The 141454-nt window shown below is 44.7% G+C and overlaps 7 protein-coding genes across 22 annotated transcripts in view; 4 read left to right on the forward strand and 3 right to left on the reverse strand.

Annotated features, from left to right (window-relative positions):
• Positions 1-594, forward strand: part of GSE1 (Gse1 coiled-coil protein) — a 258953-nt gene extending 258359 nt beyond the window's left edge. For all 11 annotated transcript variants that reach the window (XM_087971395.1, XM_087971396.1, XM_087971399.1 and 8 more), the window contains one exon: positions 195-594. In XM_087971395.1, coding sequence (XP_087827521.1) covers positions 195-329 — 135 coding nt within the window. In that variant the 3' untranslated portion in view covers positions 330-594. The remainder of the gene's footprint in view (positions 1-194) is intronic.
• Positions 595-7196: 6602 nt separating this feature from the next.
• On the reverse strand, positions 7197-12431 carry GINS2 (GINS complex subunit 2). The gene is made up of 5 exons (XM_026684030.2): positions 12193-12431; positions 10711-10825; positions 9877-9976; positions 9428-9554; positions 7197-8573 (listed from the first exon to the last, which is right to left on the reverse strand). Exons 1-5 carry the CDS (start codon positions 12280-12282, stop codon positions 8448-8450), a joined length of 558 nt encoding a protein of 185 aa, XP_026539815.1. The 5' UTR covers positions 12283-12431; the 3' UTR covers positions 7197-8447.
• Positions 12432-17316: 4885 nt separating this feature from the next.
• On the reverse strand, positions 17317-33829 carry CLMB (calcimembrin). The gene is made up of 3 exons (XM_087971405.1): positions 33752-33829; positions 27102-27193; positions 17317-18240 (listed from the first exon to the last, which is right to left on the reverse strand). The coding sequence occupies exons 2-3, from the start codon at positions 27127-27129 to the stop codon at positions 18071-18073; spliced, it is 198 nt and encodes a 65-aa protein (XP_087827531.1). The 5' UTR covers positions 27130-27193; positions 33752-33829; the 3' UTR covers positions 17317-18070.
• Positions 33830-36852: 3023 nt separating this feature from the next.
• Positions 36853-47561, reverse strand: EMC8 (ER membrane protein complex subunit 8). Its single transcript, XM_087971407.1, has 5 exons — positions 46523-47561; positions 40067-40143; positions 39530-39599; positions 39035-39129; positions 36853-38627 (listed from the first exon to the last, which is right to left on the reverse strand). Exons 1-5 carry the CDS (start codon positions 46757-46759, stop codon positions 38468-38470), a joined length of 639 nt encoding a protein of 212 aa, XP_087827533.1. The 5' UTR covers positions 46760-47561; the 3' UTR covers positions 36853-38467.
• Positions 47236-53323, forward strand: COX4I1 (cytochrome c oxidase subunit 4I1). 3 transcript variants are annotated; one of them, XM_026689694.2, is made up of 5 exons: positions 47236-47371; positions 49878-49957; positions 50852-51016; positions 51956-52087; positions 52921-53323. In XM_026689694.2, the coding sequence occupies exons 2-5, from the start codon at positions 49879-49881 to the stop codon at positions 53055-53057; spliced, it is 513 nt and encodes a 170-aa protein (XP_026545479.1). In that variant the 5' UTR covers positions 47236-47371; position 49878; the 3' UTR covers positions 53058-53323. The 3 variants fall into 3 exon arrangements, with proteins under 3 accessions (XP_026545479.1, XP_026545477.1, XP_087827534.1); XM_026689692.2 differs by having other exon boundaries at positions 47264-47390; XM_087971408.1 differs by lacking the exon at positions 47236-47371 and adding an exon at positions 47571-47593.
• A 2630-nt stretch (positions 53324-55953) lies between these two features.
• LOC113427227 (dual specificity protein phosphatase 22-B-like) lies at positions 55954-73714 on the forward strand. Of its 4 annotated transcripts, none has more exons than XM_026689696.2 (8): positions 55954-56058; positions 56194-56287; positions 58450-58483; positions 58899-58981; positions 63445-63494; positions 66152-66226; positions 66838-67009; positions 72525-73714. In XM_026689696.2, the coding sequence occupies exons 2-8, from the start codon at positions 56267-56269 to the stop codon at positions 72744-72746; spliced, it is 657 nt and encodes a 218-aa protein (XP_026545481.1). In that variant the 5' UTR covers positions 55954-56058; positions 56194-56266; the 3' UTR covers positions 72747-73714. The 4 variants fall into 4 exon arrangements, with proteins under 4 accessions (XP_026545481.1, XP_087827537.1, XP_087827535.1 ...); XM_087971411.1 differs by having other exon boundaries at positions 56002-56058; positions 58831-58981; XM_087971409.1 differs by having other exon boundaries at positions 56008-56287.
• A 3293-nt stretch (positions 73715-77007) lies between these two features.
• On the forward strand, positions 77008-93557 carry IRF8 (interferon regulatory factor 8). The gene is made up of 9 exons (XM_026689695.2): positions 77008-77131; positions 80215-80389; positions 82124-82307; positions 84634-84722; positions 86256-86370; positions 88300-88344; positions 88814-89182; positions 90166-90281; positions 93123-93557. Exons 1-9 carry the CDS (start codon positions 77121-77123, stop codon positions 93297-93299), a joined length of 1281 nt encoding a protein of 426 aa, XP_026545480.1. The 5' UTR covers positions 77008-77120; the 3' UTR covers positions 93300-93557.
• The last annotated feature ends 47897 nt before the right edge of the window (positions 93558-141454 follow it).

The following is a 141454-nucleotide window of genomic DNA, read 5'->3' on the forward strand; positions in this document are numbered from 1 at the left end:
CCAGGCCACTTTTAAGACTTGTGGGCTTCAACTCCCAGAATTCATCAGGGAGTATGGCTGACGGGAGAATTCTGGGAGTTGGAAGTCCGCAAGTCTTAAAGCGGGCGAGATTGGACAGCCGTGCTTTAATATTCTGCCTGCCTCAGTGGAGGAGAAAGAGGCGACTGTCTCAAAGATGCTTCTTTCCTTTGCAGGAACTAAGGAACCAGAAGCAGAAAATTGTCTCGGAAAGGGAACGGATTCAGGCTGAACTCGATCACTTGCGAAAGTGCCTTGCGTTGCCTGCCATGCAGTGGTCCCGGAGTTATTTCAAGGGCTATCCCAGGTGACACGCCCTTGCACTAGGCCAAACATAGCGTATAGAAATAATAATAATAATAATAATCTATTTTATTACCTGGAATATTTAATATTTTTCATGGGGAGGTTTGAAGCTTAAATAAATAATAATAAATAAATAAATCAAAAGGATGTGCCATGCATGGAGCAAAACAAAAAAAAAAAAGATTTGTTTTTGGCGGGAATCCAGAAAAAAATCTGAACTCCCACCTCTTTAAAAAAGTGCAACTGAACTCTGAGACTTATTATTATTAATTTTTTTTTTTTTTTTTGGTGACTGCAAGTTGATCCATTTAGACGAAAGGCTACGTTCTCAAGACATTGGAATGGGTTAATTTTCTTTCGGCACCTTCGTCTGCTTTTTCCTTCTCTCTCTCTCCTTTTTGGTTTTGGTTTTTGTCTTTTGAAGATCTTGGTTGAGCCCGAAGATTCCATCAGTGACGCTAAATGTTCGCCTCCTGTCCTCGAAGGGGCCGCTGGGTTTAAAATCCTGGCTTTTTTGCTCCTTGTCGTTGCCATATTCCCTTCGACTGCGATACTTGAGTCCTGTTTTATTTGTTCTTGAAACATGTCTGTCTCTTCGTCCGAGTATATACCATCCATTGTTTTTTGGTTAGAATGAACTGGATATTTTGGATAACCGTAAACCTGCAGAGTTAATAAATCTAGTAGAAGAAAACGCAGCTCCCCCAACGCCGGACTTCCCATGCATCCGTCAGCTTTTGGGCTGGAAGTGCACTTCAACTTGACAAATAAAAAGTGAAAAAACAAAAACAAGGTACCTTTTTATTCCTGGAGGGGGGGGGAAGGGCAAGATGTACCGACCATACCAATGCATAGATTATGTACCCCGGTGGGTAGAATTTTCATACAAAGATTTTGCAATTAAAAGAGTTGGAAAAAAAAAAAAGGTGCTTCAGCCTTAGTGTGTATATATTTAAAAAAAAAGTTTTGTATGTTTTTATTACTTTAATTATTATTATAAAAAGCTTGCCATTTTCAATATGTTTCTGCTTTTTTTTCCTCTCTTTTTTTTTTTTTGGCAAAAGAAAAAAAAAACAGGCTTGCTTTAAGTGTTTTTACAGCTGCTGGTCAGGACCTGATAAAATAATAAGTGCTTTTTTAAAAAGGAATTTTAAAAGGAAGCTTTCTGCTGGGCAAGTGCAAGCCACCTGTTGGTATTTTGCAGCGTGGAGCACCAGTTGCTGGTGTAGAAGGCCTCTTGCTAAAAACAGAATTATCTTTTCCCCTTCGTTTTCTCGTGTCTTTCCATCCTCTGCTTCCTCTTTTTCTTAAAGCACTTGGAATACCAACTGTGCTTCACTGCTATTGAGAAGACAAAAGAGACCACTAAGATTTTAGTTACCAGATTTAAGCCGTTGAAATAGATTTAGTCATTGTCCGTTTTACCTGCGACATCTAAAATCATACATGGGTGGCGTCGATTTTCTGAAATGTAGGATTTTTTTCCCCTCCATCCTGAATCCACAAAAAAGTATACGGAAAAAAAAGGAAACAGTCGTGCTACTTATTTAAAGCCAGACTTGTTCACACACAAAACACCCAACATGGTGGCAGCTACTGTGGGCAGCCCATTCTGCAAGGGGACGGGTCGTTCTCAACTTACGACCGTTTGCTTAGTGTCCGTCCCAGTTACAATTGCACTGAAAAAAAAGTTGACTTCTTATTTAACAGCCGTCGAAACATTTTCACAGTTTCTGGGCACTTTGGCAACCAACTTGCCTTCAGGGTGGTTGCAAGATCCCGGGGGTGGGTGGGTGGGTGGAGACTTCAATGGCCACCTTCCCAGCCAGCTTCCAATAAGCAGAACCAATGGAAGAAGTGGGATTCACTTAACAACGGTGGTTATTTGTGTGGCAAAACAGGTGGTAAAACCAAGCAAGTGACTCGTTGAACAACCGTCTTGCTCAGCAGTGAAATGCTCTAGTTCTAGTTGTGGTTCTCAGTTGAGGGCTACCTGTGTATTTGTAAATGGATCCCCGCAGTGGTGGGATTCAAATTTTTTTACTACCGGTTCTGTGGGTGTGGCATGGCTTGGTGGGCATGGAAGGGAAGGATATGCTGCAAAATCCCCCTTCCCTCCCCACCCCCCCTAAACTGCTTTCCAGCTCTGTTCTCCTGTGCAGGGCAACCAAAGAAGATCCAGCTGATCAGCTGTGGGCATGGCTTGGTGGCTGTGGTGTTCTGTGGGTATGGCTTGGTGGGCATCGCTTGGTGGGCGTGGCAGGGAAAGGACATACTGCAAAATCCCCCTCCCCTCCCCACCCCACTAACCTGCTTTCCAGCTCCGTTCTCCTGGGCAGGGCAACCAAAGGAGACCCAGCCGATCAGCTGGGACTCAATGGGAAGCAGAGAATGGATGGGGCAGAGCTAGTCAGAGGTGAGATTTGCCGGTTCTCCAAACTACTCAAAATTTCTGCTACTGGTTCTCCAGAACCGGTCAGAACTGGCTGAAGATCACCTCTGGACCCCTGCAAACTTGCCTGGGTTTTTTGCGCTTAGCTGGCACCAGAGAGCTAAATGCCACCATCTTTCGTGCAAAATGAAATTATCTACAGGTATATTAGTGTAATAATACAGTGGGTCTGTGCTGATTCTTTACCATAGGACTCTGATGGCAAACCTATGGCACATGTGCCAGAAGTGGCATGCAGAGGTCTCTCAGTGGGCACACACGCCATCGCCAGCTGGTCTTTTGGGTTTTGGCACTGGCCAGCTGGTCTTTGTGGACACCTGAGGGTCGGAAAATGGCCCCAAAAAAACAGGCTGTTTTTCGGGCTGTTTTCAGGCTGTTTTTGGCCCAAAAACTGGCCTGAAAACTGCTCCAAAAACTGCTCAAAAATGACTCGAAAAATGGCCCAAAAACCCATGCGTGCATCGGCCAGCTGGTGTTCAGTTTTCCAGCACGGTTTGGGGCAGGTTTGCCATCGCTGCCATAGGATATATGAGAGAGGAGCTTGAGCGAAGAACCCCTTTGGGACCTTTTAAAGTAGCCGTGTCTTTCTCCAAATGGCAGCTAGTCTGCAACTTCACGACCAAAACGGAGCCCAACATTGCTGTGGTTAAGCGAGACATTTGTGACGTGAATCTTGCTCCATTTTACCACCTTTTCTGCCGAGGTGAAACCCCTCCAGTTGATAAGCTTGCAAACCCAGTTGCTAAAAGTGAACCCCAGGTTGCCCAAGGGGATCACGTGACCTTGAGATACAGCAACAGTCGTAAATGTGAACCAGCTGCCAAGCATCTGGAGTTTGATCGCGGGGATGCTGGAAAGGTCACCAGTGTGCAAAATGGCCCTCGGTCCCTGTTTTCAGTGCTGGTGTAACTTTGAACAGTCACTAAATGAACTGTTGTAAGTCGAGGACTGCCTTCAGCTGCTTTGAGAATGAGGCTCCTCCGAGAATTGTGCTTCTCTCCCTGGTCTTAAAAGATTCAAAAAGAAAGGTGTTCCTGTGCCTTTTGAAGCAGTGCAGTACAGCACGTGGCTTTTGAATACCGGCCATCTTAATTCGGTGGCTCACATTGTGACGGCCATAACTTTGCAGCGCTTCTAAATATTTATAAGGAATTGGTTGAGGGTTTAGCTTTTTTTTTTTCTTTAATGACGGATCTGGGCGACTTTTTTACATTGAAGGCATCCAGACAGATTTCCTCAATCCAACCCTTGGATTTTAGCTATTCTTTTCAAAAGAAAAAGAAAAAAAGAATGAACTGTGAAATGGACAATCTCAGAACAGAATCTTTTTGTTAGGGGCCAAATGGGTAAGTTAACGTGGCATATGCTTCTTTAAGCTTCTTCCGCTTAGAATGTCAAACTCTTTCTCGTTTCACATCTTCCTCCGCTGTTAACTGTTTTGCAACGGGAAAGGACGGCCGGAATGTAAAGATTGGTTTCTGCAATTTAATAAGCGGGAGAGTTTGCAATCCCTAGAGATGGCTGTACTACAATTCCCAGCATCCTTTGTCGGTGGGTGTAGGGCTGAGCATGCTGGCTATTCAGTATCACCCAGAAAATTGTAGCATTGCAAAGCTCTGCTTAGGCCAATGTGTCCAAGCCCATACTTTGCTCCGTGTCAATAACCAAATTAAAAGACCTGCAACAGATACAGCTGGCCAGTCTACCACTGCCCGTTCCGTGACTTTTTGAACTACTCTTACTAGTTAGGAGGTTTTGCCTCATTCTGAGCTGCCACCTGCCTTTCTTTGCTGACCAAACCACTAGTATCCCTGAGAACCGACTATATACATTTCATGTTCAGACTCCATGCTAGAGGCCCCTATCCCAAAAGGGGGTCAGTTCCTATTCTTGCTCTCTTCAAGGTCGATCTCTTCCTCTTGATTCTCCAACCTCTTTATAGAATTCACAAATTGCCCAGAAGAGATTGAAGTTAATCTCAATATAGTTTGACTATTTATTGAATTCATAGCTCACCTTTCTACCTAAAGGGTTTTTAGGCTTAGGTTTTTAAGTCTCTTTGCAGCAGCAAACATTTACCAGATTCTTTTTATCTTTTTCATAATTTCTTATCCTTTATTGGCTGATGTGCAATGTTGTGTTTATAGCGCTATTGAAAGAAAAAAATAAAAACAAAGGAACTGCAAATGGAAAAAGCACTCTTCTAGGACTGTAGGAATACTTACAGGGAAAGAAAACCCAATGCTTTTTGTGGCTGCTTAGAAATATAAATTCAGCCAGGGCAGCTGCTTCATCTAAGTGGCCCCGGCCTCGCCTGGAGGCTCCCCAATTCTATGCAACTCTTAATACCAAAGTCCTTGCCATTTTTCAGAAGAAACTGTGTGACATGAAAGAGCAAATTTAGTGGCCTATTTTTTTTTAAAGAAAGTCTTGCTCTTAGTTGTGGCCAAGTACTCTTGATTTATTTACCTGAGTATGTAAATTGGCCCAGGTCTGAATATCCCCCTGTGACGATCACCTCAGACAATCAGCTTTCATGAAGCATGAGAAAAAAAAGAGCGGAAATCATGAAAGGACATTCAAGTTATTTCCTTTTTCTGCCTCTAATGACACTTGGAGATGACCATAGGTTTGCCTTCAACAAAGCGAGGGGGGAAAGCCTTTTTTTTTTAATGTCATGACGACATCCTGTAGATGTTACCAAAAAGCAAAACTTGGAAAGGGTTTTTATGCCCTGGTCCCAAGGCTGCCGAAAAGGATTCAACTTAAGAAACCGCAATATGTTCAGGACTTAGGCCTTTTTGTGATGGATTTACAAAAGCCTTGGAAGAAGGCAAAATTAAGACCACCAATACATTTAAGGGGCAGTAAGACAAGAGTAGCAAAGGCTGCCCTTAAAGACAGCCATGTGAGAAAACTGGCACGCTCACCATTTCTGACTCGGTAACGAAAGCCACTGTGTCCCACCTTTTAAGATCACAAAGAGGCGGTTTCGCAGAGCAAATATTTCCACATCCTGCTTATCCGCCACGGGAGCAACATCCGCCAAAAGATAGTGATCATGGGTTTTTCTTTTCTGTTTTCTGCAAGGTTTTTCCTGATAAGGGACAGAGGAGGCGAAGGGGGCGGGCAGGGGAGGCAATATGGACCCAAGCTGTTGCAATCATCCTTCTATGCATAATTGCACTATTTCCCCCTTCTCCACCCCCCTCCAATAAATAGGATGTCGGCTATATTTTGCGTCATGTGGCTTTGGTTTTCCCCGAGCCCGGACGACATGTGCTTTTTAAGCACCTGCAGGAGAGCCAATTGGCTTGATTTCCATGTATTAAAGAACGAATGTGCACTTAGTCAAGCTTGGTTGGAGGCCAATGTAAGCTGCAGAAGCTGGCGAGCAAGCCACCGTTTTCCTAAAATAGGCCCGGGGATGTTTGAAATACTTTCCCACCCATGATGCCGAACAGATAAAAACAGAGATTAAAAAGGTGCTAACATGAGGGGGTGGGGGGAAGAAACAATAGCCCACTTTGGACCAATCCATCTTTGCAAATGTTTTTCCTTTCCTTCTCCCCCTCATTGTGATAGTTGCTCTTGTTCTCCCCCCCCCCACCCCACCCAAAGCCTCCCATAAACGTCCTGGCCCCATGCTTACAATTTTTTTTTTTTTTTGAAGAACTCATTTGCTCTCCCTTGGACCGTGGTTTGGTGTCATGTGTAGGATTTCTTCTGCAAAAAAAAAAAAGCACAGAGCTTGAGGGGAGAGGAGGAGGAGGAGGGCCAAGGCCCAGGCTGGGGCAGTAGATGCTGTGAAACAAATTCAACATGTTTTAAGTGTACTTGTTTTGACTTAAATGTAATGTAATATATTTGTTGAATGTAGTTATTAGGTATTTATGAATATATGGCTGTAATTTCTGACGACATCCAAAAAAAAAAAGTAATAAAATGTTCCTAAATCATGACAAAGGATTATTTTCCCAGACCACCCACCCACCCACCGTTAAATAGAAGCTCTATCAGCCCCTTGTATTAGAAATGGGGCCTTGGACAAGAGAGAGCCAATCATCTAGCAGCTTCACAATTTACTCTGGGGTGCCTCAAAACCACTGAAGGAAGAAACATGGTCACAACATCTGGATTAAATTAGGATAGGAATCCCCCACCAGCATCCAGTCAAGCTGGTTTTCAAACAGGCCCCAGGATAACATATGTGTAGGAAAACATACAAATGTATTGAAAAGAAAGTGTATATCGGAAAAAGCATAACAATTCCTTTAATATTTGAAGCTTTGATTCCTCATCAAAAGTTAATAGGGGCTCAGACTTAAGAGCACTTAGGTTAAAGATATATGTTGTTGTTTTAGTACATATTAGATACACCTGCAAAAAAAAAAATCATAATCTAATGTAAAAGCACTAATTTGCTGAATAAGATTCATTTACTGAAACTCTAATACCAGTGTTGAAACTTGAAAGTAACTAAAGAAGAAAGATCTACATGCAGCAAAAGGTAACAACTTAACACTGAAGTTCCACTTTACAAATATTTAACCCTCCAGTTCTTTATATAAGCTTTTTCATAAACAGGGACAAGCCACCGGGTGTTACACAACACTCCTTTTCTTGTGAACCCTCTTCTGAATGCAAAATGTTCTGAGGCGTAACCCGCAGTAGAGGTCAGAGAGTTACAACCGTAGCAATGTACTGCTTTTTAAAATATTTATTTGATCATTACCTAGTAAAACACTACAGCAAATCCCTGGAGCGCCCCCGCATTGTGAAGTGCTGTCTACAAATATTTAAAAATTGATGGCTAACAACATGTGTTATTATGACTAACAGTGAAAATGCTTATATGATTAATACAGTTAGAATCTGGCTACTTGCAAACAGCTGGTTTAGTCAGTCTCCAAAGCAAGCAAGCATTAAAAGAAAAATGGAACCGAAGCCAAACTCTCTGGGTTTTGTGGCTTCGTTTCTTCATAAAGCTATTCTTTCTCTTTTGGCAGACACACACAAAAAGGCACCATACTTCAGTGATCACATTCACGGCCTTCGGGGGTGGAGGGGAATTCCTTTCTATCCGAAGGTGACGGACAGGTAGATTTCAGTGAGTAACACTGCGGTGAATCCAGTGTTGGAGGTAAAGTTGAGTTGCCAGGCAAAAGAAGTCACTTCCCCTGGCAGGCCGCCGAGAACTATGCAGTCAGAAGACTAAAACAATCTCCTTTTCCATAAAGATCAGAAGGTATTGGCCTTGAAAGAACAGCATCCATCAGAAATGGAACTCAACTTGTTTCCTCCTTCCAACTGATAAACACTAGGAGAACAAGCTATCACAAAAGGCAGGCAACCTCGAATAGCTACACGGATGCATCTTGAAAGGGCGGTCCTGCAAGCCCTTGGGAGTGTGTGGGGCGAGAGCCTGCTTGCCAAGGAGAGTCAGTGTCCTCCTCACCCACCAAAGACAACGCCAGGACTGTGGTAGCGCTGGCAGAGGTACCAGGCTGATAATTGTTCAGCAGACCAGTTTTTCCCCCCACAAGCAAATGCTGTGAAGAGCGTTTCACAATCACAATCGGTCACAGCGTAGAGTTCTGCTCTGAAACCGGTGAATGCCAGAGAGGTAAAGGCTGGAAGGAATCGTTCTGGTCACGAAAATCCCCTGCTGTCAAAATTCCTGGGACTCGACATTCGCTCCTACTTGGAGGTTTGAGCGCAACTTGTACATGTGATCCAAAGCTTGGGTGAGGAAAGCCCCGGTGGTGTTGATCTCCATCAGAGTTAGATTGTCCAGCTTATTAAAAAGAAAGAAAACAACACAGCTTGAAGGAGTGTAAATTGCCAGGGTTAACCTTCAGAATTGCACCATTCACTCTTTAAAAGCAAGCCAGTGTTTAGTTCCCATGACTGACGATAAGTTAGCATCTGACGATAACTGGAAGATAATTTAGATTGCATTTCATTAAATCTTCATCTTTAATCACTTTTTTGCATTTCTTCTTTCATTAGTTTTGAAATCTCTCTATACATTTATTTACCTCTTTCCCAGAGCTTGAACTGATCCCAAACAAGGCTTCTGTAAGCATAGTTTATTACACTCCTTCAATTTATATTCCATGTCTGCTAAAAGAATTTGGAAGGTAGGTCAACAGTTGTGACCTGCGCCCATAATGAAATGTTATAATCCATTCAGTTTAGAACTGGTAGGGAATGATGTAAGTTGCAGTCCAATATATATGGAGGGCACATAAATGAGGAATAAAATGCATACCCGTCATTCGGATAAGTGATAATCAACTTGCAAACCTTAGTTTGTTAGACTAAAGAGATACATGCCCACAAATGGGTACTTTTATTACAAAACAAATTCTTGTATTATGCATTTGGGTACACAGCCACATACAGAAGTCATCATTTCAGTAGGCTGCAGTCAAGTCAAACCATTAAGTATACACAGTTGCATTTTTGCATGCATTGTGCGCAAAACCTCTCTCTATGCTTGCAAGACTACATAGTACTATCACTGCTATCAAGTAATAAAGATATATTCTAATATTCTAGAATTGATATACGTAGTATATCACTTTCATGATTACTTTCACAAATATTCTTCCAAGGACTACAATCCTTTCAGCAGATTGCTCTTACCCTGGCATGAGCTTCTTGTTGTCTGACAAAACTATCTGCAGATACACGAAGTTTCGCTATTCGGGTGTCCCAGATATCCTTAACCAAAGTTCTTATCTCATCAGCCTTTGGAATATTATCTGCAGCACTAACGCAGAAAAGAAATAGATTGGTGGGTTTACAAAATGGTAGCGGTTACACTTGTTAAAAGAAATCCTTGATATAAACAATGTTAATTAGCTTCTAAGTACAAACAAAAAATGTCAAGCAATATACATTATTAACATTAAATAACTATATATTATATAAAATAATAGATGCAAACAGATTAGAAAAGTGCTCTGGAGCATTTGCAATGTATAGAGTTCTTGCCAATTTCCAATCCAATGCAATCCTAGTTTTTTGTGCTCTGGCAGAATTAGAATTTGCTACATTTCTCAAACATTATTACAAATAAGAAACCTACTCACAAGTTCAGCAGCAACTTCGTTAATTCCATGTAAAAAGGGTTAGGCATTGGGGTGAAAGTGTCCTCTTTGCGTTCCTGATCTCGCATTTGCTCCAACTTTTCTACAAAGCAGTTTAAAAAATAAGAGCCATAAGAGAAATTTTCCAGAAGTATTTGTTTTAAAATCCGGGTTAAAAACCAGGAGACGGCGAGTTCTGCCTTAGGCAATTGAGTGATTTCAGGCCAATCACTAGGCAACAGTGAGTTCTAATCCCACCTTAAGCAAAAAAGCTGGCTGGGTGACTTTGGGCTAGTTCCCTCTCTCAGCCCAACCCACCTCAGGGTTGTTGTTTTGGGGGAAAATAGGAGGAGGAAGTATTATACTGGCAGGTTATAAATAAGCCAGTACAGGTAGTCCTCGGCTTAATTTAGTCCCCGTTACAATAGCACTGAAAATAGTGATTTGTGGCCATTTTTCACATTGAGGACTGTTGCAGCATCCCAATGTTCATGGGATTTCCATGCTTGACAACTGACTCATATTTATGATGGTTGCTGTGTTTCAGGAATCATTTTGTGACCAGGCAAAGTCAACGGGGAAGCCAGATTGACTTAACAACATGGATTCACTTAACAAAGGTGGTCAGAAAAGTCGTAAAAACAGGACAAACGTGCAGATGTTTCATTTAACACCATAAAAATTTAGGCTCAATTGTGGTCGTACGTTGAGGACTGACTACCTGCAATACAATAAGAATGTTGAGCACGCTGCCTTCTTGTGCAACCAGCTGGAAGGCCCAAAGGGAACCTGGGCAGGGGAACATGGTGTTGAGGGTGCAAGCGCGTCACTTCTTACCCACGTCCATCCAGTCGGGGGGCACCAGCCGGCACTTCTGCCTCTGTTTCAGGTTGAGGCCCAGCCAGAGAGGCACCTCCACAGGCAGCCCTGGGTTAAAGGGGCCCAGCTCACCCTGCAAGAGATGGAGAAACTCAGCCAGAGGGACCCCCTCCCCAAATGGCTCACCTGCCTGCACTTTACGTGCCACACTTCTCCCTCCCCTCCAGTGATGGGATTCAAAATTTTTTACTGTCGGTTCTTGGGTGTGGCAGGGGAAGGATATACTGCAAAATCTCCATTCCCTCCCCAACCCACTAACCTGCTTCCCAGCTCCGTTCTCCTGTGCAGGACAACCAAAGGAGACCCAGCGGATCAGCTGTGGGCGTGGCTTGGTGGGCGTGGTGTTAAATGGGCGTGGCTTGGTGGGCATGGCAGGGGAAGGATATACTGCAAAATCTCCATTCCCTCCCCAACCCACTAACCTGCTTCCCAGGTCCTTCCCCCCAAGGAGGCCACCGGGGGGACCGGTCACCCCTGCCGGGGGGGGGGGGCCCCCCCCCCCCCCCCCCCCCCCCCCCCCCCCCCCCCCCCCCCCCCCCCCCCCCCCCCCCCCCCCCCCCCCCCCCCCCCCCCCCCCCCCCCCCCCCCCCCCCCCCGTTAAATGGTTGTCCTCCCACCCATTAACTGCTTCCGGGTTTTCTGTGCAGGGCAACCAAAGGAGACCCAGCCGATCAACTGGGACTCGATGGGAGGCAGAGACGAGAAGGGGGCTGGGCTAGTCAGAGGTGGGATTGGCCGATTCTCCAAACTACTCAAAATTTCCGCTACCGGTTCTCCAGAACTAGTCAGAACCGGCTGAATCCCAGCTCTGCCCCCTTCCCCAAAAAGCTGGGATTCCCCCCCCCCCCAAATCTCTGCTTATTTCAAAGGATTTGCCCAAGAGAGTTTGCTCAGGCTGGCTGGCTGGGGATGATGGGGATGGAAATCCCCCTCCCCACAGGCATGATGGCAAGAATCTTGGGAGACAACAAATCCCTCACATCCCAGCTGGGGAGGATGGCATTCTTTAATTACAAATCCCATAACCTCCCACTCCCAGCCATGAAGTTTGGGCCTGATTGGAATGGAACCCCCCACCCCCACCCCCCATAAAAGGGATCCTTTGGAATAAACTTTGGGGACTACAAATCCCACACTCCCTTGCCAACCACATAATCCAGCCGGGGCTGATAGGAGGAGTTGAGGACATCCTTACGGCATAAAACCCCATAATCCCCTGCCGGCTATCCCGGTCGGGGCTGAGGGCAGTTTCAACGTAGGCAACTACATCCCCCATAATCCTCAGCCACCAGCCGCACTTCGGCCGATGGGAGATGGAACACAACCACTCCTCCCCCCCCCTCCCCGGACAATAACGGATATTTCGTTTCGGGACTTCAGTTCCATAAACCCGCCCCCCGCCGGAAAGGAGCATGGGAGTTGTAGTCCCGAAGGCCTCACCCCAATGAGGTAAATCCTGTCCAGGCTGAAGTTGGGGATGATGGTAACCATCTCTCGCTCCGCCAGGAATTCGACCTCGGCGGCATCCATTGCGAAGGAAGGAAGGAAGGAAGGAAGAAAGGAAGGAAGGAAAAAGTGGCTTCAAAACGAAACCTCCAAATCCTTCCCGCCGTCGCCTGAGGAGAAAGCCTCGATGGCCGCCTCGGCACCGCCCACTCCGGCGCTTGCGCTTGCTATTGGTTGGAAAGAAGAAGCCCCGCCTTTAATCCCTGCTTCGTCCTATGACCGACTCGACTTTCCTCGCGCGCGCTTTCTCCTCCTCCTCCTGCCATTGGTTGGAAAGGAAACCGATGCACCTCCCACTATTTATTTCTCGCCCTATGTCAACCTCTGCTTTTTCCGCGCGCTGTCACTTGCCTTCCGGAGGCGGTTGGTTTCCGTCATTGAGGGAAAGCTGAGGGAAGCCCTGCCCTCTTTTCTCCCCTATGAGCCAATCACAAGCCTCTTAGCCACGTTTGTTTCTCGTTCCTCGGATCAACACGACCTGCCATTGGAGGAATAGCAAAAAAAAATAAAAAAATCGAGACCCGCCCATTCATAAACCACAGCGAGTGACCCCTTTTGTTCCTGCCTTTTCCCACTAACTGACGGCAGTCGCACTGTTTCCTCATTGGCTGAGGGCATTGTTTTCTTTCTCTGATTGGTTCTAGTCCCATCATTAGAATTTCATTAAGTCAAAGTGGGCGTGGACCTATGTGTGGGCGGGACCTGAAAGCCACGTTGTTGAACAGCTGTTGCATTCGGAAAATAAGCAAAGATCTTGCAGGAAAAAAAAAGACATTTCTTCTTTGTGCCATAAAAAAGGAGGCCAGCAATGCAAATAAAGCAACAATAATTAGTCCCTGAGGAACCCAAATGAATGGTCCATGAGAAACACAAGCCCGCCTGCAGACGACTTATTATTATTATTATTATTATTATTATTATTATTATTATTATTATTATTATTATTATTATTGTTGTTGTTGTTGTTGTTGTTGTTGTTGTTGTTGTTGTTGTTGTTGTTGTTGTTACTATTTTCATTAATATAAACTCAATCAACTGAACATTCTAAAATGCATCACAAATATCACTGACTGGTGCTAATGGATGATACGGGTTGCTGCCAGTGTCCTAGGAATAATAATAAATAAATAAATAAATAAATAAATAAATAATAATAATAATAATAATAATAATAATAATAATAATAACAACAACAACAACAACAACAACAACAACTAAAGGGCTACCTCGCTATTTGGAAATCCTGAGTTTATCAGGCTTGAATACTCTGATTCTACAAAAAACCACCCTATCTGGAACAGCTTATATCCTCTGATGCTACCTGAACAGTTCCTAGGTCCTTGGTTAGGATTCAAGCTGCTAACCAGCCCCAAAGGCTGTGAATCTCACTAAAGATTAAATAAATTAATTAAATAATAATTAATAATAATTAATAATAATTAATAATAATAATAATAATAATTAATAATAATAATAATAATAATAATAATAATAATAATAATAATAATAATAATAATAATAATAATAATAATACATTCTTCTACCGTATGGTATACATAAAAACTCAATAGTCACATTGACAGTGTGTTGTCTGGGTACAGTTCATTTTGAGTAATGATAAAAATTTTCACACTGCAATTTATAACAATTATCATCAAACGTATTAATAATAATAATATTTACTTATCCAGACTTATTTAGGGGGGGCAATTAAAAAGAGGTTAGATATAAATCCCTGCTTTTCAAACTAGTCAAACAGTCGCTAAATGAACTGCTGTAAGCAGTGGTGGGATTCAATTTACTACTGGTTCTGTGGGCGTGGCTTGGTGGGCGTGGCAGGGGAAGGATATACTGCAAAATCCCCATTTCCTCCCCACTCCACTAACCTTCTTTCCAGCTCCGTTCTCCTGTGCAGGGCAACCAAAGGAGACCCAGCCGATCAGCTGGGACTCAATGGGAGGCAGAGAAGAGATGGGGTTGGTGGGGCCAGTCAGAGGTGGTACTTGCCGGTTCTCCGAACTACTCAAAATTTCCGCTACCGGCTCTTCAAAACCGGTCAGAACTTGCTGAAGACCACCTCTGGCTGTAAGTCAAGGACTACCTGTATTAAACTTTGATCTCCCAGGTCCCACCATCCTGAACATCCCAACACCTCTGGAAATCGTTCCCTCATTCCTATCTGCTGCTACATCTTTCTTTCTTTTCTTTTTTTTTTTAAATTTCCAGCATTTGCAGCCGGGGAGAAAAATAATAAACATAATAAATGATCTCTCGAAAACCCATCACCTGCCTGCCTCAAGGGAGCCATCGCCTGATCTTAGCGGAAGGCATGAAAATTCGCAACTGACTTTGGTCTAGTGTGGATACGCTTCCCTGCCTTTTACCATCTGCTAGTGCTGCTTAAAAAATTGCATTTCCGTCTGTTGTTATACGCTGCCTCTCCCCCTCCCCGTCCTCCCACCCTTTTTCCCCCAGAGGCTCTGGATGCGATGAGGGTTTCAAAAGCTCACAGGCACCATTGGGGCCAGGTAGGAGCATCTTGGCTGAAATTGCAAGGGAAAAGTTGCAAAGGTTGCTACTGATTTGCAAAAGTGTTTTCTTTTCTTTTGTAGGAAGGCTGTATTGTTATTAACCTTCTCATCTTCTCTACTACCTTCTCCTATTGGTATCTATCATTTATCATTTGTATTATGTATTTGCCAGACGCTAAACATGATTTATCACATGTATCTTATGACTGATGGTTGTAATATGATCGATGATAGACCTATCATCACTTTGTTGTTGTAGGCACCACTGAGAACTTAGGCACAGGAGACAAATTCCTTGTGTGTCCAATCGCAGTTGGCCAATAAAGAATTCACACTGAAGAACTCCAAAACAGATCATCTGGTGCCTACAGATTAAACCCCCAAATGGCCTCAATGACCCTAGAATGCTAACAGCCTGATGACTGCAAAGAATAGAAATTCTTCCATCCTCCATCATTCAGTCAGAACTGAAGAAGCTTCTTGGTTGGGGAGTGAAACATTTTCAAGGGGGGAAAAAACCAAGGACGTCCAGTTGTCTTTTGGAAAAAGCACCTCTGGGACAACCAAGACCTGGATGATTGAGAAGCCTCATAGATATTTGAGGACGACACCTGTGAAGGACCCTCCATTGTTCTATGGGAAGATCTTAGGTCACTGTTTCTCAGCCTTGAGAACGTGTGGACTTCAACTCCCAGAATTCCCCTTATGGCACAAGATCAAACACACACAGTTCTGGACATGTAAGAAATTGGAGGGGATATTTGAGTTGGAGAGAGGAAAGAGCTTGTTCTGAACAGAATAACTCGATAAACATCAGGTGGAAAATTTTTTAATGTGGTGTAATAAAACTGTGATGCTTTATAAATATTCCACCCACTCCAAAGACTTGGAAAACATGACTTTTCAAAGAAAAAAAATAGAACATGCCAATTCATGCTAAATCAGAAACAAAACACTCAGTTGGATCTTGCATTCAGTTAAAACATTTGCATCTCATTCAAATGAAGCTGGAGGCATGAAACAAGGATTGAAAACTGAATGTCTGTTTTGCAACCATTATAAAATGGGATAAAGGAGGGGGGGAACCGCACCCCATCTTATATAGCTGAGCTTGGGGGACTCAGGGAACAATCCTTGGGGATTTATTCCAGCAATGATTCCATCTGGAATAAGTCAGTCGTCTGTCATCCCCAGTGCAGAACGCAGGTTGAGTCGGTTTTCATTGCTTCATGGCACAAAGTCGGTGGAGAGAATTTTGATGCCTTTGATCAAGAGTAAAAATCTGGCTATGGAAAAAAGAAAATGGTTCATCACTGGACAGCTGTCCATCTGGAATGATGTAAGGTCTCCTGCTCAAGCAGGGGATGGACTAGAAGACCTCCAAAGTCCCTACAGAATAACAGTCCCTCTGTTATTCTGGATTCAATTTTCCAAAGCCCCTGAGGGCAGGACAAGAAGCAACGGATGGAAACTTATCAAGGAGAGAAGCAACCTAGAACTAAGGAGGAATTTCTTGGGATAATAATCCACCAGGGGAAAGGCTTGCCTTTAGAGGTTGTAGCTGCTCCATCACTGACAGTTTTTAAGAAGAGACTGGACAACCACTTGTCTGAAATGTTGTTGGGTCTCCCGCTTGAACAGAAGCGGGGTGGACTAGAAAGCCTCCGAGGTCCCTTCCAGCTCTATTCTAGTCTGATTCTGATTCAACCAAGGATCTGATGAAGTCAGTCTTGATGGAAACCAACGGTGATCTCTTATGCCATTCCTCTTCAATTACGATCATTCTATCCACACGGTTTTTTCCTCTCATTGGCTGTGAATGTAGTCCAGGTGACTTCTTTCCATTAAGTGACAAGGAAGACAACATTCCCTCCAACAGAGAATCTTTCTGGCTGGATGCAAACCACCCTTCCTTCTCAATTTTTAATGAAACCTTGTTTTGATTGTGGAAAGGGGACCTCCGTTATGCTACTAAATTCAAGAGCGCATCCGTGCAGACGACACGAGCGATGCAAACTGGTGCCAATATCATATTTTTGTATCACGGACTCAACAAAGCGATCACTGTGGAATTTCATCCCTGGCATAGGCGGCCTGGAAAACCCAATTCTTGGAAATGAAGGTTTCATTGCATTCCTTAGACTAGGAGTTGAGGCTGTCTTCTCCAACCTGCTGCGCATCCAAAGCGTTGTACCACAGCAACCGCTGTTTCCAGTTAGAATGGCTCGGCACCTTCTGGAGACACCAGGAGAAGAAAAAAAAGCACCCAGAACAGATGGAGAGGACAGGTGCTAGGTTGGAGATAGTGAGATATGGCCCCTATCCTGCCCCATACCACAGCACCCTGTCCTTGGAGGAGCTCAAACTAAACAGAATCTCCATCACCCTTCCTTCCCAATCCCATCCAATTAGCCCAATTCCTAACTGGGCTAGCAAAATTATGACAAGCCTGTCGATTCCCTATCGGGTCTGTGGCTTCTTTACTCTTGGAGAAAGTTCTCTGCTTAGGGTCAAGTCCTCCTAAAACACATTCCCAGGTTCTTCATTGGTTGCTTCTAAGACCTAGGCACCACTTCTCCAAGGGGCACTTTTCCTCCATCCACTCAGCATCTTGGAGCAAAGCGGAGTTAGATGGTTTTGCTAAGGTAGCCTGACGTGACACCCCCATTTTGCAGAGGGACACCTGCTGGAAGGGTTGGCCCATCCGAGTCCACCTTGAACACAACAGAAGAAACCAATGAGAACTCAAGTGACCATCCAAACAGGAGATCAAGCAGCAGCAGCAAAAAGAAAACCATAGGACCTCAGTCTTTGCTCTTGAAATGATCCCATTTCCCCTTAAATCCAATCTCAGATACCGACAGCTGATCTGGATCTCCCACGCAAGTCGGTGTCCTTCCTCTTCTGACAGTGATCATGGCTGGGCCCAAGTTGAGCAATGTCACCAACAAGAACTTGGACGCCACCAGCAGGTCTGGTTGCTGAGTCTCTCCCCGCCCGGCCATTGCTCCACAATCCTCACGATCACCACAGATCTCCTTCCAAGTAGACACCGGTTGGGGCGGATTCCTTGAACGGTCCTTTGCCTGTTCAAGGGTGAGGGAGGTGTATCTGGAGATGCTGGTTCGTTTTTAAACAGCCTGGCAAGGGGAGAAGAAATGGGAATTTGCGGAACTCGGAGGCTGGGGAAGTTCCAGAGGTTGGAGAAGCCCGTTCTCTAGCCAAGCCATGGACGGCCTCTTCTCCTTGAAAAGAAGGAGGCTGCATCTTTGCCTTCCAGTTCAGCAGGTGTCTTGGGGTTCGTCGCCATCCAGGCTGGGGTCTCTCAAGAGCGCCTTCCCCGTGGGGGTCGGAGGAGTGATAATAATATCTGGGACTCTCAGCCTTTTCTCAGCCATGACTGCCACATCGCTGCTGCCGACCCCAGCGCCGCTTACGCACATTTTGAAGCCTGAAAGAGAGAGAGAGAGAGAGAGTGTGTGTTCTGACCCACGCCCTTTTCCAACAAATCAAACACAATCCAAAGGGAACAGAAACCTTGTGATGCTTCTGCAAAATAATTAGCTGTGATAAGCATAAGCCTTGCCAAACTGTGCAAGACTTGCCAAAAGATAACAGACAAGAAATAATTTGCAATACAAGAATCTTCAAATACAAAACTCAGGATACTGGAATGTCCATGAGGTTGGAGTTTCAAAATGTCTTTGCCTTCTGCAAAGTACGTTCGTTTCACAGCTGGCTTTTATCTTCTTGAAGGAGGGGCCATTACCTTGCAGCCTTACTCCTGAGGCGCCCGTGCTGTTGCAGCTGCTCTTTCCTATGAGCAATCCTGTGCGCAAGCACGCTTGGCACAGGCTCCTCGGGAACCACCTCATCACTGCTTCCAGCCCCCACAATCTCTGAAGGCAGCAGCCCACTCCCTAAGGGTCCTGGCCCCTCATCTGAGTCCTCGCTCTCCTCAGCCGTCCTCACCTGCTGCCGGCTAACCACAACAAAGAGAGAGAGAGAGCAAAGGTCATCTAGATGTGGCACCTGGCAGCAATTCAGAGAGGAAATAAGATTCCAAATGACCCCCTTGCCCTAAAAGTCATCCCAGGACCTATCTTTGATACCCATCTCCTAATCTCTCTGCAGCTAGATAGAGTCCTCAACTTAGTCCCTGCCCATGTGGTCAAGGTGGGCTTTGGAGAACCCAAGATCTACCACCTCCTCTTTGGCCCTCTGCTTACATGGGCTGACGTCATCATGATGTAAGGGCAATTCCAGAAGATCTTTGTTGAGCTGGGGTTAGCCTGAATATAAACTGCGCTTTTTGCAATGATATCCAGCTGCTTCCAGCCAGGAGTGATGGACAGGCCACTTTCTCTGCTCCTCAAGCATGTTGTACGGGTGCCCTCTAGTGGGCATGCGAGGGATGGCCGCCTCTGGACTGACCTCGCCTAACAGGATTAATTCAGGAGTCTGTAGAGATACTCACTCCTCCAGGTGCTGGTTGTCCCAAAGGTGCCTTTTTTGCAACTGGGCTACCTGGTTTTTTTGTTTTGAAGACGTTTCACTTCTCATCCAAGGAGGAGGAGGAGGAGGAGGAGGAGGAGGAGGAGGAGGAGGAGGAGGAGGAGAGAGAGGGGCAGAAGAGGGGAGAAGGAGGAGGAAAAAGGAGGAGGAGGAGGAGGAGGAGGAGGAGGAGGAGGAGGAGAGGGAGGAGGAGAAGGAGAGGAGGAGAAGGAGAGGAGGGAGGAAGAGGAGGGGCAGAAGGAGGAGGAAAAGGAGGGGGAGGAGGAGGAGGAGGAGGAGGAGGAGGAGGAGGAGGAGGGAGGAGGAGAAGGAGAAGGAGAAGGAGAAGGAGAAGAAGAAGAAGAAGAAGAAGAAGAAGAAGAAGAAGAAGAAGAAGAAGAAGAAGAAGAAGAAGAAGAAGAAGAAGAAGAAGAAGAAGAAGAAGAAGAAGAAGAAGAAGAAGAAGAAGAAGAAGAAGAAGAAGAAGAAGAAGAAGAAGAAGAAGAAGCTGCTTCTTGGATGAGAAACAAAACATCTTCAAAAAAAATAACAGTCCGGTTGCCTCCTGCTTGAGCAGGGGGTTGGACTAGAAGACCTCCAAAGTCCCTTCCAGCTCTATTCCGGTTGATTGATTTCCGTTTTAAGGCTTCCAGTCTTTGCGTTCAGGTTGCAGAGTTTGATTTCCAAGGAAAACCGAGCGTCCCGTTTGCAAAGTGGGCAGGACAGGAATGGAGCAGGCAGGAAAACAAAGAGATTCCTATGAAACTTATAATAAACTAGCTCGATCCCCGTGTGCTTCGCTACGAAACTATGTGGTCGGGCTTAGTTTTTGGGGAGGAAAATAAGGGGAGAAAAAGTCTGCCTCTGCCTACCAGCATCCATCGGTATTCATCTGGCTAGCCTTCTGTCAGTGTGTGAGAGAGTTGAGGGCTGTTTGGAAACTAAAGCAGTATTTGCTGTCTGTGAGCAAGGAGGAGACAGCAAGGAGCCTGGGCGTGGCTTAGCTCAACTGTTCTGTAGTAAAGCTGCTTGGTGCTGCAGTGAAACTGAAACTCCTCTGCTTGTGTTTTGCCTTTGGAAGAGATTTCTTTTCAGGTGGGGAGGGGGAGTAGAACTCCTTAGCATCAGAGCGTAATAATAATAATAATAATAATAATAATAATAATAATAATAATAATAATAATAATAATATAGGAAATACTAAATGCTCTGGTGGTCATTTCCAAAAATCCTTTCTTAGCGAGCCCCTAGAAGCCAAGAGGAACATGGGTGCCAAATTTCAAGGTTTGTAGGCTTTACAGTTCTGGAGATTTTGTGATAGATGTTTTTCCTCGGAGAACTTCTTATTCTTTTTTTGAACCCATGTGCTTAGACTCGGCCACTCCCTCCCTGGGCTGTGGTGTCCCGGAGAGATTTGCACAAGAGAACATATTTCTCTTTGCGAAAGTCCCCACTTCAGCGGCGCTTTGAGCGGAGAGCCTGCGTCACTCAAGGCGAAGTTGGTGCAACCTCTCTGCCTTCCCGGCTTCGCCATGCGATGATATTTAAGCAGAACAAGCTCAACAGGCTCTTAACAAGAGAACTGTTTGTTTGGAGATCAATACGAGGCCTTTCTCTCCAGCTGGTGGATAAACCTGCATTAGGGGCCCGAAGCCAAAAGCCGTAGTGCCCCCCCCCGCTCCCCATGGATGCAATTTACAAATGCATTTGCAGGCTGCCCAGAGTGAGCCGCTTGCTGCCTTTTACGCACACGGAGCTGGGCTGGGTCCCTGTTACGTTCACGAGGCAGGGCGGCTGCTGGAGCCACGTCAGCGAACTGTGTGGTCAGCACTTCATGGCTTTAGGACTTGGGTTGATGATGCAAAGGGCAGGAAGGGGCTCCCAATCTATTTTCCAAAGCACCAGAGGGCAGGACAAGAAGCAGCAGGTGGAAACTCATCAAGGAGAGAAGCAACCTAGAACTAAGGAGAAATTTCCAATTAATTGGTGGAACTCCAGAAGTTGTGAATGCTCCAAACACTGGAAGCTTTTAAGAAGAGATTGGATAACCATTTGTCTAAAGTGGTGTAGGATTTCCTGCCTGTGCAGGGGGTTGGACTAGACGACCTCCAAGGTCCCTTCCAACTCTGTTGTTCTATTCTAACCCCCTACCCCACCCTGCTTCCCATGCGGGAAGAGGGTGAAGAGGGTTTAGTTTTGATGTGAACCCGTTGAAGAGGGTTTAGTTTTGATGTGAAGCCTCTGAGAGACCCTTTTGGTATGTGTGTGTGTGTGTGTGTGTGTGTGGTCTTTCTGTCTTGAAGGCTGACACTTTCTTTCCTCAAAATGAACAATGAAATTGTGCCCCTGACTTTTCAGGGATTGGGGCGAGGGGTGCTGAGGGTTAGAAAATTCAAATTATTGTGCCTTGAAGCTGTCAAGAAATAGGCTGCCGATTGGCACTTTGGTAGGGCCCAGGGAAGGCATTCTGAGCCAATATTCTGAACCCTGTGATGTACAAAGGTCAGAACGGTGCAAAGAAAGTTGGGCTTTGAAGAAGCCAAGATAGCAAGAAGGTTGACTCTTTAGAGCAGGGGTGTCCAACCTTGGCAACTTTAAGACTTGTGGACTTCAACTCCCAGAATTCCTCAGCCAGCAAAGAGGAATTCTGGGAGTTGAAGTCCACAAGTCTTAAAGTTGCCAAGGTTGGACACCCCTGCTTTAGAGTGTTGGTTTTGGAGAAGACGCCTGGGAAGATGATGGACAGTCAACTAAACAAAGCAACGGGCCATCAAAGAAATAAACTCAGCAGTCTCATTGAAGGCTCAAAAGACCCGGCTCAGATTATCTGTCTTCAGACATGTTATGGGGAGAGCCAGGTCTCTTGAGAAGATCCTGAGGGTAAGAAAGGTGGAAGGAAAAAGGAGAAGAGGAGAAGAGGAGGACCAGAAGGCAGGTGGATGGGCTCAGTTACACGGATGATGGTGGCAACCATTGGAAGATCTAAAGAACCAGATTGGGGATAAACCATACACGGAGAAGATTTATCGATGTAGTCACTAAGTGTCAATAATTGATCCTGCATCGTTTCCAGCGCTGTATCTGCTTTTTTAAAATTTAATTTATGAAACGTTTCATGAAAGAACTTTTCTCTAAGCGTAGGAGACGGCCACGGAAACCATAATAACAAGCACCATCAAAGCACTACCCTCAGATCAACCGGCCACACTGAAACAGAAGAAAACGAATGAATGCAACTCTCCTATCCCTTAAAATAGAACGTCATCCAAAGGTTAAGACTGCACGGAAGGAAGGAATTAATTTTATTTGATTGCACTCTTCTAGACTTGGTTAACTAACTGGTTAAAGATTGTGAGAGGAGAGGAAAGGAAGAAAGGAAGGAAGGAAGGAAGAAAAGGAAGGAAAGGAAAGGAAGGAAAGGAAGGGAAAGGAAAGGAAGGAAGGAAGGAAGGAAGGAAGGAAGGAAGGAAGGAAGGAAGGAAGGAAGGAAGGAAGGAAGGAAGGAAGGAAGGAAGGAAGGAAGGAAGGAAGGAAGGAAGGAAGGAATTTTATTTTATTGCACTTCTCTAGACTTGGTTAACTAACTGGTTAAAGATTGGGAGAGGAGAGGAAAGAGAAAAGAAGAAAGGAAGGAAGAAAGAAAAGAAAGGAAGGAAGGAAGAGAAGAAAGAAAGAAAGAAAGAGAAGAAAGAAAGAAAGAAAGAAAGAAAGAAAGAGAGAAAGAAAGAAAAAGAAAGAAAGAAAGAAAGAAAGAAAGAAAGAAAGAAAGAAAGAAAGAAAGAAAGAAAGAAAGAAAGAAAGAAAGAAAGCAGTGTGGTACTGAAAGGGCACCACATTGGTTAGATGAGTTCGTTTTTCTTCCAACAGTGAAAAGTTGTTTTGGGTGGTATCAACTTGTGGAAAAAAATGATTCAGCAGCATCTGCAGGTTGTGGTCAGAAAGTCAAGCTGGTCCCTGTGATGGAAACAACTGAAGCTTCACCTGTTGTGCAGGTGTACCAGGCAAGGTCGGGCAAGCTGTGCCATCTGCTGAGGCTAAAAGTCCAATCGATTTCCTGCAGGCTAAGCTTAATTCCTGGCCCCTTCACGAAGAGGCCCATGTGTTTTCTTTGCCCGTGGGTTTCTGGACAGCCAACAGCTCTCTGGCTTTGCCACCCAGGCACAAGGCAAACCTGAACCCGGTTAGTTTCTATCATTGGCAAATCTCAGCCAGGTGCTTCTGCGGTTTCACCGGCTGGATGGGCACAGCCATCCTGGCTGCCCGTACCGAATAGAAGGTCTTGAAAAGCAAACTTTGGGGAAAACGAAGGGCTCGGGTTGGAATTCCCTGGGGCAGCAATGCACGCGATATGCAGTGCAGGGAGCATTTGCAGAAGGCAGAAGTTCCTCAGGGATGCATACCCTGATTTCTGCACCTGTTGGCTCTCTACCTGCCCCAGAGCAGATCCTTCTGTAGAAGAGAACCATTCCTCTGAAGGGCAGCTTTGAAAACCGACTGTCATCCCAAAGGGGGCAGGAATTATCTATGGCGCACAGAGCAGTCCGTGGCTGCAGCATGGTTCTCCAGGGTGGGGTGGGGAGCCAATTCCCCCCCCCCTGCAGGAAGACCTCCCTGGGAAGGAGAATCAGCAGGCACCAGGCCTTTAACTCTGCATTAAAGCTGACAGCACCTGCTGGCACCGGAGCTACGCAGCAGTGAAAAGCTAATGGGAAATGCAATATTTAGCATTTGTCCCAATTACCCAGCGAGAGAGCGGAGCACATCGAAAAGCGAGGGGGAAGAAGGGAGGAGAGGAAGGGGACGAAGAACCTTATGAATGGTGTTTCAAGAAGAAGAGAAGGAGGTGGTGGTGGTGGTGGAAGAACTGGAGGAGAAAAAGGAAAAGAAGAGAGGAGAAGAGGGGGAAAGAGGGGTAGATGAGAGAAGGATACTTCAGGCTGGACTTCAGTGCAGCTTGCAAACGGCCCTCGAGGTAGAGAGAAACGTAGCTCAAAGCCGACCTGCCTATTTGGGGTGCCAAAGGAAGCAGCCCGTTGGGTGCTGAGGCCTCTGTAGAGACCCTTCTGACGAACACAATCCAAGTGGGGGTGGGTGGGGGATGAGCAACTCCTTAAGATTATTTGCAGGTCCTTCTCTGCTATCAGTGAAGGCAACTCTTATCCAGGGATGGGATTCTACCAGTTCGCACCTATTCGCTAGAACCGGTTGTTAACGTTCTAAGCAATTCGGAGAACCGGTTGTTAGAAGAAATTATTGGCCTAATCCTGTAAGGAAGGCAGGAAGGAAACATTCTGGTGTTGCTTACAGAAACTGCCTCTCCGTTAACCCTTATTACATTCTTGGCAGGACTGGACTTCCTGTCTCAGGAACTTCTCTAGAGTTTTTTCCCCCTCCTTTGCTGGTACTTTGCTTGTGTGGAGTGACCATTGAAAAAAGTGACTTATGACCGTTTTTCACACTTGCGACTGATGCAGCATCCCCCCAGTCATGAGAGGCCATGCGAGGAGATGCGTGCCTCGATGTGAATGATATTGAGTTGGCCACGCCCAGCCAATAACATGACCACCAAGCCACGCCCACCAATTTAGTCATGCCCACAGAACCGGTTGTTAAAAATTTTGAATCCTGCAGATAAAGGTGGGTATGATGTGCCCTGGCATAATGTTGCAGGATTCAATCGGACTTGGTCATAGATACCCAAAGGTTTATTCTTCCAAGCTTTCAGGATTGTGCTGGAGCCCATCATCAGGGAACGTCTTTCTTTCTCCATTCAATTTCGCAGTTACTAAGATTGTTGGTTGAGCAGGGACAAAAATAGCCAGAGAAATGAAGGAGGGGGGAGGGGCTGGCCAATCAACAGGAATGTTGATTTACCTGTAGCTTATCAGATACTTTGGCACCTGAACATCGTCACAAAGAAACAATCAATGACTTAATAACTAGCCATCAACACCCTAATTAGCAACCAAAAGCTACATACAACCAAGAATCATAAATACAATGCATAGAACAGCCCTGTGCACATATTCCTTTACTTTCCTCTCCTCTCCTTTCCCTTCCTTTCCCTTCCCTTCCTTGTTTCCTTTCCTCCCTCCCTCCTCTCTTTTTTACTTATTTTCTTCTTTCCTACCTTCGTTTTTCCTCCTTTCTTCCTTTCCTTTCCTTTCTTTTCCTTTCCTTTCCTTTCCTCTCCCTTCCCTTCCTTCTTTCCTTTCCTCCCTCCCTCCCCCCTCTCTTTTTACTTATTTCCTTTTCTTCTTTCCTACCTTCATTCTTCCTCCTTCTTTCCTTTCCTTTCCTTTCCTTTCCTTTCCTTTCCTTTCCTTTCCTTTCCTTTCCTTCTCAGTTTTGCATCCATAGGTGCTGCAAGAAACACTTCTGACTCTCAAGAATTCCTGCCAAGTCTCACTTTAAATAGCCAAGGGGAAAGGAGATAGCAAGGTGTTTTTTGGTTTTTTTGCAGTTATCGTAGGTGGCTTTTGGCTCCTGGTCAGGCAGCCATAAAACCTCCTTGCTTAGAAAGCCAAGCCAGAGTGAATGGTGCCGAAGGTCTTGGCCCATTTTTCCCTGAAAGGAAAGGAAGTCTGCCAATCCAGCCAGCGGCCGCTTTTAGTCTCCCATTAGCCATGTGTTTCACTTCACTGCTGAGAAGACACGTTTTGGAAAACGGCTTTGCCGTGGCTACTTAACAAATTATCTGGCTGGTTTACGCCCAACCCTCCAAACTAGTTTGCAACACCCAGAGGTAGTCAATCATCTCCATTAAAAAAAAAAAAGTCATTAAAAAAACACACTCAATTTCCTCCAGACGGAATGAAGGCACATAAATGCAGGCATAAATAAATCCGTCTGAACCAAACAACTCTATAGCCAAAGGAAACAACTCTAAATAGAGAGGAAGAACAAACTGAAAACAGAAAACAAAATAATGACTCCTTTGCAGAACGAGATTACTACCTTCGCTCCCTTGGCCCAAAATAATAATTTTTAAAGTTCAGGTCATGACTCAGCTTGGTCAAGGGCTAGTTTTACACAGCCGAGGTAAAAATCAAGGCACTCTGCATATGTTTAGAAGAGAGTCTTTAGGGGTTTTCAACCCCTGGCAACTTTAAGATGGGTAGACTTCAACTCCCCAAATTCTCCAACCAACAAACCCTGCCTGAAACATTAGAGGGTGGATCATTTTTTGTTGAGACCTTTCTCTAATCTCTAACCACTTAGTTAACTAGTCTGGAAATCCCTTCCTTCCTTCCTTCCTTCCTTCCTTCCTTCCTTCCTTCCTTCCTTCCTTCCTTCCTTCCTTCCTTCCTTCCTTCCTTCCTTCCTTCCTTCCTTCCTTCCTTCCTTCTTCAGGGCATTGAAGTCCACCCATCTTAAAGTTGCCAAGGTTGAAAAACACCTCTTTGTATTAAAGTGGAATTATTCTTTCCCACGTTTCCACCACTGTAGCCCTATCAGAGCCCAAACCAACATGCTCGAACGAACCCCTTTGGAACGTAAAATCTCTTCAATAAATACCCAACTCCCTTCTTAGTTAGGAGTGGCCGATTTTACATCCGTAGGCTTGGACCTTTCCACCCTTTCTGTGGAAACAGCCTCCACTTTACAACCTAATCCTTGCTGAGAAAAGTTACAGATGACTCCAAAGCAGAAGAGAGGAGAGATCTAAGTGCTTTTTTGGCTGCTAACTCTCCCTCCAGCTTCCTGGCCCAGTCTCTCCAAGACCAGGCCACGCCATTATCTTCGTTTGTAGGCACATCCATTCCTCCCTCTCAGCATCTTTTTCCCTTCCCAGCGGAGGGGAGTTTTCCCCCTTACCTTTCAGGCAGGAGACATGAAGGCCCATGGTTTCATCCTTTTAACCAGGGTGGGGGCAAGTCAGAGGCCACCGCTGCTTCGCTTCATGAAGGCTGGAGGGAAAAAAAGAGATTTTGGGTAGTGGTTGAAGCTTGCAAGCAAATGCAACTTTGTACAGTACAGCTTTCAAAACAACTGCCCGTCTCAAGGCACTGTCTAAACCAGGGGTGTCCAACCTTGGCAACTTTAAGACTTGTGGACTTCAACTCCCAGAATTCCTCAGCCAGCTCAGCCAGAGTTGAAGTCCACAAGTCTTAAAGTTGCCAAGGTTGGACACCCCTGGTCTAAACTCAGCTGTCATGAAAAAGAACACAACAAAAACAAATCCCGCCTAAAACATTGGGAGGCTGACTCTTCTTTTCTTGAAACCTTTCTCCAACCTTTAACCAGTTAGTTAACCAAGTCTGAAAGAGTAATAGAAGAGAGCTTTTCCTTCCTTCCTTCCTTCCTTCCTTCCTTCCTTCCTTCCTTCCTTCCTTCCTTCCTTCCTTCCTTCCTCCTCTCAAATTTCTCTCTCACACTCCACCCGGGAAGAGTTTTATAGAAAAGAGGCCGGCTGGGAGAGACTGTCGGGACCACTCAAAAAAATGCTATAGGGCGTTTTCTTAATTATACCAGATTAGACCTACATGTCAGATCTTCTCTGTCTCCATCTATAGGACCATGCTAGCTGGAGAACTGGGCGTTGGGTCTCAGGGTATAAGGTAACACAGGGATTTTCCATTTCTTTTTAAGGCAAAAGCACCTGTCGGGTATCCCTGATCTGGAGGCAAAGGTCTTGGGATGGAGGGCTCACTGGGTGACAATGACGCACCTGCAGCTTCCCACGGAAGCCATCCACCTGTAGTAGTGTGTTTAAAGAATGGAGGCCTTTGAACTCTGGTGCTGGAGAAGACTCCAGAAAAACCAAAAGGACACATATAGACTGGGTAAAACCAGGCTCAATAGCAGTAACTGGGAGAGGGATCCTGGAGTCTGAGTGGACAACCAGCTAAATAGGAGCCAGCCGTGTGCAGCAGCAGCAGCCAAAAAAGCCAACACAATCCTAAGTTGCATTAACAGAAGGATACAATCAAGACCAAGGGAGGTACTAATACCACTCTATAAAGCCTTAGTAAGGCCACACCTAGAGTACTGCATCCAGTTTTGGTCACCACGTTATAAAAAAGATGTTGAGGCTCTAGAAATAGTACAGAGAAGAGCAACCAGGATGATTAGGGGACTGGAGGCTAAAACATATGAAGAACGGTTACAGGAACTGGGCCTGGCTAGTCTAGGGAAGAGAAGGACCAGGGGAGACAGGAGAGCAGTGTTTCAATATTTGAGGGGCTGCCACAGAGAGGAAGGATTCAAGCCATTTTCCAAGCCACCCGAAGGCCAGACAAGGAATAATGGATGGAAACTGACCAAGGAGAGATTCAACCTGGAAATAAGGAGAAACTTTCTGACAGGGAGAACAATCAACCAAATGGAATAGAAGTTGCCCTCGGAAGTTGTGGGAGCGCCATCACTTGAGACTTTCAGGAAGAGATTGGACTGCCATTTGTCAGAAATGGTGTAGGGTCTCCTGCTTGGACGGGGGGGTTGGACTAGATGACCTACAAGATCCCTTCCAACTCTGATTATCTTTTATCTGAGTCCCTTGGACTGCAAGGTGATCAAACCGGTCGGTCCCACAGGAGATCAACCCTGACTGCTCTTTAGAAGGCCAGATCCTGAAGAGGAAACTCAAAGACTTTGGCCCCCTAATGAGAAGGAAGGACTCGCTGGAGAAGCGCCTAATGCTAGGAACGATGGAGGGAAATAGAAGAAGAAGGGGAAGGCAGAGAAGGAGGTGGCTGGATGGAGTCACTGAAGCAGTCGGCGTGAGATTCAATGGACTCCAGAAGATGAAAGAGGACAGGAAGGCCTGGAGGAATGTGGTCCAAGGGTTCTCGATGGGTCCGACACAACTTTGCAACTCACAACAAGAAGTGCGTTTAATGTGTCGGGTGGAATCCACTGAGGTAGGGGCCACGTTCAGACATAGCTTTCAATTGTTGCTCCACCACCACCACCAGGCTGTGGCCAGCTTATCTCAAACGCGCTGCTGCCGGCACAAAAAGAACCCAGCAGAAAGTGTTTCCATAATTGTGTCCTTCCTTGGATGGGGAAGCAAGGAGGCCTTATCAAGGCAGAAAAGAAGGTGATTTCATTGGGGCTTCAGCTTAATGATTAACTTCTGATCGGCTCCCGAAAGCAGCAGGGCTACTATTGCCTAGAAAGCCGATTCCCAGGTGTGAGATGGCTCGGAGGTTCCACGGGTGGCCATTTGGGATCCCTGGGAAGGAATCTAGCTTCCGTGCATTTGTTGGTCTCGGTTTAAAGGAAAGATCCCAAGATCTTCCAGCCATTCAGCAGAAGGAGATCAGGAGGGGAATGGGAAAAATGTTTATTTGTGGGGCAGGAAAGACTGAAGTCAGGCACCTCGCCAGAAATGTCAAGGAGCCCAATGCAGCTCAAAGAAGGGCCCTGCAGATGTTTAGGAGGCCCCTGTTTTGCACCAAACAAAGCATTTCTCCGATGCTGTTAAGTCAGGTGATCCGAGGTTTCGGAAGAAGGAGAACATTCAACAGGAAGGGCCTCGCCGGAGGTTGATTTGGCTGCGTTCCTGTTAAATCAGGAATGTGAAACATCTGATTTAAGGGCTTTAGGCAGGATCCTTTCTGGGACCTCCACTTTTTCCAAGCCCCCAAATTCAGGGGTTTTTCTTGGCGCTGGGGGATTAGAAAAGGAGTTCAGGGGCAAAATGTCTCCCTTACGTTTTGTAGAGGCATAAAATAATCACTTTTTCCAAGGTTAAAAACCTCTGATGCTCCCCTCAAAATGGGCTTTGTCCCCGTCTAATTTGGAAATGTAACACTGTTGTGTCCCACAGACTGTGGAGCACCTGTGAGCTTGTAGAAGAGGGAATTGAACAAATGTGAATGTTCAGGTTTGAACATTTGAACAAGGCATTTATTTCAACAATTGGATGACAAGAAAAGTTCCCTCCCTCCCGAAGGATTTGATGTTCCCACTTCTTCACACAATGTTTGCCTGAAACAGAATCTGGGTATTATTTATAGCAGGCACGTTGGCTCTGCCAGGAGAGTGGAAGAAATTGCAAATGGAAAGTGCAAACAGTCAGTGTATACCCACCAAAAATATGGAACCAGATGTTGTTAAACATCCCAGTGGCCCCCACCAGCCTGGCAGGTGATGAATCTCAGCAACAGCTGGGAAGTTTCATGTTTCTTTCCCCTGATATGGACCAGGCCAATGAGCTACATATCTGGGGACAAACTGCTTGTTTGCAGCTGAAAAACACAGGGCTTAGTGTACGAACAGTACCAATGGAAGAGAATATTAGTAGCTCGAGGTTGAAATGAGGTGTCCTTGGTGGTCTCTGAGCTTGATTGTTTTCTTCTTGCAGATGCTTCATTATCCAAACTAGGTAACGTCATCAGTGCTAGAAGATAGTGGAATTTGCAAGAAAGGAGGAAGACTGTGGGGTCCTTGATGCTCTCTGAACTTGGTAGTATCTTTGCAGATTTCATTACTCAAACTAGGTAACAAAATCAGTTCTAGAAGGGAGTGTGGGATGTTGAGAGGAGGAGGAGGAGGAGAAGAACTATGGAGTCTTTGGTGCTTTCTGAGCTTGGCAGTTTTCTCACAGACATTTCATGACCCAACATCTAGCTAGCCCAAAGGACTTCAGAGAAAGAGGAACTCAGATAAACATGGATTAACACCAGACAAACAATCAAGGAGAAAACAATGCCCTAATCAAGAAACTACCAAGAAAAAAAGCACATTCCTATCAGTGGTGGGATTCAATTTTTTTTTACTGCCGGTTCTGTGGGCGTGGCTTGGTGGGCGTGGCAGGGGAAGGATACTATAAAATCTCCAGTCAGAGGTGGGATTGGCCGGTTGTCCGAACTACTCAAAATTTCCGTTACCGGTTCTCCAGAACTGGTCAGAACTTACTGAATACCCACCTCTGATTCCTATGAATACTGACAGGGCAAACCACTTGTATATAAACAGAGAGAGAAGCCCCGCTCCTTTGGGGCACTGAGGAAGTTACTAAGTTGGGTAATGAAACGTCTTCCATAAAAGCAAGCTCACCAAGCCACACCACAACATCACTAGCATTGAAGTTGGGATTCCTTGTTCAAAGACATTTGTTTTTAGACACTGATGGAATACAAGGTTCATCAACTTGCAAGCGAGCTAGTAAATTTTTCATTGCTCAACTTTACAAACAGTTCAGCTTCTAGCACGACTATTGTAAGTTGTGACAAAGTTAGAGAATCAAAGATGGTGCCTCCAAAGTAGCCATTACCAGTGACTGGATTCATCCCACGTACCAAACCATCTTTTCTGTGGCTGGAAATGTTATTTTGACTCATCTCCTGGATTCTGTAACCCATGATTTACGGCTCGGTATGTAATATGATCCTACTCCTCTGTGGTTTATTCCACAAGCCCCAGTTGAACAAAATGTGGGTTATTTTAAGAGAACAAGGCCAATGATTAAATGTCTAGAGGATGCCAAGGAGTATCTAAGTACAATTGAAAGAATATCACTGAATTTTAGAAAAATGGCAGAAGGCACAGTTCCAGGAGAAGAAATTGGATTCATATTCGGTGCTCAATTGTGAGTGAAAAGATGAAGAAAATTGGACTCATTCTCCCAGCTGGGCAGAAGAGAGAGAAAAATGGATGTTAATACATCCAGAGGACACCATAATCTTTGCACAACCTGATTTTTAAATCCCCCCCACCCCGTTATTAAGTTCCAGAGATGTTCTCTCCATCCCTTTGCAGGTGTTGCTTAAGACAGGGGTGTCCTGCAGGGTTAGGGTTCAACTCCCAGAATACCTTAGCCAAGATCCCCCAAGTGCCCCCCCAAGGCAGCGTTCTAGGACCAACTCTCTTCATACTCTACATAAATGACCTCTGTGATCATATTAAGAGCAACTGCGTTCTCTTCGCTGATGATGTAAAGCTGTTCAATACCACAGACAATACTGCTACCCTTCAAAAAGACTTTAACCTTAGACTTTAAAAACTTTTTAACCTCAGACTGTCTACTGTTGACCTCACCCCTTTCCTAAGAGGTCTGTAGGGGGTGTGCATAAGTGCACCAATGTGCCTACCGTCCCTGTCCTATTGTTTCTTTTTTATTTTTCTTATATGTATCCATTTCATGTATTCATAACTATGTTTATTCTTATACCTATTATCTTGTAAGCGATTGACAAATCAAATTAAAATAAAAAAAAAAATAGATGGCTGACTAGGGAATTCTGGGAGTTGAAGTCCACACATCTGGGTGTCCACTCATTCTGGGACCGGAAATCCACAAATCTTAAAAGGTTGCCAAGGTTGGATGCCCGGTTCTTATCCAACTTGGTCCAGCTCCCTAGGGCTGCCGATTAGTGCCCTAAACCGAGCCAAGCCTCTTCCTTTTAGAGACCAAAAGAGGAAGGAAAGTGTAAGAGGCACGGTTTCTAAAGAAAGCAGAACTGGAGGCGTCCACCTGGCTGATCACACCCTTCCTGGATCGAAATCCATAATCGTCGGGGTGGAAACACCTTTCGCCTACTGGCCCCAGCAAGACGGCAAATCGTTTCCTGGCACCGTCTAGCAAACTCTGGGGAATCCATGCCCGTCAGAATCGCTGCAAAAGCCCCGCCGGGTTGGCCCCCAGCCCTCCGGAGATTGCTGAACTACAAACCCCAGCATCCCCAGCCCCACGGAGCCAGGGTAACAAATGCTAGAAACGCCCCCCCCACACCGGGCGGGGGTTCAATAACCTTGGAAAGAGGTTGCAGAAGAGTGAAGAAGTCCCCTTCCCACCCACCCACCCCCAGCTCCGGGTCCTTCTCTTGCCAAACCGGGGGAAAACTTCTGAAAAGTTAGGAAGGCACGGCTGCCTGCACCCCCAACCCACTTCTCCGTGGGGTAACGTTCCCTCCGCGATTCGGCGGAAGACGGAGCAACAGCTGGGGAGTGCCAGAAAGGAAGCGCTTCCACCGGTGCCAACTTTTCTGCCTCGCCCAGATGTTCGGCTCCTCCGTCCTCCCCTCCGCTCGGGCTGGTCCCGGCCTGGGGGAGGGGGAAGAGCTTGCAACCCCACCCCCCCGAATGCTTTGGCAGGGCGCGGGCGGGTCCCGCACGGTGGTTTATTTATATAAGCCTCCTGCCACACTTAGGGCCACCTGCGCCCCCTCCCTCCCGGTTGGGTCCAGCCCGTCCCCCTCCCTCCTCACTCGGGACCCCACCACCACCACCAACCCCGCCAGGAGCCCCGATCCCCGCAATTCCCAGGCGGCCGCTCGGCCGGGGAAGCGGTTCGGCCACCCTGGGAAGGCGGAGAGGGACGCGCGGGGCAGGGGAGAAGTGGAAGAGGGAACGGTGCATGCAGCATGCAGCAAGGAGCATGCAGCATGCACCACACCTCCTCCACCACCCTCCGGCCCGGTGCAGCGCAGGCGAAGGGAGCCCCGCCGACCCCTGTTCTCTTCTTAAACCCCCTTAAACCCCCAAGGTAGGTCCGGGCCGGACCGAGCAGAGCCACTCACCCGCTCGCGCGAACTCCAGCCGCTGACATCGCCGCGTGCCCAGCACAGCAGCAGCAGCAGCCCGGGAGGCAGGGCCAGGGCGATTTGCATACGCGCGATCTGGGGGGGGGGGGGGAGGGGAGGGGTGGGCCATCTCCGTGGACAGGCGTGCCCAGCTCCCACCCACCCCCTCGTGGGCCGCAGGAGAGCCGAGGGAGGGTCGGGCGTGCTGCTGCTGCTGCATCTCGCTTCTGGCTCGGTTTGGGGCTGCAGCTGGGGCGAATTGGGTGTGTGGGGGGATCCTGGCATTCCTGGGGGGAAATAAGCCAGGGGTCTGGAGAAGCGCTGGCGGGGGGGGAGAGTCAGAAAGCGCTGCAGATTTTCCTGCTGCAACAAGAAGCGGCCGCCGAGATTTCTACCCGCAGATCAATGGAAGCTGTAATAAAGGGAGACCCTCACATTAGGGGAGGCTGTTTGGGGGTGGGGTGGGGGGTGGTCCGACCACCCCTGCACGCGCGCGGCTTCCCTCCCCGCCGCTCCGCGCTTCGTCCCTCCGCCTCCATCCTTGCTCCAGGGCGAGAGGCGCATCGCAAGGGAAGCCCCCTTTGGGTGGGTGGGTGGATTCGTGCGAAGAGCCAGAAGCTGCGAGGAACCGGCGCTTTCCGGTAAGGCGGAGAGTCCAACGGAATCTACTCCTAGGGCTGGTGCAAGCCCCCTTACACGCCGGCTGCCCTTCTCCAACGATTTTGGGTTGCAGGTTACGTTACCTACCACCTCCCAGGAGAGAGAATGTTCCCGAAGGAAGATGAACAAAGCCCCCCCAGCAGATTTATGCCAGAAGCCTGCAGGAGACCTGCCCTCTCAGGCTGCATCTTGGTGCCATGCCAGCTGGGGCGGCTCTGCAGGAAGGCTCAGCAAGGCAAGGTTTAAGGCAGGGCGTCCAATCTTGGCCCCTTTAAGACTTGTAGACTCCAACTCCCAGAATCCCCCCCAGCAGGCCACGATAGGTGCCCATGAAGACCCTGAGAGTTGACTCAAAGGAGATCCTTTGACCCCACCCTGGCCAGAGTGAAAGAGTTAATCAAAAGCTCCCTCTGAGATTGCTCCAGTCTTGGACATCACACGGCTGCCTGTTCAACCAGGAGCTGTGAAATCACCCGCAACTCCCTGTGGCCACCCACAATTCACAATCCCCAGTTCTGCTCGTAGTGTTAAGCCGGCACCAACCCATCCCCCGTGGCGTTTTTCGTGCCACGAGTGACCCCAATCGTATGTCAAATAATGAGTGGGAAAAATATATATAAAATCTACAACAGCCTTGGGAAAGCAAATTTGTAGTTTCCATTTTTAGGAGCTCAGCCTGGAGGCCAAAAATAAAAAAATTGCTTTTTGGCCAGTTGCTTCTTACAACACAGGAGATACATTAAAACCTCACACCTCACATTCCCAGCAAGGTTTTCTTTTTCTTTTTAATTAAAAGAGCAAGAAGGTTCACCAAGAAGCACGTCCAGCTCTGAGCTTGCAATCCGTCATCAGCCTAGACCTGCAAAGGAACTGCAGACCAGGCACCACCACGCACGACAAGGATGCTTGTGCGATGTTCCCAGTGGGGATGCTTAGCCCACCAATGAAATCTGCCAATCAGGAACCATCTGAACGATGAGCTTGGAGCGATGGGTTCCCAGGACATTCCTGGTCGATCTTTCAAGGCGGCACCCAAAGAGCTTCTCTGAAAAGGAATTCCGCCTCTCTTCTCTTCCTAGGATTGTGAGTAAGCACGCAGCCAGCACTTTGAAGTGTGTCCTATCAAGCGTGCAAGCTCCCTGAAATCGGCGGTCCCTTGGGTGCAGATCGAACCCAGGCCGAAGTTTAAACTGGTGGCAAGCTGTGGGACTGTCTCAAGGAGTGGCACTTGAATTGGTCATAGTATTGTTGGAAGAAATATCCTTCTGGGGTTCAGTTCCAAGTGGGGAAAAAAAAGACACTGGAAACATGGAGGCCGTTTGGGAAGACGGTTTAATGGTGGAGAGGACCCCATGCCTTGGAGCTCCAAAGTGAAAAGAGATGCTGAGAGCCCCTGGGTTTTATGCCCTCTCTAAGCTGTGAACTTCCTGGGGGCACAGGAAGAATATCCTGACTGCATGCTGTCAGGGGTCATAGCTAGCTTTGTAGGTTGTATGTATGCTAAATTTGGTTGAATCCTGCTTGGTGATGTAATCTTCCCAGGTGCCATGTAGTGAGATGGGTAGAAGGCTAATCCCATCATGTCCTAAAGACCATGTCTTAATCCCATCACCCTGGAGCTGGGTGGGGGGCAGGGGGGGGGGGAGAGCTGCAAGAAGCTGCTTTAGAGACACATTTCTCCTTACTCATCCAGGGAAGTAGAATATTCTTGTCTTTTCAATATTTCCTACAATATTTCATTCTTCTAGGAGGGTGTGTGTGTGTGCTAACTTTCTACAGTGTCAAGACCCCGGTCCGAGTTAGCCCATCTGCAGAATAGGATGCCCCCACTGCAGATATGAAACCCATCAGAGAGAGAATGCGGCTGATGGCTGTCCAAATAAATTACATATAAAGGCCAGGACTTTGAAACACATTCTCCCACAGAATCCCACGCCTGCGTTTTTAACCTTCTGTGCCTGGGTTTGAAGTATTCGGCTTCTCTTATTAGTTGTTCTAATTTGAAGAGTTTATAACCAGACATGCGAATGAAGATGGAGAAATCAGCGTTTTGTTTCGAGCCGAAGATCACGCTAAAGCCAAGTGGAGATGTTTTTCGGTTGACAGCCATAAAATTTTCCACATATCCTCAGAGACACCCATCCATTCATCGCTTGGCACTGCCAAAGGTCTTCAGATCATTATAGAGAAAGCAGGGGAGCTCAGCCAGTTATCTAAGGGTTTAGGCAATTCTAGCACTCTATCCAGAGAGTACAGATTTTAAAAGCAGCCACTGCACGTAAGGGTACATTTAATTACAAAACCCTCTTCTGCTTTGCAACACAGCCTGAACCTCCATCTCAACGGCCAGGAAAATCCCTCCCTGCCTTGCAGCTCTCTGCGAAAGACAACTTTAGCCTAACAAATAGAATAATATCACATCTTCTTACAAATGAGGCTTGTTTCATCAGCTTTATTTTCAAGGGGATGAAGGAAAGAAAGCAACGTAAAAGCCCGGTTACTTTTCGAGATATAGAATACGCCATAAATAAAAGGTTGCATTAATACAGGATCGGTCAGGGCGGAACAAACAAACAAATAAACAAAACAAAAAAAATCAGACATGTAAAAACAACACAAGGAAGATTCACCCATCCGTGCTAAAAGTTATCCTTAAAAAAAAAGAAGGAAAAAAAATCCCAAAGTAACACAGGGTTGTATTGTTTTAAAGACTCTTTTACATTTTACACCACAGAACCATTATATTACAAGCCGGATCCAAAACAGCTCAACAGGAAACCCAACTGCTAAGACACTGTAACATTTGCTTGCAAGAAAAAAAGCAGGAAAATAATCAGGTAGGCCAGCGCTGAACGATCAACAGTTGTGCTCTTCAACACTTACTTTCACTAGACAGGTGACAGGAGGTGTGTCCATCAAGGTGTGTGCGTGCTATGGAAGGGAGGGGGACCAGCACCTTGACGGAAGGTTGAACGGGGAAGTTTTCCAGAGCAAAACATCGGAGTGCAGATTTTGAAGGGGGTTGAGCGTTCTTCTCTCCTTGGTGTGCAAAGGTTAAACGTTGCACTGAATCGTAGCTGGTGATTCTTTCTGAACTTGGAAAAGTCAGGTCTCTCAAAACCTGAATAACTAATCAGACCAGAGGCCTGAAACAGAATTGGCAAATGACAGGAGTGTGTTTCAAAAGCACAACAACGGAGTGCTGGGTTAGAGGCTACCTCCATCAAAATTGGTTCAGGAATTGAAATCCACGGCTGTAACTTCTCTTCCTCTGTTTATGCAATTAAACATCAAAGAAATTACATTTTCCCCCAGATACAAGAATAAAGAGAACTTACGTTTGCGTTCTGTGAACAAAAACATGAATTTATAATTCTCCTGGCTGTTTGGTCTATTTCCATTCATACTGAATTCACGGAAGGGGAATTCATGCTCTCTTCACAGGGGACCCAAACAGACTCCTAATACTCAAACTGGAAAGTCAGAAAAAATGGCAACATTCCCAGAATAAGTAAAGAAACTTGGCAGCCTCTGGGGAGTTACTTCAAGTGGTTTTCTCCCTGCATCATATATCCATCAACTGCAACCGTGTCCAAAAATCAGCCTTTGGGATAAAGTTTCCAAAACTAACCCGATCAGGTAAAGTTCAGTATTTAGATGCAGCTTCTTTAAAAAATAAAACTAGCTGTTAGCTCTCTGAGATATCCCATACATCCTTTTTCTTTTAGAAAATTTATCTCTAAAGGATAGGAAAAGTTAAGTCGAAACTTTTTTAATACAAACGATTTGGAACAAGTAGACTCTAGTTGGAGGGTTAACGAGAACACATCAGCAGGAGAACACGGGCAACGGACAGAAAAGGCTTCCAATTATGGTGGATGTCCCAAAGATTCTCATTAAAAAGACCTGACTGCATGGCAACACATCCTTTTCTAAAGCCTCACTCACCTGAAGGAACCAACCGCCTCTCTCTATTTACATTTGAAAACTAATGCTCTTTTTTGCTTTCTTGGCACAGGAAAACCCCAGCAGGTCAAGTCAGTGGGAATCTTCTTAGCAGAGATGCAAAACAGCCTTGTTAATCTCTGGGTTTGTCCAGTCATTCCGAATGTCATCTAGGTGGTTATCGAAATCCACCAGGGTTTCATAGGACCGGCTGTCCAGCAGGGATTCCGAGATCCTTTGGGCTTCTGTCCAATCTTCGCAATAGTCACTAGGGAGAAATAAAAGGTGAGCAGCCACGTCCGAAGTAACAACGGGGGTGCTGGGAAAAGTGACTTACATGGCCAGTCCTCACATTTACAATGGTTACTGCATCCTGGGGGGTCATGGGATTGCCATGGGCGGCTTTCAACAAACGGAGTGAATCGGGGAAGCCGGACCCGTTTAACAACCATGCGATCCGCTTAACAGTCACAGCAAAAAAAAAAAAAAAGTTTGTAAAACATTCGCAACTCACTTAGCGACTGCCTTACTTAGCGATGGAAATTCCAGTCGCGACTGTGGTCATTTTAACGCTCATCCTTTCGGTTTTGTGCTCTTTGAAGGGAAAGACCAAGTAAAAGAGCCGCGGAAGGCGCTCGTTTCTCAGACGGGAAAGTTTACTTTAAGAATACTCACATGTGTGGGTCTCTGCACCTCCATTTGTTTTCATGGTGTTCGTACACATGGACGGCTGGTTTTAGGCACTTCATGGTAAATTTAGTGTTATCCACCTGATGCAGAACAGAAAAACACGGCTGTACTTGCGCTACACCAAGGCATTAAAATGGAATTTATGTGAACATTAAAGCATTCTAAACACAATTCTCAGGACAGTCTGCCCATTCTCAACAGAAATGACCGTCCTCCCTCTTACATCAAAAGAGCGTAAAATAAATAAGAGACTTTAACTGCCTTGAATTGTTTCAACATAGGTTGCTCACTTGAAAGTAAAAATCCTTGGTAGGACTCTTGGGTTATCAACCTTAATTTTTTTCCATAAAACATATTATAGTAAGATTTGTGCCCTGAATTTATGGTTGCCAATCCCTTCTGTTGTTAGATAACTCTCGAAGCAAGTCACTGAAGGAACTGACCATGAAATAAATACGAAAGAAAGAAAGAAACGCCTACCATTATGAGGGCTGTATCACTGAAGTTTTCTGCAATCCTGGAGGCGACCTTTTCGGCGAGCAGGTTTGGACTACAAAATAAAGAGAGGAGAATTTATCAGACAGAATGCAACAAGCCAGTAAAGGATGGCTTCTGTTAAAGCTGAAGGAAGAAATAATTTCAGAGGAAACATTTATCTTTGACAGTAGATACGAATAATTCTCAACCCAAACTAAAAAGAACGCCAAATGATTTTCTATAGTCTCCTCTTATTGTTCTTTTAGAGTAGGGGTTCTCCAAATTTGGCAACTTTAAGGCTTGTGGACTTCAACTCCCAGAATTCCTCAGAGAATTCTTCCAGGGGAATTCTGGGAGTTGAAGCTCCACAAGTCTTAAAGTTGTCAAGTTTGGAGACCTTTGCTTCAGAGCCCTAAGTCAGTTTCTTCAACTGCTTAACTGCTGTTACACAAAGCATGGACAACTCTGAAGAAACCGGGGAGGATTGTCCTGCAAAAGACGAATTAAGTCAAGATGAGGAAGACAAACCCAGCTACGCACCTGGCATCCTTCACACGTTCATTTGCTTGGTAGTAGCCAGCTATTACGTAGCTGTTCTCTCGGCACCAAGAATCAATCTGAAAAGGTGATTTAAAAAAAAATTATAAGCACCCAAAGACAATCAAGGCAGAGACTAAAACAACAGATGTTTGCAGCAGGCATTTTTATTCAAATTGCAACACGATGCCTGTTTTCTTGATAAGTTATTTCATCCTGACATCGTTTTGATACCCATTATCAGAATGTGCTGAAAGCTGCTGGAACAAAGGAGATGATGATACAACTGGCAATTGGTTTTCACCAGCCAGATATCTGAAAAGGTGTGGTCTGTAGACAAAACATGATCTTGTTAAGCTTCTTATGCAGGACTTGACAAATTCTATTACGACTCTTGTTTTGCTAATGATAATTAGCTACTGCAGTGGTCAGACAGCTCACAGATTTCACAAGTGTGTTTTCTGAATCAGGAGATCTAAGGAAACACATATAGTGTACTGAAAGGTGCAACAAACATGGGATTTTGATGTTCCCAAGAATGCCGTAGGATGTCACTTGTCCTCTGCTTGCTGTCTTGCTATCAGTGGAGTGGATAGAGAGGTCTGGGATCCAATAGCGTGTCTGCCATTTTTGCTCACAGTGTCTTTAAGTTAGCAATCTGTAAAAGGCCCTGTGATCCAGCACATCAGAGGAGGACTGTGAGGAAAAGTAAAGCTGAACCATGAATGAAACCCTCAGTGGGCTCTTGATGCTCTCTGAGCTTGGTGGCTTTCTTGCACTGTGCACTGATGATGTTACCTAGTTCGATCATGAAACGTCTGCAAGAAAACACCAAGCTCAGAAAGCACCACGGACACCCGGTCCAATTCAACCCCGAGCTACGATGTTCTCTTCTATTGGCCCCTTCTTCTTCAACCATGGAAAATGATCATTTCCATGGAAAATGAAAGGATAAAACTGGTCCAAGAGAGGAATGGAATAAGACAAAAAGAAAAGAGACAGATGGCCCAAGCAAGAACAAAGGAATCATTCATTCCCTCCCCCCCACCCTTCCATCTGCAATTCCTTCAACAATATTGAGAGGCGGGTCAGCACAGGCTGAACTTGGGGGGTGGGGAGGAGAATAAAGCGGTTTGTTAATTCCATCCTGAGTGGCCCACATCCCAAACAGCCAGGACTGCAGGCTTTAAGGAAGCCCTGACAGCGAAGATCTGTCGATAAGGCTCAAATAATGTCTCCTTCCTCCCAGAAGGCACTTTAATTACGGTCAGCCTTTGTAAAAAAAACTCTTTATTTTATCATAATGCACCGTATTATCTAATCTGCCATAAAGCTTTATTAAAATACTTAGAAAGAATTAAATGTTAGGAGGCCCAATGTGATCTGAATGCATTTATCCAAACTCAAATTCTGGCCGTTTGGTAGCTTTGAAACCACTGACATTTGCTTCTCGTAATGAGATTATCTGATTAAGATAATCCAGTGATTTGGGGAAGCCGGAAAAACTACCCAGCAATTATGTATATTCCAGCTGTATTTTTTTTAAAAAAATGGGGGGAAAAAACGGTTTCCTAAACGTTTTGCATTCTGACCTTCTATTTCCCAAACACATCACTCTCATTGTTTAGCAACTGTGTTTCTAGCCCCAAATTAAACTGCCTAAGAGCTTTGCAAATAATCTCTTCCATTGAAATGACGAGGGTGTGTTTTGTTTAGCGCTCGTTTAGTATCACCGGTAAAGAGCCACCTGCCATCACAATAGTAACTATTTATAAGGCCTTAAAACTGCTGTTTTGAATAGCCAGCAGGCTGAGATCTTGCAAGTCAAAACTAAACAAACAGAAAATGTTTTCATGCCAATATTCTTTAGATTGCTCTTTGGCTTATGCAGGTGGTCCTTGACTTACAACAGTTGATTGAGTGACCGTTCAAACTTACGGCGGCACTGAAAAATGTGACTTATGACCCTGTTGTGGTCACATGATCAAAATTTGGACCCTTGGCAACTGACTCATATTTATTTATTTATTTGATTTGTCAATCACTTACAAGATAATAGGTATAAGTATAAACATAGTTATGAATACATGAAATGGATACATACAAGAAAAATAAAAAGAAACAATAGGACAGGGACGGTAGGCACGTTGGTGCACTTATGCACGCCTACTACAGACCTCTTAGGAAAGGGGTGAGGTCAACAGTAGACAGTCTTAAGGTTAAAGTTTTGGGGGTTTGGGGAAGAAACCACAGTCAGGTAGAGTATTCCAGATATTGACCACTCTGTTGCTGAAGTCGTATTTCCTGCAATCAAGTTTGGTGTGGTTTACCTTGAGTTTGTATCTATTGTTTGCTCTTGTATTGTTATGGTTGAAGCTGAAGTATTCGTTGACAGGTAGGACATTGCAATGTATGATTTTATATACTATACTTAGATCGGACCAAAGGCGGCATAGTTCTAGGTTGTCTAGGTTTAGAATTTCAAGTCTGGTGGCATAAGGTATTCTGCAAAGAGTAGAGGAGAACTCTTCTTGTGAAATATTTCTGGACTTTCTCAACTGTGTTAATATCACATACGTAATGTGGGTTCTAGACTGATGAGCTGTATTCAAGTATTGGTCTAGCAAATGTTTTGTTTAGTTAGTAGATATTACCAGAGAAAAAGCTACGTAGGATTAGGTTAACAACTCTTAATGCCTTTTTGGCTATGTAGTTACAGTGGGCTCTAGCACTTAGATCAATTGAGATGAGTACTCCAAGGTCCTTGACAGAATTCGGATCATCAGCAAGGTCTTGACTATTCAGTTTGTATTTTATTTTCTGTTGTTTTTTTTTTTGCCAATATGTAAGACAGAGCATTTATTTGTTGAGATTTGAAGTTGCCCTTGGATTGACCATTCTGATACATAGTTAAGGTCTTTTTGTAATCCCCTTTTGCAGCCTTCCTGCAAGTGAAGTCCAGGGGGAAGCCAGATTCACAGAACAACGGTGGCAAGAAAGGTTGTAAAACGAGGCAAAATTCACTTAAATGTTTCACTTAGCAACAGAAACGTTGGGCTCCACTGTGGTCGTAAGTCGAGGACTTGTACTGTTTTCAAATCTGGGACCATTTCCCATTTCTGGTTCACGTTACTGGACCAGCCTGCAAGCAGGTAAGACTTTGTTAAGGCGGCATCTGGGCCTCGGTGGAAAACTACCCCTTCTCCCTCTTTCCCCTGCTAAATTACTCTTCTCCGTTGAATTACGGTCTCATGCTTTGTGAGGGTGGCCAGATGGGTAGCCAAGCCTGGCAGCCCAGCCAGGTCAATCACATTTTTCACTTCTCATTATTTCTACTGGCCATCTGCAAATCAAGCTGTCACATCTCATTACTCCGAGGGAACAGCAGCGACAAAAACTTCCCCAAAGATAGATCGGTGTCTTGACCTTCTAAGGCGCAAGGCACTATCTCTAATTAAGTCTTCTCAATCTGTCCTAAGTCCCTCTCCTCTCAGCCAGCCAGCCTGATTTACTAATTGATTCGGCTCTTCTCACCGGTTCCCAATTTGGCTGGAAACCCGCAAATTCAATTGCTTGGATGCGTTGGTATGCGGCCTTGCGACCCTGTCCGGATTCGACAGCAGCTGTATTTCAAATCCCACCAGGTACAAATGCAAGCCTGATTTTGCAGGTATTTTCGCTTTGCCTGGCAAAATAACGTCTGAATGCTTGGTGATAAAGCTGCAGTGTTTAATAGGAAGGTGTTTGCTGGAGTTTTTTTGGGTCTTCGGCGAGACGTTTCAGTTCCAGGCAGAAAAATGTCATTTCCCAAATATTTCTAGCTACAGCTAACATACGAAGCCCAGGAGCATCTTACAAATCTCCCTTTTGGAAAGTCCATGGGGCTCGGCCAAGATACCAGGGTCCTGGAGTCACGCGATTCCCTCTTTTGCGACCTTCCGACAAGCAAAATCCATGGGGGGAAGCCCCACTTAACAACCAGCTTACTACACTTAATGACATACATTTTGGGCTCACTTGTGGTTGTAAGTCAAGGACTGCCTGGTATTTTCCTTTGGGGGAGGGGGGGAATAGACTGTTCCCGTTGGGGGAGGCTCCCACTCCACCCTACCAAGCCCCTCATTAACTTTTAGAATAACTTTATTGTCCATTTAAATGTACACAAATCAGCATACATTAAAATGAAATTTCGTTGCATGCAGCTCTCCAAGGGTCACCACCTCCAATATGCACAACATGAACATGACAACAATGTACATAGATACGGTAGATAGCTAGAAAAATAGATGATATATCCTGTTTCCCTGAAAATATGACCTCCCCTGAAAGTAAGTCCTAGCTTGATTTTTACACGTGCACCCAATATAAGCCCTACCCCCCCAAAAATAAGCCCTAATTAAGATCCCACCCACTCCAGAGTGGACGGGTAAAAATTAAGCTAGGGTGGGGGTGGAGCTGCCCTACTACTTGCCTTTGGACAGTTGTAGCCAGGCTTCGCACACCCCGACACCTGCCTGGCTGGCCCATTTCTTCTGCAGCTGGCAAGACTTTCCTAAAGGCCTCTGTAGTTGGTAACAAAACCCTGGATTGATTCTGGAGCTCTGTTATCGGCTGCAGAGGCCTTCAGAAAAGCCTTGCCAGCCGCAGAAGAAGTGTCCGAAGGTCTCTGACAGCGAAAAGGAGGCCGGGGGTGATGCGCACAAGTGAGGTTAGTCAGTGGAGGACATCCCCCCAAAATAAGACCTGGTGCCTTTTTTGGTGGCATGTATGTGTGTGTGTATGCATGTATGCATGTATGCATGTATGTATGGCATTTAGCTTTGTTCGGGTATTTTCCCACGTCATTATAGCTGTGCTTTTAAAGTTGTAGCAATGTTTCGGCAGAATCTCATCTGCCATCATCAGGCTTCTGTATTGTGTTCATCTGGCACAAAGCCGAAAGCACCAGCCTGAGGATGGCGAGTGGGACCTGGCCGAAACGTTGCCAAAATCGAGTATAAGCCTAGTTTTTCAGCCCATTTTTTGTGCTGAAAAAATCCCCCTCGGCTTATACTCGAGTCAGATTCCCTCTGAAAAAAAATGGTGTGGAGTCGCGGCCTCCGGCGGCAGCGACTCCCAACAGCCCCAGCCGGGAAGGAAAGGCAAAAAGCGCTTTGCCTTTCCCTTCCCCAGGCGCGGACTGGGGCCGCGCCGGCGGTAGTGACTCCTGACTCAGGGGGCCTCCGAGGGAGGGGAAGAGAGTGACTCCTGCCTCCCGCTGTCATCATCATCTTCTTCTTTTGGGTTAGTGAATCAATTAAACCTTTCATGATAGTGAGATCGTTTCCCAAATTAATTATTTTTATTTTTGAAATTTACCAGTAGCTGCTGCATTTCCCACCCTCGGCTTATACTCGAGTCAATAAGTTTTCCCAGTTTTTTGTGTAAAATTAGGTGCCTCGGCTTATATTCGGGTCGACTTATACTCGAGTATATACGGTACTCTTAATCTTACACGGGAAAAGACCCGAACACACCTAGACCTACATACCTGTACCCGTGAAAATCTACAAAAACAAATTATATATATAATTTGTTGGATGGACACAATACAGAAGCCTGATGATGGCAGATGAGATTCTGCCGAAATGTTGCTACAACTTTAAAAGCACAACTATAATGACGTGGGAAAATACCCGAACAAAGCTGAATACCATACATGTAAGTACCTGCGAAAACTTAAGAAAACAAATATATACATACATACATACATACATACATACATACATACATACATGAATGACAGGGTCTTATTTTCGGAGAAACATGGTAGATAGATGATAGATGATATAGATTGATGACGATATAGAGATGATAGATATAAACAGATATAGATGAGCTAGAAAGATAGCTAGATGAGAGATAGATGAGAGAGATGACATATAGCTAGATGATATAGACGAGATAGATTAGAGATGATATAGAAATGATAGATATATAGATATAGATGAGCTAGAAAGATAGATAATATAGATGAGAGATGATATAGAGATGATAAGATAGGCACAGATGGATAGGTAGATGATAGAGATGATTGGATGAATGGATAGGTAGATAATCACTCATATAACCCCATACGCACACACACACACACATATTATATACATACACACATATACATATACATACATATATTACACACACATAGATACACACATATTATATACATACACACATATACATATACATACATATATTACACACACATAGATACACACACATATTATATACATACACACACACACATATTATACACATATATATGTACAGATACATATACATAGATACATAGATGTATATTACACACACACACACACAGACACACCCCGTACGGCGCAGAGAAACAAGGCAGGGCACCTGGCCGTTTCAGGTAGCCTGCGCCGGGCCAGGGAGGCTCTCCCGCCCTCCCCCTCTCCTCACCAGGCTGAGCGCCACCTCCAACATGGGCGCCAGGGCCAGGCTGCCGTGGAAGAGCGGGATGCAGTCCACCAGCAGCGCTTGGGGGGGCGGCGGCGGCGCCTCCCGCTCCCGGCCCCGCTGACCTGGCTGCTGCTGCTGCTGCTGCTTCTCGGCCACCAGCAGCCCGTTGACGGCGCAGTGCGGGTACTTGGCGCCATGCAACACCATCTTGCAGTAGGCCTGTGTGCTCAGCTTCATCGCCGCCGCCGCTTCCTCCTCCTCCTCCTCACGGGCCTCGCACGGCAGCGGCTGCCCAGGCCCGCCGTCGAGGGGGGGCGGCGGGAGAAAGGCCGCAAAAACGTCGCAAAAACCAAAAAGCGCCCCTCGGGCGCCGTAAGGGAGAGGCGCGCGCGTGCGCAGAGGATGGGGAAAGGGGTAATGAGGCGAAAGGAGAGGGCGCGCACCGTCCACTCTGGCCTGCCTCTATGGTCTCCAGGGGAGATTAAAAGGCGCCCGCGACCATAGAGGTAAAGGAGACTTTGGGGAAAATGCAATCATTTGAGGGACGAATGCATAATGATGCTGGACTGGGAATTATGAGAGTTGCACCCAGATGAGCAATGAAGAGTCCTTGCTCTGACAACCCCTTTCCCACCTCAGCAAGCATCGCACCTAAAGGGGGGGAAACGGGCCACTCTTCCCTCCGTATCTCTATGCCGCCCGCTCCTTTCCTCCCCCTCCCCCTTGACTGAGTCCGCCGCTATCCCGTCGTGCCTCGGCCCCCCCCACTTCCGGCCTGCCCTGCCCCGCGTCTCCCGTTCTCTCCTTCCGTCCTCCATCTCCGGCTGTAGAGGACACGGGCCGTCTCGGGTGGGTGGCTGGCCGGCGGGTGAGGAGGCGGCCGCGGAGGAAGGATCCCCCGCGGGGCGGGACGCGAAGGGGCTGCGCGGGGGCCCCGGGGAGACGCGGGACGGGCCGAGGGCGGGGAGCAGCTTTCCCGGGCGTCCCGCTCTACAACTCCCATCGTCCGCAGCTGAGGGCGCTCTGTGGAGGCGGGGAGAGGTGGAGGAGGGGCCATAAGCTTCCTCGCGAGTAAGGAGGGCGGCCCCTTTTTGGGGGAGGGGGGAACTACCCTCCCCCCCCACACCCCACAGATGCAAGACGACAACACAGACACACACACACAACACATGCAACACAGACACAAAGCAGACACAACATACAGACCCACCCACAGACACATACACACAACACATGCAAGACGACCCAACACAGACACACACAACATAGGTGCAAGACAGACACACACACACACACCCACACACAGACACAACACATGCAACACAGACACAAAGCAGACACAACACACAGACCCACCCACAGACACACACACATACACACAACACATGCAAGACGACACAACACAGACACACACAACATAGGTGCAAGACAGACACACACCACACACAGACACAACACATGCAACACAGACACAAAGCAGACACAACACACAGACCCACCCCACAGACACACAACACAACACAGATGCAACACGACACAACGCAGCCACACACACACAACACAGATGCAACACGACACAACGCAGCCACACACACACAACACAGATGCAACATGACACAACGCAGCCACACACACACAACACAGATGCAACATAGACACAACACACACACAGACACCACACACACACACACAACACATGCAACACAGACACAAAGCAGACACAACACACAGACCCACCCCACAGACACACACATACGCACACACAACACAGATGCAACACGACACAATACAGACACACACACAGCACAGGTGCAACACAGACACAACACACACAGACACCACACACACACACACAACACAAGCAACACAGACACAAAGCAGACACAACACACAGACCCACCCACAGACACACACATATGCACACACAACACAGATGCAACACGACACAACACAGACACACACACAGCGCAGGTGCAACACAGACACCACACACACACACACAACACAAGCAACACAGACACAAAGCAGACACAACACACAGACCCACCCACAGACACATACACACTGGCTGGCATGGCAAATGAAGGGCAACTTTTTAATTTATCCATTTTAAACTATTTCTGTAACCTCCCACCTTGCAGCCGGCCATTGATGCCAGCCTGCCCTCTTGATTCCCTGAAGGGCAAATCTGGGGAAATGGTTCGGTTTGGAGAGCCGGTTTGGGGGTCGGGGGGTTGAAGGTGCCTTGGCTAGAAAGTCCAACCCACCTCACAAGGTTGTTGTTGAAAGGATGAAGGATTGGGAGGGGGGTTAGGAATGTTCTTGTTTTGAGGTTTTATGTATGTATGTAGATTAAAATATAGATAATATAGATGCCATCTAGGTGTCTTTGGGCCCCTTCTTTTCCCTCAGCGTAACTCATCTGACAGGGTGCTGTTTCTATGGGAAAAATAGGCAGGCGAGATAATAGCACCAGTAGCAGCAATAAGATGGGAGGTGGGCTTGTCACCTTGAGTATGTCTTTAGGTAGATGTTAGATAAAAAAAATAATAGGTGGGAGAGACGATAGGTAGATATGTAGATAAATGATAATGGTGATAGATCTATCATTTAAGGTGATAGATATTGATATTTACATTTTAAAACAAATGTCGCATTTGTTTTAAAATGTAAGACACTCCGGTTCCACACTGTTCACACAATGATATATGTCAACAACAAGAAAAAATAAAAAAAATTATGGAAAAAAAAATAAGGTGATAGATAGGCAACAGATAGAAGATAATGATGGTAGGTAGGTAGATGATAATGATAATAGATCTAAGGTGATAGATAGGCGATACAAGATTATGCTAGATATGATATTGATTAGACAGACAGACAGGCAATAGGTAAGAGAGAAATGATAATTGATGAATGGATGGCTAGATAGATCAGAGATAAGAGAAAGAGATGATAGGACAGACAGAATAAAAATAGGTTCGTGCAGGTTCACCGGTTCCCAGGTATTGAGGATTCTAGACGTAACATGGGACATAAATTTGTTTCTGCCCATCTTGATTGGAAGTAAACTGGGCTCAGACTTTTTAAAGCAGCTCTGAAACGGACTGTGTTTGTGAAGAAGTACAACTTATGAAACTCTTTGGACATATTTGTGATTTAGGGTGGTTAGGATTGGTTGTATCTTGAAAATACCCCTGCAAAGCAGATTAAACTCCCTGAGGTATCTGCTAAACAGAGAATTGTGATACCTGAAAAAAACAAGAAATGGCATTTGGAAGAACGTTGCAAGTGCTGGATTCTTAATAATTTGTGCTACATAATGTTCTGCCTTTTTTCCCCTTTTCTGTTTTAGGATGTTGGCTGCTAGGGCATTCAGCCTCATTGGCAGGCGGGTTTTGTCCACTTCTGTTTGTGTAAGAGCACATGGGCATGGTAAGCCAGCCATTGAATAAACTGGTAGCTTGAAAATAGTTTTTGACTAGCACATTTTCATTTAGCAATGCAAACTCCCTTTCCAATCGTTCTCTAAATTCTCTGTCTAAATTCTTTTGTCACGCACTTAAATAATAAAAGTTCTCTAAAATTAAAATGGCCTTTCCTGTATCTCCCTAGAGAACTTGATGTTAAATATGCAGCTGAGTTGATCTTACTCTTTTCCAGGATCCAATCTGGGTCGGTCACCAGGACTAGAGGTTTAGCCTTCTGAGCCTTCACACTTGTGTTGGATCCCATCCTCAGGGAACTTCTCTCTACCAACTTGGAAGACTAAAACTCTGGTCCTGATGACTGACCCGGATTGGATCCTGCAACACTATCATTCGTCAGTCTCTTTTATCCTTTGTCTAGAGCTGTGGTGGCGCAGTGGATAGAATGCAGTATTGCAGGCTAATTCTGCTGACTGCCGGCTGCCTGCAATTTGGCAGTTCAAATCTCACCAGCTCAAGGTTGACTCAGCCTTCCATCCTTCCCAGGTCGGGAAAATGAGGGCCCAGATTGTTGGGGGCAAAAGGCTGACTCTGTTAACTGCTTAGAGGGCTGGAAAGTATTATAAAGCGGTATATAAGTAAGTGCTATTGCGGTTGTCTTTCCTATCATAGTGGCCTGATGGATCCAAATCTAATTCTCAGGAATTCTTCATAAGCTTCTTCTGAAGGAATAATAAAGACAGGAATTCTTTTGGGCCATGCCCAATTTTTGGAGGATGAAAACTTGAGTGCTTATTCTTCTGTTTTTATATTCCTGCCTTGCTAACGTCCTTCATAGTTTCCAGGTCATATATTAGAATAAGGCATTGTATTTTATTTTTTATTTTTATTTTGCCAACAGAAGTTACAAAAGCGCCACATTATACTCAGCCCGTCTATGAGGATTACCCTCTGATTCCTTTGCCGGATATTCCATTTATACAAGACCTGAGCCCTGAGCAGAAAGCCCTGAAAGAAAAAGAGAAGGGGGCTTGGACCTCCCTCACCCCGGAGGAGAAGATTGCTCGTGAGTAATACGGCAGAGACTGTTACAAGAGAGGAAATCAAAAGAAACTTGCAACTGGCCTATTTAAATGCAGGTCATCCTCGAATTACGACCGTAGTGGGGTCTGTCAGTTACAGTTTTAAGTCTTGATGATTGCGTGACCAGTTCAATTTTATGACCTTTTTTGTGTTTGGTTTTTTTGCAACGGTGGTTACGTGATTCATTGTTCAGTATGGGGTGTTTTTGACAAAGACTTGGAAGAAAACCCTGGTTTTCAGCAAGAATGTCAGAAACCAGTTATGTGATCTTGAGATACTATAAAGCAGGGGTCCCCAACCGCCGGTCCGCGGACCGGTACCGGGCCGCGGAACAAGCCTTACCGGGCCGCTGGTTGCTGGGCGCCGCCATCTTTTTGGTAAAAAAGCAATTTTCTTCAAAAAGATGGCGGCGCCAGCGCGGGTGAGCTTTTCGGGTAGAAAGCCATTTCTACCGAAAAAGCTCACCAGCAAGCGCTGCGCCGCCATTTTTGACGAAAAATCACTTCCGTGATGTCACCGGAAGTGATTTTCGTCAAAAAAGATGGCGGCGCCAGCTGACGGAACCGGGCGCGCGGCTCCCAGCTGGCCCGGAACCGGGCGCGGCGTCGAAAGGTTGGGATCCCTGCTATAAAGGGCTGTAAATGTGGGCCGTTTGTCAAGTGCCCAAATTGCAATCACGTGACCATAGGGGTGGGACAGCTGTCAGAATTTGGGAACTGGATCAATAAGTCCCTTTGGGGGGCAGGCGGCTTTGTTGTAATTTTGAAAGGTCATAAGTTGAGGACTACCTGTATATAAATGTGTTCAGTTGTGAGCATTGGTCTGGCTCCTCTTTTTTTTTTTTTTTTTTAATATTTTGTATTTGAGAAAAAAGGATTTTTGTCCCTTCCCTCTTTCCTTCTCTCTCTCCGTCTCGTTCCAGTGTACCACATCAAATTTGACAAAACATTTGCCGAAATGCTGAAGCCATCGAGTGAATGGAAGACCGCGATCGGTTTAGCTGGCTACATGATTGGCCTCGCAGCTTTATTTTTCATTTGGGAGGTTCTGTATGGTGAGTCCTCCCCCCTTTTTAGGGAGTTCTTCAAACATGAACACGGGGGAATGGACGGGAGTAGAATATTCAGCGTATACCCACGCACACCACGTTTGTGCTGGTGGGAGGATTTTGTCTAGTGAAAAAGGGACGGGCGGGCCTTTTAAAATAGCTTTTCACATTTTGTTTGGCTTCCTAATACAAGAATAGGAAGGGTGGTGGGGTACTAAGCATTCGAGCCCAGGAGAACTCTTATACTGGCCCTCTCAAAGACTTTCTCTCTCTTTTTCTTTTTAAATTAAATCCAAAAGAAACAAAAAGGAAGGAAGAAAGATCAGAGAAGGAGAGGAAAGGAAAGAGGGGAGGGAGGGAGGGAGGGAGGGAGGGAGGGAGGGAGGGAGGGAGGGAGGGAGGGAAGGAAGGAAGGAAGGAAGGAAGGAAGGAAGGAAGGAAGGAAGGAAGGAAGGAAGGAAGGAAGGAAGGAAGGAAGGAAGAGCTAAAAGACCTCCAAACTTACAGGACATACACTGACACATACACATATCTCAATAAATTGAAGCCGTTACTGTCATCCCTTAGCTAATCTGCCTTAATCCTGCAGACCACTGAATGGTTGGAGTCACATTTTTGTCTTTCCAAACCCCTAAAGAGAGATGAGCTAAGGGGGCTGTAGGTGGACGTGAAGATACAGACGGTCCCTGGATTTCGAATCCAAATCTGAATTAACCTTAACAGCCTTATTCTCTTTTGAGAGCACAAGCCGTGGCTCAACGCCCATCGCTCGCTTGGGAGAGGTTAGGTGTTGCTGGCTAACTCCGATTGTCTCCAACCATGATCTCTTCCAATTGCAGTTCTGAAACCAGTCCCCCACACTTTATCGGAGGATTGGAAAGCCATGGAGCTCCGGAAGCATCTGGATACGAAACCGGACCCCATTATGGGCCTTTGCTCCAAGTGGGATTATGAGAAGAACGAATGGAAAAAATAAATACCTTTCAGGAAGTCTCCCGGCTTCTCTCGGGATGTGAAAGTCTGAAACCATTTCTTCATCTCTAGGTTTGCAGCCTGGCTTCTGCCTCGGATGAAATAGAATCCTATCCTTGTTTAAACCATAACAGCTTTACGTACCCGGAATCGCTGAACTGTTCCTACAGGTTAATGTGCAAAATTGCTCCTAAACTAAATCCTGTTTGCAATTTTATTTTATTTTTTTTGCAAGAAGATTAAAAATTACAGTTCAAAAAAAAAAAAAAAGGCATTTGACTCTTTATTTGGTGTGGAACAATCTCTTTAAAATATCTGAAATAACCGACTTGTTGAGTTAAATAGTGGTTATTGAGCCAGCGACTGCCAAAGGTTCCCTAATAGGACAGTGCATCTTCCATCAGCAATTGGTGCTTCAAATTTTTTGCGTCCTGGCAGCAGAAATGGATAAATGATGCTAAGCATTCAGAATTGGTAATAATTTATCCAGTGGGGGCTTACAACTGAGAATTGGCACCCTAGTGAGCTGGGCTGCTGCACAGACAGGATTAAGCAGTTTGCTGTATAATTGCAGCAACCTTATTTTTTAAAAAAATATTCCAGGCAAAAACATCCAGCTGCATATTTTGGAACATGCAATAAATAAAAGCATGTTTAGGTTTGTAGGATTAGACGGTAATCCTTTTGACAGTTGGACTCCTGGCTTTCTGACACTTGTTCTGTAACTACAGGAAGGGATTTAAGTTCAGTATCACAAAAATGTGTATACAGCGCTCTTCACTACGCACATTTCATTCTGTTGGGACAGAGTTGATTATAGGAGGGGAATCTTGGAACCGGGGATGGTTTGATGAAGCCAATTGTGTAAGTCAGTTCTGTGCTTTGGGAATGAAATTAATATTCCAAGTATTGATAACAATTCCTTTATGCAAATAGTATACAGAATAAAGTCTGTGACAATTCTCCACGGCCAAGTTGCCCTGGAACAACTTGCTTTGGAAAAGAAGTTATACTAACATATAGGAAATGATGGAATAGAATCATTAAAGAACGCAAAGGGAGGGACAGAATGAAATGTGAATGACAAAAATTATTTTAAATCATTCAATTGTTAAGTTGTCCCACCGTGAGTTGGCCATGGCAAGTTGGCTGCAATGAGTTGTCGCCTTCCGTTATAGAATATACCCAAATGGTTCGTGGTGGAGACCAAGCTGAAAGCATCTTAAACATAACCTTGGGGGCCACCTAACTCTTTAAGAGGAAAAAAAAACCCAAAGGAAGTTTGGTAGGAAACCCAAGTGCTTGAACGGAATTCTTGCTGCTCTGCATGTTGGTTGAAGAACTTTATCTACCAGGACAGGAAATGAAAAAAAAAACTGGGTTGCTGCTGAACTTTGGTGGAGAACCCTGATGGTTGTTGCAGGGCATGGAGCTTTTCCAATTTCCTTTTTTGTGTGTGTGTGTATGTACAAGGTTTTTTTTTATTCATAGATAAACATTTTGAATACAGTGTACAGCTTTTCCAAGTTCCTTTGGTTTTGCTGTGCATCTCCAGTAGTGTGCCGTTTCCAGAGGAAAACCAAATCAATAATGGAAAATCCTGGACAGATAAAATGCAGGAAGAATCAAAATATTGGACTAGCTTAAAACTAGCACGACTTTCCTCCTGCAATGACTACAGTGTGGACCAGTAGCACAAGGGTGGAAGTTCTCAGCCCTCCTCCCCAATTTATTGGCCTTCCCACCTTATTCCATATCAAAATTCCCTCCCTTCTCCATGGTGTACTAGGATGGGAAGCTCAACGCCCTACTGAAACTAGAAAATGATCCATTTGCATTACAGCCTGGCAGAGACAGGAGTGATTGAAGGCACTCAGCCAGGCCACTTCTAACTAACAACCAAGAGCTTTGGTCTCCCAAACAGCCCCTGTCCTGATGTCCTCTTTTCTCTGCCCCCTCCCCTTCCAAAATGAACCTTCCATAAAGAACTTATTTGTAGGGCAACACAACGTCTTGGAGGACTAGAGGTGGCACGATAGTGTGGTGTTCCAGTATCTCAGGGGCTGCCATAAAGAAGAGAGTGTCAACCTCCAAAGCACCTGAAGGCAGGACAAGGAGCAACGGGTGGGAAATAACCAAGGAAAGGAGCTGCCTAGAACGAAGCAGAAATTTCCCGACTGTGAGAAGAATCCGTGGAACGAATTGCTCCCAGAAGTGGTGGGTGCTGCAACGCTGGAGATTTTTTAGAAGAGATTGGAAAAACCATTCGACAACCAGAATTGTATAGCATCCCCTGCTTGAACAGTGCCTTGGACTAGAAGAGGGGTCTGCAACCTTAAACACTTAAAGGAGCCATTTGGACCTGTTTCCCACAGAAAAGAAAACACCGGGAGCCACAAAACCTGGGTGGGCGTGGCCAACTCGACATCACCAGTCACATGACACACACCCGCCACGCCTACCCAGGTTTTGTGGCTCCCGGTGTTTTCCGTAGGAAATGGGTCTCCCCTCCCTCCCTCCCTCTCATTTCTGTCTTTTGTGTTTTACCTTCTCAGACCAGGTGAAGAGTGACTGGGAGGGAAGGGTGAGGGGCGGGGCCAGCCAGTGGTGGGACCACCCAACAGGGAGCCACAGCAGAAGGCCCAAAGAGCCGCATGCGGCTCCAGAGCTGCAGGTTGCTGACTAGAAGATCAACGAGGTCCTTTCCAACTCTTGTTATTCTGATCTTCTGCTTGGCAGCAACCGGGTTGCAGTGAATTATGGGACCGAGAGGGAGGACAGAGGGAACAGTGCCACATGCAGGCATCCCAAATCAACTGACCACTTGTCCCAGGTCCAACCCACACAGGGTCCCCGCCTCCCTCTGTCCTGGCTGACCTTAGAAAGCTTCGTTGGGCTGACAGCCACTGACAACAGCTGTCCTGAGCCCAGAAAAGCACCAGGAGCCTGAGTGAGTGGGAGACATTGCCAGCTTCTCGGTTCCCTGCACTCTTCCTCATTCCCAGGTTTGCTTCTCCTTGAACAAACACACCCTTTGGACACACAACACACTCCTTCCTTGAAGGAGGGTACAGCCGGGTGAGTCTCGGCTGCAAGAACCTTTTCTCTTTTCTTTGGTGTCCTCTGTTTTTGCTTTGCAGGGTCTCGGAGACCAGAGGGAGAAATGGAGTGAACTGTTGCCCTTGCCGGCCCGCCAAAGAATGAAGAGTTGTCATGGGGATCGGCATGAGCAAGGTAGAATCCTAGAGTTTCATGGGAAGGGCCCCCAAGAAGGGGTGGGTGGGTGCAGAATGGCTTGGTTGCAGAAAGGGGGAGGGGTCATTTAAAACAATAAGCAGGAGCTGGAAGGGAAGAGGGGAGGAACAGGAAAGGAACACGACTGTCTTGCATTGTACTCCATCTTTTCTCAATCCATCTTGGTCCATGCATCAGGGCATCAGCGTTGTCTCTTAAAATCAGTAGGCTGGGGACATCTGGGAACTGAAGTCCACCCATCTTAAGGTTTTCCAGCTTGGGAAATACATATGGGTGCCACCATGCAATATCTGAACAAATAAACATGTAGGAACCAGTTGAAGTTTGGCATCTGGTGTTGAAGGTCCTTGAAGAGATAGAAGAAGAAATTGTTTCAGGTTGGGGTTTTTTTTTAAACAAAGTTTTTATTTTTTACAACAAACATATGAACAAAACATAAAACCCTCTTTCAATTATATACATACAGTCTGTCAGTTGGTTACAATCTTTTGTGCTATCCTTTTTTTTTACCATTACTCACATGTTATATAAATTCTCATCTTATCGGTCTAGCTTGTGCTTATATAATATCAATTATTAAACATTCATTTAACTGTATTTCTATCATTTTATATGAGATATTCTAATTTTCATTATGATTTAATCTTATACATTCATCCAATGGTTGGGGTTTTTTTTGTCCCCGCCCCAAAATGTACAGCAGAGCTTAGAAGAAAAAGAAGGAAGCAATCAACTTTTTTTTTTTTTACACAACTATCTGCCTAGCAGAAGGCTTGTTTACAACTTGTGTCCCTAAACAACGGGAAGAGCCATCATTTCACTGAAGTATAATTAAACTTCCTGACCCAGATACAGGGGCAGTCTCAAATTTCTCTCCACTCTGGGTTGAAATGAAGAAGAGAAGGGATCGTTCTCAATCAGCAGGCTGATTTTTCTGCAAGATCCCTTTGACTGTTCGTAATTCCAGGGATGTATCAAGCCAACTCGTTGCGATTTCATTTTATTTATTTGACTTGATTTGTCAATCGCTTACAAGATGATAGGTATAAGTATAAACATGAGTAAGAATGCAGGAAATAGATACAGATAAATGGGGACAATAGGATAGGGATGGTAGGCACGATGGTGCGCTTATGCATGCCCCTTTACAGATCTCTTAGGAATGGGGTGAGGTCAACAGTGGACAGTTTGAGGTTAAAGTTTTTGGGGTTTGAGGATGTAACATCAAAGTCAGGTAGGGCGTTCCAGGCATTGACTCCTCTGTTGCTGAAGTTGTACTTTCTGCAATCAAGTTTGGAGTGGTTTACATTGAGTTTGTATCGGTTGTGTGCTCTTGTATTGTTGCGGTTGAAGCAACAACACCATCAATCAGAATAGAGCTGGAAGGGACCTTGGAGGTCTTCTAGTCCAAGCCCCTGTCCTCAAGCAGGAGACCTTATACAATTTCAGACAGGTTATCCAGTCTCTTCTTAAAAACCTCCAGATATTAAACCACAATTATGCAGATCATGGATTCATGCAATGAGCGACTGATTGAGATTTTCTGATGACCATCTGCTAGGGAGGTGGTGGAGAGGACACTGCCCAACATGTGGCTATGTCTATAGCCTTCCAATTCTGTTGGATTTTATATATTGAAGTACTGTATATGGTACTATGGTGCTGTATATGGTGTTTTTTTTTGTATTACTTGATCGTTTTTTAAATATATATATATAAATGTTTAACTTTCCCCACACTCTACAATTGTTGATCGATAAGATATTTATAATTTCTCTCATGTGTCAGCCGCATCTGCATAACCAACCTATCTTCCTGTCTCTTCTCTCCACCTTGCCTCAATTTAAACCCTCCATCATTTACACATCCGATGAAGGCAGATGCACCTCACAAAAGCTTCCTTCTTGCTTGTTGGGAAAGGTGCCACCATATTGTGTTGGCATTCTCTACATCTGTTTCAGTTTCTCTGAGGCTTTTTCAAAATGGGGTGCCCTGAATGTAAGACCTTTCGTGGGGAGGCCTAACTAGTGTAGGATGGAGTAAAACAGCTGCTTTCCACGAAGTATTACTCCAGAAAGTCTTCTTTTTTAGCTCTGGCATGGGAGACAATGCATTCATGTTCTTTATTGGTGTCTCCTTAGGTGGTGGAGGGCCTTTACCTTGGGAGCATTAGTGGTAAGTTTTTTTTTCTTTCAGTACTTTATTCTTGGAGATGTTGATGATGATTAGTGTTCTGGAATTCTGCTCCTCCCCTCCCTTGATCTAGCCTGGTAAAATAGGCCTGGAATGAACCAGGGTAATAATCCATAGTCACCACCGAGATAACAACAGTTTCAGGAATGTCCATAGGATATGACGAGCAAAATCCAGATGGCAACTGCAGAAGTAAAATTGGAGCCCTATCTCTTTTTATGGGGGCAATAACCCTGAATAGTTGCAAGGCATCTCCTGAAGTTCTTCAGAACTTCCTTAGAGGCCCACTAGGCTCCTCCCACTATAAGTGTTGTGGTTTCTTCTACGAGAACAAAGTCCACATCAAAGGCAATCCATTTGTTCCTTCTGGATCTCAGAAACACTCCATTCTTTGCAGATGCTGAAGACAAAGAGAACCTGATGAAACATGGGATCACCCACATTCTTTCGGTGCACAACAATGCCAAGCCTCTGCTGGAAGTGAGTATAGCAAATCCCTTGTGAGACCTTTTGGCTAGGGGGAGACGATGGTCCTGCAATTGTCAGACTCATAGCTCCATGATGGTTGAAAGACCCTTTCCTTAAGGTTGCCATCCATCTGTCTACTTAGAATAGAATAGAATAGAATAGGATAGGGATAGAATAGAATAGAATAGAAAATAGAATAGAATGAATGAATAGAATAGAATAGAATAGAATTCTTTTTATTGGCCAAGTGTGATTGGACACACAAGGAATTTGTCTTGGTGTAAATACTCTCAGTATACATAAAAGAAAAGATACATTGAAAATGGACGTCATGACTTACTGCAACCGATGGAGGGCAGCAGACCCCCACAAGTCTGAATGAGTCATAATCCGTTCTCCCAAAAGGAATGTAACTCAATGCAATGTTCTTTGGGTTGCCATTCCTTTATTCCTAGGGCTGAGAGAGAGAGGCTGGCCCAAAGAGACCCAGTGTGCTTTTAAGCCTAAAACAGGACTGATTTGATTATGTACCATTCGGTCGTTTTTGATCCCTAGAGACCATAGATCTTCCCCATGACAATCTATCTCTAATTTGATCTTTCAGGGATGGGACTACAGTTCAGTTTTCCTATCTCCTACTCTGTCCCCCTTGTCTGGTTGACCAAGCCTGGTTCACCCTTAACTGATTTGTAGGGTCTAAACTTACCCAGCCCTTTAGGTGAATTCGACCACATCTCCCTTCTGCTGGAGTCAACATGACCATCACCGGTTTGGGGGAAGGCTAGGATCAGAGACTGGTTGCCAATCAGAAAGAACGGGCTTCCAAATTCCTCTCCGTGAACTAGCAGTTGTCTGGTTTGCTGCGTTGCCCTATAAACCACGGTGGGCTTCATCTTATCATCTGGTCCGAAATCCTCACCTTGAAAGAAGGGAAGGTGTGGGTGTGTCTGGGTTAGGTGAAGACGGGTGAAGAATGGCAACGCAAGGAGGATGCTTCACAGATTTAAGCAGGCCGTTGCCCATCCACCAGCCTTACAGCAGGATGGAGGAGGAAGGCAGAAGAGTGGGAGGAAAAAAGAAAAGAAGAGGAACCGGAAACACATGAATGTATTGAGTAATATGGCAATCCCAGAGCACAGAGAAAGAAGTGCCGAGACAAGCTGTGGTTCCCAGGCATTGGGTTTGGCCTAGTGTTCTTCTTCTTCTTCTTCTTCTTCTTCTTCTTCTTCTTCTTCTTCTTCTTCTTCTTCTTCTTCTTCTTCTTCTTCTTCTTCTTCTTCTTCTTCTTCTTCTTCTTCTTCTTCTCCTCCTCCCCCCTCCTCCTCCTCCTCCTCCTCCTCTTCCTGAAGGTGGGTGGCCTGTGAGGGAGAGGATGTTCTAAACCACCGGGATGATTTTGTTGTTGTGCCTAAGTTGCAACATACCCCAAAACTCCTTAGATTTGCAATTCCATGTTTTAAGTCCCATGTGCGTCTCTCTTGCTTTCCTTCTGAAGGGAGGGGACTACTTTACCACCAACATTTTTAGCCCTGCATTGTGTTATCCCGACTTAGCTGTTGCTATTCAGCCTCTCATCTCTTTTCCCCAAACCTCTGAGCTGGAGATGAAATGCTGGATGTGAACTCGGAAACCTCTCTGGGAAAGGCCAGACTGTGTCCTGAAGCTGCGTCCTCTCCTGAGGCAGCTATTCATCCCTGCTGTGGGTCTTCTTTTACGATCCCCAGGCTTTCCTTCTGGACTGGGAAGCCAATGAGGAGGATTAAACCTGGCTAGGTTGTGATGGAAGTGTCAGAGATGTAGGGCAGCCTGGAAGAAAACAATGGCAAACCATTTATGTTCTGTTGTGAAGAAGCCATCATGGATGTGTTTATGGAACCTGCAGGTGCCAGGCTCCATTTGGAAGAGATTTTATCTCTCTGTACTTCCTCTCTTGCTCCATTTTTTCCATTGTTTGGTTCCTGTCCTGAACTAAGTGAAGAAAATACAAAATTTATCTGAGGACATTTTAGTGCTCCTTACCTCTCTCAAGTCCCGTATTTGCCTGGAGTGATAGTTATGAAATGGCTCAAAGTTGGTGACCAAAGCATGTGGAATCCATTCCCCACTTTCCAGTTGGGTGTCTTCACCACAACCAAGTAGGCCCTTGTTTGCATATTGCATGATCCATAGTTGGCTAGATTTATGTAGCGCCCTGAGCAGTTAGGCCAGCCAAGTTATTAAGCAACTGATACACAACCACGTTTTTGGCTTACAGCATTGTGAGAGTTAAGTTAACCCATGTCCAGGTCTTCCTTCCCACGGTGGAAGCACATTGGGATAGGCCGGATGCTCTCCCTTTACCCAACCTACTCTTCAGGACTGTTATGCTATGACAAAAATGGGACACAGAGCCTCCAGTTCTTAGAGGAAATCCAAGAGATATATTTGATAACTAATAAATAAATTGACCCAGATGTAGGATCTCAGTTTTTCCCAACCCAGCTGCATTGGCCTGTAGCTTGACTCAGATGGTATAGGTTCTGCTTGAGCAGTGGGCTGGATTAGAAGATCTCCAAGATCCCTTCCAGCTCCATTCTCCTCTTCTAAGAAAGCTCCTCTCTTCTTCAGCAAAAGGTGTGTAGCTGTGGTTATATAACACACTAACCCAGGTCAGGCAAAAACCCTAGTAGCCACCTTGGTACAAAAGAATCAAGCATGCTCAGAGTTCACCATGCCCAGGTCCTTTTCCTGGTTGATAACATGCTGTGGGAACCTAGCTTGTGGTTTGGTGAGCTGGAGGTTCAATATGCAAACTCAGAAAATGAGCTAATTCGGTCCGAGAGTCGTTAACACCCCCGCCCTGTGGGCAAATTTCAGAAGAGCGGTGGCTTCCTTGGAGTTGTAACTACAGGTAGCTTTCTATTCCCAAGAACAACAGAGCCCCAAATGTCCATTCCTAAGCAAGACGGTTATGAAACGAATTGTGCCCCCATTTTACAAACTTTTTTAGCCACAGTTAGTAAGCGAATCACTGAAGTCGTTTAGCGAATAGCGCCATTGTTAAGCAACTCTAGTTTCCTCCGTTGACTTTGCTTGTTAGAGCCAACTGGGAAGGTTGCAAATGGGGGTCATGTGACCCCCTGGACACAGCAATTATCACAAATACCTGCCCCCTACCGGCCCAAATTTTGATCACGTGAGCAGGGTACGCTTCAATGGTTGTTAAGGGTGAAAAACAGTCCAAAGCTCATTTTTTGAGGGTCATTGCAACCCTAAACGATGATTGTAAGCTGTATCATCCAGAGGGTGCAGTGAAATATTTTTTGTACAAGTAAAACCCAACAAAGAGAAGATATCGGGGGTACCTTTTCTCCCCTTTTCTCCCCTTCCCCACAACCTTGATTCCCACAGATCCTTGTTGTGGTTTGCCAGCAGCCAGTGCAGATGGCAGTAGAATTGGACAGTGAGGAAGAACAGGGACCACTCCGGGAATCTGGGCGGGACTTGGATGAGGGTCCTGCATCCGATACGGAGATGGAGCCAAGGCCATCTGGGAGTTGTGTGCTGACTCCAGAGCCTCCAGAATCTGGCAGCAGCAAGGCAGAGGAACAAGGGGAGCTTGTTCCCAGTGCGCGTGTGCACAGAACTGCCAGAAGGCCAGAGCAGCTAAGACAAAAGGGGTGACTCGGGAGTAAAGCTTGGAGGTGATTGCCCCTTCCATAAGGTATAAAGGAGGTGCAAAGGTAGGGAAACCTTTGCAGGAAGCAAAGTCGTTTGCTCTGTTTGGATTAATCCTTGAAGCTCTGTGTGGACTTTGTACTCCGTTTGGCTTTTTACAATTCACTTGGTACTTTAGTTGCTGGCAGCAATTCAAAGGAGAGAAAGGTGAGTGCTTATCTCGAGGAACTATTTGGGACTCATTACAGGCTGGGAATGAACACAATTCCCAGCATTGAAATAAAACAAGAGTTGTTTGGACTAAGTTTGTGTCTCAGGAAGCATCCTTTTGTCCTGAGACTCTGCCTCCAAAATGAAAATTATATTTAGGAGCACCAAATCGTCAAGGACTTCAGTAACGATGGTCATTTGGATGGACCTTTTTTTCTTTCAGTTCAAGAACAGCAAGGGACCAAAAGAAAACAGGATGGAAATAGAGTCAGAACTAGGGAACATAACCCTCCTGGTCTCTTTTTGAAGCTTTCTCTTTCTCTCCTCATTCAGGCAAGGCAGCTAGAATTTCTGAATGGATTGCTGGCAATACTTAACAACAACAACAAAAAATACACTGAGATCACATCAAATGTGGGTGGCTCCCCCAGAATGTATCAATGCTTTTGAGTCAAAACTGTCCTAGAATTGCAGCAGGAGGTTTGGTTGAGTACCACAACAATCATGGCACTTCCTCATTTAAATTGATAAAGCCTCTTCCTGTCGATGTTTATCTGAATCACGGATAGAGCTCCATAAACTTTCTCTTTTTTTAACAAAAATTTCAGGGCATGACCTACCTCTGCATTTCAGCTTCGGACTCCTCCAATCAAAACTTGTAAGTACTTTCAAAATTGTTCCATGTGCTGTGAGGGTAATGGGGGGTAAAACTACCGTCTCAGAAATAATCGCTTTTTGAGCGGAGAAAGCAAGACAGAACAGTGAGACGGTCTTGATAGCCTTATTTTCACAACACAGAACACACAGTCTTAACAGATTAACAGAGTTGGAAGGGACCTTCTAGGTCATCTAGTCCAACCCCCCACCCAATCAGGAGACCCTATACCATTTCTGACAAATGGTAGTCCAGTCTCTTCTTGAAAGTCTCAAGTGATGAAGCTCCCATGATGTCTGAAGGCAACTTCTGTTCCATGGATTGATTGTTCTCACTGTCAGAAGATTTCTCCTTATTTCCAGGTTGAATCTCTCCATCCATTATTCCTTGTCTGGCCTTCAGGTGCTTTAGAAAATAGCTTCCACTCTGTGGCAGCCCCTCAAATACTGGAAGACTGCTCTCATGTCTCCCCTGGTCCTTCCCTTCACTAGACTAGCCATGCCCAGTTCCTGTAACCATTCTTCAATCCCCAATCATCCTGGTTGCTCTTCTCTGCACTTTTTCTAGAGTCTCAACATCTTTTTTATAGTGTGTTGACCAAAACTGGATGCTGTACTCTAGGTGTGGCCTTACCAAGTCTTTATAGAGTGGTATTAGTTCTGTTCTCATCCTTCCATTTCTTTGATTTTTTTTAAAATGCACTTCTGAGTGTCATGTATGTCTGTGTTTATTTCTCTTCTGTCATTTCTCATCATAGGCTAAATAACAATAATTTATTTGATGATGAATCAAAGCTGTTACCTCTTGCCCAAAGCAATACATTTCCAAGTGTTTCATTTTACTTGTGAACATCCTTCAAGAAAAGTGCAGGCTACTTGTACAAACAAGGGAAATTAAGTTGGATTTTGAGAAAAGCCAAATGCACAATTCTAGAACAGGTGCTACCTGGCTTAAACTTAGCAACTACAAGAGGGATTTTGAAGTCCTAGTGGACAATATGAGCATAAATATGAGCCAGCAGTGTGCTGTGGCTGCCAAAAAAGCCAATGCAATCTTAGGTTGCATTAACAGAGGGATAGAAGCAAGATCATGTGAAGTGTTAGTACCACTTTATAAGGCTTTAGTAAGATCACACCTGGAATCCTGCATCCAGTTTTGGTCACCATGATACAAAAAAGTTGTTGATGCTCTAGAAAGAGTGCAGAGAAGAGCAAAAAAGATAATTAGGAGACTGGAGGCTAAAACACATGAAGAACGGTTGCAGGAATTGGGTATATCTAGTTTAATGAAAAGAAGGATTAAGGGCGACATGATAGCAATGTTCCAATATTTGAGGGGCTGCCAAAAAGAAGAGGGAGTCAAGCTATTCTCCAAACACCTGAGGACAGGACAAGAAGCAATGGGTGGAAACTAATCAAGGAGAGAAGCAACCTAGAACGAAGGAGGAATTTCCTGACAATTAACCAGTGGAACAACTTGCCTCCATAAGTTGTCGGTGCTGAAAAACAGTGGAAGTTTTAAAGAAGAGATTGGACAATCGGTTGTCTGAAATGGTGTAGGGTTTCCTGCTTGAGCAGGTGGTTGGACTAGAAGACCTCCAAGGTCCCTTCCAATTCTGTTATACTTCTAGAAAAAAAAAGTATGGTGTGATTGACCAGATGAGATCCTGGAATAAAAAGATGTGGTGGCATTGATAGGAAAATGGGTGAAATATTCAGGCGATGGACAAGCTATGCTGATCCCTGCCTTCTGAACCGATGGGTGGGCAGAACGTTTGAAAAATGCACAAGGTTGTGGCTTCAACCCATACAGGTTTGCAGACAGAAAAATGAACTAACTTAATTACACGAAATCAGCAGATCACCGAAACAGTTCTTGAACCTCTGAGTTCTCCACACTTACATACATCTTGTGTTCCTTTTATGAATGTGTGGCTACTAGTTAATAACCATGTGTTAAATTTATGTGCTGCCCTAGCGGAGCATTGGTTTTTTTTTGCTTTGAAAAGTTATTGCCGGCATCTTTTGATTTCCTTTTTTCCATTTTGAATTCCTCTCCCCACCCCATTTTTGAATGTCGAATTCGACATCTTTCGAACGTTTGAAGCCAAAGATGGAAGTGTTTTTGCAAGCATCTTCTCCTCTGAGCTAAATATTCCCTCTGAAAAGATTTTTGGTGAGAATGTCCTTCTTCAGCAGAATTGGGTGGTTATTCACTCCTCCCCTCTTCCCTCCATCTTTTTTTTGTGCAATCGCAACATGCCTCCCGGCAGTGGGCCGAAAGAAGGAAACTCTGTTCTGGAGTGCTTATTTTTTGCACTCTGTTTTGGAGTCCAGATTTCGCAATCTCCAATGAACTTTGAAAGGGTTTTCCAAGAAGCTAGTTGAGAACGAGGTGGCATGGATTGACCCTTCTGCCACAAATTAATGGCAGCATTTGGGAGCCCTCTTCTGCTCCAAAAATAAGGGGTGGTGGTGAGAGGAGGAGGATGGCTCCTGGAAGGATCTTAATCCCAGAACATCACCCCAAATCCTGGGTTGTCGTGAGGAACAGCAATAGTGTATTGAATTTTCTTTCTTGAATTCTGACTTGCTCGTCAAGAGAACCGTTTAGTTAAGAGTCACAAAGGAAGTGATGTTTTTTTCCTCTCTCCAATCCAGAATACAACATTTTAAAGAGTGCATCAGGTTTATTCATGAATGTAGACTGCATGGTGGAGGCTGTCTCATTCACTGGTATGTAGTCCTGCCTTTTTTTTGTTGTTGTTGTTATTTTCCCAGAAAAACCTGGGAAACTCTAGGAATTTAAATATCTGCAAATAGACATACCTTTAAATCTTGTGGTTTTACTAAGAAGCATTGTAGCGGTGGCGATGGTGAAATGTGGCAGGGGAATTTTAGGAGGTGACCAAGTCCACAACTGCTAGCTGGGGAATTCTGGGAGTTGAAGTCCACAAATCTTAAAGTTGCCAAGTTTGAAAACCCTGATCTAGTTGTGCTGTTTGTGAAATATTGCATTCCCTGATCAGCCCCCAAAAGTCCACCAGTGCACATCCATAGACGAAGATGGACTTGAACCCAAGTCTTCTCAAGCCTCACCAGACACCTTAACCATTTCACCTCACTGGCTCCCATCTTGTGTCTTGCTTAGTTAGCTGAATCCAGTTAATTTTGGCTCGTTAAACAAGCCATGATTATAAAACAATCTAATGTGAGGATGGGCAATTACAAGTTGGCCATTTTTGTTTGTCTTGAGTGAAAAACTCTTGCAAATCCTGAGTCTGTTGTGAATATTTTCCATGTCTGAGGAAACTGAAGACCGTTGTTTCTTCCTTCTGTCAACACAGCTTAGCTGGAGTTTCTCGCAGCACCACGATTTTGGTGGCTTACCTGATGACGGTAACCCACCTTGGCTGGAGAGAATGTTTGGCTGCTGCCAAAGTTGTCCGTTCCTACGTGAGCCCCAACTTTGGCTTCCAGAAACAGCTTCAGGAGTACGAAGCTACGTTACTGCAGGAGGTATGGCACGCCAAGGGCACCTTGTTTGACCCTGGAGTCCTTATGGGCAAATCTTTGTGCGCTTGTGTCCTTCTCTGTAGCCATTAATTTGCTTTTATTAATGACTTGTTTTATTATTATTACTTATTTATTTATCACATTTATATAGCTGCCTGTCTCACCAAAGGGGACTAAGTTAATGCTTAGGAAGTCTTTGGGGAAACAGATGGGTAAGGCAAGAACGTGAATTGGTACGACAGGCAAGAAAAGATGAGTGCACTGAGTCATGAGCTCTATGTAACGCCATGATCTTGTACTGCACATGTGTGATGTGCCTTCCTTGCATGTTTGTAACCAGGGGTTTGTAAGGGCTGGGTGAGAGAGCCAAGGGGACCTCATCATACAAGCTTTGGTCCCCTCTTTGTATGGGTCGCCTTGGTCCTCTCATCCCAGAGAGAATTTCCCAGCGCTGCTTCCTCCGTTGTTCCTATCAAAACACGGAACTCAGCAGGAACCTCGTAGGCTAACATGGAATTTTTGATTGCAAAGTGCAGCCAACGCCACATCCATTTCAATGTACATCGTGTGTGCAACGCAGGTAAAAAAATCATTCCATGGCATAGTTTGAGTTGTCATCTTGACTTTCTTTCTTTTTGACCCTCCTACCCAGATCCCCATAACTCAAAATCTTGAATATCTAACCACGCCAGGAGTGAAACTCTGCTTTCTCCCAGGCCAAGTGAATTTACTCTGGCCTCACTTCCTTTTTCCCCCAACCACCGAAATCAGGACCTTCTGAGAAAAATAGTCTGCTTGAAGTGGGATGAGACCAAGTGGGAACAGGAGCTGAGAGTCACAGTGCAGAGAAGAAGAAAAAAAAACTTCAGAGAAAACAAACAACGGTTGCAGAAGTACCGAGCTTGGGATTCCCCCCCCTCCCAAACAGCTCAAATGTCCTTCCCCCAAGAAATGCAGTATGTGTGGAAGCTGGTCTGTGGCACCAGAGGGCAGAATGTTGAGGCTGGGATCACCACTCATCCAGCCTACCAACATGTAATTTTCTGCCTTTGAAAAGAAGCATTGGGTGTGGGAATAGATGCCTGTTTTCAGGCTGTAACTGAGAGCACCAGACATTCAACGAAAGGAAGGCACATCCTTCTTTTTGGTCCCTCATCTTTTCCATCTGGCAGGTGTAGCCTCAAAACCAAATATTTGCTGAATTTTTGAATATTTGAGCCAGGGTTTCTCAGTGCTACAGCGCATCCTTGCTAAGTACTAAATCAAAGGTGTCCAACCTTGGCCACTTTAAGACCTGTGGACTGGCTGGGGAATTTGGGGAGTTGAAGTCTTTTGGGTCTTAAAGTGGCCAAGGTTGAAGAGCCCTGTACTAAATGGTTGTTGTTTTTTAAAAACAAAATTCAGGTAATGCTATTCCATGGATGAATAATCTTTTCATTAAAATCTGTTAGTCCGATAGAACTCCACCAGGCTGCTGATTTTTGATAATGAGTAGAAGGGTGAGTGGACAGTGATTTAATATCTTCACAGAAAAGGAGAAGGCTGGAGCTCCTGATATATCGTGGTACCAAAGTAGAACTGCTCCTTTTAGAGGCAGTCTACCTCTGAATAACTGTTGACTTCTTCCCATGCCTTGTTGAAAGGGCTTCCTGGAAGACACTGATCAGTAAGATCATGAGCTCCAGGTTGACCTTTAGAGTCACAACCACAAGGCTGACTTGGGGCTGTTCCACTCCTCCTGACTCTGAAACTGAACGAGATACCACTTTCTCTTTCACATTGAGTCTCTGAAATGAATTTACACTTCAGCTTCGCCCTTTTCCAGGTAGCTAATTCGTGCAGGATGGGCTGCGGATCCAAGTCTTGATAATCACGTGGTCAAAAAGCCAAGCCAGATGTAAAACCAAATGCACTTTGATGATTGACATCTTGAATTTTTGACCACATCCTGCAGTAGTGGGTGACATATACCCTGAGTTTTCATTTCTCGAGGTTCTCTGATTTCTGATGCTTAATCCGCCCCACCCCCTGAAACCCAAAGCATTAGAGCCTCCCCTAAATGTCTACTTAGAGAGAGTAGGAGAGAGAGTGGCATAAGTGGAGGTGGGGTTAAAAGAGGAAGCAGCCTAGAATCCCTGCGTAATCACAAGCGAACTAAATTCAGTTCCCTGACCCTCATCTAACTCCCTAGGAAGTCCTTACCGCTACTTGAGAGGGTTCCTGTGTAGAGGCTGTTTTGTAATAAATCAGTTTAATTGGACTTTGATAGGGGGGGCTGATCTTTTGTACCTGGCAGGAAGTTAGTGAAAATATTTCTCATTCTTCTATCTAGCATACTATCTTTTCCTTCATTATGGGCACTTAAAAAAAAAAAGACACCTTTCGGCTATTCCTAGAATAGCTAAAACATTCATTCATTCATTATGCATAAGGTGAAAAAAAGTTTTCTTTTGGAAATCCCGAATGAGCATTGTTGCAAATCATAAGATTTCTTAAAATAGACAGACAGGCAGGTAGACAGACAGACAGGCAGGCAGGCAGGCAGGCAGAGATTAACAGATAGACAAGGATCAATGGATGGATGGATGGAAAGATAAGATAGATAATGGTGGAGGACTGGGGCTAGGTAAATAGATGATAGATAGGTAGGTAGACAGGTAGATGCTGGAGGGATGTGGAATAGAGGGATAGATAGATAGGGAAGGAAGGATGGGGAGAGAGAGAGATTGAGATTTTTTTGAGGGGGTGTTTATATGTTTTTATGGGTGTGCTTTTTCCGCTAACACTGGTTTGCAAAGAAAGCCAAATTTTGTGTTACGTTGTCTGATCAGCAACAGTTCGGAGCAGCTCCTCAAAAAACGTCTAGCAAATTATGCGCTTGCAGATCTGAAGCCGAACAAGATTGTGTAAGCAGAATGTGAACAGTGGGAAAGGGAAATGAAAAAAAAACAACAAAAACAAACCACTTTCCTTTTTTTCTTTTCTTTTTGGAAGTCCAATTTTTATGCTGGCCCCGGGTAAAAGTGGAGTTCAGAGGCTTTGAGAATCTTTAATTAATGAAGCACCCAGATGAGGCTTGATTGGAACGGCATGGTAGTATTAGAAAAACCAAGTGAGCTTCGGATCTTCTTCATAGTGCCCAGAATGGGTAGTGAAGTGCCACGTGTTTTCCTGTTTCAAAACAATTTGTGGCTGGTTTCAGGCGGGGGTGGGGTGAGGGGGGGTAGGGGCTCAGTGACCCGAAGAGGAGGTATGTCAGGAGAGACAAAAATGTTAAAAAAATTCCCACTGGAAGTCCCCCAAAACTAGCCAGAGCCCACTGGTGGAAATTAATGATCAGGGGACCTTAAAGGCTGCTATGAATGGAATTCACAGCCAGCTCTGATTGGTGCTGGTGAAACTCCTCTTTCTCTCTCTCTATCGTTGACGTTTTGATGCTTTACTCATGCCCTCCTCGCGTGGCTTTGTGAAAGTGACAAGGGTATTTTGCTACTCTCTGGGTTCAAATTAAGACTCGCCAAAGGCTGTTCCAGAGGGGTGGAAATTTGGTGACGATGCTGAAACTGCATTGGGCTTCTGAGACTGCATGTTATTATTATTATTATTTTTTAACTAGGGAGCAGTTGAGTAAAGTTGTTTTATTCAAGAAGAGCAACTAAGATGATCAGGGGTCTGGAGGCTAAACCGTACATTGAGAGAATGCAGGAATTAGGTTGTGTCTAGTCCAGTGGTCGCTGGTGGTCTGTGAGAAAATTTTGGGGGTCTGCAGAAAAATGTCACCCCCAAAGCACCCCCCCCCCAAACGACTAATCCAGGGTGCATGGGAACACAAGGCTGCGCTGCCCACATGGCCTGCAGGAACACAAGGCTTGCATCACTTGCATTGCGCACAACACGAGGTAGTGAGGGGAGGGGGGAAAGGGTGGAGGGGAGAACTTGCCCTACTCTCCCCATGTGCCTGGTCTGGCCACCAGGCTGCTTCTTTCTGCTTCTTTCTTCTTCTGCTTTTGGCTGCACGCAAGGAAAGCAGCAAAAAATCTTTCTTTCTCTACCCCAAACTACGCCAGAAATGAGTCTTTGGGACCCTGCAAGGCCTCCTGCTCCAAGAGGCTGCGTGTGCGACAAATCTCACAAAGACTCATTTCTGGTGGAAATTGGAGGAGAGAAAGAAAGACTTCTGCTGCTTTCCTTGCATGAAGCCAAAAGTCTCTCTCCCCCTGAGAACGGAGCTGGAGACAGTATCCTGTGATCCCAAATAAAGAAAAATTGATCGGTAGGAAAACAGTGGGGAATTTTCCTGCAGACTTTTTGGGGGATTTTCCCTCTGGTCCGCGGGATTTAAAATGATGAGTTTGGTGGTCGCTGAGGTCCAAAAAGTTGGCGACCCCTGGTCTAGTCTAATGAAGAGAGGGTTTAGGGGGTGACATGATAAGAGAGGAGGGGGGGTGTCACCCTGTTTTCCAAAGCCCCAAGGACAGGAAGTAATAGGTTGGAAGACCATTAAAGAGAGACCCAACTTAAAACTAGGGAGAAATTTCCAGATAGTGAGAACAAACAGTGGAACAGTTTGCCTCTGGAATTATGGGTGCTCCATCACTGGAAGTTATCAAGGAAAGTTTGGAGAGCCATGTGTCTTGAATGGTACAGGGTCTCCTAATTGAGCAGGAAGTTGAATTAGAAGACCTCCAAGGTTGCTTCCAGCCCTATTATTCTGTGCTCTATGTTCTACTTCCAGCTTAACTCTGGCTTAGGAGGACTAATAGAAGTTTAGTTCTGGAAGGAAGTGATTGTGTTGCAGGTCCATGGAAGTCCATGGACCATGGAGATAGAAGATCCCTGACATAGACAGTGTATATGTCTGGGTGGGGTGCATGGGTCTTAGGCAGGGGTGGGATTCTACCAGTTCGCACTTATTCGCTAGAATAAGTTAACATTCTAAGCAGTTCGGAGAACCGGTTGTTGGAAGAAATTACAGGGCTAATCCTGTAAGGAAGGCAGGAAGGAAACATTTCTGTTGCTTACAGAAACTGCCTCTCCATTAACCCTTATTACATTCTTGGCAGGACTAGACTTCCTGTCTTAGGAATTCTCTGGAGTTTTTTCCCCCCTCCTTTGCTGGTACTTTGCTTGTGTGGAGTGACCATTCGAAGTTACAATGGCACTGAAAAAAGTGACTTATGCCCATTTTTCACACTTACGACTGTTGCAGCATCCCCACAGTCACGAAAGGTCAGGCAAGGAGATGCATGCCTTGATGTGAGTGATATTGAGTTGGCCACGCCCAGCCAATAACAGGACCACCAAGCCACGCCCACCAACTAAGCCACGCCCACAGAACCGGTTGTTAAAAAGTTTGAATCCCACCCCTGGTCTTAGGTGACCCCTATCTGTCCTCTAAAGACAACATTTTCTCCTTGAGTTGACTATAGCCTGTTCACTGACCTTTCACTCTACGTACTCTCTGTACCTTGGCCCAACCTTCTCAGTTATGAGCTCCTCTGGTATTTTGTCTTGGCAGTACCGAACCTGGGTCCAGATGGAATATGGCAAGAACCCCCTCCCTGACCAAGAGGAGCTACAGCGGTTGCTCTCCCCCAGAGAAGAGAAAGTAAATGAGCCACCAATAGAACTCGGAGAAACCAAGTGGAACGGTACTGCTCCAGGCCCTGCCAACCACCAGCCACACACCAGATATGGTGACAGCAGCACCAGCGGCCACCACCAAGGAACTAACCGATAACTAGAGGAGCATTTGGAAAGAAGCTTTTTAGCTTCTACTTTTGATCAATATGAAGAGGTTGTTGCAGGTCCTTCCTTTCTGGTCCTTCTTTGAATGTGTTCAGACTCCTTGTGGGTTGGGCTGCAACAGTGGACTTCTCCAGAGGTCAACTTAAGTGCCTTTTGCTGTCCACTTGGAGGCTGTCCATGACAAGAAGGAAAAATGGGGTCATTTAACAGTTTCAAGGAGGAGGGTATGCAATTATCCCAAGTGTCTTGCTGGCTGAGAAGAGGCCAAGTATCTCGGAAATTCTTGAGGAATGTTCTCAAAAGTGACATGGAGAACACTTTATTTGAATTGTTGTTCTTGTTAGTTGCGAAGTCGTGTCTGACCCATTGCGACCCCATGGACAATGTTCCTCCAGACCTTCCTGTCTTGTTCCATCACCCGGAGTCCATTTAAGTTCATGCCGCCTGCTTCAGTGACTTCATCCAGCCTCCTCCTTCTCTGCCATCCACCTTCTTCTTCTATTGCCCTCCATCGTTCCCAGCATTAGGCGCTTCTCCAGCGAGTCCTTCCTTCTCATTAGGTGGCCAAAGTCTTTGAGTTTCATCTTCGGGATCTGGCCTTCTAAAGAGCAGTCAGGATTGATCTCCTCTAGGACTGACCAGTTTGATGGCCTTGCAGTCCAAGGGACTCACAGGAGTCTTCTCCAGCACCAGAGTTCAAAGGCCTCCATTCTTTGGTGCTCAGCCTTCCTTAAGATTTGAATAGGAGTGATGAACATAGTTAACAGGAGCATCTATCTTGGGAAACAGATAACTTTTTAAAATTAGCAATAATCCTTAGAATTGGGAGTGATTTCAGCTTCTGAGAAACAGATTTTATTAGGTTTGCTTCAACTATAATTTGAATTAGTGCCCCAAATTAGATGCACTGTGATGGGAACATTATTAAGATAAGTCACCAATAAACTTAAATAATATAAATCAATATGATGTTTACATGAACAATAATAATACCCAAGCCTGGAATTCTCTACTAACTATCTAGGGATCTATCATGTTATCGGATTGCCCTAAGTTTCCTTCGTGATACTGCTTAAAGGGATTTTCACACACACACATGTTCAAAAGAAGCCCGTACGCTAATCTTGTTCTTCAACCTTCACACAACCACCATCAGATCCCACAAATAGTTAACTAGGAAAGGGAGCCCCATTTTGCCATTAATACTGGGGATCTGTGGGCAAGATTATTGAACAGAAGCTCCACCCTTTCAATTTAGTTCGTTAACATCGTGATCCATTTTGGATGAGGTGGCTATTCTTGTTGAAGCCTTGTGTTCCCGCGGGCCACGTGGGCAGCGCAGCCTTGTGTTGCTGTGCAGCCTTAATTGCTTTGGGGGTGTGTGCTTTAGGGGTGACATTTCTCTGCAGACCACCAAAATTTTCTCACAGACCACCAGTAGTCCCTGGCCCACTGGTTGGCGACCACTGGCTTAGACTTATATACCGCTTCACGGTGCTTCACAGCCCTCTCTAAGCGGTTTACAGAGTCAACCTCTTGCCCCCAACAATCTGGGTCCTCCTTTTACTGACCTCGGAAGGAGGGAAGGCTGAGTCAACCTTGAGCAGTGAGCTAGTCGTGTGTGCAAGAACTGCCTTCCCCAACCCCCAAGCCAAATTCCTTGCCTCCTTTGCTTAGCTCCTGGTCTGCAGCCTCAATGGAGAAGCAACTGCAGTTTTGGCTGTGGGTCAAAATGGCTTATGGGGGAAGTTCAGAAGCAGCCCAGACAGCTTGTCTGCAAGTGGCACCGGAAGCTCACATGGGAACTCAGCTCGGAAAGAGAAAAGAAGCTGCCACTGGTAGGAACAGGAAATCATCGTAGATATATGATAAGCAGAGATTACTTTTACTACCATGCTACCAACAGATCGAAGCTGCTACGGCAGGATACGTCACTGAAGTGAGAGCATTTGATTCCTAGATCCCAGCCGGAAAGATCTCCCACCAGTTGCTGTCTCACAGGGTGCACAATCCGAGTTTCTGGGAGAAAAGGGCCTGGGTAGGGAAATCGGAGGTGAGAATCTTATAGGGACAATATCTTGGGTTGGTTCCCCTCATCAAGGTTCAAAAAACAAATCTCAAAGTTTACTTTTTATCCAAGAAGGTAGATGAACAAGGTCTCTGGATGTCCCCAAAGTGCTGTTTTTTCAAAAATCAACTGGACTTTCTTTGTTCTTCCATGAAGACATATCTCATCCAAGAAGCTTCTTCAGTTCTGACTGAAAAAGCTTCTTGGATGAGAAGTGAAACGTCTTTGTGGGAAAACCATAGGGCTGTAGCCCCGTCCCTTTTCAACTCCTAGTAGCAACTCAGTTTGCTCCAACTATACTCCAGCTCCGTTTCTAAAGTCATTTGCTAAGAGGTGAGCAATGTTGAACCGGATAAATGTTTTGAAGTCTTTTGTACCAGACTGTCGAGATATGAACAATCATTAGCCATCCTTTGGGTTTCCAGGAATTTAGGAGGAAGAGGAGATAACTATGAATTGTGAATTTCCAAGAAACAAAGGAGCAGATATTTTGACCCAAGCCTTGATGACTTGTGAGAACCTTACTTCCCTTTTCAAGATTTGTCTGTTGCAAAGATTGAGCAGATTCCAAAGGAGAATATTTGTAGTTCAGGGTTGAGATTACCCAAAGTAGGTAACATCATCAGTGGTAGTGTTGATGTTACCTAGTTTGGGTAATGAAACATCTGCAAGAAAATAACCAAGAGTACCAAAGATGTCTTCCTCCTCCCTCCTCCTCCTCCTCCTCCTCCTCCTCCTCCTCCTCCTCCTCCTCCTCCTCCTCCTCCTCCTCCTCCTCCTCCTCCTCCTCCTCCTCCTCCTCCTCCTCCTCCTCCTCCTCCTCCTCACATACCCCACTCCCTTCTAGCCCTAAGGAAGTTCCCGTGTTGGGTAATGAAATGTCTTTAAGAAAACAGCCGAGCTCGGAGAGCACCAAGAACCCTCACTTGAGCAGATTTGACTGCCAGGGGGTCATGTCCCCCCTCCTCACTTGCAAACAGAAGTCCAAGGCTGAAATGGAACCAGACAAGGAGGCTAAACCTGGTTGATCAAACACGCAGATGATGGTGAGAGATATCCCGCCTTCCATGTCCCTGGGAAGGAGAATAATATTTCGAGGCAGTTGATCCTTAGATTTGATCGACGCCAGACACTGTACATTCCTTGGCCAGCCTTTGCAAACATCCTTGGAGAAGTTTGACATTCATGACTAAACTTTATTGATTTATTAAAATAATAAGGTTGTCCAGAAATGCATGGACTGTAGTCTGCCCATAGAGGAAAAATAAATACATCAAATGAGGAAAACGTGTTGGGCTACCAACTTTTCTTATCAACTGGCCAAATAGTTCTGTAAGCTTTGTAGTATAACCTTAGGTGAGGAAGGAAGAAATGCAGTTTTAAAGAAAGTCCCCAGGAATGAGGGAAACCTGCCTCCAATTTTGTCCTCTAATGGTGTTTCTCACAATTTTTAATAGATGTTCAGCTGCTGGGCAATTGTGCCCTCATGATTCTCACCCTCCTTGTGGTGGCATCCTTAGAAATTGACACAATTGCCACCCTTCCTGCGTCCACCGCTGAGTTTCCACCCATACCACCTTTTTTTTTCTCACGCTTTGGACGTTTCCCCCACCTCTTTGAGAGTCTCTTTCTTGCCTCTCTACCATTTATTCATTAAGAAAAGAAATAAAAAGCAAACCAATAAGGTGGGAACGCGAAAAGAAAGAAAGGATTAAAAGGAAGGAAAGAAAAAGGAAGAAAAAAGAAAGGAAAGAAGGAAGAAAAAGATAGGAAGGCAGAAAAAAAAAGAAAAGGAGGAAGGATGTATGGGAGGGAGGGAGGGAGGAAGGGAGGGAGGGATGGGAGAAAGAGAGGTGAAAAGTAGGAAGGAAAAAAGGAAGGAAGGGAAGGAAAGGAAAGATTTCCGACAAGGAGAAGCAGATACTCCTGGCCAACCACCCAACTCCTCCGCCTCCGCCTCGTGGGCGCCCAAGCGTTCCCTGGAAGCCCCGAGCGGGCAAGTTCAGCGCCCCGGGCACGGCCGGGCAAGACATCCCACCTGGCTGCAGCGAGTGACGCGCCCGCCGGCTGATTTCTCTGAAACGGGCGCAGTGGCAAGAATGCTTCCCTTTCCCATTGGCCAGCCTGCCTCCCGCTCTAGCTTGCCATTGGCTGAACGGCCTTTGTGGCCGACCCCCCTCCGCTCGGCCGGGGGTATAAAAGCGCTCCCCGAAGCGCGAGTTTCGGGCTCACTTTTGCGGGGCGGCGCGCTTATCGCGGGAGAGCTGCTCCCACTTCGCTGCAGCCGGCGCAGTCCAGATGTGGAGCAGGTCAGCTGAAGGCTGGGGCGGGGGGGGGAGAGGACTTCCCTGGAGGAGGGTGGGCAGGTCTTACCAGCCTGGTAGCTTGTGGGGGTCTCCTGAAGGGAAGATGAGGGGCTTCCAGATCCAGGGTTCTTCACATCCAGAGGGAGGTCTCCTTTCTCCTGGGTTTCTGGACATTCAGGACCTTGGACATCTTCTCTGCTCTTTTTGGACCCGGCCTTTTCTTTAGATCCCGCAGTTGCCATCTTTGCTTGATTTGGGTTGGTTCTTCCAGCTTTGGGATTCCTCCCCCACTGGCGCTGAAGTTAGATGAGCTGTCATCCCTTGGCATGACCATCTGGAAGGTCTCCAGGGTAGCTTTCCATCCTGACCTAGGACCTTCAGAAAGAGAAATGGAAGGAGAAGAAGGAGGGAGAAGAGACGGAAGGGGAGGACACAGATGGCTTGCCTTCTCATGGCGGAGAGACCAAACGATGGTGCAATCCGCATCTGTCTCTAGAGAAACGTTTCTCAACTCAACCACTTTCCAAGGTGTGGATTTTAATTCCCAGAATTCCCCATGCTGGGGTTTTCTGGGAGTTGAAGTCCACACCTCGGAAAGTGGTTGTGGAACACTGGCCTAGAAGCAGAGTTGGGACATTTCTGCTTCCTGGTCTTGAAGAACATACTAGAAGCTGCTGTTCTCATGGATTTAAGCATCCTGCATGGGGGCTGACTTCTGAATTAGCTTGCACGGAGAGGTCTTCCTGTAGAATTGTTCATTGGACTGTGGTTGCTATTTTTTTTGACAGGCTTTTAAAAAGGAAATTGTGGCCAGAGTTTTAAAAAAAATGGCGCAGCAGCTTGAGAAGCTCAAATTAGAAACCTTCCCTTAAAGCTGAAATTTAGAACGTAAAATTCTAACCAAGAATTTGCAGCGAAATATTCTAGGTTGCTATTTAAACGTCGTTTGTGTGACCCATACTCACACTTTAATTCCGGATCTCTGAGGCTCATTTAGACACACATTTTACTTCTTGGGTTGCAGTGTTTTCTTAAAAACAACAACAGGAAAGGAATCTTTGAACCAGTCCTAAGATTCTATGATTATTGACTCTTCAGAACAGTTCTCAAGTTTCTTGAGAAAAGTTCAACAAATATGAACAGGGGACTGGAGGCTAAAACATACGAAGAATGGTTGCAGGAATCGGGGATGTCTAGCCTAGTGAAAAGAAGGTCTAGGGGAGATATGATGGCTGTCTTCCAATATTTGGGGGACTACCACAAAGAAGAGGAGGTCAACTGATTATCCATAGGACCAGAAAGCAAGATGAGAAGCAATGGATGGGAACTAATCAAGGAGAGAAGCAACTTAGAACTAAGGAGAAATTTCCTGACAGTTAGAACAATTAACCAGTGGAACAACTTGTCTCCAGAGGTTGTAAATGCTCCAACACTGGAGGCTTTTAAGAAGAGATTGGATAACTATCTGTCTGAAATGGTGCAGGGTCTCTTGTTTTAGCAGAGTGCTGGACTAAAAGATCTCCAAGTCCCTTCCAGCTCTGTTATTTTGTTACTATGTCTCTCCATTGCAATGCATCTGTTTACTTAGATATAACGGTGCTGTAGAGCCCATAGGGCAGGGATGGTTCTCCAACAATCGTGGTCACATCTTCTGGAACTACAGCTGTTGGGGTACCTGTTTGATGGGGTCCAGTTGCTACAGATGAGGCCCAGTCTTCCTCCTTTCTCATTGGGGTTTAGGACTAGCAATAACACAAGTGCACTGAGGGTATTGGATAAATCCTGTTGGACAGTTGACCTGTACTCACTAGGGAAGGTTGCAATTTAGGAAATGGGGTTCAGACACCCCAGCTTTTCACCTCTTTTAACAAAGCAATAAGAATCACAAAACATGCGCCTTCGTTCTTTGTGTTCTAGGTTATCCACCATGGGTATCTGAATATTTCCATTTTTAGAGAGAGAGAGAGAGAGAGGGAGAGGGAGAGGGAGAGAGGGAGAGAGAGAGAGCACTACAAAAGGATTTTGATTCTTACAACATTATGAGGAAGCTCTTTTTCAGGGAAAATTGTTAATAGTTCTTGATTAAAGATCGTTTGGGTAATTTTCCTCCCCGCAGTCAGCTGATACATTTTCTCACACAGTTTTATACTGAGCATTTCGTTCGTGAAGAGACTTCCTTAAAATGCAGTTGGAATCGTCTCTCTTGTGCAGTTTTGGGGGTTCCATTCCCCCTCCCAGTTGTGGCGTATCTCTGTTTCTTGCCTCCAATAAAACTCGTAGTGACTGCTTTTAAGAAAAATCATGGCACTTGAAGAGACTTAGATATAGTTTTATCCTGTGTTGATCTTTCCCTAATATTGATATAAATGCTTCAAAAACTTTCATTCAAAGTTCCACTAGGACATAACCCTCCACATGTTATAAAATATTGTTCATAATTTGGATCTCTTGTTGACCCTCAAGTCAAAGTTGGCTCCTCATGTTCTCCTGGACATGTCCATTCCATATCTTTATTTGTCAGATGTGTTTGTTGAGTCAGGAACAATTTTTTTCCTAGTCTTCAGCTTCAGAAACCAAGTTCTAACTAGAACTGAGTCAGAAGATCCTTTTCAGAATGAGCCAACATTGATTTAAATGTTGTTATCTAGCTAGCTTACAATGTACATCAACGTCGGTTAATATACAAGACGTTTGAGTTGAGATCATGACTTTTGGTACAAGAGCATTCCATAAGGACAGCCTACCTGCCCAAACATTCCATGGTTTACATTATATTACAACCATCAGATTTTTTCTTATAAACATTTCCTAGATCTAGGTTGACCATGCAAATATACACCTTCCTTCTTGAGATCCTCCCTGTTGACATGTGTCAGTTCAATTTCATAGAGGATTAAAAATGAGGCATAGGGTCAGAGCAGTGTTTCTCAACCTTCGGAATGGTGGACTTCAACTCCCAGAATTCCCCAGCCAGCCATGGGTGAGAAACACCAGATTAGAGACCGAATCTTTGACAATATTGGAGTTCCACTGCAAAAGGACTGAAAAAGTGTGGAAGAAAAACACTTGACATGTTCTCCTTACAGGGTGTGTGACCGAAACGGTGGAAGGCGGCTTAGACAATGGCTGATCGAACAAATTGACAGTGGACTGTATCCTGGTTTGATCTGGGAGAACGAGGAGAAAACCATGTTTCGTATTCCATGGAAACATGCGGGAAAACAGGATTACAACCAAGAGGTGGATGCATCCATTTTCAAGGTATTAAAAAATGTATTTTGATGGAAACCACAGGCATTCCTTGATTGAATTGTTGGTAGCTTGGCTCAAATATGAAGTTGTCTATCCCCTTTTTTGAGTGAATTTTGCTAAACTCAATCCCATCCATTTCATGTACTTATTTAATCATGTTTAATACATAAATAGATGTGTGTGCCAATCATCTTGCTATCCAAATCATGGTGTCCAACTTAGATTTTTTTTAGAATGGCTCTGCTTTTTCCCCATCATGCAAAAATTGGTTCTTTCTTTGGAACAACTGCTGTTTTGGTGATTCTCTGGAACCTCTTTTGAATTGCCCATGAAGTTGGATGGTGGTTAAATAGATGAGATGCCAATTCCTCACCACCACCATGGAGAAATATTTTTTTTAATTTTGTCACTAAGTATTGCCATAGTGCTGAATTGAAGAGCTGGGTAATTTAGATGGTAGTGCTTGCAGTAGTCAGTGGGGGAAAAGCAGCTGAACACACCATGGTTCTTGGTAGAAATTACATTTTAAAGGGGCTACTTGCATGCATTTTAAAAATAGTACACAAGATATTTCAATGTGGCACGAGTGCTGACACTGATGTTCATAAGATGTAGAAGAAACCCAAGAATAAGAATGAGAAATGAGGACCGATAGCCCATCAAGGCACTTGGATGGTGCAATGGTCTTACTAATGGCCTTCCTTATTTTTATTTTATTTGTTGATCTGTACCCCACTTTTCTTATTTTTATTTATTTGCATCCTGCCTTTATTATTTCTACAAATAACTCAAGGCAGTGAACACCCCTAAAACTCCTTCCTCTTCCTATTTTCACCACACCACAGCCCTGAGGGAGAAGGGCTGCCCCAAAATTGCACCTGCACTTGAGTGCTTTTGTGCCACCAGAGAGAAATTCCTGGCGTGCCTACTAATACTTGGCCAAATAAAATATAATGTAAGTTGCCCGGCTGGTTTTTGTGCCTAAGATGTGACTGGAGCACACAATCTCCTGCTTTCTAGCCTGATGCCTTAACCACTAAACCAAGCTGGGTCTCCTTTGTCCCTTTCTTAGATCAGGATCTCAAACAGTTGAGTCCTTCTTTGTGTTGTGGCCAGCCAGTGGGCAGCAGGGTGGGCAGCAGACTCGGACAGTGAGGAGGTTGGGGAGGAACATGGGCCAGTCCTGGAGTCTGGGGAGGCTCTGACAAGGGCTCTGTGTCAGAGGCAGAGATGGGGCCAGTGCCGTCCAACAGTTTTCAGCTGCCTTCGGAGTCAGAGATCAGTGGGGCAGAAGAACAGCTGGAGCCTGTTCCCAGTGTGTGCATGTGCAGAACTGCCAGGAGAAGGGAACAGTTAAGGAACAAGGGTCAACTTGGGAGTAAGGGCACAGATGGACAGTGAATGGCCCCTCCCATAGGGAATAAAGAGGAGCAAAAGGGGAGTGGGGTTTGCAGAAGACAATTAGTTCAATTCATTAGGGTGAAAATCTGTTCTTGACTTCTTGCCAAGTCATTGCTGCTACAGTGTGGCATTTAGAAGATATCAGCCTGGCAACTCTCCCAGCCTGATAAAGGTTTGTAGTTGTGAAACCTCACGAAAGACTGTTTGCCAAGACTTTGCTGGAGAGGAATTCCCTTTAGCCTAAATAAAAGGGGTTTTATCGGGATGAGGAGTTGGCTTCATGATCTTGGGAAGGTCTAGGTCAGAACACCTTGTGAGAGTTCTTCCTGTCCTTCCTTGCAGGCCTGGGCGGTATTCAAAGGGAAGTACAAAGAAGGAGAGAAGGCAGAGCCAGCTACGTGGAAAACCAGACTCCGTTGTGCCTTAAACAAAAGCCCCGACTTTGAAGAGGTGACGGAGAGGTCCCAGCTGGATATTTCGGAGCCCTACAAGGTTTACCGCATTGTTCCAGAGGAAGAACAGAAATGTAAGTGGGGCCCAGACACACAGCTTTGCATCTACTCACTGCAACGGTGCCTGGTTGCAGGTATTAGACGGTGGGCGTAGTTTTTTTATTGGCTTCTCTTCAAAAAACAAAACCTTTCCCAGGATAAGTTACACCTATTTTAAAATAAAACCTTTGGAGCTGCTGAGGTTGAGAAACGATGCAAATTATGTCTCTCCAAATTATTAGAGGGAAGAAAACTCAAGTCTTCTTTTGCTTATGAAGAGCTAAACACTGATATGTTTAAAATAAATGGCTCTCTGAAAACAAATATCATGATTGCAGGCCGTCCTTGAGTTGAATAAGCAATAGCACTTAGACTTATATACCACTTTTCAGTGCTTTCCAACCCTCTCTGAGTCAGCCTCTGGTCCCCAACAATCTGGGTCCTTATTTTACCAACCTCAGAAGGATGGAAGGCTGAGTCAACCTTGAGCTGGTCAGGATCGAACTGCTGGCAGTGAGCAGAGTCAGCCTGCAGTGCTGCATTCTAACCACTGCACCGGCTCCAAACAGCAACCATTTGTTTAAAAACCATTTGAAGTTACAGTGGCACTGAGAAAGTGACTCAAGGCATATATGGAAGTGGCATCAAGCAAAACTACTGCCTTTTCCAGCCAGATGTTAGGACTTCAACTCCCAGAATCCCCCTGCTGGAAAACAATGATGCAAGCAAAACTATTTTGAGGTTTTGATCTTGCATGTCTGGTGCATGTTTTTGTGAGAAAGCAACTCAACCAACTTGCTGTGCTCCAGCCGCCTCTACTATTCCTCCATGCCCTTTTCTTGACATCGGGGGAGGGGGCAGGAGGCTTTGCTCCCCCTTTAATCAACTCCCCCAAGACTCCATTTTCCGGAGTTGTGAGAGTGGGCAAAAATACAACTCTGGTTCAACTCTTTTGTCAGAGCTAAATGTTGTGGTTACAGAACACCGTGTCCAATTTATACCCGAACGGTACAGCCTGCATTATTTTTAGCTGTGGTTCTTCTGGTGTGGTGTCTCTTCAACCATGCAAAACTGAATTTCAAGAAATCTCTCTCTGCACCAGGCCTTTTGCTCTTGATTGCACAAACAAAATGTGCGTTTTCTCATCCCCTTTGTGTGATGTGTCGAAGGTGTCAAGGTGGGGATCTCTGCAGCGAGACCCACAACGCTTGGCTCCCTGTGATCAAAGCACAACTTGTTTTCTCTTTGGTTTGCATTTAAAAACTAATAGGAAAGTGGTCCCCCCCCCCCCGCGAAGAGTTCCTTTAGAGGCCACTTTATTTAAAGATTTTTAAACATTTCCAAACTCTGCTAAACAAATAATTCCCTCAACACTGTCCAACCATTTACAAAGCCTGCACTACTATTACTATTAACCTTCTCATCACTCCTTATCACCCATCCCCTCCCACCTGTGACTGTATGACTGTAATTTTGTCGCTTGTATCCTTATGATTTATATGGACTGTTTCCTAGTATGATTTGATTGCTTATTGTACCCTGTGACTATCATTAAGTGTTGGACCTCATGATTCTTGACTCTTGACAAATGTCTCTTTTCTTTTATGTACACTGAGAGCATTTGTACCAAAGACAAATTCCTGGTGTGTCCAATCACATTTGGCCAATAAAGAATTCTATTCTGTTCTGTTATTCTATTCTATTCTATTCTATTCTATTCTATTCTATTCTATTCTATTCTATTCTATTCTATTCTATTCTATTCTATTCTATTCTATTCTATTCTAATTTTCCAATATCCTATTTGACTGTTTCCTGGTATGATTTGATTGCTTATTATACCCTGTGACTATTATTAAGTGTTGTACCTGATGATTCTTGAGAGCATTTGCACCAAGACAAATTCCTTGTGTGTCCAACCACACTTGGCCAATAAAGAATTCTATTCTACTATTCTATTCTACTACTCTATATTGCTCTGTTATTCTTCACTCTGTCTTTTTTATTTAATGGGAAGAAAATCCCTGTCAGGTCTGGGGTTCTCAATATTCTGCATTTCTCTCCCACCTCAGGTGCCAAATCAACCCCCATTGCTTCTTGTCCTGCCTTCAGGTGCTTTGGAGAATAATAGCTTGACTCCCTCTTCTTTGGGGCAGCCCCTCACTGAAGCACTGCTACCATGTCACCCCCCAGTTTTCCTTTTCACTAAACTAGACATACAGGTTTTGGAATCCTTTTTTCTTCTTGCTTTGCTTTGCTTCTTCTTCTGTTAATCTCCTTGTACAAAGACCCTCTGAATCTCTCGCGAAATGACATCCTCAGTAGAGTGTGCAGTAGGACTCAAAGGCTGTTTTCTTTCAGGCAAACTGGGGCTGGGGCCTAAATGCACCTTGAACGAGATCACAGATATGGACTGCAATCCTTCCTCCATAGAAGAGTTAATGAAAGAGGTAATTAACTTTGTTTCAAGTATCAATTTTTTTTCTCTCTCTCTCTCTGGAGTTGTCTTCTTCTGGCCCGAATTTCTCCATACAGTAGAGCTGTAGGTTCTCAACCTGTGGTTTGCAGACTCCTGGAGGGGCCACAATGTCATCCCAGGGGGTCCGCGAAGACTTTAAAAAAAATATTATGACTTAAATCTTGAGTTATGTCTTGGGGGGTCCATGGCCACAAAATATATTTAAAGGAGATCCGTGGTGAGGAAGAAAAAAAAAGGACAGCCATTGTAGTAGAGTAAATAAACCCTGGTCCAATAAAATGGGTGTAGGATGGAAGAAATTGGTAAAACCCTTTCCTAGGACTTGGTCCTTCCACTGATGATGGGTGCCATTAATCCATTAGGGTGCAACCGTTCTTCTCTAGGTGGGTGGATTCAGTGGCATCTGGAGGGCATGGATAAAAAAGCCAATTTGAATTCCATGGACATTTAAGCACATGACACGCATACAAAAGTGCAAGCTGTGATTGCACTGCTGTGGCCACCATTTTGGCTTTTCTAATCCCACCCAATGGACAACTCCTGAGTGCTAATGGCTGTGTACATTGGAGGGAATTGAATCGATTGTGGGAAAGGTACCTCCAGCCTTCTTTTCAGCTCTTTCCACCCTCTCCAGAATAAGTACAACTCAGGAAGACAAGTGTGCATGACAATATGGAAGAAAGATCATAGACATACAAATAAAAATGGGCCACTCTATATGGCATTCAGAGACAGCCAATCTCAGAATGGTTTATGGCAAGATAGGTGTCATGCACCTGTTGGAATCTGATTCGGAGTGGGAGGCTGAGCAGCTGACAGGGAGTGGGAGTGTGGCTCTGTTGGCTGTGGAAGAAACTGGGGAAGGGCAAAGTCTGGCTGGGCAGAGCAGGGAAGAGGCAGAGCAAGGGAGACGGAATTCAGAGGAAGACCCAGGCCCAACCCCTCTTCATCCTTGGGCACTCAGGGAGGAACTGAGAAGGGAGCAACGTGGGTTGCGTGGCTTACTGGGTAGGAAAGGGCCCTGATTCCCTTCATTACCTGCAGCTGGGAACACAGTATTTAAAAAGGGAAATTGCGCACAGCAAACTGTTGGAAGCAAATTGTGAATTATCTGGTATTGTCAAGGCTTATTTGTGTTCCTGGCGTCTTCCCAACTGCGTGTGTTGTGCTGGCTTTTCAAGTCTGCAATTCTTTATCCTGCCCTGTCAAGTTAATTGCTGCAGCGTGGTTTGTGTGGATTTTTAGTTACATTTTGAATGTACTTTGTTTTCGGACTGAATTTCCTCCATTTAAAGGCTGTTTCTGAGAGTTTTTTCTCCAGCCGAAGGTAATCTGGACATTGGGGGCAAAGTTGGAGTTATTAAAAGGACTCTTTTTGCTTATGTGACTGTGTTGCCTTTGTGCCACGCCCCTTTGGGTCACAACAATAAGCTGCTTTCGGGTGGCAGTTCTGTCTGCTTGGTCATCTCAAGGTTCCCTGTCTTCTTCTCCATAAACTCCCCAGACTCCTTCGGGTGTAGAGGAATACCTTGGCACAATCAAAAGGAGCCCTTCACCACTACAGGAGAGCTGCAGAAACCCACCCATCCCAGACTGGTGGATTCATCAGTCAAGTCCTGGTAAGGAGAGAATATCTGTAGCTCAGGGTTGAATTGTGAAGTTCTTGGTGCTCCCTGACCCTGGTTGACTCTTTGCTTGCAGCTGTTTCATTATTCATTATTCAACTAGATAACGTGATCAATCACACTGATGAGGCTGGGCCATGAAACATCTGTAAGCAAACCAGCAAGCTCAGACAGAACTCATCCTTTGTCATAGGCATCCATTGATTGGGGGATGGAGAGAGCAGGCAATGCCACTCTCATCATATAAGATTGTTGGGTGAAGGACTTGGGTCAATTCCATCAAGATTATATTGTCCATGGCTGCCTTAATTCCTCAGTCATAAGCCTTCTGACCCAGGCTTCACCAAACTTAATGAAACACAAACTTAGTTTAAAAGCAAAATCTTTTAATGCAACACTGGGAATAATTTGCATTCCCAGACAAAACTAATTAGACACAGTTCCTCCAGATAAGAGCACGCTTTTCAGTCCTGCAGAACTCTGCCAAGAAATAGAAGTCCAATTAAGGCTAAACATAAACCAACCCAAAAACCCAGAAAAAAACCAACAACAACCAGAGTACAGAGCTTCACGAAAGACTCGGAGATTACTGAACTGCTTTGCTTCCTGTAAAGCTCTTCATCATCGAGGACTGACTTTTATCCCTGGTGGGAGGGGCCAATCACCTCCCAGCCTTACTCCTGAGTCACCCCTTTTGTCTCAGCTGCTCTCAACTTCTAGCAGCTCTGCACACACACGCACTGGGAACAGGCTCCCCTTGTTCCTCTGCCTCACTGCTGCCGGACTCTGAAGGCTCCAAAGGCAGGACCCCACTCCCAGATGGTCCTGGCCCCATCCCTGCATCGGACGCAGGACCCTCGTCTGAGTCTTCCCCAGACTCCCGGACTGGTCCCCTTTCTTCCTCACTGTCCGACTCGACTGTCGTCTGCACCGGCTGCCAGCGAACCACAACAAGAAGTCTGTGTGAAAGACTACAGAAAGAATATAAAGTGGACTTCGATTCGACAAATTGTCCAGACGTATTCATATGATACCAAACACAATGTGAAAGATGAATGATGGGCAGAGTTGTTTCATTGTAATGCTGGTAAAATATATTTTTCAAACTTCCAACAGCCAGCTGCACCCAACAAGATTCTCACCGAGGCTTCTTTAATTTCTTTGTTGAAAGAGAACAAACACCATAATGTTCCATACATCTTGATGACTAAAAACTTTTAAGATCTTACTTATGTCTGAATTTGCTAGGGAAGAGCTATTTTCATCCTCAAGATAAGCACCCTTTGTTGAACAGGAGAGGTAATGAATGGTTTGCTGGATTTAAAAAAAAGGAATCTCCAGATGTTCTGGACTTACTATGTTTTCCAAACTCATTCCTTTCTCCTAGGCACAAAGAAGGCAATTATGTTAGTACTTATTTTTGGAATAAATAAACAAGACCATTGAGTTTGCAGTATAAACTGGCCAGGTCATTGTGTTAATTCAGTAGTGTTGTGCTCTTACTTTGGTGACAAAGGTGAGGACAGCCAGTCCATGTAGGTGAACTTGGTGGCTGCCCATGGAACCAGGTGAATTAGGATGCCAAATTTCAAGAAGGACAACAAAACCCAATTAAATCGGCCCTTGACTTACATCCAGGGTGTCAGTTGCTAGTCTTGAACCTAGACTGACTTCTGGCAGAAGGCACAAAGTTCAATGTCCAACGTAGAGACATCTCAATCTCAGATGGTAGAAAGTGGTGGAGACTTTCAAGCGTTACTCCCAATGAGTCAACAGCACTCATCCTAGATGAAGTAGTTCGTCTGAATTTAATCCAGCACAGAAGTTAGAGAAGGGAAGCCTTAATTTGGAGATTTCAGATGTTCTCTTCTGCTTAGAAGAAAAATTAATAATAATTTCTTCTTCTTTTTTTTTTTACCATAGCTTTGTCCCTGATGACTGGGTTTGCTGCATATGAGCCTCTTCTAGGTATGGTCTTTCAATCGGTATCCAGTGTGATTAGCTTAGACTTAGACTAACTTTATTGTCATGTTGAATGTACACTAATCAGCATACATTAAAATGAAATTTCGTTGCATGCAATGAAATGTGATGTGACCTCTTCCTTTTCAATTAGCTTCATTTCTTTTTCCATGTCAAAGAGCCTTAGGCGTGCCTTTGGGAAGAGTGGAGTTTTCAGAATGGATATTAATATTAATACCAATAATACTGTGGGATCAAATACAAGACCCCAACACCAATAATCAATTTACGTTTGAGGGCAGAACTTTGATGTAGTTTGGGGGACCTGTTTAGTGTCATCTTCTCTTTGACTTGAATCCTGGAATCCTTTCTTCTTCCACACCATTGTCCCATTTTTGGCCACACGGGTCCACCCCTTGCAGTCACCCAAACCAGCACACTTACCTGATGCTTTCTACCTTGTGTGACTTTGTAGCCTACTCCCAAATGATGATCAACTTCTACTATGGAGGGAAGCTGGTGGGGAACACAACCACCTCTCGGCCCGAAGGCTGCCGGATCTCCCTGGGAGAGGTGCCCTATTGCCAGGATAGCCTGGAACACGTGCAGTTCCCATCTGCAGAGCTGATACCCAACGAGCGCCAGAGGCAGATCACCAGAAAGCTCTTTGGGCACCTCGAACGGGGCGTCCTTCTGCACTGCAACAAGCAAGGCATCTTCATCAAGCGGCTCAGCCAGGGAAGGGTCTTCTGGAGTGGGAACACCATGGCCTGCAGGGAGAAACCCAACAAACTGGACCGGGATGAGGTGGTCAAAATCTTTGACACCAACTACTTCCTCAGAGGTTAGTGAGACCTTTTTTGGGGGTTTGTGTGCTGCTGAGCATAGGGAGACCAATCACCTATGAGCCACGGTGGTGCAGTGGTGAGAGTGTAGTACTGCAGTCTACTTCTGCTGACTGCCATCTGCCTGCAATCTGGCAGTTCGAATCTCACCAGGCTCAAGGTTGACTCAGCCCTCTGTCCTTCTGAGGTGGGTAAAAGGAGGACCCAGATTGTTGGGGAAAAGAGGCTGACTCTGTAAACTGCTTAGAGAGGGCCGTGATAGCACTGTGAAGCGGTATATAAGTCTAAGTGCTAAGTGGGAAGGAATGGAGGGAGGGAGGGAGGAAGAAGGGAGGAAGGAAAGAAGGGAGGGAAGAAGAGAGGGAGGGAGGGAGGGAGGAAGAAGGGAGGCAAAGTCCATGGTGGTGCAGTGGTTAGAATGCAGTATTGCTTAGGGAAAATTAAGGATAATAAAGATGTGTAATGTTAAATAAAATAGGTAGTAAGTTGAAAACAGAAATAATAGGGATAAAGAACTGGGAATCTATATTTGGATGAAATGATATTGATATTGAATTAATGAATTGAAATATGAAATAGAAATTTATTTAAAGATGGGTGAAATGGATAATGGTATGAGATGATATTATATAAGATTGGTGGAAATGAAAGTATGACTATGTACAAGTGTTATAATCTGGAACCATGTTGCCCGTGTAAAGAGATGTGTAAAAATTAAAAAATTAAAAACTTTTTTGGAAAAAAAAAAAGAATGCAGTATTGCTGACACTGTCAACTGCCAGGAGTTCGTTTCTGACCGGCTCAAGGTTGACTCAGCCTTCCATCCTTCCGAGGTGGGTACAATGAGGACCCAGATTGTTGGAGGAAAGAGGCTGACGCTGTAAACCGCTTAGAAGTGGTATATAAGTCTAAGTGTTATTGCTATTCCTGGTTTCAATGAATTAAAATTTGCTTTTTTTTTTTTTCACTCCTCCCTTTCAAGAGCTCCATCAGTATTATAACAACCAAGGACGCCTTCCAAACAGCAAAGTGATTCTGTGTTTTGGAGAGGAATTTCCAGATACTGTCCCCTTACGTTGCAAGCTGATCTTGGTGGAGGTAAGCAGAACAACTGGTCAGGAATCAGTCAGTTACAGAACCAGCTCTGATCTGAGTTCCCTGGTCAAATTTCAGGACTTCCTAAGGTTAATTGCAGAACTGGATCTCCTTGTTTGCGTTAGATTCACTTTCCTTTTTCGAAACAGCCATATATGGTAGAGGACAATCAACCCGTGGAACAGAAGTTGCCTTCAGAAGTTGTGGGAGCTTCATCACTGGAAGCTTTCAGGAAGAGTCTGGACTGCCCTCTGTCAGGAATGGTGTAGGGCAGGGGTCTCCAACCTTGGCAACTTTAAGCCTGGAGGACTTCAACTCCCAGCTCCCAGGCTGGGGAATTCTAGGAGTTGAAGTCCTCCAGGCTTAAAGTTGCCAAGGTTGGAGACCCTGGTGTAGGGTCTCCCTGCTTGGGCAGGGGGTTGGACTGGATGACCTACAAGGTCCCTTCCAACTCTGTTAATCTGATAAGTGGGATCCATTCTATGACTAATGCTCATGTTTTTGGATCTTATTGTCAGTGATTTGGAGTGCCTGTTTCCTACTGGGAGACTCGGCTCGTTCTTCCCTGGCCTTCAAAGTTTCTCGTTAAAATCTCTCCGCTTTTGAACATCTTCGCTTGGCATGTGTTTGCTGCTCTTCAGCATGGATTTACCAGGGTAGCAAAGACGGGCCATGTGATGAATGGCAAAAACTGGGCTGTCATATTTCTTGCTGGCAGAACTGAAGTGTGCATTGAACGGAGATAGCTGGCATTGACTCCCAAGTCGAGACAAAGCCAACCTAAACTCCAAGAGCATGCAGTGATCCACAAAGAGGGTTATTAAAAACACTGACTTCCAGGCTGGGTGATTGGCCGTGAGCTGGCTTGAACCCCCTAACCAAGTCACCTCAAATCTACAGCTTGGCCAGGCAGCTCCTGATGCTGCTTTGCAACTTGGCCTGTCTTCTGGTTGAACAAAGTGGCAACAGATCTGTCTGGTTCAGGCTTGTTTAGTGCAGGGCATTAAAGAGGAGATGAGGGCCTATCTCTGGGGCATCCGCAGAAGGGCCCTATAGGTCAAGAAAATGGCCCTGGATGTGAACAAAAAGACCAAGTTCCTTTCTACATATGCACATGGCAGGCCTGCTTATTTGACTTAGATCACGCTTCCCTGCTGATTCTGAGCTCTGGAGGTGACTATCATCCACACAAGGTGGAGTGCAATGAACAGTGCAAAGACACAACAGAATTAATGAACAATTGAAGACCTGGCAACAGAGAAGCATTTTTTAGATGTTCCCAGGAAGCTCAGTGCAGCTTGGGAGGAAGAGCATTGCCCAGCTGAGGAGCCAGGAAGGGGAGTTGGCAGAGAGGCCAGACCTTGGCATGAAGGGGCATCTTTCTGGAGGGTCTTCCTCCAAGTTTTAAGGCCCAAGATAGGGACCTCCTGCAGATGTGCTCTTTGGCTAAGAATTCACCATGCGCTCAACCGTATTCTCTTAAATAAGCCACAGCTGGATGGAGGCATGCACAGGCTGAGTGCGACGCATGGGTTTTTTTTTTCTGAACACAAGGGCTATGCGCAGGCAACATGGTTGAATGAAACCAGTGAAACCACACAAGAGCTCAGCATAATGTCTGAACCAGATAAGAACCTCCTTGCTGGAGCAGCTTCAGCCCCTGCCTGTTGCTGCTGAGCTGAGTAGAGCAAAGGAAGCGACAGGCGTCCTGGCTGCTGCCTGCAGAGCTTTTGGGCTTAGCTAGCAGGGGACCCATAGCTTTGACTCTCCTGTGCTGTGCAGAGACCGGAAAGCTGTAAATCAGGAAATCCACCTTCACCGTCAGGATCAAGAACCAAGAGCAGCAAGTGAAGTTACTTAATAATAATTTCCTTTATTCTTCTTCACCTCTAGACAGAATCTTGCCAGACTCATAACAGAACATAACAAATAACAGAGTTTTTGGAAGGGCTTAAGCAGGAGATGCTTATACCAGTTATTTGTTATCTATAGTTATTTGTTATTCAGTTAGTTTTACTCTTTCCTGTTTATCTTAGTTATATAGTTACGTTAGTTAGTGGAATTTACAATTCCAGGCGGGGAGTGTGCTGTCCAGACAGTTATAGTCAATGGGATTTGGGATAGTTAGTTAGGAATTGAGAGCTGTCCCCTTAAGGGAATGCATCATGGTAAATGTAGTTAAGGTATTTTGGGAAATGTAGTTCATGTCATGTGGCCACATCCGTAACGCTGATTGGTCACTGAATTGACCCTGGGTGAGTTGGGGGAGGTTTCTTCACTGTTGCCTGAACACAGGCACAGGGTAGCATCTCTACCCCCTGCTTCTACTACAATGGGATGAAATATGGGATAGAAAGATTACTATCGTTTACACTACGATTTCAACTGTGCAAAGAATTGGACATTAGATGCACCTCGACATAATTGTGAGTTACCTTGAGGTTACCTAATATAATCCAATAAAAGAAACTTTTGTATGGAAGAATTTGTAGAGTTATCTATCTGTCTTTATATTCAGCCAGTGAACCAAAAGACAGAATATATACTCTGGGAAAAGCAAGGGAGGAACTATCTTAACTCCTGCTGTCCAAACTTTTCAAGCTCCCACTGCCTCTTTGCCCAGAAAGCTGCTTTCCCACAACTCATTCCATCTCATTGACCTTAGAGATATGTTGGATGTTGCACAGGGGATATGAAGCACTCCGGACTCCATGGAACACCAAGCAGACCCAGCTGCTGTTTTGAATAGTCGGCCCTGGCATTTACAACTTCTTCTTTACCGTTGCATTGACAGTCTCTCTCCAATGACCCAACCCAAGGTATCTCTTTGTCTTCTGAATGCAGATCGAGCAATTGAGCAGCCGGCAGCTGATGGAGGAAGCCCGGAAGAATGAAACCAGCGCTGTGGGCCATCCAGTCGGAGAGGAGGTGCATTATGATCCGATGTACAGGAACTTCCAGGATTCTTGTGGGCCTCACCAAAGGCCCATTTTCAGAGAAAACCAGCAAATTACCGTTTGAGACTCCGGAGCATACGCGTTCATACATTTTTCAAGCTTTTTTTTTTTTTTTTGACCCCTCTTCCTCCCCACTCCATCTTATTGCTTAGATCTTCCCCAATTTCAGTTGAGGTGTTGTTGTTTTTTTAAAAAAAAGTTTTTGTATGTAAATATATAAAGGGTTTAAATAATTCAATTCAGTCTTTATTGCGGTCACAGACCAGCGCAATAAATAAATAAATAAATAAACGTGAAAATAAAGCAGAACCGAACAGAACAAGGCACAGTAATGTGTTACAATTGATGGTGGAATTGTCAGTGGGTGACCAAGGCCTGCCTAGTTTTACAGACTGTTCCTCCTCCTCCTCCTCCTCCTCCTCCTCCTCCCTCCTCCTCCTCCTCCTCCTCCCTCCTCCTCCTCCTCCTCCTCCTCCTCCCCTCAAACCCTACTCAGTTCTAACACTGATGATGGTCCCTAGTTGGTCATGAAACATCTGCAAGAAAATCACCAACTTCAGAGACAACCAAGGACCCCATAGTCCTCCCCTCCTCTCTCTCCTCCTCCCTCCTCCTCCCCTCCTCCTCTCTGCCTCCTTCTGCCTCCTCCATCTGCAAGAAAAAACCAAGCTCAGAGAGCACCAAGGATCTCCTCCTCCTCCTCCTCCTCCTCCTCCTCCTCCATCATCCCACACACCCCACTCCTTTCTAGCATTGTCTGATATTTTTCTACAACATCTGCCAGAAAACTGCTAAACCTAGAGAGCACCAAAGGACCCCACAATTCAACCCTGAGCTTCAAACATTCTCTTCTATGAAGGATTGGCTTTCGTGGGGGACAGACACAGGGTTGACTTAAACCCCTTACAATGGCCGAGGAAACTCTCAAAACCATGCTAGATCAGCCCCCTTCCAGATCTACATAGTACGAGGGGCGATCATTCATGTAAATTTAGCCTGCTTGTGATCATGAAGCGCTGGGACTACCCGGGACCCCAATTCCATCATTTGTTTTAAAAAGGGGGCATGGGCTTTCATTTGCTAAAGCTCTCTCTTTGCTCCCAGACTGTTGTCCTGGGTCTCTTTGGTGCTCCAGTACAGCTAGTTCTCGACTTAACGCTACAACTGAGTCCACAATGATCCCCCCCCATTTTACAACCTTCCTTGAACCGTTATTAAGTAAATCACTGCCGCTGTTCAGTGAGCAACACGTTCGTTAAGTGAATCTGGCATCCCCCTTTGACTGTGCTTGTCAGAAGGTCACAAAAGGGGTTCATGTGAACACTGCCACCATCATAGTCGGTCGCAGAGAGGCCGAATTTGGATCCCGCGACCATGGGGATGATGATGCGGGGACGGTCACAAGAGTGAAAAACGGGGCTGAGTCGCTTTTCCCAGCGCTGCCGTGACTTTGAACCGTCGCTAAACGAACTGTTGTAAGTCGAGGACTACGTGAATGGCCCCCCCAATTCTTCATGGAAAGCAGAATCGGTTGCAAAGGTGTGCTTGGGAGCAGGGTGATGTGCCCCTGAGCATCCCAGGGTGATCAGGCTGATTGCAATAACTCTCCGAGTATTTGTTTTGACCGCTTGTCTAACTTGTTTTGCGATTCTTTTACCAACATGGGCCTTCAAATAAATAGCAGCTTTTTATAATCAATTGTCTTCTGCCTTCTGATGGGGGAAAAAAAAACACATCTAGCCTTACCTTAAAGCCTTCAGGAGGGGTGGGATTCAAATTTTACTGCCAGTTCTGTGGGCGTGGCTTGGTGGGTGTGGCAGGGGAAGGATACTGCAAAATCTCCAGTCAGAGGTGGGATTTGCTAGTTCTCCGAACTACTCAAAATTTCTGCTACTGGGTAAGAACCTGCTGAATACCCACCTCTGGTTCTGACCCAATTTGTTGCAGGGTCTGAATTTTATTTATTGCGTTTATAGAGCTGCCCAGTTTACAACCACCTCTAGAGATATTAGGAATCTGTTCATTTTTAGCACAAATTAAGAATGGGAAATCCTCAACGGATGGGAGGTCCATCTCAGGCTGTAAGGAATCAGTGGTGGGATTCAAATTTTTGTACTACAGGTTCTGTGGGCGTGTCTTGGTGGGCGTGGCAGGGGAAGGATATACTGCAAAATCCCCCTTCCCTCTTCACCCCACTAACCTGTTTCCCAGCTCCGTTCTCCTGGGCAGGGCAACCAAAGGAGACCCAGCCAATCAGCTGGGGACTCAATGGGAGACGGAGAAGAGATCGGGTGGGCGGGGCCAGTCAGAGGTGCCGGTTCTCCGAACTACTCAAAATTTCTGCCACCGGTTCTCCAGAACCGGTCCGAACTGGCTGAATACCACCTCTGTCTAAGAGATTCCCAGTCCTCCAGGTCAGGGGTCTCCAACTTTGGCAACTTTAAGCCTGGTGGACTTCAACTCCCAGAATTCCCCAGCCAGCTGTATGCTGGTTGTAAGCTGTAAACTGGTGTTAATTGTAAGCTGTAAACTGGTTGTAAGCTGGTTGTAAGCTGTAAGCTATAAACTGGCTGGGGAATTCTGGGAGTTGAAGTCTGCCAGGCTTAAAGTTGACAAGGTTGGAGACCTCTGCTCCAGGTCATGATCGTCCCAAAGATGCTTTTTCCAAGAGGCAACTGGACTTTCTGGTTTGTTTGTTTTTTTGAGACGTTTCACTTCTCATCCAAGAAGATTCTTCAGTGTTTGTGTGTGTGTATAATACATATTATCTACCCATAAAAAAGTATATGGAAGGTCTCAGTCATCCAGGTCAAATTTCTTCCAAAAGTGCTTTTCCAAGAAGCAGCTGGTTTTTCTTTGAAGATATTTTGCTTCTCCTCCAAGAAGCTTCTTCAGCTCTGATATTCCCCACCATCCAGTCAGAGCTGAAGAAGCTTCTTGGAGGAGAAGCGAAACGTCTTCAAAGAAAAACCAGAAAGTCCAGCTGCCTCTTAGAAAAGCACCTTTGGTCCCTGTCTGCTGGAGGTTGAAATCCAACCTTTTGTAACACGGTTAGTCCCTTTTAAACTAGATATAAAGAGGAATTTCCTGATAGCTAGAACAATTAAACCAGTGGAAATGGGTTCCCTTCAGAAGTCGTGGCTGCTCTGTCACTGGAGGTTTGGAAGAAGAAGAAGAGAATGGGAATCCATTCATCTGAAATAGTAAAGGGTCTCCTGCTTGGGTGGAGGGTTGGACTAGATGACCTACAAGGTCCCTTCCAACTCTGTTAATCTGTTTAATTTTTAATTTGAATCGGTTGGAGGGCTCCCAGGTTGTGGGCCTGAGGGCTGCATCTGCTTCCTCCGGCCCCCTTGAATCTCATTTTCTCAGAAGTGTGAAAACAAGCGTTAGAAAAAGTAACAGTCACCCTTCTTATTTTATTTTATTTTTTCTTCCCTTCCTTTCCTTTCTTCCGCTTGCAAACGCCGAGGTTTGCAATTGCTCAATCTGCAAAAATTCAGTCCATTTCCCAAAAAAGGTTTTTCTTCCTGTCTTGGTGCTGTTGAAATCCAGGACAATCTATCCAGCGTTGCTCTTGAGTGGCTGCAAAAACCCGCAGGGAAATATTTCTTACTTTATCCCCACCAGAAGCACCGACAGATTCAAATAAAATAGGTAAAATTAGATTATAAAAATATAGCATGTGAAATTTTGGACACAACATTGAACTGGTTAAATGGGAGAATCTCTGGACAAATAATAGGAAGTTAACAATGGCTACGGCCTATAAGGAAAACCTTTACAAGAAGTTTTACAGGTGGTACCTCCCCTCATCAAGGCTTGCCAAAAAGTATAAAAATGTATCCCCAGAATGCTGGAAGTGTAAGGACTTATCAGGTAACATTCTACCACAGGTGATGGATGTATAAATTTGCAAAAAAATAAATACTGGAGATAGATACAGACTTGGGTGGAACAAATGGTGGGAGAGCATATTCCATTTAATCCAGAATTATTTCTCTTGGGACTAATGATAGAAAGGTATAGGCAAGATATAGCATATTTAATTATACATGTTTTGACAGTGGCGAGAATGATATACACACAATATTGGAAAAAATGAGACCATACCACCAGAAAGAAAAATAATAAAGACAATAATGGCTTGTGCAGAATGGGATAGATAAATCTTACAATTGAAAAATAAGGCGGAATCAGCTTACCGTGAAACATGCAATAAGTTTTATCAGTGGCTACAAAAAAGAAGGGAAGGTCGGGGGAAAAAAAATAGACAGAATGAACAGAACCAAAAAGCAAATACTGTATCAATAATACTAAAGTTAATGGTTTAGCAATATCTTTGTATGTATGGTATATGTAATGCCAAAACAGCAGCACCGTTGTATATTTACAATTGTAAACAATATATTTAAATCATTTAAATCATGTGTCTCCTTACAACAAAGTAGAATTAGTCCATCTGGCCTCACTTCTGGTCTGGATTATCCTGCAAGACCGATATCAAGATTAACAGAACCTTGCATGTCTGAAAGGACATTTTGGTTGCACTGGTTAACCTGATGACTAGCATAGCTCCCCCAACAGCAATCCTTGAGGTTCAAACATCCATTTACCTCTCCCAGGGAAGCCCAAAGCAACAAGTCTATGACAATTCACCACACCCAATGCACCACGGTTAACTTGCCACAGTCCACCTCCCACGGCCAACTCATTGCGGGACAAGAGTTACACTAATATCAAAGAAATGGTGAAACGGAATCATTAAAGAAAGGATGCAAAAGAATGAAAGGGGAATGGCAAAAATGAAAATATTTTTTATGCATTTTAAGTAATGAAATAGAATTGTTGAAGTGTCCCATAGCGAGTTGGCCATGGCATGTTGTCCCATTCCCCAAAGCAAGCCCCCCGGTGTTGGGGTATTCTGGGAAAACGATGGTAGCTGAGAAGGACCAAACAAGTAAAAATTGAAGGAAAGAAGGAAATAGGGACTTATTAACTGAAAAGGCTGTGGAGGTGTAACTCTCTGGAGTGGGGCAGCTTCTGAAAGAAGCTTCTGCCTAGTTGTTGTGGTTATTTTGGTTGCAGTTTATGAAGCCAATATACCAGCTGGAGAATAGAAAATACTTGATGAGGGCAACCTCTTCCTTGCCATTCACATCTACAAGCTGCTTCAGGCTAAACTAGATTAAGGCTTGGTTTCTCAAGGGGCATAGTTCTCATTTGTTAATCATTATTCCCCTAACAGCTAGAGGAAATCCGTTTTCGAGGCCATAAATACCCTGATTATCTACTCTGCGGAGAGAAGGCATGCGGAGACCGAAATACAGGTAGAAAAGAGCAAAGCACGGTCATCTGTAGGCGGGGAAAAACTCCAGATCCCAGTCAGCGTAATGTAGTTTCTCACGAGACCCGTTCAGAATAGTTCTCCCTTTGCAAATGACTCCAATTACAAATGTTTAGTCACCAAAATCTGGCACGGTATGATTCAGGCTGAACATTAAATGAGTTTTATTTCCTTTGAAATAATTTCAGCAATCACATGCACTCTCTGACAGCCGGAGTAAAGTTATTGTGGAGGTATTACTTGCACTATTACAAGGTCCAATCTCTTTCGGTTTAGGGATTCTTCACATCCTAGGACAGGGGGGTCTTCAAACTTTAAGTCTTGTGGACTTCAACTCCCAGAATTCCTCCTCCAGTCATGTTAGCTCAGGGATTCTGGGAGCTGAAGTCCACAGGTCTTAAAGTTGCCAAGGTTGGACATTTCTTTGCTTTACAGGGCATCTCCCGGACAGAGTTTTCAACTTGGGGGGGGGATTTTAAGAGGAATGGACCAATTCCCCAGAATGGCTGGGGAATTCTGGGAGTTGAAGACCTCAAGTCTCAAAAGCTGCCAAGGTTGGGCACCCCTGATATAAAGCCACATTTACTGATGGGGTACAAATGTTCAGCTGGAGACTTCTTCCAAAGACCCACGACATGAACCACAGAAAAAAGTCTCAAATGCAGTAGAAGAATTATTGCTTTTCTTTTTTTTTTTTGCAGAGATTTTTAATTTCTGGAGTTAAAGCCCACCCTCTCCTCAATTTTGCTGTGAGCTCAACATGAGCCATTTTATAACCGCAACAGCTGGAGGATAGCCCTGTAACATAGAAACCAACCTGAAAGGTCTTTTTCAGGCAGCTTCCCCCAGTCTGGGGAAATAGTGGGCTGGGGATACTGGGGTCTGTAGTCCCAGCATCTCTCAAACACCCCCTGGAAGGTTGTGACTGCCCTAAAGTGTGCTCAGTCCACTGTTCTTCAGTGATGGCAAGACACGCTGCTGAGGGTCAGACTAGAAGACCTCCAAGGTCCCTTCCAGCTGTGTTATTCTGTATTCCACTCTCCCCTGTGCTATTAAAAACAAGAGGTTTTTTTTGTGTGTGTGTGTGTGTGCTTGTGATCCAATCCACTCTTTGACGTAGTGGCAGGTTTTAAATGGAGCTTGTTCAACAAAGTTTTATCCGTGCCTTTAATAAATTATACAATAGAGGAAAAATACAGTCAGCCTGGTTGCTTTATAAATCACCCCAGGCTAATTTATTGCACAAATGAAGCCTCAGTTTGTATTTTTAACTTCTTTCCTTCCCCGCCTTGGAATTGGCAGGGCTGGTGGCGGAGCTGCTGTCCTTGCAGGTGGCGAAAAGCAGTGGCTAAATCATGTGGTTGGGAGGAAGCAGCTGTAAATCCCCAGCTGCTCTCTGCACCAATAGAAGATACGTTTTGTAGCTCAGGGTTGAACTGTGGGGTCCTTGTCCCAAAGGTGCTTCCCCCCCCCCCAAAAAAAGGCAACTGGACTTTGTTTCTTCCTTGAAGACTTTTTCCTTCTCATCCCAGAAGCTTCTTCAGTTCTTCAGTTCTGAAAAAGCCTTTGGATGAGAAGCAAAATATCTTCAAGGAAAAAATAAATAAAACCAAGCCCAGTTGCCTTTCGAACAAAGCACCTTTGGGAAAACCATGATCAACACTCGTTGAGAATCTCCATAGATATGTGAGGTCCTTGGTGCCCACTGAGCTCGGTGAGGGAATCTACCCAGTCTCTAATTTTAACTCTTTATCAACAAGAGAACAAATCAAGATTGCTTAATGTCTATTGAATCACAAAAGCAAAGAACAGCAATGGGTGCCCCTGGATGATATAGCTGGAATGGCAAAATGGCACAGTCCAGACGGAGATGGGATGTTTTTTGGGGGAAAATATGGTCTCATTCTTGGAAAATGAACATCTTTAAGACTAGCCATTGAGGTGTATTCTCTCCAGGCAGCTCAATTAAGGCTGTGCACACTTGTCCAATAGTTCCATCTCTTTTTCAGAGAGTCAGAAAAACGACTTTGTGGCTACACCTGTTTTCTATGTGCCTTCCTACCTGGGACAGTTGCTTGGTACATATCATTCTATTTGTGTTTTAAAAAGGGAACTTTTGAAAGAGCACGGTGCTTTTCCCAAATCCTTTGAACATCAAGAGGGATTCTCTTAAAAAGGCCACAATATTTTTGCTCTAAACCAGGAGTCTCAAATTCCTGGTCCATGCAATGCCCTGCATGGACAACATCTCTGTGACCTTCAGCAAACCTTGTAGGTGATGATGACGCTGACCAGCAAGGCCGAGCACCATTGAGATGTACAGTATGGGCCACAAATATGCTCCAGAAAGAATAATAACATGCAGGCAATGACTTAGTTCTAGTGGTTCATTTCAACTTCCACCCAGGAAGCCTCACAGCAACAGTGGGGTGCTGAAAAGCTCCCCCAGCGACATTTAGAGGTGCTCCTTTTAAGGGTTAGGATTAGGATATAAATTACATTCAGAATAGAATTGGAAGGGACCTTGGAGGTCTTCTAGTCCAACCCCCTGCTTAGGCAGGAAACCCCATACCATTCCAGACAACTGGTTGTCCAGGCTCTTCTCCTCCAGTGATGGAGCACCCACAGCTTCTGGAGGCAAATTGTTCCACTGACTAATTGTTCTAACTATCAGGAAATTCCTCCTTAGTTCTAGGTTGCTTCTCTCCTTGATTAGTTTCCACCCATTGCTTCTTGTCGTGCCCTCTGGTGCTTTTGAAAATATGCTGGCCCCCTTTTCTTTGTGGCAGCCCCTTAGATACAGGAACACTGCTATCCTGTCACCCCTAGTCATATGATTTGGAGGAAAAAAAATATTTTGGAGGTTTAGATGTTGCTTGCAGACCCAGAAGGCCTTATGCACTTTTTTATGCTTCGTTTGGGTTCTTAACCCTTTCCGCTTGAGGTGAAATATTATTGTTCAGAGGAAACTTTGAAGCTGAAATGATGAACAGGAAGCGGAGTCTTTTTTGTTGTTGCTAACATTGTTGTGTGCTAAATTTGGAGACCCGTGCATAATGGCCATCAAAGCATTTGAAAGTCAGCCCGCTGTTTCCCAACCTTAGCAATTTGAAGCTGCATGGAATCTTCAACTTCTAGAATTCCCTGTGCTGGCTGGGGAGTTCTGGGACCTGGAATCTATGCAGCTTCAAGTCACTAAGTTTGAGAAAGATTGACACAATCAAGCTTCCCAGGCCTTTTGGTGACTGAACCTTAGATCTGATTTGTTCAATGTGTGAAGACGGGTAGAAGTAAGGTTTACAGATTGTCCTTGACTTATAACAGTTTGTTTAAAAATTTTATAATTATGGATGTAAACAGAGTCCATCTCTTATTCTCTTTTTGCTTTCTTTTCTGGTGGTGAAATACTCCAGAAATTACACAAGAGTTGATTTTTTTTTTAATGATGCAAAGTGCTATAATTACAAGTTTATGGCAATTATAAAATTTGCCAATCATTAAACTATATACACAGTTCAAAAGATTACTGTAGCAGAAAGGAAGTTTGAGAACTTTGTAACCTTTCAAAATAAGACAGCAAAAATGTAAGTAACATTTTTCGTTACTTTTCCTCTTTCCCTTTCTGTTTTTGAGGTTTGTTTAAAAACAAATCAAGGTGATACAGAATACAGCTTCCCTCTTTTATCTCCCAGAATTATCATCACACGAGCTTCGTGAGGTAGGTTGCCTAAAGAGTAATACATATATCAGATTTTACATCTACTTGGGTAGTTTAAGGCCAAGTTGGGAACTGTAGTTTGAGAAACCCGAAGAAGCTGGATTGAGGAAAACTTGTCTGAATATATGAGCCAACAGATAATAAGGATTCTTCACTAAAATAAAATTACCTACATATTGCCTGGGTTCACACATGATAACATTTTCCATCCTGGGACTGTTGCTGAGAAACTTAAAGTCCATACTTCTGAAATATAGACTATGATTAGACCTAGGATTGGAGAGGACTCCTCTAAACCACCATGGGGATATTGTCAAGCTCTGGGGAAATCAGGAGATTTAGACAGTTCAAATGAGTATAAAGATTTATTGCAAGCTTAAACTCTCTGCAAGAATCTGACCAACTAACAGTCAAGGGAAATGAGTGGGAGATAAGAAAGGCATTCAAGGTGGGCTGGACTTAGATATCTTGCAGGTGAGCAGGGACTCGTGACTTATGATGCATTTGACCCCTCCCTCATCCTGGTCATCTCTTACAGATGGTTTTCTGAACATGTTATGGGACCCATTATGGTTGTGATTGATCATATTATATGAATCAAAACATTGTGACTCTTTCAGTGAACAATAGCTAAGAAAAACAGACTTAGGGTAACTTGGGATCTTGCTGTTAAAAAAAATTGCATATCACAGAAAAATCCAAACTTGAAGTTTATTTCCTTGATTGGGCTGGTTTTCTATGGACACTTTTTTCTCTTCCAGGTTTAGCTTATTTGGTTCTTGGAATAGTGAAACAGGCCAGGATGATTTGCTGTTGGTTTAGATTAGAACATCAACATCCTAATCTTGGAAAATGGTCAAAGTTTGTTCTTGGCAGGATACCAAGGTGATGTCTGCAAGATGTTGTGTTCAGTTTATTTTCTTGTCCTCTTGTCCTAATCTGCAGCCTGCTGGATTTACTTTTTTCTTCTCGAATTTCTAGGGTATTTTTTTTAAAAAAATTGCACCTTGGATGGGATCTCTTGCAAAGACGCCTTTGCATTTAAGGCCTAAAATGTCCTGAAATGCGAATTTGGCCTCCATGTTTAACCCAAGTCTAACGAATTCAATGCAGAATTTTCGCTCTCAGTAGATAATATTTATGGGCACTGCTTCCAATGGGGGAGCCAGGTGATGGGACCAGCGGTTAGGGCATGAGTCATTTGGTATTTGTTTTAACAAGTGAAAATGTGAAGTCGAAAGCTTCAACCTGGGCGCCACTTCCCAAATCCCATCCTTGCTTATTGAGGGACACCTAAAAAAGCATCAACATTTACAAGCGGTGGGATGTTCTTGGTAACTTTTATTATTTTCAGCAAAAAGGGAAGAGAAAGTTTCGGAAACCATGCTCAATCTGCTCTGTGCTTCTCACCACCTAAATCCCCCTTCCTCAATGTTGTGTGGGTGCCCGCCCCCACCTCAAGTCAGTTGTGATTCCTGGTGGTGGCTTGTAGGAGTCCACGGTTTTCTTGGCAACGTTTTCGAGAAGTGGTCTGTCGTGGCTTTCTTCCTAAGAGCTAAGACGTTGGGCCAAAGTCGCCTACTTGGTTGAGTCAATCGGCTGATCCCAGCTGCTTGGAGATCACCATGTGGATGCTGAACTCAATGCGGGCATCTGCTTGGCAAAGAACTTCTGAGCTCAAGAGATTGACCAGGGTCTGTTCTATAACTGTATTCTTTAATGAGCTAAACCACTGGTTTGTAGAGATTCTCTGTCCTCCAGGACATCAATGTCCCAAAGATGTTTTTTCAGGAGGCAACTGGACTTCCTTGGTTTTCCTTTTGAAGACGTTTCACTTCTCATCCAAGAAGCTTCTTCAGCTCTAACTGGATGATGGGGAATGGAAGGATTTATGCTCCTTGCAGACAGCTGGTCATTTGCATCCTTTTAGAGGGTCGTTGAGGCCACTTGGGGGTTTATTTGTGTCCTCAGGCTCACCTGAGTGGTGTTCCTGGTTCCTGTAGTCTGCAATTTTTTCCTCTGAAAATCAAAAGAAAAAAACAAGAAAGTCCAATTGCCTCCTGAAAAAGTAACTTTGGGTAAACTAGTGGTTGTCATCCTGTAGACAGTGGACCACTGGGGGTCCATGATATTGTCACAGGAGGTCCACGAAGACTTGAAGAAATGTTATGATTTAGATCTTGAGTTAAGTTTTGGTGGTCTGTGGCCACAAAGGCTATTTCATGGTGAAGAAAATGTTGAGAACCACTGAACTAAACTAAGTTCAATTGGTTTGGTGCCTAAGGAAAGCCTAAAACTTACGGTCTCCTGCTTTCTACCCAGTGCCTCTAATCTCTACGTCAGACTGGCTTTCCTCCTCAATGTGGCGCCCTCCAAATGTGTTGGATTAAAATTCGCATCTGTTTCCCTGAGATTGATAGGCACCATGCCCCAATGTGTGCAGAAGATGCTCAGTGGAAGAAGCAGCAGCAGCTTAGGGTTCCAAGGGTGAAAATGTTTGGGACAACATGTTCATATGTACCAACAGAAGATAATCTTTGCAGCACAGGGTTGAACTGAGGGGGTCCTTGGTGGTCTCTGAGCTTCGTGGTTTTCTTGCAGATGTTTCGTGATCCAGTTAGGTAAAATTGTCAATGCTAGCAGTGCCAGCATTGGATAACAGAGTTGGAAGAGACCTTGGAGGTCTTCTAGTCTGCTTGAAGACTGCTCAAGGAGGAGACCTATACCTGCTCCAGCTCAAGCAGGGGACTTATACCACTTCAGACAAATATCTGTCCAATCTCTTCTTGAAAGCTCCAGTAATGGAGCACCCACATGGAGGCAAGCTGTTCCACTGATGAATTGTTCTAACTGTCAGGAAATTTCTCCTTCGTTCTAAGTTGCTTCTCTCCTTGTTTAGTTTCTATCCGTTGCTTCTTGTTCTGCCTTCAAGTTGCTTCGGAGAATAGCTTGACTCTTTCTTCTTTGTGGCAGCCCCTCAGATATTGGAAGACTGCTATCATGTCACCCCTAGTCCTTCTTTTCAACTAGCCATACCCAATTCTAGCAACCGTTCTTTATATGTTTTAGCCTCCAGTCTCCTAATCATTTTTGTTGCTCTTCTCTTCACTGTTCCTAGAGTCTCAACATCTTGAGACCCTTCTGTGTAGTCTGTTGGATGCTTATGTTGCCTCCCTATTAACAGGACCTCTGACACGATGAAGGGCTTCTTAAGAACACCTTTGCCTTTTCTGAAGCTCCTTCCATTTCTCCTCCAATTTTGAAGTTGAACATCGAGACAAAATCATTGTAACACCAATCCTGAGGTTTCTGTGGTTAAGATATGGTCAAAAACCAACACAGGTGCCACTGCAGGAAAAAGAATACAAATTGGAGAACTTGAAAGTGCCTTTGAAGAACCAGTTCCTACACTCAACATCTGGGCACAGATGCTCTAGTCAATGGAAAATCTTTGCAAGTGTGCCAGCTGTTTTTCCCCTCGGCACCCTATTTTCAGATAGGCTAATGCCTCTGTGCAATTGCTTCTCTTTTTGTTATATAAATAATTCCAACTCGTTTTAATTTAATAGCTACTCCCAGATTTTCAATCATGGAGTTGGAATGTTTCTCAGCCTTGGTAACTTGAGGACCTGTGGACTTCAACTCCCAGAATTCCCCAGCCAGCATGGGAGTTGGAAGTCCACAATCCTCAAGGTGCCAAGATTGGAAAATACCATCCTAAGAATAATTTTGGACAGTTGATGGCCATGTTTCAACCATGTTTCTACCTTTTCAGCATACAAACGTCTGGGTAGGACCCTTCCCATCCCACCAATTATTAGATTTTTTTTCTTTCTGCTTTTGCCCCATCTACTTTCTATTTCCCCTGTGCTGAAAAAGCTAGAGTGCACACTTAAATCTAATTAAGCAAATATTTAAAAAAAAAACTTGCAAGGTCAGAGTAAGAGTTTGTTCCAGCCAACATTTAAATCTACAAATCTGAAACTCTTTGGTGGTTTCCAATATTTGATCAAGAAAATTAAGAGGCATCATGTTTTTTTGTACTAGGGATCTCTGTCTCTCACACCCTCCATAATATTGCACTCATTTATTTTGCAGTTGACTATCCCTTTAGAAGTTAGGAAGGCTATGAATATTGTCAATTCAATTCAATTCAAAATAGAGCTGGAAGGGACCTGGGAGGTCCTCTAGTAGTTCAATGCCCTGCTCAATTGGGAGACCCTGTATCATTTCAGAGAAATGTCTGTCCAATCTCTCCTTAAAATTCTCCAGTGATAAAGCACCCACAACTTCTGGAGGCAAATGGTTCCACTGGTTGATGGTTCTCACTATCACGAAATTTCTCCTTAGTTCTAAGTTGCTTCTCTCCTTGATTAGTTTCTACCCATTGTTTCTTGTCCTGCCTTTGGGGCTTTGGAAAATAAGTTGCCCCCTCTTCCTTGTTGGCAGCCCCTCAAATACTGGAATCCTGCTATCATATCTCCCCTGGTCCTTCATGTCTCCCTTAGTCCTTCTTTTCTCTAGACTAGCCATACCCAGTTTCTGCAATTGTTCTTCATATGTTTTAGTCTCCAGCTCTTTAATCATAGTTGCTCTTCTCTGCACTTTCCCCCCAAAGTCTTAACATCTTTTTGGTAATATGGTGACCAAAACTGGATGCAGTATTCTAGTTGTGGCCTTATTTACTTTTACAGAGTCTGAGCTCTGCTTTAGCACATAGAGGTGGGAAAGTTGAGATTTTGAAAAGTAAACACAATACAACACCCACAACTATTTTGCAGAAGTCTCTCTCTCTCCTCTCTCCCTCTCTCCTCCCTCCCTCCCTCTCCCTCCCTCTCTCTTTTCTTTTAAACATGCAAAATTGAGAACTCAATGTAACAACTTACCCGTATCAACCCCCTGGGAAATAAATGGGTCTCATTAAAGCAAAGAAGCAGAGGAACTGGCGGATAAAAGCATGACAGTGTGACTGTTTTAAGGTGGGGACAACCCAGACGGAATTCCGCTTGACAGCACAAACCACCTAGATTGTCAGCTTGGTTTTGTTGTATTTATTTATTTATTTAATTCATTTGATTTGTCAATCGCTTACAAGATAATAGGTATAAGTATAAACATGAGTAAGAATACAGGAAATAGATACAGATAAATGGGGACAATAGGACAGGGATGGTAGGCACAATGGTGCACTTATGCACGCCCCTTCCAGACCTCTTAGGAAAGGGGTGAGGTCAATAGTGGATAGTTTGAGGTTAAAGGAATGGGGGGGTTAAAGGATGTAACAACAGAGTCAGGTAGTGCATTCCAGGCATTGACCACTCTGTGGGTGAAGTCGTTCTTTCTGCAATCAAGTTTGGAGCGGTTTACATTGAGTTTGTATCTGTTGTGTGCTCTTGTATTGTTGTGGTTGAAGCTGAAGTAGTCATTGACTGGTAGGACATTATAGCAGATAATTTTGTGTATTAGGCTTAAGTCCAACCATAGGTGGCATAGTTCAAGGTTGTCCAAGCCCAAAATCTCAAGCCTGGTTGTGTAGGGTATTCTGTTGCAAGCAGAGGACTGTAGTACTCTTCTCGTGAAATACCTCTGGACTCGCTCAATTGTACTAATGTCCGATATGCAGTGCGGATTCCAGACAGATGAGCTGTATTCGAGTATTGGTCTAGCAAAGGTTTTGTATGCCAGTCAGCAATTCAGTATTTCCATTCAATTGTAGTCCCGGGACAGTTGTCGCTTTTCATCCAATGATCTCAGATGAGTTGGATGGTTGCTTTCAGAAATGGTGGTGGGATGTGATGGGAGATACTGGCCTACAACTATTCTTTTAATGGCCATTCCAAGTTACAATGGCCCTGAAAATAGTGACTTATAACCATTTTTCACACCTCCCACCATTACTGCTTCCCTGGACAGGCAAAGTTTTATAGGAGGCCAAACAGGAAGATTGTCTCTGTAGGCTTTCTTCTGGATAGGAATATTATGGAATTTGGTGGGGCTTACTTTGGAGTAGAAGAACTTAGGATTTCACTCTTATATTTATTTTCTCCAGAGGGCTTCTTGCAAATTTGTTAGCCGAGACCTTTTATTTTATTTTATTTTGATCAACACAATATATCGCCTGAATTGTTTAGCTCTGAAAGAGATTAATAGGAACAGCGAGAGGTTTAGGAGTGTGTGCCATATTTTGAAGAAGAAGAAGAAAAAAAAAGGAAGGATGGACTTACTTGTTTTTTTGTTTTTAAAGAGTTATGCATTCTTTGAAATCAAGGCCTTAAAATACTTTCTGACAGTTTGTGGGAATATTATGAAAGAAGGTTTCTTAGTCAGACGTGGTAACCAAGAGCTACACAAACTCACTCTTTCTCTCTCTCTGTTACTTATGTATAAGTGATTTGTATCGTGGGATCAAAATTTCACAATCTCCATCCTGGAAAATGATGCTTTTTGATAGACCTGTTTCTGCACGATAATTGATCATATAAAAAATGCCATTGTTGTATAACACAGAGTCCTACTCCTCTTTTCCAGTTGAATACTTTAAAGAAAATGCATCAATAAAAACAGCAAAGAACACGATAAAAGAATAAAAGCGTGTTTATTGATTATTAAAGATTATTATATGCTGTCCATCTCTCGATGTAAAGTGATTCTGGGCATCTGTTGTATCCTTGTAGCAATGATTGCGTAGTGCATAAAGCTAAGTAGACTTTGAAGGGATATTTTAGGTATTGAGTTGGTGAAATGTAATATGAATATTGTAGGATGAAGTGGGAATTCAGCTTCTAAATTTGGTTCATTCTAGTGTGAATCATATTCCAAAATTGAGTAATGTTTATTGCTTTGTCACTTTAAAATGTGTTATTTAAGCCCTCCTGTTTTTTCGGGTGTGTGTGTGTGTAAGGAGCTTCTCTGAGAGTGTAGCTGTAGTTGCTTAACTGCGCAAATTGTTTAGCTATGCTATACTATACTAACTATACTGTACTGTACTATACCATGCTACACTACACTACACTACACTATATAACACAATGGTTCAATGGTTAAAGACATTGAGCTTGTCAGCTGGAGGGCGGACAGCCCAAGTTCGAGACCCAGCCACTCTGCTGTGGGGTGAGCTCCCGTCCCTTGCTCCAGCTCCTGCCCAACTAGCAGTTCAAAAACATGCAAATGCAAGTAGATAAATAGGTACCACTTCGGTGGGAAGGTAACAGCATCCAGTACACCTTTGGCATATAGCCACACCAGCCACATGACCACAGAAATATGTTGGGATGATGTTTCCCTCGGCTAAGAAATGCAGATGAGCATCATGCCCTAGAGTTGGGCATAACGGGTCAGGGAAACTTTTACCTTTACCATACTATACTTAATTATTATCCCTTTATAAGTTCATTATTCATTGGCCCATAGAATAGTAATAATAATTATTTTATAAGTTATGCCTCTTAGGATATTTGGAGTGGTGTTTGCCATCATCTACTCTATGATTCTAGAAGCTGCTTAAGAAATCAAGTGTTAGTCTTTGATGATTTACTTTTGAGGACTGATGACTATTCTGGATTGAAACCATAATCAAGAGCAACCTTCTCTAATCTGGTACTAACAAAATGTTTTGGATTATGATTGTTTCTGGCTAGACAGGCTCCTTCAATCCCAAGATGTTTCCACATTGAAAATAGACGCCGTAACCTTGACTCGCTATGAACCTGAAGGACAATTTGTAGGTGGACATCTCTGACCATCATTGGAGCAAGAGAGCACTCTCGCTGGATGAGATGGCTTCATTCATCCAGCAAAGAAGCTGTGACTTTTGCTTGGAGCTGGCAGTGTGTGGGATGCTGAACTGAGATCAGGACACACACCCACACACACCCACACACACACACACCCTGGTGGGTAGCCACATGACAAGCAAAGCTCAGATGCAATGACAACAACAGGAACAATCTGTGGGAGAGGAACTTGGAATAGGACCAACTTCCCCAAAAGAAATAAAAGGGGCCTAGGCCACAAAACATGTGCCTGCCCCTCCTCCTCCTCCCCCTCCCCCCGACTTTTAGAGTTCCTGCCCCACATCTTTGACCGTTGGAAGACGAAAGAGGAGAGAAGACACAAGGGAGAGGAGAGTAGTGGGGCAAGAGAAAACCCAACATTGTGTGTCTGTGTGTGCATTATTCTGAGATTGTGCAATTAGCGCACCACCCTTAGTTCTGTGCCTTCCCTCCCTGAAAAGGAAATGTAATGAAACCACACACACGCAAACACACACACGCAAACACACAAACACAGAGTATATGAGATTCAGAATATATTTTACCAGAAATCAATTAAAGCAGTTGAATGAACTGGGCCAGCTAGGATTTCCTTCTGCCTTCTCTCTCTTCTCTCTCTTCCACAGAGTTTCCATTTTGGTTTTTCCTGCTTCCATCCACCATAAAGTCCCTGGGCATCCCACCACATGCCACTCTGAATGTGACCCCACCATATAATTTGGGCTGGGAGGAATACAGGAGCTGTGATTTTATTTGGATCTAAGAAGTCTTCTAAGTAGTTCAAGATCGGAAGACTGTGAGAGACCTGGCCCATAGAATGGCCAAGAGTTGGACACAACTGAATGCATAACATCCATCATCAAGATGTCATTTATGCTAAGAAGATCTAGGCTTGGCTTTGAAAATGGTTTGGAGAGTTGGAAACATGGAAGCAATTCATTATGACAAGGATTTGATTATGAGTCCATGTCCAGCCCCAATTCAAAGTCCTGGTTTCAACTTTTAAAACTCTTCCTTTATACTTTCTATCTAGAGCAGCATTTCTCTGTTTCTGTCATGTCCCTGTCGGAGTCTGAATCCAAGGAGGAAGAGGAACAGTTGACAGGGAGTGGGAGTGTGGCTCTGTTGGCTGTGGAGGAAACTGGGGGTGGAAGGGCAAAGTCTGGGTGGGCAGAGCAGGAAGAGGAAGAACAAGAGAGAGGGAGTTCAGAGGAAGACCCAGGCCCATTCCCTCTTCATCGTAGGGCATGCAGGGAGGAACAGGGTTGCATGGCTTATGGGGGAGGAAAGGGCCTTGATTCCCTTCATTAGCCACACCTGGGAAGAGAGTTTAAAAGAGATGCAAGCTGAGTGTGGTGTCTTCTGGGAACAAATGTGAGTTTATCTTATGTTGACTCGGATTATCTGTGTTCCTGCGTCTTCCCAACTGTGTTGAGTTTTTGCCATGCCTTCATGCCTGGAATTCCTTCTCTTGCCCTGCTGGACTTATTAACTCCTCTTGCCTTGATTGGACTTATAGTTACAGTTTTTGTTGACCATGTTTTGGACTTGAATCTCTGCAGCCAAAGGCTGTTCGTGGGAGAGTTTTTCTCCAGCCAGAAGGTAACCAGGACATTGGGGGCAAAGTTGGAGCTAATAAAGGGACTCCTACTGATTATCTGACTCTGTTGCCTTTGTGTCACACCCCTTTGGGTCACCACATTTTCTAAAAAAAGTATCTTTATTAAGTTTCAACATCATACCTTAAAAATACAAACCAACATTAAAAAAAGGGAACGGGAATAACAAAACAATTAAAAGTGACAAAAATATATCTAACCAACATAATGATGGCCAAATGCCAATTTGTGGTTAGTTGCAATAACACAGACTGGATGTGTTATTGCAACTAACCACAAATTGGCATTTGGCCATCATTATGTTGGTTAGATATATTTTGTTGACTCCAATGAGCTGGATCCTAATCAGGATCTTAGAATCATGGAAGTATCGCCACAACAGGTATCCTGTTCTAAACTGAGAGGTCTTTTGCAAGATTAGTGGTATCAAGTCCAGTAAGTTGAACATTTCTAAATATTTGGTGAGTCCTTTTGGTATTGCACCGAGAGCTTCAGTTCAATGATTAGGACAACCAACGTTTTCCTTGAAAAGTCTTCAACCTCAGTTCATAAATCATGACATTCCGTTAAGAGTCCTCAGTTGTGTTTCATGAAGTCAACTGTCTCCAGGTATTGCCACATCAACCAACCACACTAATGTCTGGTGTGCTCTATTCAAAGAGCCTATCAGGATGAAGGTTGAAATCCCACAACCTCCAGATTTCATTTTGCACAACTTTTTAAGGCACATGGTCCCAAACAGGAAAACTGAATTTCTTACCTAAGTTCCAAAGAATATGTTTTGCAATCTTATTGTGGGGTTCACATTCTGAACGATTTCACCATAGCCGCCAATGGAAAGACTTTCAGGGCCTTATTACTGTTTCCCAAAGTCAGCCAATTCTTGAGTAGAGCAACTTTTGAAGAACAAGCTATTTGAACAATGAAATCCAGAGGCGGTTTTGTGTGGGGAAGAGAGAAAAAAAAAAGATCCTTGGATGAGTTCAGCTCCCAAGTTGTGTTCATAGCAGTAGTAATGACTTTTTGCTCAGTCAAGAACAACTAATTGGTAAATATAACCATTGGGGTCATGTTACCTCTGCAAACATAGGTTAGACATATTTATTTTAACATGTATGGTTTCTTTGCGTAGGCAGTTACACCAAAACAAACGAAAGTCTTTAGTGGATTTTAGTGTGAGTCATCCTTTCCAGTGTTTTCAAACATTGGCAAAGGAAGAACCTGGATGAGGAGTTCCATCGGATGCTGAACGCAGCACATTTTGTGTCGTTTGGGAAGAAAATGTTTGTGGTTACAAAGAGTCTTTTGGGCAGATTCCATTCATATTCTCTTATGGGCATCGACCAGCCGAATGGAAAATGGGACATAGAAGAACTGGTAGCCTCTTTTCAAGGTTCTGCTTTGCTTTAGCTGTGTTGGCCACTCAACTGGTTGCCTAAAGTTGGATTGGATTTGGACCATCACAAGATCAGTCGAGGTTCTGATCTGATTCCCAAAATGAATTTCAGCTATCCTTTGAAGCGCTTGAAATTTGGGCTGCAAGTTGCCAGTTTTAAAATGTGTATGTGCGTGTTTGTGTGTGTTGTAGAGAAAGAGTGAGAGAAAGAAAAAAAAACTGTAAAAAAAGTAATACAAATATTCCCCTAAGAACAGAAGCAAATTAGAAAAGTTTGTTTCCTATTCTTCTTGGATCATATCCTTCCGCAAGAACAGTTGCAGGAATTGGGTAGGCCTAGAAGTGACATGATAGCCATGTTCCAGTATTTGAGGGGCCGCCACAAAGAAGAGGGGGTCAAGCTTCTCTCCAAAGCACCAGAAGGCTGGACAAGAAACAATGGATGGAAACTAATCAAGGAGAGAAGCTACCTGGAACTAAGGAGAAATTAACAGAACAATCAACCAGTGGAACAGCTTGCCTTCGGAGGTTGTGGGTGCTTCATCACTGGAGGTTTTGAAGAAAAAGACTGGACAACCACTTGTCTGAAATGGTATGGGATCTTTTGCTTAGCATTAGAATTAGAATTCTTTTTATTGGCCAAGTGTGATTGGACACACAAGGAATTTGTCTTGGTGCAAATACTCTCAGTCTACATAAAAGAAAAGATACATTTGTCAAGAATCATCAGGTCCAACACTTAATAATAGTCAGAGGGTACAATAGAATAGAATAGAAGGATATAGGAATAGAATTTAAATAGAATGGGATGGGATGGAACGGGATAGAGAATAGAAGAGAAATGAGAAGAGAAGAGAAGAGAAGAGAAGAGAAGAGAAGAGAAGAGAAGAGAAGAGAATTCTTTTATTGGCCAAGTGTGATTGGACACACGAGGAATTTGTCTTGGTGCAAATACTCTCAGTATACATAAAAGAAAAGATACATTCATCAAGAATCATCAGGTCCAACACTTAATAATAGTCATAGGGTACAATAAGCAATCAAAACATACTAGGAAACAGTCAATAAAAATCATAAAGATACAGGCGACAAAGTTACAGTCATACAGTCACAAGTGGGAGGGGATGATGGGTGATAAGGAGTGATGAGAAGATTAATAGTAATAGTAGTGCAGACTTTGTAATAGTTGAACAGGGTTGAGGGAATTATTTGTTTAGCAGAGTGATGGCGTTCGGGAAAAAACTCCCCTTGTGTCTAGTTGTTCTGGTGTGCAGGGCTCTAGAGCGTCGTTTTGAGGGTAGGAGTTGAAACAGTTTATGTTCAGAATGTGAGGGGTCTGTAGATATTTTCACAGCCCTCTTTTTGACTTGTGCAGGATGCAGGTCCTCCATGGAACGGAGGTTGGTAGCCATTGGCTTTTTATTTTTTATTTTCCAGTCCTAATTACCCTCTGAAGTCTGTGTGTGTCTTGTTGGGCTGCAGAGCCAAACCGGACGGTTCCAGAGGTGCAGATGACAGATTCACTGCCTGACCAGTTGTTGGACTAGAAGACCTCCAAGGTCCCTTCCAACTCTGTTATTCTGTTATTAAGGATGATGGTTTCTGGAGAATTAGAAAAAACAGCCAAACCTTCGTTATTGTCTCAGTTTCTATGTCCTCAACTATTCTAAGACATTCCTTCCCCCTTGAAGATAAATTATGTGGAGAAAAGCAATCTTCCTTTCCAATAAATACAGCAAATAATGAAATAATGCAGGCAAGAGAGCTGTTTTATCAACTTGGGTATCTTTCTTGAGTATTTTGAGATCCTAAGGAATAACACATACACACACACACACAAAAACCAACAACAGCAATAACCTCAAATCAAAGAAGGTCCCCAAGTTTGTTCCTTGTTTCTGAGAAATGTGCTTTGAAGCTAGAACATGGCAGGGATTTCTAAAATATTTTGACCTGATCCTCTGTTCACATACTTATTTAATCTGCAAAGAGAGTTTAGCAAATGACCCATGTGGTTTTAAGCAATGCAGCGTCCCATAAAATCCAGGAGGAAAAAATAATATTCCCTCAGTTTGGGATCCTGCAAATTGATTTAAAGGGAGGATGAGGATCTTTGAATTAGAGAATAGCAATCTTTGCTAGCTGTCACTCTCAAGAACAAAGTTGCTTCTGACATTACATCAACTGTTTTGTTTCTCAATATTTACATAATGTAATATTTACATTACATTGATCTCAGTTATATCCTATCACCCACCATTTAGGATTGGAGTACAAGCAGATTGGCAACTGAAAAGAAAAACACAACTTTTTCCTGTAAATCAGTCTATTGTAGTGATGGTGCAGTTTTAAATCTTCTGGGTTTTTTTTTGTTTTGTTTTTTTGTTTAGCTTCCTTAAATATTCAGTTAAATTCTTAAGTTCACACAAATAAACTCCCCCCTTTCCCCAGTATTGGACTGGGGAAATCCAACAATTCAGCTGCTTAAAAATCTAACAAAAACTTTTAACTGAGAAGAAAAAATGGAAAATATTGGTTTTGTTTGGGGTTTTTTTCAGTCATTCGGGGAAAGAGATATTAGTTAAGTTTTTTATGATTTTACGTTATGTAATGTAATGCTATTACGTTAAATTATTAGGTTATGGGTCTCTCTCTCTCTCTCTCTCTCTCTCCCTCTCCCTCCTTCCCTCCCTCACTCCCCCCCCTCTCTTTCCATATCTCTTTTGCTAGTATATCATGGTCCTTTTGGTAAAGTAGAGAATAATTTTTAAACACGTGCACTAATTTTTAAATATATTTTGATGCACATTCTGGTTGTTGTTGTTTTTTTTCAGAATTTGTCATTATTAAACCAAACTGCACATAGTATTACATAATGCAATGCATTTCACTATTAAACTGCAAACTTGAAGCCCTAAGTAAATGAAAGGACAACTGCAGTACTGATTTGAAAATGCAGTCGGTGAAAATCTACATTCAACAGATCCCAAGAAACATTTCAAGCAGTTTGAGATGTAGCAGGCTGTTCACTAGATGGTGCTATAGTGTTGGTGTGCAAATATGTTATATAAGTCCACAACTGTATATACAACATGCATTGCGATCCAGCCCAGCAAAGTGTATAGTTGCTTAGCATTTCTACTGTGTCCTTTTCTAATGTATTTCCAAATAGCATAAGTCATAGTTCCATTCTGTTCTGCATTGGTCAACTGTACATTGCATGCTTTGATCAGTTCTTGATGCATTTGAATTTCACTGATAATTTAATTATGGATCATGTATCAAATGAGATAACCTTATAAACACACACCACTTCTAGAAATGTTAACTCAAAAGTAGAGTCAGTGTGGTGTAGTGGTTCAGGAGTTGGAACACGTATAAACATGATGATGTTCTCCATTCAGTCATATCCAACTTTTGGCAATTCTATGGGCCAGGTGTCTTCACATAATTCTGATCTTGCACTGTGTGATGACCCGGGGCGTGGCACAAAGCAACACAGTCAAATAAGAAAGAAGAGTCCCTTTATTAGCTCCAACTTTGCCCCCCCCCCCCCAATGTTCAGGTTACCTTCAGCTGAAGAAAAACTCTCTCAGGAACAGCCTTTAAGTGGAGAAAATTCAGTCCAAAAACAAGGTACATACAAACTGTAACTAAAAATCCACACAAACCAAAGCTGCACTAATTAACTTGGCAGGGCAGGAGAAGGAATTGCAGACTTGAAAGCCCAGCAAAACACATACAGTTGGGAAGATGCCAGGGACACAGATAAGCCTCCATGATACCAGATAATTCATGATTTGCTCCCAACAGCTTGATGTGCGCAGTTTCCCTTTTAAAAACCTGTGTGTTTCCAGCTGCAGCTAATGAAGGGAATCGGGACCCTTTCCTCCCCCGTAAGCCATGCAACTCATGTTGCTCCCTTCTCCGTTCCTCCCTAGGATGAAGAGGGCTTGGGCTTGGGTCTTCCTCTGAATTCCCTCTCCCTTGCTCTACCTCTCTCCTGCTCTGCCCAGCAGGACTGTACCCTTCCCCAGTTTTTTCCACAGCCAACAGAGCCACACTCCCACTCCCTGTCAGCTGCTCGGCCTCCCCCTCCGAATCAGATTCTGACAAGGTCATGACATGCTGCTTCTCTTCAGTTATTCTATGCTCTGGTTGGTGTCAGTTTTTAATGGTGCCCAATCATCGTGGTCTTTGGCAGCCTGGTTTCCTTTTACCGCCAACTCTTCCCAACAGACTTGCTTTCTCTAGTGAATTCCCCTGCATGACCTGGCCAAAACAAGCGAGACACTATTTTGTGATTTTGGACCATGTAAGCCCAACTCAAATCCAGCTTCACTCATAGAACTTCAGGAGTGATTTTAACCAATCATCTCTCTTAGCTCTACACCACAGGACTCTTGTCATGGGGAGGAGTCAATGCTACGGAACTCTTTGGGAGATAAAATGGGAGAGAAACTAAAATGCATGAACTTGGTTCAATGGACCGTGCTAGGAATAGAATGTGATTGAGAAAATCTACACGGTCCCTTGGAGTCAAAAATGTCTTGATTGTACATTATCCATATGTCCGTCAGTCTGTTCATCCATTTTTTTTTTCGTCTTTTAATGACCCCATCATCTCTTGCATTGGGAGTTGGGGCAACTGAATGGAGCTGAGTGCCGGATGCCCTTCCTGTCGCCAATGCGGAGTTCCCAGCAGATATTTACTCACTGTGCCCAGAAAGAGAAATATCTGCTGCTACCTAGGATCAAACTCACAGCCTCCTGTCTGTCTTTCTGTCTGTCTGTCCATCCAGGGACTATATTAAAGCCTTTTGCCTCCACAAAAGGATATGCAGAATTGTACAACTGTGCACAAAGAACCCACATTGTTTTGAAACGTCGCCACTGTGAGCTGAGATTCTTGGCTGATGCACAAGCTCCTAGAATTGGTTTGCAAGGCCAGTAGCAGACAGACGGAGCAACTTGAGTGGCTGCTCAAAATGAAGGTATCCAGCCAATCTTGTCCTTAAATGGCCTCTCAGAAGATACGGAGACATTTTTAAGGTATCACGAGAGCATGGCTTTAGATCAGAATGATTTCTAATTTATCTTTGTAGCTCTCAAAGGCAATACCGTCGAGGTTAATTCCAAGGATCTGCCTCCCTCTGCTGAACAGAATTGAAACTACTGGCGGGCAATGTTTGCTTTGCTCATGTTTTAAAGTAAAGTAGAAGACACACAAAATATGGGCTGGGAGAAGGGAGCCAACGAAAGAAATTCACTGCAGGAAGAACTGACTTTATTTTCTATCTCACGTTGATTATATTAGCATCAAGTAACTATTCTGAGAATTCTTCTTCTTCTTCTTCTTCTTCTTCTTCTTCTTCTTCTTCTTCTTTCTTCTTCTTCTTCTTCTTCTTCTTCTTCTTCTTCTTCTTCTTCTTCTTCTTCTTCTTCTTCTTCTTCTTCTTCTTCTTCTTCTTCTCCTCTCCTCCTCCTCCTCCTCCTCCTCCTTCTCCTTCTCCTCCTCCTTCCTCCTTCTCCTTCTTCTTCTTCTTCTTCTTCTTCTTCTTCTTCTTCTTCTTCTTCTTCTTCTTCTTCTTCTTCTTCTCTTCTTCTTCTTCTTCCTCCTCCTCCTCCTCCTCCTCCTCCTCCTCCTCCTCCTCCTCCTCCTCCTCCCTCCTCCTCCTCCTCCTCATCTTCTTCCTCCTCTCCCTCTCCCCTCCTCCTTCCCCCTGCCCCTCCCTCCTCCTCCTCTCTCCCTTTTCTTCCCCTCCTCCTCCTCTCATTGCATGTAGGCTTCATTTTGCAGAAAGAAAAGGCACGATAAGTTTGAGTCCTGCATGACTGCAAGAAGGTGCTTTGACACACAGCAGAGCTCGCAGATTAGTGCAGACCCTTTGATTCCACTGAGATCGTCCCAGCTGCCTCTTTCAATTGAGGGAGATAGGAAGGTTTTACGACTGTCCACTTCCTGTGGAATGTATGTGCACCATGGTCTCCAGAGGAAAAGATCACGGGGGACTTTGCAGGCTCGGAGAAAAGGCCAACCTTGGTTCAAGCTATTAAGAGAAGAATGCCAGCATATTCCAAGGAGTGGAAGGAGGTTCACAAGAGACGGCCATGAGAAACCCTGGGTTGTGGCACTGCAGCTCTTTTTTTTCTTTTTTCTTTTAAAAGATCAAAGTTTCTCTTCCTCGATTTCAGAGGAACAAAGCATGAAAGGCATGAATTTCAAAAAACATGGTGAGGATGATAACAAGATGGCTATTCTTCTTCTCGTCCTTCCTGCTACCTACCTCTTCCCACTTATGACTATAACCGTGTTGCTTGTATCTTTACAATTTACATCGTTTTATTTGTTCCTTAGTGTGATTTGATTGCTTATTAGTAACCTATGACTATCGCTAAATGTTGTATCTTATGATTCTTGATGAATGTAGTTTATTTTTTCTTTATGTCCACGGAGAGCTCCTGCACCAAAGACAAATTCCTTGTGTGTCCAATGACACCTGGCCAATAAAGAATTCTATTCTGTTCTATAGTTAAGAATGACGTCTGCCTTGAAGAACCTCAACTGCTACATTTGATGACTACTATTGAGTGATTGGCCTGCATCGCTAACCCACATGGTTGGTCTGTTAAATGGATAGAATCTGAGTTAGGCTCCTAAGTTAGACTCTCTTTATGCTTCTCCTTCTCCTTATTGTCTTTGTGCTTCTTTGTAAAGTGTTGTTATGCTACAGGAAGCAGTCCCATCATTCTAACGATGAAGACAAACAGGAAGACAATTCAAGTAGAAGAAGACCTCTTCTTTGGGTCATGGTCATTGACAGTGGTGGCATTCATTTTTTTTTACTACCAGTTCTGTGGGCGTGGCTTGGTGGGCATGGTGTGGTTTGGTGGGTGTGTCTTGGTGGTCATGGCAGGGGAAGGATACTGCAAAATCTCCATTCCATCCCCACCCCACTCACCTGCTTCCCAGCTCCCTTCTCCTGTGCAGGGCAACAAAAGGAGACACAGCCGATCAGCTGGGACTCAATGGGAGGCAGAGAATAGATGGGGGCAAGGCCAGTCAGAGGTGGGATTTGCTGGTTTTCCGAACTACTCAAAATTTCTGCTACCGGTTCTCCAGAATATGTCAGAACTGGCTGAATACCCTTCTGGTCATTGAAAGCTTTGCTTAAGAATGCGTTGGGTTGTGAAGAAAACATGGACAGCTCCCCAAGATCCTAAAAAATAAAATAAAATAGAGCACTCACATGGCCCTCCCCAATATCCCCTTTGCACAGCTGGAGAAAGCAAGAGTCCCATTATCTGCCAATCTAGCGTTAATTGTGATCCTCCAACAGGAAGGATAGAAACCAGAAAAATCCATGGAAGAGATAAAGAGGAAATGTTTTGCAGGAGAGGGGAAAGGTCACCGAGTTGTAAAAATGGCCTTTGCTACAAAAACTGGAGTCCCACCAGAATCTGGGAGTTCACAGCTTCCGACTTGGTCCTGGCTCTTCCTCAAAAGCACCATTAATACTTTTGACCAACAAAACGAATCCCTCACGAGCGGATCGTCTCTTTCCTTCCCACCCCCAAGAAACTCTTAGCAATATTTCTCATCTCATTTCAACCCAAAGTGTGCAGATGTCACATCCAAATGTGAAAACAGAAGGAAATGGAGAGCTAGCAAAAGGCTGCCTTGTTTCCCTTCAAAACACTCCAAGGTTGACTTGTTGGAGGAAAGCTAGTCTATACCCTTTGATGCCTTGAGTTTGGGTTGGATCCAAGAATCTGCTTTCTTTCACCCTCCCGGAGATTCTGCAGGTTGCTTTCACAAACAGGCTCCGGAGAAGCCACTGGTGGCCAGACTCTTTACTTTTCCAGACAGACTCAGTCCAACAAGGAATGCTCTGATGAAGGGCTTTGCAAACATGGGCCAAAGAAGACTCCTCAGTCCAGTGATCGGACCCTGGTTTTGATTAGGATGAAGTTTAGGGCCAAGGCAATCTGGTTCCAAGGATTATTTCTAGTCTCCACTCAGCAGTAGGCTTTGATCTAGAACAAGATGCTGTTGACCGTTTCAGAACTTGGATTTGCTCCCCAATGGCCAAGTTCTTGAAGAAGTAGATGAAGATCACAGACTTGATCCACAAAAAGGGTTGGAGAGTGGAATGTCGGAAGATCTGCCTGGTCTAGTATGAGCTTCCAGTTCAGTAAAACCTTCATTGGTGCTCTCTCTTGGTGGTGATCTTGGCTTACAATCAGAAATAAGGTTTTATTCACAGTGTTGAGTTCTTGAATTTAGTAGCTGGAACAGTAACGTGTACAACAGGCCAGAACACACAGGTAATCCTCGATTTAAGGACCACTATGGAGCCCCAAATTTCTGTTGTTAAGTGAGACATTTGTGAAGTGAGTTTTGCCCCATTTTATGACTTTTCTTTGCCACAGTTAATGCAGTGCAGGCACTTATTAAGTTAGTAACATGGTTGTTAAGTGTTTCCCATTGACTTTGCTTGTCAGAAGGTCCCAAAAGCTGGTCACGTGATCCCAGGACGCTGCAACCGTCATAACTACGAACCAGTTGCCAAGTATCTGAATTTTGATCATGTGACCATGGGGATGCGGTCATGGTCATAAGTATGATAAATGGTAATAAGTCCCTTTTTTCACTTTTTTTCGGCTGTAACTTTGAACGGTCACTAAAGGAACTGTTGTAAGTCGAAGACTGCCTGTATATAAGATTACAAGTTGGTGTTAGTGTGTCTCCAACAGCAACAGCTGTTGTGCAATTTCAACACACAGCCCTCTGTTAATACGGCTCTGGGAAGTCCTTGGCTCAAATTCTTGGCTTTTAGGTGCCAGAACCAGTTCACTGTCCAGTTGCTGGGTGGGTGTGGTCATGGTGGGCAGGACCTATCAGGACTTCCTGTTTCCGGCTTCCGGTGGGCCTCTAGAGCCCGGGGGGAGGCCGTTTTCGCCCTTCCAAGGGTCCAGAGGCACTCCCAGGCCTGTGGGAGGGTGAAAATGGCCTCCATCAGGCTCTGGAGGCCCACCGGAAGCCATAAACAGGCCCATTTCCAGATTCCCCAAAGGCCCATTTTCCCCCCTCCCAGAACCTCTGTGTAGACCAGGGGTGTCCAACCTTGCAACTTTAAGCCTGGAGGACTTCAACTCCAGAATTCCCAGCCAGCTTTGCTAAACCATGGTGTGCTTTCTTAACTTTCTTCCTTAGCACAGGAGTCTCACTTGCACTTTAGCCTGAGAACTCCAGCCCAGCCAGCAAAGCTGGCTGGGGCATTCTGGGAGTTGAAGTCCTCCAGGCTTAAAGTTGCCAAGGTTGGACACCCCTGGTGTAGACCTTGCACTTACTTCCACCAAAAATGGGCCACGTGGAGACTCCGAGGAGGGGAGGGACAGGAGGGGCAGCGCCAGCCATTCCGTTGAAATACCAGTTCGGCAAACCAGTTGTAACTTTAACATCCGGTTCGCCTGAATCGGTCCGAACGGGTAGAATCCCACCCCTGCTTACATTATCCTCAGCTTTTAATGGAGTCTGGTTGAATTCTGTCCTTTTGTGAAGTTTCGTTGCAGAATCTTTTTGTTGTGGTTGTTCCCAGATAGTCAGGGGGGGCAGTTTTACAGGACAGGTAAACAGAAATGTTTTAAACTTTTCTTCAGGCTCAGGAGGTCAGCTTTTCATTTACATGGGACATGACTGCAAAAGCTAGAAGAGATGCTAGATTTGGTTTGATTTAAATAGAACGCCATGAACACCATTCGTTAAATAGAATATGTTTGTTTGTTTATTTATTTATTTTATTATTTACAAAACAAACATATTCTATTTAATGAATTAAATAAGGCTATTACAATTAGTCCCCAAGGATTTCATCCTTTCCCCTTTTTATGGCATTTAAACTTGTGGCATATCAATGTGTACAGGGAATCTGAAGGATGCATCCAGCTCTGAGTCACAGATTGACCAGTGGCGTATTAACCATGAAGCAGACTAAGCACATTCTTAGGGCACCAGGGCAGAGGTGATATTCAGCTGGTTCTGTCCAATTCTGGAGAACCAGCAATGGAAATTTCGAGTCGTTTGGAGAACCGGAAAAACCCACCTCTGACTGGCCCTGCCTCCCGAGTCCCAAGTGATCGGTGGGGTCTCCTTTTGTTGCCCTGCACAGGAGAACGGAGCTGGAAAACAGGTGAGTGGGAGGCGGAGGGAATGGAGATTTTGCAGTATCCTTCCTCTGCCACACCCACCAAGCCACACCCACCAAGCCAAGCCACGCCCACAGAACCAGTAGTAAAAAAAAAATTGCATCCCACCACTGCACCAGGCCCAAAGGGGGCATCACAGAGTTGAGAATATGGCTTCATTTGTACAGTCTGTACGAAGGAGAGGGGCACCAAGATTTGTCAGTGTTTAGGGCACCACGGAGCCTTAATCCGCCACTGAGACTGACCAGCACTGATATGGATGTGGCCATCAAGACTTGAGCACCAAACATCTTCTGCAGTTCCATCTCCAGACTCGGCAATGTATCAACCCCACCACTGAAGCTCTTTTTCCAAGGCTGAATTCACTCCTAACCCAACCCCAGGATCCCCTTTTTTGTTTGTTTGGTTTAAATCATGGCTTGTTGAAACCACAGTTGTCAACTCCCACTTCAAGCTAAGCCATCATGGTGAGTTCATCCACCACCCGAAGCCCCAAAACACACAAACCACATTACGGCTCAGTGTTATGACTGAGCCACATGTCAACATTTGGCAATGGAGGGGGGAAAAAAAATAACCCACGTTCCACAAATATAAAGACCTAGTAGGCCTGCTGTCCTGTCAAAGAAAGGCATCACGTACTGTATTTATAATACAAATATTACATGCCTCTGTGTAGCCTATGATATTTCCTCTCACCCCCTGTTGTATGGATGGCTTGTTCCTCAACTCCCCATAAACTACATTTTGGAGGGATGAAGGTGGAGGGAAACACATTTTAAGTCAGGAGCTGAAAAAGCCCATTCTTGGAAGGGTATTTACAGCCTGCCCAGGGTTTCCGAAACATTACCCAGCACAGCACTGAATTTCTTTCAAGGGTTCCTTTCTCTGGGGTAATTGGAGAAGGGTAGAGTTCTTAAACTGGCCCAGAGCACTAGCACAAGCTTCTCTCAGAAAGCAACTTCTGTTCATTTGTTTGGCCGAATTACCCTTCTCTAATAAGGAACTGGAAGGGCTCCAGAATGCAGTTGGGAAAGACAAAACCGGATCGAGTGGCTTTCTATATTCGGCTAGGCCAATTTCTGAACGGTACCTGTTTATCGGGAAAGGAATGTATGTTTTTACTTTGGGCTGCTCCAGCTTATCCTGGTCTTTTCGATGTTCGCTGCCTCAGGGTCTCCAAATGCACTGATTTCCCCTGGTAAAACAGCATTTTAGGCCGTACTTATCTCTAGCTTTTCCTGCCAAACCCACCACTCACTGGTGCATGTTGAGGTTTGAAATTCTACACGGCCGAGGTTCTGGGGAACTCAATTTCTATAATGTACCAAGAAAACATTAAGGAGTAATGGCAGTGAAAAGCATAACGAAACGTATTTTCCGGATGGGAAGGAAAATGCATATTCTTCAGCTGAGATTTGGCACCACTTGCTCTTAGATCTAAAGAAAGAGGATTACTTATTGGGCTCCTCTGACTGTCCAGATAAGAGCACAGTGGCGGAGATCGCTGCCTTTGAAGTTTACCGATCCCAGACTGCAAATGTTTTCTTCCTCCTCTTATCCTCTAAATGGTTGGGTCATAGAAACTAAATTTAAAAAGGAAAAACTGATGGACAAGGATAACAAACTGAACATTTCACTGTGGTTGTAGAATGCAAGCAAGCTATTTGCAGAAACTGCGATAAGACCATGAGGAGAGCTTTGGCTGGATTGTACCACAGATACGTTTTCCATCTCACGATAGGCAGCAAGATGCCTTCAACAACAGCTATTTCTTGTATCCTAACTGTTTCCAGGTAGACTGTTTTTGGACATGGATGCTACATCTTGTTTGATATCATTTGGACTCATTCTCAGTTTCCTTTAATACTCTTTGATTATAGTCAAAGTAGAAGCTGCAAGCATAACTTGAATAGAATAGAATAGAATAGAATAGAATAGAATAGAATAACAGAGTTGGAAAGGACCTTGGAAGTCTTTTAGTCCAACCTCCTGCTTAGGCAGGAAACCTTATACCACTTCAAACAAATGATTATCCAACATCTTTTTGAAAACTTCCAGTGTTGGAGCATTCACAACTTCTGGAGGCAAGTTGTTCCACTGATGAATTGTTCTCACTGTCAGGAAATGTCTCCTTAGTTCTAGGTTGCTTCTCTCCTTGATTAGTTTCCACCCATTACTTCTTGTCCTGCCTTCAGGTGCTGTTTGGAGAATAGCTTGGCTCTCTCTTCTTTGTGGCAGCCCCTGAGATATTGGAAAGTTGCTATCTTGTCTCCCCTGGTCCTTCTTTTCATTAGAACCATACTCAGTTCCTGCAACCGTTCTTCAAATGATTTAGTCTCCAGTCCCCTAATCATCTTTGTTGCTCTTCTCTGCACACTTCATGTTATATAACTTGAACCTGCATTCAAAGGCAGCCAAACTCTAAATTTATTTGTGCGAAGGACATTTCAGCCTGTCCAGGTAGACCAGACAGGAAACACAACCAAATAAGCTATTTCTATTGCAAAGCTACATTAACAGAATCATGCAAGACTGAAATCCTAAATCTCCTGCTGGCTCCCTTACAGTCTCTTCTCAGCTTCTATCTCCACCCATTTTGCAAGGCATCCCCTTACAAAGTTTGCTTCCTCAGGCAAACATACTTCCTAACACCCACCCCAACATTATCCATGCTTCATTTTGCTGCTTCATCCCAAATGTTTAGACATCCCACCAAACTGGTTCCATAGGAGGAGCAAAGATGTGGTCTTCAGTAGGTTCTGACCATTTCTGAAGAACTGGTAGCGGAAATTTTCAGTAGTTTGGAGAACCGGCAAATCCCACCTCTGACTGGCCCCACCCCCATCTCTCCTCTGCCTCCCATTGAGTCCCAGCTGATTGGCTGGGTCTCCTTTGGTTGCCCTGCACAGGAGAACGGAGCTGGAAAGCAGGTTAGTGGGGTGGGGTGGGAAGGGGGATTTTGCATTAACTTTCCCCTACCATGCCAACCAAGCCATGCTCACCAAGTCAAGCCACGCCCACCAAGCCATGCCCACAGAACCGGTAGTAAAAATGTTTGAATCCCACCACTGGAGGAGCATGCATATTGGAGCATCTTGTTCACTTGCTGCTCTGCTTTAACATGTTGGATACTCAGGAGAATTGGAGAAGCTTTTGCACTTGCCAATCAGAGAGCCAAGGACAGGACTTCACTGTTGGAAGTTCAGACGAAAGTATTTGGAGGCCAAGCCAAAAGAAACAGTTGAGGAAAGAGCGATTCCCAGAGCAATTCATAAGAGGAGATGTGTTAAAGGTTCGGCTGGGTCTCTATTTACTTACCATTTGGAAGGTACAAATACTTGGTGTAAATTGTAATGCCGTTCCGGTGACAGATGAGGGTGGAGCCGGTGTGTGATGTAACTGCTGTCCAATTCTTGGCACATCTGGCAAGTTTTCTTTGAATGCTGGCAAGTCCCTTCTCAGGCCTGGAGCATCTCCTGAGGAGGAGGAGGAGGAGGAGGAGGAGGAGGAGGAGGAGGAGGAGGAGGAGGAGGAGGAGGAGAGGAAGGAGAGGAAGAGGAGGAGAGAGGAGGAGAAAAAGGAGGAGGAGGAGGAGGAGGAGGAGGAGGAGGAGGAGGAGGAGAAGAAGAAGAAGAAGAAGAAGAAGAAGAAGAAGAAGAAGAAGAAGAAGAAGAAGAAGAAGAAGAAGAAGAAGAAGAAGAAGAAGAAGAAGAAGAAGAAGAAGAAGAAGAAGAAGAAGAAGAAGAAGAAGAAGAAGAAGAAGAAGAAGAAGAAGAAGCAAAGAACCAAACTCAGAAAGCACCGAGGACTTGATTATGATACCTAAAACAGTCTTTGCCAAAGACATTGCTTTAAAACAAAAGCAGATTAAACAGGTCTGGAGAATCGATCACTCACTTCCGTACTTACATGGTGCCATAAATGTGCTCTTGAATTATGTCAATTTAGCCCTGGAGACTTTGTGTAAATTTTTGAAGGAGGAGCTCCATGGACATATCTTCCTCCATAGACATATCTATGCCTGACCTCTTTGGCTTCTTTTCTGTGCGTACCAGTGGTGGGATTCAATTTTTTTTACTACCGGTTCTGTGGGCATGGCTTGGTGAGCATCGCTTGGTGGGCCTGGCAGGGGAAGGATACTGCAAAATCCCCCTTCCCTCCCCCACTCCACTAGCCTGCTTTCCAGCTCCATTCTCCTGTGCAGGGCAACCAAAGAAGACCCAGCCGGGACTCAATGGGAGGCAGAGGAGAGATGGGGTTGGCAAGGCCAGTCAGAGGTGGGATTTGCCGGTTCTCCGAACCACTCAAAATTTCCGCTGCTGGTTCTCCAGAACCAGTCAGAACCTGCTGAAGACCATCTCTGCTGTGTATGTACCTCCTTCGTATAACCACAAAAAGAAAAGACATGTGAATTAAAAACAGCAAAACACAGAGATGGAGGTGAACAATTATTCCCCTTGAAGCTTGTTTTGAAGGAAGACAAAGCCAGGTAAGGTGATGGAAAATCTAATGAATCTCACCTAAAAGAATAACCTGTTCTTATTAAATAAACATCACGTGGAAAAAAACAGAAGCTTGCTACGCATGTTTTAAGAAAGAAGGTGACTTAAGATAGACCAGGAACTGCGTGCATGGGGCCTAATCTCCATCCCTTTTCCAGGAACCATAAAATCATATTTTCAACCCCTGCCTATCTTTTTGACCTAGCATTTCACAATGGCTGAAGGCGTTTTTCAACATTTCAAAGCAATCGCGGCCTTCCCTGTGGCTTCCGCAGCTGGAGCTTTACGTAACTCCGCCACTTCCCATGTCGCCCACGGAAACAGCCAGAGACGTGTCTGCAAAAGAGACCTGTGGTTGGTTGCCTTTGAGTGGAAATCCATCTGGATCATGAAAGGCCAGTCAAAAAGCTCAGCCGGTCCTCATTGTTCTCCTTTCCTTGCTTTCGGGAGTAGCTTTCCTTGAAAAGGAGACCGGAGTGGCAATGCCAGTCAAGAAGAAATCCCAAGAGAGAAATGGAAGAACCGCTCAATGTTTGGATGTATCTTCCCTACCAAGTGGCGATTTTCGTTTGTTGTCCCTTTCCCTGGTCCAGGAGGAAGTTTGCAGGATGTTATGGGTTTCCTGCTCCAGGGGCTTGCAGAAATCGCTCGTGTAAATAAGTCTCCCCCAAGTCACACCCTTGAGCTAATCTTTTTTTGTTTTGTTTTTTGTAGACCGTGGTCTTTACAAGAGGAATGTGTTTTTCAACCAGAATGGGGACAGAAACTTGCAAGCAAATTGAAGAATGCAACGGGTGGATACTTGGGGTCCCCAAAATATATGTGAAATAGGAGCAACTGAAGGCGGGGGCAGATATCTGTAAATGGCAGCCTCCATATTTGTTGGCTTTTAAAGAGGTGTGAACCAGGTAGGATGTTTTAATAGAAGTTGTAGAAGATCTCGACCCATATCTGTGGTTGCTGCCAGAGATACATCACAGATACATACATACATACATTGTTGTGAGTGAATTTTAGTGTTTTGTTCTCACTGTTGGCCAGAGGAACGCTCATCATAAATCTTTGGCCCCTGTTTGATTTCTCCTTTGATGGAATCGAATAGAAGAATAGAATAGCCAAGTACGACAATCCCCAGCCCAGCCTCTGTCACTCCCACAGTAAGGGCAGCACACTCTGTACCCAGCTAGGAGCTCCTTTCCCTGGGCAGGACTGAGGTCTTGGACCTTTGGACTTGCTGAGACCCTTCAAAGCCTCAGAGGGGATTGAGGTCCTGCTGGAACTGGGAGAAGTTCTCCCATTTCCGCTCTCCTTGCATTTTGGGATCTCCCAATTGGGTTTACACAAGTGTTTGGTGCTTGGTTGTTTTCTTGGAGACATTTCACGAATGGAATGGAATGGAATGGAATGGAATGGAATAGAATAGAATAGAATAGAATAGAATAGAATAGAATAGAATAGAATAGAATATTTGATATTTGGATAAGTTATGAAAATGACAGAAGACGTGCATTTAATTATAAACTATATAGAGAAATTAAAACATTAAAAGAACAAAGGAGTTATTGTAACAAGGCAGATCACGTCAATGATAAAGATAAAGAAAAAAAATTAACCATTGCTCAATATACGCTGTAAAATGTATATATGTGCATATATATATATATATATATATATATATATATATATATATATATATATATATGGCCTTCAGCTTTGTTCGGGTATTTTCCCACGTCATTATAGTTGTGCTTTTAAAGTTGTAGCAACGTTTCGGCAGAATCTCATCTGCCATCATCAGGCTTCTGTATTGTGTTCGTCTGTGAGTCAGACTTTTACAGTTGTTTCAGTTTTAAATTTGGGGCTAGCCTACTGCTGTGCAACATATGTGCAACATATATACATATGTTGATTTGTCTGTTTTAAATGTATGTCAAATAAATGTTTTTTTCTAGAATAAAAAATTTAAAAATAAATAAAAATAGAATAGAATAGAATAGAATAGAATAGAATAGAACAGGAGAATGGAATAGAATATAGAATAGAATAGAGCAGAATAACTTTATTGTCACTTTGAATGTACTCTAATAGGCATACGTTAAAATGAAATTTCGTTGCATACAGTTCTCAGAGGGTCACCCCCTCCAATATGAAGTGGTTGAGGGTGGAATGAGATCCTTCAAACCTCTATGAGATGCTGAAGGACGGGTTGCCTTCTCAAGAGACACGCTGCTGCAGGAACATATCCCACAGGACTCTTTCACAAAAGAGGCTTGTTCTTCTCTGGCCCTTCCTGAAATGGCCGTCTGAACGTGTGTTTTTTTTTTTAAAGTCCATTGGAAAAATGTTTAGGGAAAGTGACACAATGTAAAACAAAACGATTTTTGACCGTCTATCGCTGTAGCAATAGGCTACGTTGATCCCCACCCACAGCTTGGGAATCCTGGTGAGATCAGCCAGGTGTTTGCCATAGTTAAAACGTTCATTGGTCCTTTCTCCTTCCCAAGGCAACTGTCTGTCTGATGAAAAACGGCTCCTGGAGGCGGCGTGGAAACAAAAAACCAAAAAAAAAAGGGCATGTAATTGAAATAATAAATTATGATCAGTGTCACAGGTTTTGCCAAGAGATGTTGTTGTGGATTATGCTGTGCAAAGGGCGGTGCTAAGTTAACATGATGACAGACGGCTTGGAGGAGAGGCAGCTAGCAATTGTTCTTCTGAAGAGGTCACCCAGGTCCTGTTCCAAGGTTGTGTCTTTAAAATCTGCTTGTAAGTCTCCCCTGATAAGGGCTCCTAAAGCAGCTTTGGGGATGTTGCATTGTTTAGAAAGGCTTCGTACTGGTTTCTTAGACCTTCTCTATACATCTTAATGCTGTCTAGATTTGCCATAGCTTTCCTCCCCAGGAGCAAGCATCTTTTAATTTTATGGCTCCAGTCCTCATTGATGGTGATCTTGGAGCCCAGGAAAATAAAATCTGCACAAAAGTGCGTAGAGTCAAGGCTGTACTTTTCCCAGTTGCAATGCACGGCTGTGAAAGTTGGACCCTAAGGAAAGCTGAGCACCAAAGAATGGAGGCCTTTGAACTCTGGGGCTGGAGGAGACTCCAGCGAGTCCCTTGGACTGCAAGGCGATCCAACCGGTCAGTCCTACAGGAGATCAACCCTGACTGCTCTTTAGAAGGCCAGATCCTGAAGAGGAAATTCAAAGAGTTTGGCCATCTCATGAGAAGGAAGGACTCACTGGAGATGAGCCTCAGGCTGGGAAAGATGGAGGGCAATAGAAGAAGAAGGGGATGGCAGAGAATGAGGTGGTGGGATGGAGTCACTGAAGCAGTCGGCGTGACCTTCAATGGATTCCAGAAGATGGTAGAGGACAGGAAGGCCTGGAGGAATGTTGTCCATGGGTCGGACATGACTTCGCAACTAACAACAACAACCATACATCTTAATAGATTCCTTTGAGAATTACATTACAGTGACTAGGTTAGTAGTTGTGATATTATTAAATCTCATTAGACCTCACTGAGTAACCCATAATTGACTTCACAACTCCACTCAAATTGCAAAGAATGCTTCATTGTCGTGCTGCACTGACTCAGTTCACACAGTAGACTAGGTCTAAAAAAAGGTTCTCATTGTGGTTTCCTGTGATTCAGTCAACGCGCTAAGCCTAGGTTTGTTTTAATTGCGATTTGTTTAATAAATCGCAATGGATGCATTCACGTGCCATTCAGGGCACCTTTGCTGGTTTGCAGACCGCAATGTTTTGGTGTGCACAACCCAACAAGCCACATGATGGCTTAAGGTAACATAGAATACCGAGCTGTCAGCCCATTGCTCTACAGCAGAGGTCCCCAAACTTGGCAACTTTAAGACTTGTGGACTTCAACTCTCAGAATTCTCCATCCAGCTATAGAATTGGCTGGAGAATTGGCTGGAATTGCTGGCTGGAGAATTCTGGAAATTAAAGTCCATAAGTCTTAAAGTTGCCAAGTTTGGGGACCCCTCCTCTACAGAGACCCTGAGTTGATGGCAATTTTGCATCTCTCTGTGTTGGTAGCTGCTGGTTTCTAGTTCCCCTACTGACAAAACCGGTCCTTGTGTTTTTAGCTACTGTTTAAGCTCTCCCTCATTTGTAGCTCATTACATTCAAACTATGGGATGGTGTGAAATTGCACCAATATTCCTCCCAACAGCTGGTATTTTCCCTGGTATGATTGCTGAGATTAGCAGGAAATAGCTCGACTCAATTCTTAATTGCGTCTCGTGAGTCATCTTGCTTGGGGCCTATCCAGTCTGGTATGCTGAAACAGGGTTGGATTCAGACTGGCAATCCTTGGGCAGAAATGCCTCTGTACACCCCTCCCCCACTTACTGGTCTAGTTACAGGAAGGTGGGCTAGTTATAGTATCGGAGGAGAGCCATCCTGTTTGGTTGCTTTACCTTCGTTGACTAGAGAACTATGAAGGAGAATCTTAGTAGCTCAGGGTTGAAATGAGGGGTCCTTGGTGGTCTCTGAGCTTGGTTGTTTTCTTGCAGATGTTTCATGACCCAAACTAGGTAACATCATCAGTTCTAGAAGGTAGTGGGATTTGTGGAGAGGAGGAGGAAGAGAAGGACTGTGAGGTCCTTGGTGGTCTCTGAGCTTGGTTGTTTTCTTGCAGATATTTCATTACCCAACCAGATAACATCATCAGTGCTAGAAGGGAGTGAGGTTTGCAGACAAGAGGAGGAGGAAGAGGAGGAGGAGGAGGAGGAGGAGGAGGAGGAGGAGGAGGAGGAGGATTGTGGGGTTCTTGGTGCTCTGTGAACTTGGTTGTTTTCTTGCAGACATTTCACTACCCAAACTAGGTAACATCATCAGTGCTAGAAGGGAGTGGGGTTTGCAGACAAGAAAAGGAAGAGGAGGACTGTAGCGTCCTTGGTACTCTGAGCTTGGTTGTTTTCTTGCAGACATTGGCAATGGATACAGTGACATTTCTCCCCATCCAAGCTTCATCCAAGCTGAGTTGATGATTTCACTGGAAAAGAAGGAGATGAGATGCATCTTAGTGCCTCTCTTGTCACGTAGTTACCCACCCTGGACAAGAAAGAAACCGCCTTCACGTGGAATCCGTCTCGCTCTGCTTCTCCCCCCTCCGTCCCCACCCTCCCCATGTTGGGTTGAGATACCTCCAAGCTTGGGTGTGGAAACTGGTTTGGTCTGGCAAGACCACGCAACTCCATGGAATATGTAAACATTGGGCTGGAATCATTCATCTAAGGCTTATCTTTTCTTATTCTTCTGACTCTTTGCTCCAAGGGGTGCTGGGCTGCACCACAGGGATGAAGAAGACGAGCGGGCAGAAAACCATTGTAGCAGCCGTGAAGAATCCAGAAGGGCGTGCCATGCCCTGAGGAATGATCGCAAGTTCGACAGAGTTTACGTCCTTGAGTTCATCCTGTTACTGTTGAGGAATGAAAGAAGATCTGGAGAAGAAGGTGAACACTACAGTGTCTAAAGTCCTGTTCTGACCAAGGCTTCCTGAGATAGTACCAATCACATGCTTAGTTCCCCAAACCCTCTTTTTATTTCAAAGGCTGTCAATTATAATCATTCACAGCCCGTAATGAGTCCCAGTTTGTGAGTAGTCCAGCAGTAGTCTGCTACAGTCCTTCAGGATAAGACTGATAAGCACCCACCTGTATCTCCCGTGAAATGCTGCCAACGACTAAATTGCCAATTAGCTGTACAAGGAGCACAAAGGCAACACAGAGCTTCAGAATTTAAACTGAACAGAACGAACAAAGTTGCTTCCTGCAAAGGCTCGTTTCCCTTTGCTCCTCCTTTATGTCTTATGGGAGGGGCCAATCATCTCCAAGCCTTACTCCCTAGTTGTCCCTTTTGTCTTAACTGCTCTTGCCTTCTGGCAGCTCTGTGCAAGTGTGCACTGGGAATAGGCTCTTGCTATTCCTCTGCCTCACTGATGTCAGTTTCTGGAGGCTACGGAGTCAATACATAACTCTCAGATGGCCCTGGCTTCATCTCTGTGTTGGACACAGATCCCTCGTCCAAGTCCTCCCTAGACTCCAGGACTGGCCCATGTTCCTCCCCACTGTCCGACTCTGCTGCCAGCTCTGCAGGTCTCTGGCGGACCACAACAAGTCCCATCTGTTTTATTTGAAGTTAGAACGGTGCTGAACAAAGTGATTTAGGACCGGTCCTCACACTTCTGACTATGGCTGCATCTTCACGGTCACATGATCAAAATTCAGGCACTCCCAACCGGCATGTATTTATTTACAACGGTTGCACCATCCTGAGGTCACGTAATCACCATCGGAGACCTTTCAGATGGCTTCTGACAAGTAAAGTCAATGGGGGAAGCTTTGCTTAACGACCATGATTCGCGTAACAGCTGCAGCGATTTGCTTAATAATTATTGCAAAAAAAAAAAAAAAAGTGGTAAAATTGGGCAGGGCTCACTGAACAACTCCCTTGCTTCCCTTCCTCGTTTCCCCATCGTAGCATTTATGAATCCATCTATATCTCTCTATATATTTGGTCGTAGAAGAAAAACACATTTCCCAATCTTGCATTAACCAAGAACCGCATTTTGGCCTGCCGCTTGGACAATTTCCCATGTTCACTGAGCCCTGATAAATCAAGGCCAATTATTCCCAACCTCGGCTTTGCCGCTTGCCATTCAAAACACCACTTGTGGCTTTCAAAGCTAAGTGAATTACTGTACAAGCGATAAACACCTCTTCCCCGGCAACATATTCCAATGTCAAACTTCTCAAAAACCTCCTCCCTGGGGACGCTTGTCAAGCACTGGGGGTAGACAAACTCCAGAGCTACTTAAAACTCTTTTATTTCGGCAGCAGTGAGACTCTCTCTGTGTGTGTGTGTGTGTGTGTTTTCAGACCAAGCCAGGCCTCAGGTTAGGACTGCTGCTGCTGCCTGCTGCTGTGGACAAGACGGATGGGCTCCAGAACACAACCAGGAAGGTCCTGCTGGATCTCATCCGGCATCCTGCTTCCAAGCTTGGCCAACCAGATGTCTCCATTCCTGAAGAAGAATGTGAGGTTTGAACTGCTCGTTCTCCAACCTGGTGCTTAGAGGTACAATGCCCCTGAACATGGGTGCTCCGTTGGGTAGATATTCTTAGCATCTCCCATAGCCATGGTCTACAACTTGGTATCTTCAGATTAGGCTTCTTAGAAGGTGAAGAACAGAACAATGGAGTTGGAAGGGACCTTGGAGGTCTTTTGGTCCAACCTTTTGGTCAAATCCTATACCTTTTCAGACAAATGGTTGTCTGAGCTCTTCTTAAAAACCTCCAGTGATGGAGAACCCACAACTTCTGAAGGCAACCCATTCCACTGGTTAATTGTTCTCATTGTCAAGAAATTTCTCTTTAGTTCTAGGTTGCTTCTCTCCTTGATTGGTTTCCATCCATTGCTTTTTGTCTTGCCTTCATGTGTTTTGGAGGAAAGGTTGAACCTCTTATCTTTGTGGCAACTCCCCTAACAGTGGAGATGTCATTATGTGTTTTCTTGCCTTGTCGTTCAACAACCTCAAGCTCTCATCCACTGATTTTTATCTTCCTTCCTTCCTTCCTTCCTTCCTTCCTTCCTTCCTTCCTTCCTTCCTTCCTTCCTTCCTTCCTTCCTTCCTTCCTTCCTTCCTTCCTTCCTTCCCTCCCTCCCTCCCTCCCTCCCTCCCTTCTTTCCTTCCTTTCCTCCCTCCCTTCTTCCCCTCCCTCCCTTCCTTCCATCTCCCCCCTCCCTCCCTCCCTCCCTCCCTCTATTTATCCTCAACAGTGGCAAAAAGGTCATAAAATTGGGTGCCACTCACTTAACAACTGCCTTACTTAGCAATTGTGGTCCCAATTCTGGCTGTAAGTCAAGGACTCCACATCGTTGTGTTTTCTTAAGGGCGCTCTTGTTCTTCTCCTGTCTCAACCAAGAAGGTGACCCAAAGTTGGGGGCAGCGCTTGACCTGAAAAACGCTTCAGTTCCACAAGTCCTTCAATCCTTGGAGTGCCCAAGGTGTCCACCCTCCACCCCATCTGCTTCTTCTTTCAAAGCCACCCCAAGAGAAAGAAACCCTGTTGGTGTGTTCCTCTTCCTCCTGCAGCCTCGCTTCGCCTGTGACCAGACCACGGGTCTTCTCCAACTTGGAGATCCCCATTGTCTTCCTGACCCGGCCCGTTATAAAGTGCTTCCTACTATTTAGCCCAATGTTTTTCTTTCTTAATTTTAGGCCATTAGTGCTTGTTCTGCCCCAAATTTACGGCCGAAAATTACACTCCTCCTCCCTTCCTTTCAGGCTGACAGATGGTTGTGAGGTGACACAACTGTGGATTTATGGCTGCAGGAAGGAATCTGAAAGGCAGCTCTGGCGGTTTGGGCTGTAGGAGCAGGTCGAAAATCTTTGCTCCGCTCCCTCCGCCGCATCTCGAAATGAGGGACAATGTTATTTTGATGGACCCGATATGGGTTAGTAGCGGGGGATGAAAGTTTGTGGGGTGTTTTAGTTCCCTGTTTTTCCTCTGGATCAAACATGGTGATGATTGTGATAATTATTGACAACAATAACTGTAAATTATTATTAATTATTAATACTTATTGATAATTATTATTAAAGGTTGACCTCACCCCATTCCTAAGAGGTCTGTAAGGGGCGTGCATAAGTGCCGACCATCCCTGACCTATTGTCCCAATTTATTGGTACCTATTTCCTGTTTTCTTACTCGTGTTTGTACTTATATATATTTATATACTTATATATTTCAACTCCTTCCCTCAAAACGATGCTATAGAGCACTGCACACCAGAACAACTAGAGACAAGGAGTTTTTCCCCGAAAGCCATCACTCTGCTAAACAAATAATTTCCTCAACACTGTCCAACTATTTACAAGTCTGCATTACTATTACTATTAATCTTCTCATCACTCCTTATCACCCATCATCCCCTCTCACTTGTGACTGTAACTTTGTCACTGTATCCTAATGATTTCTATTAACTGTTTCCTAGTATGATTTGATTGCTTATTGTACCCTATGACTATTATTAAATATTTTACCTTATGATTCTTGACTCTTGGCGAATGTATCTTTTCTTTTATGTATACTGAGAGTATTTGCACCAAGACAAATTCCTTGTGTGTCCAACCACACTTGGCCAATAAAGAATTATATTTCTATTATACCTATTATCTTGTAAGCGTTTGACAAATCAAATCAAATCAATAAAAATAAATAAATTATGACAAGACAGCATCTCCTATGGGGGAATGGGACAACTTGTAGCCAACTTGCCATGGCCAACTTGTTACAGCCAACTCATCACCGTCACTTATGATCGTTTTTCACATTTATGACCATTGCAGCATCCCCATGATCAAAATTCATATGCTTGGCAACTGGCATGTACTTATGACGGTTGCAGTGTCCCAGGGTCATGTGATGAACTTTTGCAAGCTTCTAACAAGCAAAGTCAATGGAGAGGCCAGAGTCGCTCAACCACCATGTTACCAACTTAAAAAAACACCACAGTGATTTACTTAACAACTGTTGGAAGAAAGGTCATAAAATGGGGGCAAAATTCACTTAACAACAGTGTTGCTTAGCAACAGAAATTTTAGGCTCATTTTTGTGGTTGTAAGTTGAGGATTACCTGTAGCGTAGTTTGCTAGCCAACTTCATGGAGAAACTAGAGAAACCAGAACAGGTCTGTTCCAGAAATACCAGTCTAGAAATTAAGGGAATTTCCATCTTTATTCTCCTGACCCTTCTCCAGAATTTTGCATTGTGTGAAGCTTTGCAAACCTGAACTGATTTTTGGAAAATGTGTCCAGCATTATCTCCAACAGGCCGGTATGTCTGGACTGACAAATCTATGCTCTGAAAAGTTACAAACTGACAGCTCTTGATTCGGCTGCCTTGTGTCTTTGATTAGTGGCAGGTATGACAGCCGCTGCCCCAAGACAACCTTTCCCCCCAGCTGCCCTCTCCATGACCTCCAACCTGGCCCCTGGGAGATGCGACCACCCTCCGGTTGGGTCTGAAGTCAGCCCACCTCTCTCGATGGCAGTCAAGCTTTTCTGGCCTCAGGATCTCTGCACGGAACGAAAACAGCACCAGAGCAAATCAAATAAATACAAGAACGGGAAATAGTTCATCCCACCCTGCCCCCAAATAAATAAGTTTGTCCTCTGTTTAGAAGAAGAAGATGATGGTACGAAGGTTGAGATGATTCTGGTGTCTTCAGGGAGCCTTTGCTTTGAAAGGGAATCGTAGTATGGTGGACACCCCAAAAAGTTTCCTCATCACAACTAGTTGAAAGTTCAAAAGCTTTTGAGAAACTATGGTTGCCAATATGAGTTCCTCAGCATTTCCACAGGTCTTTGAACCCCCTGAGACTTATACTCAAATGTTGATGGAGGTGAAGGATCCCAACCTAGGAACTCCAAGAAACATCATTCAGATGTTTTCCACCAAGTCACCCTCCATCAGATTGCAGATAGCATCATTCAAGACCCTACATTCCCTCCTCCTCCTCCTCCCTCCTCCTCCTCCTCCTCCTCCTCCTCCTCCTCTCCTCCTCCTCCCTCCTCCTCCTCCTCCTCCTCCTCCTCCTCCTCCTCCCTCCTCCTCCTCCTCCTCCTCTCCACATTTCTCTCTCCTCCTCTCCTCCTCCTCTCCCTCCTCCCTCCCTCCTCCTCCTCCTCCTCCTCTCCTCTCTCTCCTTCCTCTTCTCCTCTCACTTCCTTCCCAGCACTGATGCTATTACCTAGTTGGGTAGTGGAACCTTTGCAAGAAAACCACCAAGCTCAGAGAGCATCAAGGACCCCACAGTTCAACCCTGAGCTAAAACTTTCTCCTTTATTGGAAACAACTATGGAGCTGGAATTGAAACCAGCTGAGCAATCTCAGAGTAAGAAGCAATAGAGGTTTCCTCTGACCAGGCCAACCCAGGCTTGGGAGGTCAAAGGCCAAAGGTTATCCATCAGCAAAAAGCCGCCTGTGACATGGATCACCTCCACCTCCGAATGGCATTCCCACCGATGCTCTGTGCATTCCTTGACCAACCGTTTCATCCCTTCTCTCCCTACATCACTTCAACCTTTCCTGCAAGTCTTAATTTTACCCTATGGAGTTTGGTCTCCACTCCTTCTCTTCTCCTTCCAAGACAAACTGGTTTGCTAATGAATCGCACGAGTGGTGGGTTCTGTTGCCAAACTCATAGCCCGCCAATAGAAACAAAGGACCCCCTAGGGTCTCGGAAACACTGAAGCAGAGAGAAAGGCATTAATCATCAACCGGTCTTGATTCAAAGGTTTTCAGCATCTCTCCAGGTAAAATCCACTCTCCCTTTGCAGCTTGGCACCTAGCTGTCATCATGTTGGGCCAATGTGGGGCTCTTAAACTCCCCCAGAAAAGGAAATTCTTACATACACAAAGTGATATTTGCTGAGGAGATCACACCTCATCCTTTCCTCTCTCCATCTCTTGAAATGAGCATCCGCGAAGGATCAAATTTGCAAACTTTCTGCCTATCAGAACGAAGGATGAAGACTTGTTGCCTCAATTTGTGTGTGTGTGTGTGTGTGTGTGTGTTGGGGGGACTTAGGTAGCTCATTAAGAAAGAACCACACCAAAATCCCAGATTCAAAGTCCTGGCTAGACCTTCAAAGTTTCGGCTGCTCAGGTTGACCATGCTACCTAGACCAACAGGCTGGACACAAAACTGTTTTCACTGCATTTATATTTTTAACCTGCTGGAAGGAAAACAACTTGTGTGGAAATGCTCTTGTCTTGAGCAACGTCCTGCCAGAACGATGACTCTCCAGGGACTCATTCACACATCACCTTAATCTTGGTTAAGACCGCCACGAAGCGATCCACAGCTTGCTTTATCCTCGTTCCTTACAAACCTTTGCAAATCTTGGCTTGCATGTCGATGTCTGAGTCATAAATTGAATGTGGAAGGACACCGCTCTCGTTTTTGTTTTTTTTTCAATAGGTTTACATTTTGGGCCAGTTCGTAGCACCTGGCGGGGTTGGGAGGTGGGGGGTGGAAGGAAGGCCATGCTTTTGGAAACGGGTCAGGTCTTTTCTAATGTTGGTCGGTGACTGCAAGAAGCTTGGTTACATCCCGCCTGCATTCGGCAGCCAACAATAACAGCCGATGGCTTTGGCTTGACAGAAATCTGGCGGCCGAAAACATGGATCAGTTCCACATCAGTCCAGCTGGGGGCAGCAAGAATTCTATTTACCCCCATTGACAAAGGAGCTTCAAAGGGCTCTCTCTCTCTCTCTCTCTCTCTCTGTGTGTGTGTGTGTGTGTGTGTGTGTGTGTGTGTGTGTGTGTGCAGAGAAGCAGGAATAAATTTTTTTCAGCCTCCAAAGATATTTTTTCCTCCCTTTCTCTTTTGCTGCAGAGTGTTTACGGTACAATTTTCATCCTGCCACCTTGGAAAATAATAATAATTTTAAAAAAAAACCAATAATAGCAACAGCATTAACAGAAACAACAATAATGGAGGTAATAAAAGAACCGGAGGAGGAGGAGGAGGAGGAGGAGGAGGAGGAGGAGGAAGGAGCATGTAATTCTGGCAAAGAAATAGGCATCTGTGTGTTTGCAGAACTATGGATAGTCCTTAACTTACAACCATTTGTTTGGTGACTGTTTGAAGACATTTTAGGGACTTAAGACTGGTCCTCACATCTATGACCGTCACAGCATCCCCGTGGTCACAGGGTTAAAATTAGGGTGCTTGGCAATTGGTATGTGTCTGTCATGGATGCAGCATTTCAGGGTCATATGCTCAACCGTTTAAATAATTAGAAGAATTTCCCTGTTCTGTGTTTGTACGTAGATTGTTGTTTGCATGCCTTGAAGCATGTTCCATGCTCCTCCATGTGCCATGCTCCACGGGGGTTTCTGCTCAGCTAAAAAGGAACAAGTCCTCTCGAAATCCCACTGCATTCCAACGATGTCATCTCAGAAGGATTGTTTGTGTCAGGAATGTGGTGGCTCATAAGGTTAGAATGCTGGGCTGCCGATAATCAGTCTCGCGTTTGAGACCCAGTGCTTTCACCGGAAAGGGGTGAGCTCCTGTCACATGCTCCATGTGTCAGGAATGCGGTGGCTCATAAGGTTAGAGTGCTGGGCTGCCGATAATCAGTCTCGCGTTCGAGTCCCAGTGCTGTCACGGGAAAGGGGTGAGCTCCTGTCACATGCTCCAGCTCCTGCCAACCCAACAGTTTGAAAACAGGTGACCATGAGTAGATAAATTGGGTACCACTTTGTTGGGCAACTTCATGGAGACCTGAAAGGATTAGCAGATTAACAGAGTTGGAAGGGATCTTGTGCTGTAGGTCGTCTAATCAAACCTCTCACCCAAGCAGGAAACCCTACACCAGGGCTCTTCAAACTTGGCAAGTTTGAAGACTTGTAGACTTCAACTCCCAGAATTCCTCCTCCAGTCATGTTAACTCAGGAATTCTGGGAGTTGAAGTCCACAAGTCTTAAACTTGCCAAGTTTGAAGACCCTTGTCCTACACCATCTCTGACAAATGGCAATCCTGTCTCTTCTTGATAACCTTCAGGGATGAAGCTCCCACAACTTCCAAAGGCAACTTCTGTCCCATGGCTTGATTG

The sequence above is a fragment of the Notechis scutatus genome, chromosome 9 (assembly GCF_049901735.1).
Source record: "Notechis scutatus isolate UNSWTSFEM ecotype Mainland chromosome 9, rNotScu1.2, whole genome shotgun sequence".
Lineage (NCBI taxonomy): Eukaryota > Metazoa > Chordata > Lepidosauria > Squamata > Elapidae > Notechis > Notechis scutatus.

Coding starts and splice junctions, on each gene's coding strand:
- GINS2 (XM_026684030.2), bottom strand. CDS start 12,282: ATGGATGCCGCCGAGGTCGAATTCCTGGCGGAGCGAGAGATGGTTACC. Junction 9,977..10,710: donor CCCCGACTGGATGGACGTGG/GTAAGAAGTGAC, acceptor ACTGCTTTGTAG/AAAAGTTGGAGCAAATGCGA. Junction 8,574..9,427: donor AACAAGAAGCTCATGCCAGG/GTAAGAGCAATC, acceptor CTTTTTAATAAG/CTGGACAATCTAACTCTGAT.
- CLMB (XM_087971405.1), bottom strand. CDS start 27,129: ATGGGCCTTCATGTCTCCTGCCTGAAAG. Junction 18,241..27,101: donor TCATGTCTCCTGCCTGAAAG/GTAAGGGGGAAA, acceptor TCTCTCTTTCAG/GCTTCAAAATGTGCGTAAGC.
- EMC8 (XM_087971407.1), bottom strand. CDS start 46,759: ATGAAGCTGAGCACACAGGCCTACTGCAAGATGGTGTTGCATGGCGCC. Junction 39,600..40,066: donor GAACGTGTGAAGGATGCCAG/GTGCGTAGCTGG, acceptor TTTATTTTGTAG/TCCAAACCTGCTCGCCGAAA. Junction 39,130..39,529: donor GTGATACAGCCCTCATAATG/GTAGGCGTTTCT, acceptor GTTCTGCATCAG/GTGGATAACACTAAATTTAC.
- COX4I1 (XM_026689694.2), top strand. CDS start 49,879: ATGTTGGCTGCTAGGGCATTCAGCCTCATTGGCAGGCGGGTTTTGTCC. Junction 51,017..51,955: donor CCCGGAGGAGAAGATTGCTC/GTGAGTAATACG, acceptor GTCTCGTTCCAG/TGTACCACATCAAATTTGAC. Junction 52,088..52,920: donor CATTTGGGAGGTTCTGTATG/GTGAGTCCTCCC, acceptor TTCCAATTGCAG/TTCTGAAACCAGTCCCCCAC.
- LOC113427227 (XM_026689696.2), top strand. CDS start 56,267: ATGGGGATCGGCATGAGCAAG. Junction 58,982..63,444: donor ATGCCAAGCCTCTGCTGGAA/GTGAGTATAGCA, acceptor CAAAAATTTCAG/GGCATGACCTACCTCTGCAT. Junction 63,495..66,151: donor GACTCCTCCAATCAAAACTT/GTAAGTACTTTC, acceptor TCTCCAATCCAG/AATACAACATTTTAAAGAGT.
- IRF8 (XM_026689695.2), top strand. Junction 84,723..86,255: donor TAGAAGAGTTAATGAAAGAG/GTAATTAACTTT, acceptor TAAACTCCCCAG/ACTCCTTCGGGTGTAGAGGA. Junction 89,183..90,165: donor CACCAACTACTTCCTCAGAG/GTTAGTGAGACC, acceptor CTCCCTTTCAAG/AGCTCCATCAGTATTATAAC.